At 43.2% G+C, this 144179-nt stretch overlaps 2 protein-coding genes and 1 non-coding gene across 5 annotated transcripts; 2 read left to right on the forward strand and 1 right to left on the reverse strand.

Moving 5' to 3' along the window:
- The first annotated feature begins 5900 nt into the window (after nt 1-5900).
- On the forward strand, nt 5901-69199 carry khdc4 (KH domain containing 4, pre-mRNA splicing factor). Of its 3 annotated transcripts, none has more exons than XM_078396754.1 (14): nt 5901-5984; nt 15093-15327; nt 21395-21520; nt 22155-22234; nt 25755-25807; nt 27406-27560; nt 29594-29805; nt 31978-32038; nt 45161-45221; nt 53034-53371; nt 53804-53968; nt 57818-57924; nt 59981-60069; nt 68448-69199. In XM_078396754.1, exons 1-14 carry the CDS (start codon nt 5956-5958, stop codon nt 68729-68731), a joined length of 1995 nt encoding a protein of 664 aa, XP_078252880.1. In that variant the 5' UTR covers nt 5901-5955; the 3' UTR covers nt 68732-69199. The 3 variants fall into 3 exon arrangements, with proteins under 3 accessions (XP_078252880.1, XP_078252882.1, XP_078252881.1); XM_078396756.1 differs by having other exon boundaries at nt 68615-69199; XM_078396755.1 differs by lacking the exon at nt 5901-5984 and adding an exon at nt 6655-7202.
- Nucleotides 56059-56185, forward strand: LOC144592524 (small nucleolar RNA SNORA47). Its single transcript, XR_013547148.1, has one exon. It is a non-coding gene; the product is annotated as a small nucleolar RNA SNORA47 (small nucleolar RNA).
- A 940-nt stretch (nt 69200-70139) lies between the features above and the next one.
- aggf1 (angiogenic factor with G patch and FHA domains 1) lies at nt 70140-111923 on the reverse strand. Its single transcript, XM_078397105.1, has 16 exons — nt 111863-111923; nt 111667-111749; nt 108360-108565; nt 102067-102166; nt 101489-101730; nt 100675-100806; nt 98896-99072; nt 93953-94274; nt 91043-91148; nt 89841-89892; nt 86280-86381; nt 81992-82157; nt 74007-74089; nt 72061-72188; nt 71062-71161; nt 70140-70432 (listed from the first exon to the last, which is right to left on the reverse strand). The coding sequence occupies exons 3-16, from the start codon at nt 108549-108551 to the stop codon at nt 70205-70207; spliced, it is 2130 nt and encodes a 709-aa protein (XP_078253231.1). The 5' UTR covers nt 108552-108565; nt 111667-111749; nt 111863-111923; the 3' UTR covers nt 70140-70204.
- Nucleotides 111924-144179: the final 32256 nt, after the last annotated feature.

Here is a 144179-nt window from a genome sequence, read left to right on the forward strand (position 1 = left end):
GTACAACTGCAGGAGAACCTCCTTGCTCCTAAAATCAAATCCTCTTGCATGAAGGCCAACATGCCATTAGCCTTCACTGCCTGCTGTACCTGCATGCTTCAATAAGATCAGCTCTCATTCATTCTTCTAAACTTCAATAAACAGGACTCCCCATACTGAGAGGTCTCCACGCAGGTCAACCTCATCTGAACCACCTCTGATGAAATAATGTGTTTTCTTAATTAGTGGGTTACAAATTTTTCACAGAAAGCCTTACACAGTTATAGACAATAGACAATAGGTGCAGGAGTAGGCCATTCGGCCCTTCGAACCAGCACCGCCATTCAATGTGATCATGGCTGATCATTCTCAATCAGTACCCCGTTCCTGCTTTCTCCCCATACCCCCTGACTCCGCTATCCTTAAGAGCTCTATCTAGCTCTCTCTTGAATGCATTCAGAGAATTGGCCTCCACTGCCTTCTGAGGCAGAGAATTCCACAGATTCACAACTCTCTGACTAAAAAAGTTTTTCCTCATCTCTGTTCTAAATGGCCTACCCCTTATTCTTAAACTGTGGCCCCTGGTTCTGGACTCCCCCAACATTGGGAACATGTTTCCTGCCTCTAACATGTCCAACCCCTTAATAATCTTATACGTTTCGATAAGATCCCCTCTCATCCTTCTAAATTCCAGTGTATACAAACCTAGTCGCTCGAGTCTTTCAACATATGACAGTCCCGCCATTCCGGGAATTAACCTAGTAAACCTACGCTGCACGCCCTCAATAGCAAGAATATCCTTCCTCAAATTTGGAGACCAAAACTGCACACAGTACTCCAGGTGCGGTCTCACTAGGGCCCTGTACAGCTGCAGAAGGACCTCTTTGCTCCTATACTCAACTCCTCTCGTTATGAATGCCAACATTCCATTGGCTTTCTTCACTGCCTGCTGTACCTGCATGCTTCCTTTCAGTGACTGATGCACTAAGACACCCAGATCACGTTGTACGTCCCCTTTTCCTAACTTGACACCATTCAAATAATAATCTGCCTTCCTATTGTTACCACCAAAGTGGATAACCTCACACTTATCCACATTAAATTGCATCTGCCATGCATCCGCCCACTCACACAACCTGTCCAAGTCACCCTGCAACCTCATAGCATCTTCCTCACAGTTCACACTGCCACCTATAAGTATAAGAAAATAACTGCAGATGCTGGTACAAATCGATTTATTCACAAAATGCTGGAGTAACTCAGCAGGTCAGGCAGCATCTCGGGAGAGAAGGAATGGGTGACGTTTCGGGTCGAGACCCTTCTTCAGACTGATGTCGGGGGTGGGACAAAGGAAGGATATAGGTGGAGACAGGAAGATAGAGGGAGATCTGGGAAGGAGGAGGGGAAGGGAGGGACAGAGGAGCTATCTGAAGTTGGAGAAGTCGACGTTCATACCACCGGGCCGCAAACTGCCCAGGCGAAATATGAGGTGCTGCTCCTCCAATTTCCGGCGGGCCTCACTATGGCACTGGAGGAGGCCCATGACAGAGAGGTCAGACTGGGAATGGGAGGGGGAGTTGAAGTGCTGGGCCACCGGGAGATCAGTGGCGTTAATGCGGACCGAGCGCAGGTGTTCAGCGAAGCGATCGCCGAGCCTGCGCTTGGTTTCGCCGATATAGATGAGTTGACATCTAGAGCAGCGGATGCAATAGATGAGGTTGGAGGAGGTGCAGGTGAACCTCTGTCTCACCTGGAAAGAATGTTTGGGTCCTTTGATGGAGTTGAGGGGGGAGGTAAAGGGACAGGTGTTGCATCTCGTCCGGTTGCAAGGGAAAGTGCCCGGGGTTAGGGTGGTTTGGGTAGGAAGGGACGAGTGGACCAGGGAGTTGCGGAGGGAACGGTCTCTGCGGAATGCAGAGAGGGGAGGGGATGGGAAGATATGGCAAGTGGTGGGGTCCTGTTGTAGGTGACGGAAATGTTGGTGGATGATATGTTGGATCCGCTGGCTGGTGGGGTGGAAGGTGAGAACGAGGGGGATCCTGTCCTTGTTGCGAGTGGGGGGATGGGGAGCAAGAGCGGAGCTGCGGGATGTAGAAGAGACCCTAGTGAGAGCCTCATCTATAATGGAGGAGGGGAAGCCCCGTTTTCTGAAAAACGAGGACATCTCGGAAGCCCTAGTCTGAAACACCTCATCCCGGGCACAGATGCGGCGTAGACGGAGGAATTGGGAGTAGGGGATAGACTTTTTGCAGGGGACCGGGTGGGAAGAAGTGTAGTCCAGATAGCTGTGCGAGTCGGTGGGCTTGTAATAAATGTCCGTCACTAATTTTTCTCCTGTGATGGAGATGGTGAGGTCCAGAAACGGGAGGGAGATGTCAGAGATAGTCCAGGTATATTTAAGGGCAGGATGGAAATTGGAGGTGAAGTGTATAAAGTCAGTGAGTTCTGCATGGGTGCAAGAGGTAGCACCAATGCAGTCGTCGATGTAGCGGAGGTAGAGTTCGGGGATGGGGCCAGTGTACGTCTGGAACAGGGATTGTTCGACGTACCCGACAAAGAGGCAGGCGTAGCTAGGGCCCATGCGAGTGCCCATAGCTACGCCTCTGGTTTGGAGGAAGTGGGAGGAGTCAGCCCGATCACCGTAGTGTCGTCTGCAAACTTGACAATGGTGTTGGTGTCGAATGCAGGAACACAGTCGTGTGTGAAGAGGGAGTAGAGCATGGGGCTCAGAACACAGCCCTGTGGTGTGCCGGTACTCAGGGTGATAGTGGAGGACAGGTGCGGGCCCATTCTCACTGCCTGCGGTCGATCCAGCAGGAAGTCCAGGATCCAGTCGCATAATGACGAGCTGAGGCCTAGCTGGTGGAGTTTGGTGATGAGCTTGGTGGGGATGACCGTGTTGAAGGCAGAGCTATAGTCAATGGAATAGTATCCTCACGTACGTGCCCTGTCTCTCCAGGTGAGTCAGGACAGTGTGAAGAGCCAGAGAGATGACGTCCTCTGTGGATCTATTTGCCCTGTATGCAGATTGATGTGGGTCCAGTGAGTCAGGGATGCTGGATTTGATGTGTTCTCTATTCTCTATAATAGAGATTAAATTCTCTATCTCTCTTGATGTAAAGGCCAACATTCCACCAGCCTTCCCTATTGCCCACTGCAATTGTGCGTTAGCTTTCCGTGTTTCATGCACAAAACACTAGCACACAAATGCATCAAGTAATAAATAGTTACACAGTTTTGCTAATGCTGGTTTCCACTGAAAATACAATGCTCAGGAGGACCTCAGTGGATAAGGCAGCAAGAAAAAGACACAAAGTGTTGGAGTAACACAGTGGGGCATGCAACATCTCTGGAGACCATGGATAGGTGATGTTTTGAATCGGGACTCTTCTTCAGAAGTTCTTCGCAACTACAGTTTCCCATTCCAGGCAATATCCTCATAAACTGGAAGAAGACTTGATGGGTCAAATGGCCCAAATCTGCTCCTATACTGTAACTTATAAAACCTAAACATGATTCAGTACAATTATATCTTTCACCAAACTGTATGCAGGCTGTGACTTGCAAGAAGGAAGGGAGACTGCAGAAAGTGGGTGGACACATTGCCCAGTTTTGCCCTCCCCACTGTTTGAAGGGATCTACAGATAATGCTGTCTCAAAAAGGCAGATAATACCATCAAAGACCCACACCACTCTCACTTATCTGATACCATCAGGAAGAAGGTAGTACCATTACCTCCAGATTCAAGAACAGCCTCTTCCCTTGAACCACCCTGCATGGCCCTAACCACAACCCTACAAAAGCACCAAACTAGTATGGACTTTGCACTACTATGATTGCACTACATTCTTTGGCTGCAAAGAGGATTTACGAGGATGTTGCCAGGATGCGAAGGACTGTGCTATAGAGAGATGTTGAATAGGCTAGGACTCTATTCCTTGGAGTGCCTGAGGATGAGGGGTGATCTAATAGATGGTGTACAAAATCACGAGAGGAATAGATCGGGTAGACGCACATAGTCTCTTGCTCAGAGTAGGGGAATCGTGAACCAGAGGTTGAAGGTGCGGGGGGGAAAGATTTAATAAGAACCTGAGGGGTAACTTTTTCACACAAAGGGTTGTAGTTAAATAGAACGAGCTGCTAGAAGCGGTATTGAGGCAGGTACTAATGCAACGTTTAAGAATCATCTAGACAGGTACATGGATAAGATAAGTTTAGAGGGATTTGCGCCAAATGCAGGCTAGTGGGACTAGTGCAAATAGGACATGTTGGCCAGTGTGGGCAAGTAGGGCTGAAGGGCTTGTTTCAACGCTGTAAGACTTATAGAAACATAGAGAATATGTGCAGGAGGTGGCCATTCGAGCCAGCACCGCCATTCATTGTGATCATGGCTGATCGTCCACTCGATGACTTTATGACTGTAGCATGGTCTGGTTTACCTACAATAACCGATAATTCATTCCATACTTATTTGTTACTTTTAATATACCTGTAAATCTACACCTAGCAAGAATTTCATTATTCAAGTCCCGGTACAGGATGACGATCCAACACTCATGACTCTCTTACATTCAATGCCACCTGGAAGGTGGTGTTGCATAAGCCATCATTGCTAGCTGGTTTCTGGGTCACTTCCACAGCACCCCGCGCGGCGTCACTGAGGACACAAAATGCCGGAGAAACTCAACAGGACAGGCAGCATCTCTGGATAGAAGGAACGGGTGACGTTTTGGGTCAAGACGCTTCTTCAGGGGAGTGGGAGACACAGAGATAAGGAAGTCTAAGGTGTGAAAATGAGACATCAAAGGGGATGCAGGTCAAGGAAAATGTATAATAGATTATTGCTAGCTAGGAGAAGGTGACAACGAAGCATACAGAGATAACATTTAATCAGCGGGACAGTCAGACTGGTCAGAGAATTAGGAAGGGGGAGGGATGGAGAGAGGGGGAAAGCAGAGGTCAATATTCATACCGCTGGGGTGTAAGCTGCCCAAGCGAAATATGAGGTGCTGTTCCTCTAATTTGCGCTGGGCCTCAGGACACCCAGAGGAGACCCAGGACAGAAAGGTCGGAGTGGAAATGGGAGTGGGAGTTAAAGTCTTTTGCAACCGGAAGATCAAGTAGGCCTAGGTGGACTGAGAGGAGGTGTTCAGCGAAACGATCGCCGAGCCTGCGCTTGGTCTCACCGATATATAGGAGTCCACACCTGAAAGAGTGGATACAGTAGATGAGGTTGGAAGAAGTGCAAATTAACCTCTGCCTCACCTGACAGGACTGTCACTGAGGGGGGAGGTATAGGGGCAGGTGCTGCGTCTCCTGCGGTTGCAGGGGAAAGTACCTGGGGAGGGGGTGGTTTTGGTGGGAATGGATGAATTAACCAGGGAGTTGCAGAGACAACTGTCTCCGTGAAAAGTGGAAAGGGGTGGAAATGGGATGGTGGCGAGGGGCAGTTAAAGTGTTTAGCAACCAGGTGTTCAGGTAGGTCTAGGCGAACTGAGTGGAGGTGTTCAGCGAAATGATCACCGTGCCAGCGCTTGGTCTCGCCGATGAGAAGGCATCGTTGCCAGCTGAGGAACTGCAGATGGTGGTTTACACCGAAGGTGGACACAGAATGCTGGAGTAACAGGCAGCATCTCTGGAGAGAAGGAATGGGTGACGTTTCGGGTTCTTCGACCCTTGTTCAGACTGAGAGTCAGGGCAGAGGGTGACACAGAGATAAGGGAGGGTAAGGTGTGAAAACGAGGCATCAAAAGAGATGCTGTTCAAGGAAAATGGCCATCTGGTTGTTGTCAGCTGTTGCCAGCGGGTTGCTAGGGCGCTTCCACAGCGCCGCGCGGCGGCACGGAGGACTAACAGCGGCTCGGTTCCAGGTGTCCGGACCGGGCCGACGCCGGGGGAGGACGCTTGCGTGGAGGATGCTGCGTGGAGGACGCGCTGTCGTCACGCCGCTGACGCAGGCCCTGCTCGATTTCACAATGGCGGCCGGATCGCCGCAGTCCGCGGGGTAAGGAGCTGCGCCATGTCGGCGGGGCGGGAACCGAGCGGGATGGGGAAGGCGGCCGAGAGCCCCGGTCGCTGTGTCTTCACCCGCGGTAGTTGTTTTAAACTGTTGGTGCGTCGATGGCGCTTTTTCCACCTAGCCTAGGGCCGAGGCCGCGCTGAGCGACCGGTGTCGCCCTGTGTGGTGCACAATATGCCGGGCCTGGTGACCGGAGTCAGCTCACTCCAGGCTGAGCGGGGCCGAGTGAGCGGGTTCGGTTCCAGGCTGAGCCGGGCCTGGTGACCGGAGTCAGCTCCAGGCTGAGCGGGGCCGAGTGAGCGGGGTCGGTTCCAGGCTGAGCCGGGCCTGGTGACCGGAGTCAGCTCCCTCCAGGCTGAGCGGGGCCGAGTGACCGAGGTCGGCTCCAGGCTGAGCGGGGCCGAGTGACCGAGGTCGGCTCCAGGCTGAGCCGGGCCTGGTGACCGGGGTCGGCTCCAGGCTGAGCGGGGCCGAGTGACCCAGGTCGGCTCCAGGCTGAGCCGGGCCTGGTGACCGAGGTCGGCTCCAGGCTGAGCGGGGCCTGGTGACCTGTGTCGATCTGAGCTCCATCCGAGCCGAGTGGATCAAACAGACGCCGAGCTGAACCGGGTCTACTTTGGTCTAGTAAACATCCCGGGCCCGGCTTTTGAGGGCGGCGGAGCAGCTGGCGGGAGTGATCGCGGTTCGCAGGAACAGAAGGGTCCCGACCCGAAACGTCGCCTAGCAATGTTCTCCAGAGACGCTGCCTGACTCGCTGAGTTACTCCAACATTTTGTATCTTTTAAAAAAATTGTAAACCAGCATCTCCAGTTCCGTTTCTACAGGAACGGTTTTACCTTGTAGCCTTATCAAAATCGGTCCCAGGGTTAATTTCTCTCACTTACCGCCAACTTCGCACGTTGGTCGTAGGTAGAGGCGCAATGGGGATTTCTTCCACTTTATTTTTACACCCCTCACCCATTTTCCCCGGGTGATTCCCCGCTGTTTTTAACTCAACTTTGAAAGTTTGCAGACACGCTGGGAGTGGGGCACATTTAAAAGGAGTGACGGGAATGAACTATATTTCCCGCGCTTCTATATTTCTTAATATTTGAAATGAATTGTGTTGCAACTAAACGAGGAGAAGATTTAAACACCGAAAATGTCTCTTTGATCTCTGGAACGAATTGATTAACGAACGATCTGATTATTTTTATGATTCTGGTAATTAAAAATATGGATGAGCAAAAAAACATTATATGTACTATGTGTGTTATTCTGTAATAAAAATAGTAACTGAAGCCACAGTGTTTCAATATTAGTTTTTTGTAAACTGGTTGAATTTTGCCTTTGAATTATCTTGCTCAAAGTGGCAACAATTATTTGCTGCTTGGAATTTAAAATCTTTTGATAACATTTGTATGACAAAATAACTTTTATGAAATCTTATTCCATGATGCAAAACCTTATCTAAATTTAGTAATTAAACTTCAAAATAAATTCAACAAAGGTACATTATGGTAAACATGGTGAAATAAGATTGGATTATGTGGGATTATAAAATGTCATTCCAGTCTAACAATTTGAGATTATTTCATATATTAATTTGATCGCATGCTAACATTAGATTGCTTTATTCTAAAAAAATTGATGTTTTTCTCTATATATAATTATTTGTATTACTTGTTATTTATCATTCAGGTAAATTATATTTTCCACTATGCATTGATTTTTGGTTGCATTTCAGTGTTTTTAAACTTTTTGTTTTATTCTTTATTCGGGGGCTGTGCGGGTCGGTCGCCTCGGTAGGGGTCGAGCTGTCTGTGTCCGTGGGCGTGGGGGAAGAGAGTGGAAGTTTTGTTGCCTTCCATCACAGTGAGGGGGTGTTTGGAGTCACTGTGATGGATGTTTGTGTTGGGGTCGTGTGTCTTGTGTTCTTTTCTTTTTTGTTGTGTTCTGTTCGGTATCTCGGTACCGAATGACAATAAAGCTCTGTATTCAGTATTATTGAGGAGAGCATTGCAAATCATCCATTGATTTGGAGGAAAAAAACTGCAGATGCTGGTTTAAATTGAAGGTGGACACAAAATGCTGGAGTAACTCAGCGGGTCAGGCAGCATCTCTGGAGAGAAGGAATGGGTGACGTTTCGGGTCGAGATCCTTCAGACTGAAGAAGCGCCTCAACCAGAAACGTCACCCATTCCTTCTCCCCAGAGATGCTGCCTGACCTGCTGAGTTACTCCAGCATTTTGTGTCTGTCATCCATTGATTTGGGTTGTTAATGCATGAATTCTGAATATAAAGATGTGCAAATGTGTTGATATCAACGCATTTATATGGTGGGCAGTAGTCTGTTTTTTTACGTGTAATGAATCTGACAGATTTTTGAGGAGGTAACAGGTGTTCGCTGAGGGAAGTGCAGCGGATGTTGTCCATGTGGATTTTGGTAAAGCATTTGATGAATTACTTGTGATAGGTTGATTCAGAGGATTAAGGTGCATGGGATCCATGGTGACTTGATCATTTGGATTCACAACTGACATCCAAAAAAGGGCGGGTTTGGTGGAAGGATGTTATTCTGACTGGAGGTCTGTGACTATTGGAGTTCCGTAAGGATCTGTGCTGGGACCTTTGTGATATAGATAAACGACTTGGACATAAATGTAGATGGTTTGATGAATAAATTTGCAGACACTAAAATTAGTGGAGTTGTGAACAGTGAAGCAGGCTGTCAATGTATGGAGTGTTTAGGAAGGAACCGCAGATGCTGGTTTACACTGAAGATAGACACAAAATACTGGAGTAACTCAGCAGGACTGGCAGCATCCCTATATAGAAGGAATGGGTGAAATTTTGGGGTCTTGACCCAAAACGTCATCCATTTCTTCTATCCAGAGACGCTGCCTGTTACTCCAGCATTTTGTGTCTAACTTCAACGTATGGAGTGTGATATAGATCAACTACAGAAATGGGCGGAGCAATGATAGCTGTAGTTTAATCTGAATACGTATGAGATGTTGCAGTTTGGGAATTCGAAAGTAAGGGGAAAGTATACAATTAATGGCAAGACACTTAACAGCATTGATGTATGGCGTGATCTTGAGGACCAAGTTCATAGGTCCCCGAAAGTGACAACACATGGAGATAGAGTGGTTAAGAAGGCAGATGCTATGCTTGCCTTCATCGGTCAGGGTATTAAGTATAATAGTCAGAATGTTCTGTTGCCGCTTCATTGGTTTTTGTTTAGGCTGTATTTGAAGTATTGTGTGCAGTTCTGATTGCCCCATTACAGGAGGTATATGGAGGCTTTGGAAAGGCTGCAGAAAAGGTTTACCAAAATGTTGACTGGACTAGAGAATATTAGCTTTTAGGAGAGATTGGACAAACTAATATTTTTTATCAAGCATTGGTGCTTGAGGGGACACCTCGGAGGTATATATAATTATGAGAGGCATATATAGGGTAGTCACTGGAAAACATTTTCAGAGGTGGAAATGTCAAAGTCCAAAAGGCATAGTTTTAAGATGAGATGAGCACAGTGTGGGTGCCTGGAACATGCTGGGGTGGGGTGGAGGCAGATACAATAGTGGCATTTAAAAGGCTTTTAGATAAGTGCAAGGATTTATAGGGAATGGGTTCCTCAGCGGATCAGGCAGCATCTGTGGAGGGAATGGAAAGATGATGTTTTGGATTGGGACCCTTTCTTCAAATGTTGTCTGTCCATTCCCTTCACAGATGCTGCACGATCTCAGTTCCCCTGACACTTTTTACAACTCGCTGACTGAAAAAGCTTTACCTCATCTCCGTTCTAAATGGCCTACCCCTTATTCTTAAACTGTGGCCCCTGGTTCTGTCCTCCCAACTTTTGTACTCAATACTCTAATGAAGGCCATTGTCAAAGGCGAACTAATGAATTTATAATGGAAAACAAGGAAATGGCAGAACAGTTAAACAAGTACTTTGTTTGTGTCTTCCTTAGTGAAGTCAGAACCAATCTCCCAGAAATACTAGGGACCGAGGAACTGTAGGGAATTCACATTAGTCAGGAAATGGTGTTGGGTAAACTGTTGGGACTGAAGGCAGATAAATCCCCAGGGCCTGATGGTCTGCATCTAGGAGATGGTCCTAGAAATCGTTGACGCATTGGTGATCATTTTCCAATGTTCTCGACTCTGGATCATTTCCTGTGGACTGGAGGGTAGCCAATGTAATCCCACTTTTTCAGAAAGGAGAGAAAGAGAGAGAAAATGGGGAATTATAGACGTTAGCCTGACATCGGTTGTGGGGAAGATGCAGCTCATTTGGAGAGCAGTGATAGGATCGGTTAAAGTCAGTATGGATTTATGATTATGCTTGACTAATCTTCTGGAATGTTTTGAGTAAGTAACAAGTAGAATGGATAAGGGAGAGCCAGTGGATGTGTATCTGGACTTTCAAAAAGCCTTTGACAAGGTCCGACACAAGAAATTAGTGTGCAAAATTAGAGCACATGGTATTGGGAGTAGGGTATTGACATGGATAGAGAATTGGTAGGCAAACAGGAAACAGAGTAGGAAGTAACGGGCCCTTTCAGAATGGCAGGCAGTGACTAGTGGGGTGCCGCAAGTCTCGGTGCTGGGACCCCAGTTATTTACAATATATATTAACGATTTAGGTGAGGGAATTACATGTGGCATCTCCAAGTTTGCGTATGACACAAAGCTGGGTGGCAGTGTGAGCTGTGATGTGGATGCTATGAGTCTGCAGGTTGACTTGGACCAGTTGGGTAAGTGGGAAGATGCATGGCAGATGCTGTATAATGTGGATAAATGTGAGGTTATCCACTTTGGTGGCAAGAACAGAAAGGCAGATTATTATCTGAATGGTGTCAGATTAGGAAAAAGGGAAGTGCAACGAGACCTGTGTGTGCTTGTACATCAGTCACTGAAAGTAAGCATGCAGGTCCCGCAGGCAGTGAAGAAAGCTAATGGCATGTTGGCCTTCATTACATGAGGATTTGAGTTCAAGAGCAAGGAGGTCCCACTGCAGTTGTACAGGGCCCTGGTGAGACTGCACCTGGAGTATGGTGTGCAATTTTTGTCTCCTAATTTGAGGAAGGACATGCTTGCTATTGAGGGAGTTCAGCGTAGGTTCACCAGGTGAATTCCCGAGGTGGCAGGACTGACATATGATGAAATAATGGGTCGACTGGGCTTGTATTCACTGGAATTTAGAAGGATGAGAGGGGATCTCATAGAAACATATAAAATTCTTAAAGGATTGGACAGGCTAGATGCAGGAAAAATGTTTCTGATGTTATGGGAGTCCAGAACCAGGGGTTACAGTTTAAGAATAAGGGGTAGGCCATTTAGGACTGAGATGAGGAAAAGCTTTTTTACCCAGAGAGTTGTGAATCTGTGGAATTCTCTGCAACAGAAGGCAGTGGAGGCCAATTCACTGGATGTTTTCAAGAGAGAGTTAGATTTAGCTCTCAGAGCTAAATGAATCATGGGATATGGGAAAAAAGCAGGAACGGGGTACTGATTTTAGATGATCAGCCATGATTATATTGAATGGCGGTGCTGACTTGAAGGGCCGAATGGCCTACTCCTGCACCTATTTTTCCATGTTTCTATTGTGCTGAAAATGGGTTGGAAAAGGTGTTATTGTTGCTGGACTTTTACATGCCTAAAGATCAGGGGTTAATTGGAAAATCATTACAATAGAACACAGAACAGGCCCTTTGGCCCACTCTGTCCATGGCAATCATGATGCCAATCTAACCAATCCTATCGAAGATAGACAGCAAATGCTGGAGTAACTCAGCAGGACAGGCAGCATCTCTGGAGAGAAGGAATGGATGACGTTTTTGGTCGAGACCCTTCTGAGTTCCTCCAGCATTTTGTGTCTATCTTCAATGTAAATCAGCATCTGCAGTTCTTCCCTAACCAATCCTATCTGCCTGTACATTGTCCATTTCCCTCTTCCCTGCCGGTTCACGTATTTCTCTAAATCCCACTTAAACGTTGTTATCATATCTACTTCTATCACCTCTCTGGCCGAGTGTTCCAAGCATCTACCATTTCTTGTGTGAAAGAAAACTTACATTCAGATTAATTTATTATCATACACACCAGTGTGGACTGAAATTCCTTGTTTGCACGAAGTTCATGGAGTACACAGTATACATGATAATGATAGATAAAATACGATGACGAATGCAAAACAGCAGAATGGTGCAAAGATTGCAGCAACTCTGAAGTAAACAAAACCATGCTTTGCATACCTGCTTTAAACTTTTCCCCTTAAACCTAAGGGACTATATCCCCTATCTATGCCTTTCACAATTTCATATACTTCTATATCTGGTCGTCCGAGTGTGAGTGAAAACCATCCAAGTTTGTCCAGCCTCCTCTGATAGCTAATGGTCTGCAGGCCAGGAATCACGCTGGTGAAAAAAATACACAAATGCTAGAGTAACTCAATGGCAGAGGCACCGTCTTTGGAGAACATGGATAAGTGACATTTTGGGTCAGGGCTCTTCTTCAAATTGACAAACATGGTAAAGATGAGGCAATGGGGGCCTAAAAATTGAAAGTTATTGAAGGGCGTGTGAGGTATCTTGGATGTACGTTGGAAGGGAGTGGACAAGAGGGGATCGGATGGAATCAACATATTTGGAGATAAATTTTGTGGGGCAGGAATAATGGGTCTCCAGGGCAGTCCTGTTTGTGGATTTAAGGAAGGAGATAGAAGCGGGCAGTGTGGGGCTGGGATCGATAAATTTGGAGGCTGTGGAGGGGAGATTGCCAGAGGTGATGAGATTGGAAATAGTCTGGGGAATGATGGCGTGGTGTTCGTCTGCGTTCATGATTAAGGGGTAGGTATGAGAAGGTGTTCGAGAGCTGACTCATGGCCTCAGCATGGTAGTCAGCCTGCCAGACTACAATGGCATCTCCCTTGTTGATGAGTTTAAGATAATATTGGGATTATTGCTGAGTGAGTGCAGGGCTGTGTGTTCAGAGGGTTGAGATTGGAATGGATAAGGGGAGTGGAGAAGTCAAGACAGTTGATGTCTTGCTTGCTGTTGGAAATAAGATCCAGTGAGTGTAGAAGGCTGACATAAGTCTGAAGAGGGTCCTGACCCAAAATGTCACCTATCCATGTTTTCCAGAGATGCTGCCTGATCCGTTGCCATACTCCAGCACAGTGCGTCATTTTTTGTAAACCACCTGCAGTTCCTTGTTTCTAACACGTGGTGAACCCAGGGCTGGATTAAGCTAGTGCGGGGCTTGTGGCTAGGGTTGCCAACTTCCTCACTCCCAAATACGGGACAAGGTGACGTCACTGCCCCGCGCCCCACGTGACCTCGCCCAGCCAGCAGTCACGTGCTCTCGCTCCACTAATGGTTGGCCGCCCGGTCCGGGAGGCGGGTTGCTGCACAACCTCCGTTAGGCGGCGCCCAGGCCTACACTGTCCGGAGGTTAGTGTTGCCAACTGTCCCATATTAGCCGGGACATCCTGTATTTTGGGCTCAATTGGCTTGTCCCGTACAGGACAGTCATTGTCCCGTATTAGACAATAGACAATAGGTGCAGGAGTAGGCCATTCGGCCCTTCGAGCCAGCACCACCATTCAATGTGATCATGGCTGATCATTCTCAATCAGTACCCCGTTCCTGCCTTCTCCCCATACCCCCTGACTCCGCTATCCTTAAGAACTCTAGCTCTCTCTTGAATGCATTCAGAGGCCCATGGGGGGGTGCTGTAGGCCCGGACATTGTAGGCCCAGACAGTGTAGGTAGGAAAAAACTGCAGATGCTGGTTAAAATCTGTGCCTACCTTCCGGAAGTCGGAACTGTGTAGGCCCGGGCGCCTCCTAACGGAGGTTGCGTAGCAACCCTCTTCCTGGCCCGGGCGGCCACCATTGGTGAAGCGGGAGCATGTGGCTCTGGCTGGGTGAGGTCACGTGGGGCGGTGACGTCACCTTGTCCCATATTTGGGAGTGCTTTAGTTGGCACCCCTACCGGAGGTAGACACAAAATGTTGGAGTAACTCAGCGAGTCAGGCAGCATCTGGGGAGAGAAGGAATGGGTGATGTTTCGGATCAAGACCCTTCCGTAGGGTCTCGACCCGAAATGTCACCCATCTTCTGCTGGGCCTCCATGAGGCGGGCGGCAAGGACTTCGCCATGGACGACGAGGGCGACGAAGTATCCACAAACTGAAGGAGATGGCGAAGAAGAGGATGGGGCAAGGATTTGGCTCCGAGGAAGGTGCTCGGACTAGGCTGCGAGAAGACTACGACTCCGTGGAACAAGACAGCAACGAGCCAGGCCCTCAACGCTCGGTGGAGGGGTGGATCCTGTTTGTGACCGGAGTCCACGAGGAAGCCACTGAGGAGGACATCCACGACAAGTTTGCCGAGTACGGTGAGATCAAGAACCTGCACCTCAACCTGGACCGGCACACCGGCTACCTCAAGGGCTACGCTCTGGTGGAGTACGAGACCTAGGCTACACCAATACAGGATAGACTTCGGGTCCAGGGCTCACCCTCTCAGTCACACCCTCTCCCCTTCCCTGCCCTCCCTCTATGAGGAATGGATATATATATATCTCAAACAACAGGTGCCAGCACTGATCTTTGTGGAATGCCACTAGTCACAGACCTCCTGTCAGTGAAATACCCATGTCTTCTTTGAAAAAAAAATTGTATCCACTGATAATGACAATGACAAAGGTTTTCTTAATTTAACGACTTCTTATGAAATCAATGGAGTGTGTTAAACTGAACCTGGGCTTCAGTGGGTTGCTTACACGTCTTAACTTTATGCTGTTGTTCATGAGTAATGGAATATGAATACAAACAACAGGATAAAATCTAGTAAGTTTAGTGATGATTCTTTTTGCACAAACCATTCTGTAACATATTTACATTAATAAGTTGGATTATTTTCAAACAGTTGGCATTTTCACTCCCTCTTTAATCCCCAGATTATCTTCCAGTATTTTAAAGTTTGGATTTAGATCATCCTATTGTTTTAGATTGGATAGTCTGCCAAAGGTGGGGGAATATCATAATGTGAGTTGGAAAGGTGATATTCACAATATTAATAATCAATTTTGTTGTCCCAGGCGCCGTAGTAAATGGGATTGCCCAGAATCCGTTCCTATGTCAATAGACTCCCAGATGAACAATTTTTCCGTCACTATGCTACAAGATGGAGGACTCCCAGGCTCTGTAACAGGCAGCCATTCTTCTCAGTCTTCATCAGACGCATTGGATGCAGCTTCAGCAGCAGCCGCAAGGATTAATGCCATGTTGATGGCAAAAGGGAAACTGAAGTTGCCGCAGACTCCGAGTAACAGAGTAAGTAAGGTTTTTAAATTAAGTGCACAGTTACATTCTGTATCTGGCAGTATGAAATTATAACATTCTGTTTCCTGAAGTTAGCTTGGCTATATTTTAGCATCTGAACAATGGTTTTCACGGCATTTATGAGGAACATAATGTACCATTGTAAACTTCATATTCTGTTTACGTATTACCTTACAAAAAAAGCAAGCAAGTTTCTTCTTTGCACCTACCTGTTCACTTATTTGTATTTAATTTTCAACTTGATTAACATAACACATTTACATCTATTTCTTCTAGTGCATCGATAAAATCATAGAACATAGAGCAATACATCACAAGAATACGAACAATACATCACAAGAACAGGTCCATTGGCACCCAATGTCGGTGTCGAATGTGATGCCAAGACCATCTTTTACGTGCATATAATCCATAACCCTCCATTCCCTGCATATCCATATGCCTACCAAAAAGTGTCTTAAATGCCACTATCATATCTGCCTCAAACACTAGCCCCAGCAACATGTTCCAGGCACTTACAACCCTCTATGTAAAAAAAAGGTTGCCCTGCACATATCCTTTAAACTTTGCCCCTCTCACCTTAAAGCTATACTTGCTCGTATCTGATTTTTCCATCCTAGGAAAAGGGTTCTATCCTATCTATGCCTCTCATAATTTTATATACTTCTATCAGGTCTCCCCGCAGCCCTCGATGTTCATGGGGAAACAATCCAAGTCTGTCCATCCTCTCCCTGTTGCTAATATTCCTTGATCCAGCCACCATCCTGGTCAACCTCCTCTGCATGCTCTCGAAAGCCCCCACATCCTTCCTGTAATGGGGTGATCAGACTGTACTCAATACTCAAAATGCAGCCTAACCTGTCCTACAAAGCTGCACCATGATTATCTGACTCTTATACACACTGCCCTGACCTATGAAAGCAAGTATACCATATGCCTTCTTTGCCACAATAAGCCACGATTACTACCATAATAACCACAATATCCCACAATTACCAGCAGAACAAATAATTGGTACGTTTTGCATCTTGGCCACTGAGGAATATCTCAATAAAAAGAGGATTGGACCTCTTAAACACTACGATTGTATCTGCCTCCACCACCACCCCCAGAAGCACACTCCACTCACACCATCCTCTGTGTAAACAAATAACTTGCCCCTTTCACTTTAAAATTACAGTCTTAGACTTTTCCACTCTGGGAATAAAGTTTTGACTGTCCACCCTATCTCTGCCTTTCATGATTTTATATACCTCAATCAACCTCCAATGCTCCAGAAAAACAATAAAATTGTCCAACCTCGCCTTATAGCTAATAGCCTATAATCCAGGCAGCATTCTGGTAAACTTTTCTGCATCCTCTCTAAAGTCACCAGATCTTTCCTCTAATGGGGCGACCAGAACTAACCAAAGACCTTTTGTCGTCATGTCTTCTTCACTCTTATACTCAATGCTCCAACCCATGATGGCAGGCATTTGTCTTCTCTACCGCTCTTAACTACATGTGTTGCCACTTTCAGAGACTTATGGACTTAGACCCCCAAAATCCATCTGTACATACTGTTATGGGTCTTTCCATCAACTGTGTACTTTCCCTTTACCCTTGAGAACTTTAGAATTAGAATTATTGAAATAATCTAAGTGAGTTGGTAATCAGTTTTATTTGAGCTATTTTCATTGACCCTGATATCCTCATTGTTACTGTTTTATCTTGAAATTCCACAAGTGAGGAGGAGACATACAGAGCATCCCCATTCTTGTTGTCAGGGCAGGACTGATGCATATGCAGATATGTTCAGTTGGAAGGCCGGAATAGATGGCCCATCTGGGCCCACTATTACAGAATTCAGTCTTTAATTAATTCAGTTCACTTCTCATGTGACATCGTGAAAGAACTGAGTGCAGAAAGGATGTGGGACCACACAATATTTCACTTACTGATTTAATGCACTCCAGAACTAACTGTGCCTCTCGCCACTGTTGTAACCGTGGAGGAGCAGCTTGGCATCTATCTAGGGTCTGAAGAAGGGTCCAGATCCGAATCATCACCTATGCATGTTTCCAGACATGCTGTCAGACCACCCCCTAAGAGTTACTCTAGCACTTTGTGTTTTATTTTTGGTACAAACCATTATCTGCAATTCCATGTTTCTATAGTTGTTCGAGAGGATTGCTCCCTCCCATTTTATTAATGACATTTAATGATGGACAATAAATGCTAACCTAGCTGATGAGCCTCAATTCCAAAAAATAAATAGATCAGTTACTGCAAAAAGTAGTTCTAAAATTGAAAAGAAATGAGGTTGTATGAACCTAGACAACAATTGAATGCGCCTATGAGGAGAAAGACCAGTGAAATGGTTGACATGGAAAATAATAAGATGAGTGTCTTAAAGACAGCCAGGATGACAAAGTAAACAATATTGTAAATAGCATAACCATGATAAAACGTCAAAAGATCGGATGAAATATTTAAAAATAGCAAATGACATCCAAAGAGTTATTAAGGAGTGATAAAAAGAGAATAAGAGACAAAGTTAACCATAAATGTAAAATGTAAAAGTTAGGTGTACAATGGTCCTAAAGAAAGCGCTTAAAGGTAAAGATCATAAGGTCATAAGTGATCGGAGTAGAATTAGGACGTTTGGCCCATCAAGTCTACTCCACCATTTTATCATGGCTGATCCATGTCTCCCTCCTAACCCCATTCTCCTGCCTTCTCCCCATAACCTCTGTTCTAATCAAGAATCTATCTATCTCTGCTAGCAGGAGAATTTTGTTTTGGTCCTCACTAGACAATATAATGCAAGTTACAACCAGAAAGTGCTGTAATAGGGAAGGAGGAAAGATACAATCTCCAAAGAAATGGTACTGGATAAATTATTGGGATGTGGCCTGACGAGTCCCTCAGCCATGATGAACTTCATCCCAGGTATTTAAAAGAAGTGGGGGTGGTGAGATAGTTGATGCTTTGTTTTTGACTTTTCAAAATGTGCTAATTTTAGAGAAGTTCGTTGGACTGAAAAATAGAAAATGCAACTCTTTTTTGAAAAAGGAGGAAGGGCAAAGCAGAACATTTCAGCTAGTTAGTGTAAATGTCATGGGGATAATAGAGGTGGAGCAGGACACTTGGGAAAATGCAAGGTAACAGGATAAAGCCAACATGGTTTGGTGAAATCCTGTTTGTTCAGTTTATTAGAGTTCCTTGAAGAAGTAATGTGGAAGTAATGAGGATTAAAGAAGAGGAGGTACGGACACTTTTGAAAAATATAAAAGTGGATAAGTCTCCAGGTCCTGATAGGATATTCCCTAGGACATTGAGGGAAGTTAGTGCAGAAATAGCAGGGGCTATGACGGAAATATTTCAAACGTCATTAGAAACGGGGATGGTGCCGGAAGATTAGCGCATTGCGCATGTTGTGCCTTTGTTTAAAAAAGGTTCTAAAAGTAAACCTAGCCATTATAGACCTGTTAGTATGACGTCTGTGGTGGGAAAATTAATGGAAAAGATACTTAGGGACAATATATATAATTATTTGGATAAACAAGGCCTGATTAGAAACAGTCAACATGGATTTGTGCCTGGAAGGTCATGTTTGACTAATCTTCTTGAATTTTTTGAAGAGGTTACCAGGGAAATTGATAAGGGCAAAGCTGTGGATGTTGTCTATATGGACTTCAGTAAGGCATTTGACAAGGTTCCACATGGAAGGTTGATTAAGAAGGTTAAATCGTTGGGTATTAATAGTGAGGTTGCAAGATGGATTCAACAATGGCTGAATGGGAGATACCAGAGGGTAATGGTTGACAATTGTATGTCAGGTTGGAGGCCAGTGTCTAGTGGAGTACCCCAAGGATCTGTGTTGGGTCCACTGTTGTTTGTCATTTACATTAATGATCTGGATGATGGTGTTGCAAATTGGATTAGTAAATATGCAGATGATACTAAGATAGGTGGTGTAGTTAATAATGAAGTAGAGTTTCAAAGTCTACAGAGAGACTTGGGCCTTTTGGAAGGGTGGGCTGAAAGATGGCAGATGGAGTTTAATAAGTGTGAGGTGCTGCATTTTGGTAGGACAAATCAAAATAGGACGTACAGGGTAAATGTAAGGGAATTGAGGAATGCAGTGGAACAGAGGGATCTGGGAATAACTGTGCATTGTTCCCTGAAGGTGGAATCTCATGTGGATAGGGTGGTGAAGAAGGCGTTTGGTATGCTTGCCTTTATAAATCAGAGCATCGAATATAGAAGTTGGGATGTAATGTTAAAATTGTACAGGGCATTGGTGAGGCCGAATCTGGAGTAAGGTGTGCAGTTCTGGTCGCCAAATTATAGGAAGGATGTCGACAAAATGGAGTGGGTACAGAGGAGATTTACTAGAATGTTGCCAGGGTTTCAGCACTTAAGCTACAGAGAGAGGTTGAACAGGTTGGGTCTTTATTCTTTGGAGCGTAGAAGGTTGAGGGGGGACTTGATAGAGGTTTTTAAAATTTTAAGAGGGACGGACAGAGTTGACGTGGGTAGGCTTTTCCCTTTGAGAGTGGGGAAGATTCCAACAAGGGGACAGCTTCAGAATTGAGGGACAAAAGTTTAGGGGTAACATCAGGGGTAACTTCTTTACTCAGAGGGTGGTGGCTGTATGGAATGGGCTTCCGGTGGAAGTGGTGGAGGCAGGCTCGATTTTATTATTTAAGAGTAAATTGGATAGGTATATGGATAAGAGGGGATTAGAGGGTTATGGTCTGAGAGCAGGTAGATGAGACTAGGTCAGAGAGAGTGGTCGGCGTGGACTGGTAGGGCCGAACGGGCCTGTTTCCGTGCTATAGTTGTTGTATGGTTTATATGGTTATATGGATAATGGGGAACTAATGGATGTACCCCTCATTTCCAGGGAAAATCAATAAGATGTCACATCAAAGATTATTGCAGAAAATAAAAGCTTTTGTGTTTAGAAGTTAACCTATTAGTTGGGATAAAAGATTGACTGTTTAGTAACAGAGTGGGGCTAAAAGTTTTTTTTTCTGGTTAAATGTGACATGATGAAAGAATGGGTCGACTGGGCTTGTATTCACTGGAATTTAGAAGGATGAGAGGGGATCTTATAGAAACATAAAATTGGACAGGCTAGATGCAGGAAAAATGTTCCCGATGTCCAGAACCAGGGGTCACAGTTTAAGAATAAGAATTAGGCCATTTCTTACTGAGATGTGGGAAACCTTTTGGCCCAGAAAGTTGTGAATCTGCGGAATTCTCTGCCACAGAATGCCAATTCACTGGATGTTTTCAAGAGAGAGTTAGATTTGGCTCTTGGAGCTAAGGAATCAGATATGGGGAAAAAGAGGGAATGGGGTACTGATTTTAGATGATCAGCCTTGAACGTTTTGAATGGCGGTGCTGGCTCGAAGGGCCGAATGGTCTCCTCCTGCACTTTTTTTTCCAAATTGTGTGTTATAGGGATCATTACTTCCAATTCTCATAAATGAAGGGATCAGTGGCCTGGTAGCTAACTTTCCTGGTAACTCAAATTGGTAAGAAACTTAAGTTGTAAAGAAAATATAGGAATGCGACAAGGAATATAGATAAAGTGAGTAGGCAGAGATCTGGCAACTTATTGGAATGTGGAAAAAAGAAATTGTTCATTTTAGTTTAGCAGGAAAAAATGAAGGTAAAGTTGTTGTACAAATGTTGAGATATTGCAGTGCTTCGAGGTGCAGAGGGATCTGTGTGCCCTAGTGCATAAAGGTTAGTATGCATACACCGTAAGGAATTAAGAAAATTAATGGATCAATGTTTTTTATTGCTAGAGGCAATGGGTATAAAAGTAGGGAGATTTGGTTCTGTAATATGAAGCATTGATGAGACCATATCTGAAGTACCGTGTGCAGTATTGGTCTCCTTATCCTTACTAAGGATATTAATATGCAGTTCTCTATGTCTTAATGTTTTTTTGTAACTTGGTGACTAACCATGAAGAAATTAATTAATTTAGTTTATTAAAATAGATAATACTTGTTTCAGAATTGCACAATTCGCTAATTTTGATGACTTTTTTTTCTAGTCAAAGTCTTCAAAGTCGTCATCACATCAAAAGAACAAAGATGATATGGTGGTTGCTGAAATTGAAATTAATGATGTTCCTATTGTATGTAGAAATTTGCTTACAAGAGGCCACACTCAAGATGAAGTAAGTAATGAGCATCTTGATTTAACCTGTGAACCGTTTCTGCTGAAAGTTATGAATATATGTTTAGTCGGGTTCGTCTGTGAGAAAATATGGATGCATGTACATGACAACTTGATGAACTAAACCTGTGTGTATTTGGGTCGATGTGTGTTCAATCCATGGTACAGCTTTTGTCCAAACACAGACCAAAGGGCATAAATATATAAAATTGTTTTGGGAGTGACCACACTAGATATCAAGTATCTCAGATAAAAATGGAATGAATAGGCTGAGCTTGAAGTCATGTCTTACAAAAACAGTAGATGGTTGTGTTTGTTGGAGATTATTCCTTCAAGTCCTCAGAGTTCCTCAAGACATTGTCAAAGGCTCAACCACCCAACTACTCTCATCACGTTAAAAGTGAAGATGTTCGCTGATAATTCCATCATATTCAGTTTGATTCAGAACTTGTTAGAAACTTAATCTGAAAATGATTCATTTTTAATAGTAGTGTTCATTTTTACTTTTCAATATTTTTCTGTTTGAGAAAAGGACAGTTATGACCTTGGAGCCAGTTGGCCTACACTACCAGTTTAGAATCTTACAAAGTGAATTGATAACATTGGATTCTCCTTATATTCCCTTTGCTCTACAGATAAACAAAATTAGTGGCGCTGCTGTTTCTACCAGGGGACGATTCATGAATGCAGATGAAAAACAAATGGCACTACAAGGGTAAGCATTGTTTTACATTTTGCATTTTATTTCAGAAGTGTGTGAGTCTAGTACTCCAGGACAAATTATATCATCCTAGTTATGATCAGTGTGCCTTATTTTAAACTAATTAGACCTTAATGTCTTAATGGAGTGATTCATTGTCAAATATATTCTTAAATAAAAATGCTTGGGCGTTTTTAAAATAAATCTTTGGTGAAGAGAAGTTTGAAGTTACATGTTTGTTTAATTTCATTTTTTATGAAATATATTGGATGGAAGTTGTAGGGGGCGTCATGGGAGAAAGTGTACAGATAATACTGGGCAGAGAGACAAACCAAACTCAAGTACAATAGATAGAGTGAAGATACAGAATGCAAAATATAGTTCTCAGTATTATAGTGCAATCGTACTAGAGAAAAGGTCCAATGTGCGCAATGAAGTAGAGGAAAATCATACTGTATCCTGGCTTGTGGAAGGACTGTTTAGAAGCGTGATAACAGAGGCGAAGACCTGTTCCTGGGTCTTAAAGGTCTTTGATTATGTTGGCTGCTTTCCTGAGGCAGCATGAACTGTAGATGGAGTCATTGGTCTGTATGATGGACTTGGCTACATCATCAACTCTCTGCAATTTCTTGCATTCTTGGGCGCAGCTGTTCCCAAACCAAACTGAAATGCAATCCGACAGTATGGTCTCGATTGTGCATCTGTAGATATTTGTAAGTGTCATTGGAGACATGCCAAATTTCCTCAGCCTCCTGAGGAGGTAGAATCGTGGCATGCCTTCTTGGCTGTCGCTTCAAGTTGGCTAGTCCGTGACAGATTGTTGGTAGTGTTTACGCCGAGGTACTTGAAGCTCAACCTTTTCCACTACGGCACCATTGATGCTGATTGAGGCATGTACTTCATGCTTCGTGAAGTTTCTTAATACGTCCTGAAATCTCTTAATAAGGGAGCAAAGATAGTCCAGTATTACATCCTGGTTTTGAATGACAAAAGATATTCGTTCAGCTGATTTGACTTTCCAGAATACTACCATGCTATTTTTGCATACAATGTTTAATTTCTGAAATAGATTTTGTATCCTGTCCCTAAATATCTTACGACAAGATATATTTATTGATCGCCTCCAGTATGATGATAGCTTTTGCAAAATCTTTTCAGATACACTTGAATCTGTAATAACTTTGCTACATTGGTGTGTTTGCTAGATTAACACCAGTTTACTTGTCAGTGTGCAGAAATTTGGCTGATGGTTTATTAGGGGTGCACAAAGAAGAGAAAAGCAAAATATTACTTAACTGGAGCGATTCCATAGAATGCTGCAGTGTGGAGGGATCTAGTTTCCTCCTGTTGAAAATGTGGAAACTAGATAGTAGGATAGTAGGATAACTAGGATAGTAATTATGAAGGCAAATTGCATGTTGATCTATATTGCAGATGAATAAAGAAGACCAGTCTGGTTACAACTTTACTGGGTTTTGGTGAGACCACACTTGGAGTACTACATATAATTGCATATTTAAAGAGAACAATTCAGGGAGGGTTCACTAGATTGGTTCCTGGGATGAAGAATTTGACAGGAGGAAAGTTTGATCAAGTTGGACCTGTGCACACGACAGTTTGGAAAAGTGAAACATGATACCTACGGGAGAAGACAAAGTGCTGGAGTAACTTAGCGGGTCTGGAGAACATGGGTAGTTGACATTTTGGGTTGGGGCTCTTCCTCAGACAGAAGCAGGCTACTGACCTGAATCGTCACCTATCCATGTTCTCTGAGGATGCTGCCTGACTTACCGAGTTAGTCCAGCATTTTGTCCTCTTTTGCAAGCCAGCATCTGCAGTTCTTTGTTTCAACAAGGTACTGACAGGACCTGACATGATTGATGATGAGGGCTGCTTCCACATGTGGGCAAACACAGGACCAAAAGATAGAGTTTCAGATTATGGTGTCATTTATTTAAAAGGGAAATGAGGGGATTTCTGTGTGTTAGTGAATCTTTGGAGTTTTCTAATCCACAGAATTGTGGAGGCTGAATCATTGAATGTCTTCAAGACAGATCAGTCACATTTTTTGTTCTGTAAGGGAGGAAAAGGAAATGGAGAATGGGTAAGAAAATGAACTTCAGGCTAAGTTCAGATCAGCCATGATATTATTGAAGTCCACAACAAGCATTAGGCTTTTTAAGTTTGCTTATTATTTTGTGTACCTCCTCGTATCTTTCCTTTGTAAGGTGTGTTACATCTGGTACGTTTTATTTCTCATTTGGATACCCTCTGACTAATTGAGTTCAGGTGACCCCCACATTACGGTATGGGGGAAGGGATGTCGCGTTTCTGGAAAATGGTTCACTGTGTGATTTTTCCGCAATGAACAATTTGTTATCCCTGCACGTGTCAAGAAATGTGAATTTTAAAATAATACATTTTGTTTATTTCCTTCTGCCCCCCATGAATTTTCTGAGAGTGAATTTTATTGCATATCTCAAGGTTTTGGGTGAATTCTGTAAGGGCGAATTTCAGTTTCCTTACAACCATAACACGGGTCGACGAATTATTTTATAAAATTACATACCTGTGTTACAAGGGTCATTAAGACCTCCATATTTGGTATGATGCACAATGTGAAAGGAAATATTAAAATCAGCAGTAAAATAAAGTTTAAAGATGGATTTCATTTGAGCTCTTTATTGCAATTCATGCAAATGTGATCCAGAAACATATTTTGTAAATCGTAAATGAAGAAGTGAACAATACTGTTGTCATATTTACATTTGTACGCCTAAGATATCAGGACTGTTTTATGGTAGCATCCTTAACTCCAGTTGTGAGTTGAAGTCCTATTGAAGACTCACTTTTGAAATCTAGGGAGAACTTCCAGTGAAGCACTGATGGAGGTCAAATGTTAAAGGCCCATCAGCCCTCTTTGGTGCCATTAATGATCCCATAGAATTTCGAAGGAGAGCAACAAAGCCTGTTCAACTTTGCAATTGCACTTGCAATCAACATCACAAAAATAGATAACTTGGTGATTATTGTGTTATGTAGATCGGCTGTTATATTCTATATTCCAATTTCAGAAGTAGATGATTGGCTTTTGGAACATTCTTGAAGTTGTGATAGGTGCTATGTAAATGTAAAATATTTGTTCCAAAATGTTATTATTTGGAAGCATGTTTGTGAAATTTACTGATTGTTACCTCAGCCTGGATGTTGCCCTGGCAAATATTTATCCATTGAAACAACATCTTTAAAACAAGATAATTTGGTCATTGGTCATTTTTACAGGCCTTTCCTGTGTTTCCTACATTACAACAGCGTGCTTCTAAAGTACATAATTAGCGACAATACACTTTGTGATGACTTGGGGTTGTGAAACTTTACTGAAGCTAATCCTTCGTTGACTAGCTGAGGTATTTGTAGATAATTCAGAGATAACTAGAATTATACTTGTTTCTTTTATAAATGGAACTTAACTGTTGTAATACTTTAGCAATACTTAAACTAAAGCACTATAAGTCAATAATTTATCTTTCTTTAGGGACCGACCCCTCTACCTTTGCATACAGGCACAGACGCAGAAGAGTGTGGACAGTAAGACTTGTTGAAATTGCTACGTGTCTACTTTTCACTGATTAAAATTCAGTTATTTTTGTGTTACTTGGACAATGGTTACTATCTGATTATCAAAGTTACAGGGCATAAGTAACAGATCTATTTTTATAATAAATGGATAGATTTTAATTACCATAACTTAGGTTATTATGATCTATAGTTTTTTCTTTCTTGTGAATGTTCAGTTCTTTGTGGGACTATAGTTCCATGGAGCCAGCAACCCCCAAACGGTCATTATTTTTACAAGGGACTGACTTTGAATGGCAGCAGGATGTTCAAGATCATTTAGGCCGAGTTTAATTAGTTTAGTTTAGAGATACAATGTGGGAATAGTCCGTGCCGACCAGCAATCCCTGTACACAAGTACTATCCTACACGTTAGGGACAATTTACAATCGTTACCGAAGCCAATTAACCTACAAACCAGTTTGTCTTTGGCATGTGGGAGGAAACCAGAGCACTGGGGGAAAACCCACACGGTCACGGGGAGAACGTACAAACTCCATACACACAGCACCCATAATCAGGATGGAACCCAGATCTCTGGTGTTTTAAGGCAGCAACTCTACTATTGCTCCACTGTACCGTCCCAAATTCATTTTGCCGAGGCTGGTGGACTCGGGGGCAGCATCCGTGGTTGATATTTTACCCTTATTCATGACAACTGTTGGGTTAATATCACCCCACAAAATAACCTTCAGCCCTGCATAAACTTAGCTAGCCATAAACGGGAGGAGAACAAAATCCGTCTTGGCTGAAACGGTCAGTAGGAAAACCTGAAAAGACCGGCTCAGCTTTTAAATTGTGTGAAATGTTGGACATAAATGTGTGGCGTGAACTGTCATTTAAAAAAAATTGAATTCACATCACAAACTTTGGGGGATCGGGTATTGGATCAAATGGCATGGAAACTGCACCTTTGGCTCACGGAATCACTGCTAACCATCAGGTACCCGTTTACACGAATCCCACTTTTTATTCACCCCATATTTCCATCATCAACAAGAAACCAATGTGCATGATTTTGAAACGTGGGACGAAACCTGAGCAGCCGGGAGGAAGCCCACACAGTCACAGCGAGAACATGCGAATTCCACAAAGTCAGCACCGGAGGTCAAGATTGAACCCAGGTCGCTGCAGCTGTGAGACAGTAGCTCTACTAGCGGCACCACTGTGATGGTGATCGATAATAATAGACTTTTCACATCAATTTCTACTAGGAAAAGTAACATCTTTCATTTTTCAGATGTCAAAGGATTTCATATACAGTAGGAATACTGCTGCTTTTGAAGATGATGAGCGCCATGTTCATATTGAAATAAAAACTAAAAACTATTGACTTTGTCACCAGGTTGCATCTTAAAAGCAGGCTTTTCAGTAATGCAAACCTGCTGATCAACTACTGTGATAGTGTCATCTGTCCAGCAGATCCTCTATCTGTTATTTGACAGCACCTATTTGGATTTGTAGGGAAGATTTTTGTGAGCATTCATAGAAATGTGTCACCATAGTTACTCGGTGTACCATTCTTTAAAAAAATGATGTGCTTAAACTACAGCTTTTATTTTCCATCTCAGGGGCCGTGACCAGGATCAAAGAGATTATTGGTGAAGCACTAGCAAAAGAAGCCATTAAGCAGCCACTTCCACCTGTGGTGACCTCCACTGCAAGAAGCAGTCCAATGACTGCACATAACTCTCCATTTAGCACTTTGCCTCAGTTACAGCCAGGGGTATGTATGATTTGGCATAAATCGGGTATTGTGGTTGGAGTGTATATTTGTTCACAATTTATTATTGTGAGTGTGACAGCATATTGCACTACAATTCTGTCAGAGTTACTTAAAATTAGTGGAAATTAAAAAAAATAGGCAGGTGGCAATCAATTTTCAGAATACTTTGAGGTTCATAATTACACAAAATTTACACTCTGATGCCTTCCCCTTGTTATTAGGGTCAGACCTTTTTAAAAAAGCAGCCTGTGGCTTTTAAAACTATAGGCTTTTTAAACCACTTCAAGGTTGATGTACAAAATATATACACTGCCATTCAATATTAAGGCTCCCACTTGTTAATGCGGTTTGTTGTAAGTTTAGTAAAGGTTTGAATTCAGCTTGAGGCTCAGTTAGACATTGGCAAGTATGATGTTGTGGGAATTACAGAGACTTGGCTACAAGAGGACCAGGGCTGGGAACTGAATATTCAGGGGTATACGACCTATCGAAAAGACAGACAGGTGGGCAGAGGGGGTGGGATCGCTCTGTTGGTAAGGAGTGATATTCAGTCCCTTGCAAGGGGTGACATAGAATCAGGAGATGTAGAATCAGATGGATAGAACTGAGGAATTGTAACGGTAAAAAGACCCTAATGGGAGTTATCTATAGGCCCCCAAACAGTAGCCTGGACACAGGGTGCAAGTTGAATCAAGAGTTAAAATTGGCATGTAGCAAATGTAATGCTACGGTGGTAATGGGAGATTTCAACATGCAGGTAGACTGGGAAAATTAGGTTGGTACTGGACCCCAGGAAAGAGAGTTTGTGGAGTGCCCCCGAGATGGGTTCTTAGAACAGCTTGTACTGGAGCCTACTAGGGAGAAGGCAATTCTGGATTTAGTGTTGTGTAATGAACCAGATTTGATAAGGGAACTCAAGGTAAAAGAGCCATTAGGAGGCAGTGATCATAATATGATAAGTTTTAATCTACAAATTGAGAGGGAGAAGGGAAAATCGGAAGTGTTAGTATTACTGTATAGCAAAGGGGATTACAGAGGCATGAGGCAGGAGGTGGCCAGATTTGACTGGAAGGAGACCCTAGCAGGGAAGTCGGTGGAACAGCAATGGCAATGACTGATGCACTAGTACACCCAGATCTCGTTTTAAGTCCCCTTTTCCTAACTTGACACCATTCAGATAATACTCTGCCTTCCTATTCTTACCACCAAAGTGGATAACCTCACACTTATCCACATTAAACTGCATCTGCCATGCATCCGCCCACTCACACAACCTGTCCAAGTCACCCTGCAACCTCATAGCATCTTCCTCACAGTTCACACTGCCACCCAGCTTTGTATCATCTGCAAATTTGCTAATGGTACTTTTAATCCCTACATCCAAGTCATTAATGTATAATGGATCGAAGGGCTTGTTCCTCTTCTGTAAGACTCCAGGAGGATGGAGTATGAGACCAAATAACAGAACTGGGTGAGCAGATAGGAATAATGGGATGATAATAAATGTTGTCTTTGCCAGATGTGGAAACTGAATAAATTAACAAATATACATAGATTGTATTGAGGTTAGAAATCATTCATTGCTCAAGCTGGGATATGGATTGGTCAAGATCTTGTACACCAGTTTATTGCTTTTTTTTTAACCTCTTACACTACCTTTTACGAGAACAAATTAATTCCAATAACATGGAATTGCTAAAATTAAGTGACTGTAAGGCCAGCGAGAGTGATTTAAAATATTTCCCTTTCCATTATATTCATCTGGATAATCCACGACTAGCGTAGCTTGCTGGAGGCCAGTTTTGTGTTGCATTTTTTCTGGCCTCACTTCAAACAATATAAAAGTTTTTTTGCTGGGACTTTTTATACAAAATGTGAATGTTATTTTCATGATTCAACTTGGTACTTCACAACAGAGAAAACAATTTTAGAAAGTAATCGGAGGGGCTTAGTGTATTTATGGTCACCTTATTGTGTATACCAAGAATCTCAACACTGAAATGCTTTTTTTGTTGTTGTTGTTGTTGTTACAGATGCATTTTGTTCAAGACAAAATCTTTGTAGGTTTAGAGCATGCGCCTCCAAATTTCAATGCGAAAGAAAAAGTGGAGGGACCAGGGGGGTCATTTCTGCAACATATTCAAAATGAAACAGGAGCCAAAGTTCACCTGCGGGGCAAAGGGTCAGGGTTCATTGAACCAACGTCTGGACGAGAGGCATTTGAACCAATGTATATTTATATCACGTAAGTTTAACTTCTTAAACTAAAAGCAAAATTACTACTAACAGACTTGTAGGAGAGTGCATTTATTGTACTGCAGCTCAGTTCTACTGCTACTTTAACATTGAACTGTTATAGAGTAACACTCGTGGAGCTTGTCACTATGCAGAAGGTAGACACAAAAAATTGGTGTAACTCGGTGGGACAGGCAGCATCTCTGGAGAGAAGGAATTGGTGATGTTTCGGGTCGAGACACTGTGCAGGGCAAGTTATTCAACTTGGCTTCCCATTGTCACTGTAAAAGTTTGCTTCCACTATCACTGGTGCATCCTAACTGCAGCGTGCACTGGCTACAAGATGCACAATAGCAACTCGCTTACGTTTTCTTCAGCAGCAACTTGGCAAACCTCTTGTCATTACTACCCAGAAGGACAAGCAGCAGGCTCCAGCATCATTTCCACCGAATGATAGTTCCCTAGTAAATCACACAGCATCTTGACAGAGCAGCACGTTGCCTTTCCTTTGTCATCGGAGAGTCAAAATCCTTGGAATTCCCGACTACATTCCAAGTAGTGGGGTGCTTTCACCACATGGACTATCGAGGTTCAAATGGTTGACATACTAATCTTAAGAAAAGGTCATTAGGGATGAGCAATAAATGCTGGCCTTGCCATCAATAATATATTCCATGAATTGAATAAAAAATTGCAAATGAATGTATTTTTAATAATGCCAGTGCCATTTTTTGTGCAAATTGGCAAAAGTAACCGAAAATTGTAGTAAGTAGTTGAGGGATTTTACAGATGTCCCATTATTATTTTTGGTGGGTGAGCAGTGCAAACCCACAGAATTGGAATGTTCTGTTCCATCTCATATTTTTCAGACCTGTGTGTCCAACATAAGTGTGTTAAACACTATTGATTTGAACTAGTTTCAGTTTCATTATGTATGGAATGTTGTATGGTTTCATCGGTCACACTGCATAAACTTTGTTATTTACGACAATGCTACATAGTGAGGGATCAGAAGTTTCCATTGGATGAAGAGATTTTATTAAGATTTGTGAATCTGGTCGGTCGGTGATCGTCAAGTTGGTAGTAAATTGATCACATCAGAGATGGTGTTTACGTGTTCAGCGTGTGCATATAATGAGGGGGTGATTATTATGCTGCATTTGGCAATTTGACTCATTTTTCCGTCTTCTCCCCATGCGATCTCTCCTCCTCACCTGCTGCATACACATTGGAGTAGATCGTAGCGGATCATGTTTCTTTTTACTAAAAATAGGTTTTCAATCTGCAACTCCCCGATCTACCACTTTATTGTAACATCATGCCGCCTCTTGGATTGAAAAGTGGTTGTATTTTGTTGGCCTATATAGGTCTATAAAATACCACGCCAGTTGTTCTCCATATGTAAGCATGGTTTCCTCTCTCAACCTGGCCAGCTTAACATTATGTAAATGGTACACTAGTTATTAATCTTTCAGTTCTTTGTAAGATCTAGCATGTAAGATTAGTTGCTGCAATCATCTATCAAATTTCACAATGAGAATCTTTGTAAAGTGACATCCTAAGGAATTGGCTTTTGCCAGCAGCCATTCGGAAGCTGAATTTGTTCTAAAATTAATAATTCACAAATTAACATTACTTGATGTACTAGCTGAGGTGAGCATGGAAATGTACAGCACAGAGGTGAACATGGGAAAGTACAGCACAGGAACAGCCGTTCAGCCTACAGTACCTGTCGAAATGATGCCAAAACAAACTCGTATCTGCCTACACATAATCCATATCCCTCCTTTCCCTGTAACTCCATGTGCCTTTCCTAAAGCCTCTTAAATGCCACTCGTATCTGCCTCCACCACCACTCCGACAGCGTGTTCCAGGCATCCACCACCCTCTGTGTAAAAAAAACATGCCCTGCAAATCTTTAAACTTTGTCCCTCTCACCTTAAAGCTATGATCTTTAGCGTTTGATATTTCCATTCTAGGAGAAAGGTTCCGGCTGTTTCTCTAAGCCTCTCATGATTTAATATACTTGTCTCCCCTCGATCTCAGGTGTTCCAGCAAAAACAATCTAAAACGTGTGACTGTTGCTACACTAGAAATTCAAACAAGGCTTAAGCAAAATGAATATTCAGTGTCTGTTATGTTTTTCTTTACGTAGAAGGCTATAACCTTTTTGTTTCTACAGTCATCCTAAACCAGAAGGTTTGGCATCGGCAAAAATACTGTGTGAAAACTTGCTTCAGACGGTGAGTGGATTCCTATTGGATCCTTTAGTCAGCTATGTATGCAGGAAATCTATCATAATGCACAGTGGATAAGAATCTACAGTCAGATGTATAGTTGAGGATCATCTGACTTCCTAACTGGCTTTCTAACAGATCGTAACGACAACAATGATGAAACTGTGGTGAGCCTGTCAAACTCCCAATGGATTTCAATCTCCACCTCCGGTGAACCCTGTTCCACATGCTGATGTCACCAGTCTTAAATCCCTCTTCTCTCCCTGCTAAAAGAAAAACAAGCTCATCGTTTGCCAAATGAACGCGATGGTGTTTGCCCAGGTGTTGCAGGAATTTCAGTGTCATAGACTTGTATCGCTTCGAAACAGACTTTTAGGCCCACTGTGTCTACGCCAAGTATCTTGCCAATATTAATGTCGCCTGCTTTCATTAATTTCCTGTCCCTCTATGCTCTACTCATTCAAGTGCCTGTCGAGATAGACAATAAACAATAGGTGCAGGAGGAGGCCATTCGGCCCTTCGAGCCAGCACCGCCATTCAATGTGATCATGGCTGATCATTCTCAATCAGTACCCCGTTCCTGCCTTCTCCCCATACCCCCTGACAGCTATCCTTAAGAGCTCTATCTAGCTCTCTCTTGAATGCATTCAGAGAATTGGCCTCCACTGTCTTCTGAGGCAGAGGATTACACAGAGATGCTTCTTAAATGTTGTTGCTGTTTCTATTTCCACCACATTCTTTAGCAGATCATTCCAGATCCAACTACTTTGAAAGATTTACCATCCAGATCCCCTTTAAACCTCAATAACAATGTTCTTTTCCCCACAGGATTTTCAAGAGCAAAGGTCTTTTTAATAGCAATTAGTAGAATTTTATTGCTACAAACTAAAAATACCAAAGGGTGTATGTTAATTTGATTCTTGCAGTGTCGAAAGAAGTGATTGCTTGTCAATTTCTGTGGCGCCTGATTACAGGGGGAAGGTTACATGGAAACTTGTTTTCCCAGACCTTTTTCCAAAACAGATATTTCTCAAGTTCCAAAGTAACTTTTAAGTTTTTTAAAATTGTGTGATCGAAATCGCATTAGAACATTTTGTCCCACAAAATGCAAATGGTATTGCATAATTATCACTTGCGTTATATCCGATTTGATTTATGGAAACCTTTTTATAGACAGAATTAGTATGTATTTACTATTCTCTGAGTGAAAAAATTTCCCCTCCAATCCACGCTCAATCTCCATCCATGGGATGGGAACAGCTCTGCAAGATGTAGTCCAGACCATCACGCAAACCAACCTCCCGTCCATTTCCATCTACATTTCATGCTAGTCGACAAGATCACCAGCATAATCAAGGACCGGTCTCATCCCAGCACACTCCCTCTTCTCCCCTCTCCCATCAGGCAAGAGGTACAGATATTTGAAAATGTATACCTCCAGTTTCAGGGACAGTTTCTTCCCAGCTATTATCAGACAACTAAACGGTCTGGCCTCTCATCAGCTAGAGTACTGTCCTGACCTCGGACATCATCTTGCACTAAATGTTGTACGCTTTATCCGTTATCTGTGCACTGTGGATAGCTTGATTATAAACATATATAGTCTTTTCTTTGACTAGATAGCACTCAAACAAAAGCTTTTCACTGTACCTCAGTTCACATGACAATAATAAACCAGACTAAACTAAAATCTCTTCCCCCTTACCTTAAATCTAAGTCCTCTAGTTTTATCTACTTCTGTTAAAGGGAAAAACAGTCAACCTTAGTTTCCTACTGTCTACCCTGTGCATCCCTCATAATTTTATGCACCTTTATCACGAACCCTCTTAATAGACAATAGGTGCAAGAGGAGGCCATTCGGCCCTTCGAGCCAGCGCCGCCATTCAACGTGATCATGGCTGATCATTCACAATCAGTACCCCGTTCCTGCCTTCTCCCCATATCCTTTTGCTCCGCTATCTTTTAGAGCTCTATCTAGCTCTCTCTTGAAAGCATCCAGAGAATTTGCCTCCACTGCCTTCAGAGGCAGAGAATTCCACAGATTTACAACTCTCTGACTGAAAAAGGTTTTCCTCATCTCCGTTTTAAATGGCCTACCCCTTATTCTTTAACTGTGGCCCCTGGTTCTGGACTCCCCCAACATTGGGAACATGTTTCCTGCCTCTAACATGTCCAATCCCTTGATAATCTTATATGTTTCAATAAGATCCCCTCGCATCCTTCTAAATTCCAGCATATACAAGCCTAGTCGCTCCAGTCTTTCAACATACGACAGTCCCGCCATTCCGGGAATTAACCTAGTGAACCTACAATGCACCCCCTCAATAGTGATAATGTCCGTCCTCAAATTTGGAGACCAAAACTGCACACAGTACTCCAGGTGCAGTCTCACTAGGCCCTGTACAACTGCAGAAGGACCTCTTTGCTCCTATACTCAACTCCTCTTGTCATAAAGGCCAACATGCCATTAGCTTTCTTCACTGCCTGCTGTACCTGCATGTTAACTTTAAGTGACTGATGAACACCATTCAGATAATAATCTGCCTTCCTGTTCTTACCATCAAAATGGATAACCTCACATTTATCCACGTTAAACTGCATCTGCCATGCATCTGCCCACTCACACAACCTGTCCAAGTCACCCTGCATCCTCATAGCATCCTCACAGTTCACACTGCCACGCAGCTTTGTGTCATCTGCAAATTTGCTAATGTTAATCCCTTCATCTAAGTCATTAATGTATATTGTAAATGGTTGCGGTCCCAGCACCGAGCCTTGAGATACCCCACTAGTCACTGCCTGCCATTCTGAAAGGGACCCGTTAATCCCTACTCTTTGTTTCCTGTCTGCCAGCCACTTTTCTATCCATCTCCGCACCCTACCCCCAATACCATGTGCTCTAATATTGCCCACTAATCTGCTATGTGGGACCTTGTCGAAGGCTTTCTGAAAGTCCAGGTACACCACATCCACTGGCTCTCCCTTGTACATTTTCCTAGTTACATCCTCAAAAAATTCCAGAAGATCAGTCAAGCATGATTTCCCCTTTGTAAATCCATGCTGAATGTGGAATTCTCTGCCTCAGAAGGCAGTGGAGGCCAGTTCGTTGGATGCTTTCAAGAGAGAGCTGGATAGAGCTCTTAAGGATAGCGGAGTGAGGGGGTATGGGGAGAAGGCAGGAACGGGGTACTGATTGAGAGTGATCAGCCATGTTCGCATTGAATGGCGGTGCTGGCTCGAAGGGCTGAATGGCCTACTCCTGCACCTATTGTCTATTCTATTGGAACGATCCTGTTACTGCTATCCAAATGTTCCGCAATTTCTTCTTTTATAATTAACTCCAGCATCTTCCTCACCACTGATGTCAGGCTAACTGGTCTATAATTTCCTGTTTTCTCTCTCTCTCTCTCTCTCTCTCTCTCTCTCTCTCTCTCTCTCTCTCCTTTCTTAAAAAGTGGGATGACATTAGCTGCCCTCCAATCCACAGGAACTGATCCTAAATCTATAGAACATTGGAAAATGATCACCAATGCGTCCACGATCTCTAGAGCCACTTCCTTAAGTACCCTGGGATGCAGACCATCAGGCCCTAGGGATTTATCAGCCTTCAGTCCCATTAGTCTACCCAACACCATTTCCTGCCGAATGTGAATTTCCTTCAGTTCCTCCGTCACCCTAGGACCTCTGTCCACGAGTACATCTGGGAGATTGTTGGTGTCTTCCTTAGTGAAGACAGATCCAAATACCTGTTCAACTCATCTGCCATTTCCTTGTTCCCCATAATAAATTCACCTGCTTCTGGCTTCAAGGGACCCACATTTGTCTTAACTATTCTTTTCTTCTTCACTTACCTATCCTCCTTTATATTCTTGGCTAGCTTACCTTCGTACCTCATCTTTTCTCCCCGCATTGCCTTTTTAGTTATCTTCTGTTGCTCTTTAAAGAGTCCAAATCCTCTGGCTTCCTGCTCATCTTTGCCATGTTATACTTCTCCTTTATTTTTATACTGTCCTTGACTTCCCTTGTCAGCCACGGTTGCCTCTTACTCCCCTTAGAATCTTTCTTCCTCTTTGGATTGAACTGATCCTGCACCTTCTGTATTATTCCCAGAAATAATAATAATAATATATTACTTTACTTGTCCCACACCGGGGAAATTTGCAGTGTTACAGCAGCAAAGTGGATAGCAAGAGACATTCATTATAAATAAAAATAAAGATTTTTGCCATGTTATCTTTGCCATCATCCTCCTCTCTCCCACCGCCTGCACTGAGTCGAGGGGGCAACCCAGGACAGAGCTGGCCTTCCTGATCAGCTTGTCAAGTCTCTTTCCCTCCGCTGCTGAGATGCTGCTGCTCCAGCAGACCACTCCATAGAAAATGGCCGATGCCACCACAGTGTTGTAGAAGGTCCTTAGGAGTGCCCCCTGCACTCCAAAGGACCTGAGTCTCCTCAGCAGGTAAAGTCTGCTCTGGCCCTTTTGTACAGTGCATTGATATTTTCGGTCCACTCAAGTTTATTGTTAAGGTAAACACCCAGGTACTTATAAGAGATACTTATAAATACCTGCCATTGTTGTTCCACCATCTTCCCTGCTAGGGTATCTGTCCAATCAACTCTGGCCAGCTCCTCTCTCATGCCTCCATAGTCCCCCTTGCAACCGAGACTGGTCAGTAAATGCTTTTTAATGTTCATTTGTGGGATTTGGCTATTATTGGCATGGATAGTATTTATTTGTGTAGGAAGGAAGTGCAGATGCTATTTTACACTGAAGATTTATTTACCATCCCTTGGGCAGCTGATAGTGAATTTCCTTCTGCAGTAGTTTCTTGTGGCATTTTCGCTCATCCAGTAGTTTAAAGTCACCCTTAATTTTTTGTTTCCATGTGTAATTTATGAAATCGGTGTACACTTGTGGTTTGATTTGAACTTGTGTGTCTGCATCATTCGACAAGGTCTGTTACTACTCCAGTTTCAAAAGGACTATGCTTTTGCATCGTGGTAAATTAGTACTTAAGAAGCAGAGTTGGCCCATTTTTTCCAGCCAAAAATGGAGTACATCCTACTTCCCAGCTCATGCCTGAGAATTAATCAATTTAAAAGCAGTCTTTTGTCTTGACCATCAGCTTTATGGAATTGTAATAGCTAATAGAATTATTATATGTATTTGTTTTTTGTAATTGCTCCGTACTGTTTGTAACATTTTCCCATGCCGTACATCAAGTTGGATAATGCTTTGAAATCAAAGTGGCAACATTTTTTATTCATTCATGGATAGGAGTTGCTAGAAGACTCACATTTATTGCTCATTACAGAGTGCTTACACTTCAAAAGATGTTTTTGGATGTTCTGTGAGGGAATTTTAAGTCTCCAATTGACCTTGGAAGTTGGTGAAATGCCATTGATATGCTTTGCAGCAGTCTGGCGAAGATATGGTGAAAAGATTCTATTGAGGGAGTGCTGGGATTTTGGCTCTGAGGATGAAGGTGCTTGTTAACATGATGGAAGTGTCACATAACAGGATGCCTTCAGTGTGAAGAAGTGAATGTTTCCACATGGATAGTGAAGTGGTTACTCTATCCAATACAGCCATGGAGAGAGGGAGAGAGAGACCTACTATGGGAAGATTGGTGCAGGTTTGTCCAAATAGATTTTCTATGTGTTGCTTCCCTTGTCTCCTGCAGCAGGATCCATCTGGTAACTGACACCCTTTTAGATTTCTACCAATTTGTATGTAGTATGCTACCGAGGAATTCTCGATAACAGTTGTTAAAAGTCATCTGTCAGTACTTTCTTCACCCTTCCCCGTATTGGTGATATTTTCAAGTGGTGGCTAGCTGATGGATAGATAATCAGCAACAAACTTCCTTTGTATTTTGCCTAACAGTCTTTATGTGGTTTGCAGATAATGTTGAAGATTCCAGGGCTACTCCCTCCATGTGAAGTGCTTTTGTTTTGAATTTCCATGTGCATTCCTGTCACCTGGCTAGGCTCATTTTCCAACAAGATTCAGTATGTTCCTTCCTCAGGTTGGAGTATCCGCATACTGTTTCAAGAAACCCTATTGGATACACCACTGAAATTCTGCAACTTCTAAGCCTTTGGCACTGAACATATCCCAGTCAATAACAGGGTATTTAAAGTCACCCACTAAGACAACTCTGCTAGACACAAAATGCTGGTGTAACTCAGCGGGACAGGCAGCATCTCTGGTGAGAAGGAATGGGTAACGTTTCGGGTCGAGACCCTTCTTCAGACTGATGTCGGGGAAGGAGGCGGGACAAAGATCGAATGTAGTCAGAGACAGTAAGACTAGTGGGAGAACTGGGATGGGGATGGAGAGAAAAAGCAAGGGCTATCTGTCGTTAGAGAAGTCAATGTTCATACCGCTGGGGTGTAAACTACCCAAGCGAACTATGAGGTGCTGTTCCTCCAATTTGTGCTGGGCCTCACTCTGACAATGGAGGAGGCCCAGGGCAGAAAGGTCAGATTGAGAATGGGGGGGGGGGGGGGGGGGGGGGAGTTGAAGTGCTGAGCCACCAGGAGATCAGGTAGGTTAAGGCGGACTGAGCGGAGGTGTTCAGTGAAACGATCGCCGAGCCTGCACTTGGTCTCGCCAATGTAGAGAAGTTGACACCTGGAACAGCAGGTACAGTAGATGAGGTTGGAGGAGGTGCAAGTGAATCTCTGCCTCACCTGGAAATACTGTTTGGGTCCTTAGATGGAGACGATGGGGGAAGTAAGGGGACAGGTGTTGCATCTCCTGCGGTTTCAAGAGAAAGTACCTGGGGAGGGGGTGGTTTGGATGGGAAGGGACGAGTTGACCAGGGAGTTTTGGAGGGAACGGTATCTGCGGAAAGCAGAAAGGGGTGGAGATGGGAAGACGTGGCAGGTAGTGGGATCCCTTTGGAGGTGGCGAAAATGTTGGAGGATTATATGCTGTTTCTTTCCTTTCCAAGACAACTCTGTTGCTTTGGCATCTTTCGGTAATCTGTCTACACATCTCAACCGCATTTCTGCAATGGCCACAACGTCATAGTCCCAAGCACTGATCCATGCTGCAATTCATCTGCTTTCTCCTCAAAACTCCTTGCATTGAAATAAACAGATAACAGCCTATTACAACACTATATTCCTTCACTTCCCTCCCTGTCCTTCCTTTGAGACTTACTAATCCTAACCTCTACCTTCTCATCACTCATATATGTCCTTAGGTTCTCCTTACTTTCATGAAATACACGTGATAGTTAGGAGAAGCCAGAGGGTGTTTCTTTACTGCTACGGCATATCTGGAATTATGTGTTGCTTGCAGCATTTCCCCAAAATAAGTAATATTCATGTCCCCCTGCAATAATTGCCCTTTCTTGAAGAATAGATTGAATTCTATGTTGATTTCTTTGGTAATAAATTGTTGTAGAAAACTTGAGTCTTCATAAGCATAGGCTATGCAAGAGGGATACCAAATCAGAATTTGCTCTTTAAATAGCAATCAATTAGTTAAGGATCTGTTTGTATGATATAATAGATTGGAGCAGGATTAGATGCGGCTGTGTCAGCTCTATAATGTAGTATTATTTATTAATTGTTAAAGGCAGTAAACCTTGAAGTTATCAGCAGAAGTTATTTGTGCAGCTATTTCTTTGTGTGCAATTGCTTCCAGGGTTAAGTGAAAAATGGAACAGAGGTTAATATTTTCCAAGGTGGTGCAACTCCTGTTTCAGGACTCGACCAGCTTTATGGTGCTGATGAGAAACCTGATGGAAGTGGATCTCTCACTTGTCTGAAATGTGCAGTGAGCTAGCCATAACAGACTGTAGCCATGGTAAAATTAAGGGAAGTGGGCAAGCTGTGTAGAAACTTGAAGCAATTTATTCTGAAAGAAAGTACGTGAGATAATTTAAGATAGATTTTGGATTTTAAATTACATACTACATAATCATAAATTGCATTTGATCATATATGAAATATGTTGTAAAACCATTGTGGATAATTTGGAAAGTAAGTTCGGTATTCTGTTAACAACTCTAAATATTGCAAAAGTCTTATAGTACTATATTCAGATGAAACTCCATTGCTTGCTTTTTTTCCACAATCCCCATCCCAAAAAAGTCTAATTTGAAATTCTACTTTTATTCCCGCTCTGTTTCTTTGGTACCATTAATCTCTTTTACTCATTCACTCACACCTGAATAAACAGTCTTAAGTGCCAATTCTTCAGCTATAATTTTTAAAACGTGTATTATTAATAACCTTAAATGCATTTATGATTCCTTCTCTATCACGACATTATTGAAAACCCACCTCCTTGAATATTAGCATGTCAAAAGGTTAGTCCAAAAGTCTTGATAATTTAAGTGCCTGTCCAATTGTATCTTAAACGCATCACCTTCCCTGGCAGAGTGTTCCAGATAGCAACCATCTGGAAAAAAAACGTACCGCACAAATCCACTTCAAAATTCCTTCCACTTACCTTAAATCTTTGATCTCTTTTTTTGATACACCTATCGTTGAAAATAAAATTCAACGATCTAGCCTATTTTTGCCTCTTATAACTTCATCTACTTCTGTCAGGTCAACACAGGTCACGTCATTCCAAGGAAACCCAGCATATAATTAAAGTCCTCCAGTCCAAGCACATCCCGGTGAATCTCCTCAGCGCACTCTCCAAAGCACCGACATCCTTCCTATAATCTGGAAACCAGAATGGCATATAATTCTCTATTGCAGTCTAACTATCCTGGGGCCCCTGCAAGTGCCCGTGGCTTGGAGAAAGTGAGAGTCAAAGAGGTTGTTGAGGGTGAACTTTGACTAGCATAGACGGGCATCTTTGTCGGCATGGACAGGTTGGGCCGAAGACCCTGTTTCCATGCTATATTATTATTATTATTAAAATTTTATTAAGCAGACTCATGGTCCATTAGAATACACATACAGTACACAGTATATACATATAAAATTAAATTAAATTAGAAAAGGCAACAATACCAATGTTTCCACATAGGTGACAGGTATCTCACGGCACTGAAACCAGGATTTACCAGCAGCACAATGATGGAATTCTGAGAACCATTCAATCGGCATATAAATTTAAACATGAGATTCCTCAACAGGGCATGAAACGTATTGACTCCTGCACTATGACTATGACTTGAACTCTAATGTCCCACTGTTCATTAATGTCCTTGGCACCCTCCTGTGTATGTTTTATTCCTATTTCATTTTTCAAAAAGCATCACCTTGCATTTGTCATGCCTAAATTCCACCTGCGGTAGTCTTAAAAACATTCCTCACTATCCACAACACCACTTTCATATCGTCTATAAACCAACTAACGGTATCTCCCACATTTACATATATATTGTTCATATATATCAGGTGCCAGCATTGCTCACAGAGGTTTGATGAAGGAATAGAGACCCAGCCTACTCCACCTCTCCCTATAGCTCAGACCCTCTAGTCCTGACAACATCCTCGTAAATCTCCTCTGAATCCTTTCAAGCTTGACAATATCTTTCCTGTAACATGGTGCCCAGAACTGAACACAATAAAAGTAAGTAATAAATAATATTAAAAAGTAAAAGGTTGTAGATGCTGGATATCTGAAATAAAAACAGTAAACACTGGAGACCAATCAGAGTCTGTTGCGAGCAAGGGCTTTAACATCAACAGCTGATTTGTATGGGTTTGTGTAGCCAGAGGTTTATGAATGGCATTGGGGAGAGAGTGGGGGGGAAAAACAACTGGAACTGTGAGATGTGGACTGATGCTGGAAAGAGAAAAAACATTTTCCCTAAGATTGAATGAGGAAGTGCCATGAGATGTGAAATGGTTGGCAGAGATGAAATAGTAAAGCAGTGAGTCATGGAGGGAGTGGCGTCCTTGAAATGTTGACAAGTGGTCTGGAAGATCTGTCTGGTGATGGAAATGATAGAAAATGATCCCCTGATTGTGGAACTGGTAGATGGAAGTTAAACATAAGAGAATTGGGAGAAGCGATAATGCACAACATTAGAACAGAACAGCACGGCAATAGGTCCTTTGGCCCGCAATGTCAATGCCAATCATGATAGAAAGATAAACTAATCTCATTTGTCTGCACATGACCCATATCCTTTCATTCCCTGCATTCCCTGGCTGCACGTTTTAGTCACCCACCATCCTCTGTGTGAAAAAAAACTGCCCTGTACCCGTTTTAAACTTTTCCCCCTCTCACGTTATAGCTATGCCCTCTAGCTTTTGACATTTTCACCCTGGGACAAAACATTTTGACTCTAGCCTATCTATGCCTCTCGTAACTTTACATGCTTTTATCACAACTCCACTCAATCCAGGTTTCTCTGACCTCATCCAGGCAGCATTCTGGTAAACCTCTTCTGCATCCTCTCCAAAGTCTCCACATCCATCCTGTAATAGGGCAAGCAGAGCTGCATCCAATGCTTCAAATGTGGCCTCACCAAAGTCTTGGAGCTTCAGCATGTCTTGCCGACTCTTATACTCAAAAGCGTGGGAAATAGAGGAGAAATGGTTGAACGCTTTGTGAATCGTAATTTAGATTAAAAAGTAATCTTGGAAGGATTTAATCAGGTTTGTGACCAATATCCATTACACAAGCGCTCAAAGTTCCACAGATATTTGGACTACATGAATTTTCTGAAAGGAGGGTTGGAGGTCTTCATTCTCTTCTCAGTCATTTTCAGTTCTGGTAAGATTTCCCACAACAAATCTTTTGAAATCTTATTTTTCTCTGTAACTTGCTCTCCACTGTTGATGGAACTTTTAATCATGTCTGTTTGTTTCGTCTGCCATGCCCCCTTTCAGCTAGCACGTGGGTCGGATTCACCATTTCTTTGATATTCACTCCATCAACCTCCATGGATCTCAATGGATCATAGTCAATTTCTGCCACCTTAGTAAGATTCCACCATCGGAATCTTCCCTTCCCTTCTCTTTCTGCATTCCAAAGGGACCTGTTCCCTCTGTGGCTCACTCTTCCGTCTCATTCAACCACTTCCTTTCTCATGGCATTTTCCCATGCAACCTTTTAGCCATCAAAATTAGTGTGTTTATTGTATATGATGTAGTCTCCACATTGAATAAACCAAAAGAAGATTGGCAACATGCCTCTCTCTGTTTAATCTGCAGGAGTGACCCTGAATTCCAGTTGCCAGTCAGTTTAATCCTCCATCCCACTTTGACCATTCTGTTTGTGGTTTTCTACACTGCTCCAAAAAGGTCTAACAAGCTGGAGGAGCAGCACTTCATCTTTGTTAACACAGTACAAACCTTAGGATTCCACATGGAATTCAACAATTTCGATAACCTTTTGCTTTTCCTCCAAAACTGCCCAGTTCTCTGCGACATTATTAACCTGTAACATTAATACAGTCTCTCTAAAATGTTGCTTGGGCTACTGAAGATAGCAGCGAGGATGTTGCCAGGACTAGAGGATCTGAGCTATAGGGAGAGGTTGAGTTGGACTCTATTCCTTGGAGCGCAGGAGGATGAGGGGTGATCTTATAGAGGTGTGTAAGATCATGAGAGGAATAGATCGGGTAGATATGCAGTCTCTTGCCTAGAGAAGGTGAATCGAGGACCAGAGGACACAGATTTAAGATGAAGGGGAAAAGATTTAATAGGAATCTGAGGGGTTACTTTTTCACACAAAGGGTGGTGGGTGTATGGAGCATGCTGCCAGAGGAGGTAGTTGAGGCTGGTACTGTCCCAACGTTTAAGAAACATTTAGACGGGTACATGGACAGGATAGGTTTGGAGGGATATGGGCCAAAAGTAGGCAGGTGGGACTAGTGTAGCTGGGACATGTCCGGTGTGGGCAAGTTGGGCCGAAGGGCCTATTTCCATGCAGTATCACTCTATGACTATATTTATTATTAATTCAGATTTCCATTCACTTGAATGTTCCACAATCTCCAGTTCCAACAATGTTCTTTATCTCTCTACTGCTCACGTGCATCCCCTTCCATGTACATTCTGACAGATCAGCTGTGATCAATTATCTTTCTTCAACCTTTCTTAGCTGGAAGCTGTTGTCATCTGGGTAAGCTTGGGGTTTCCACCCTGTTACTCTCACTCCTCCCCGTCTGCATCATAAAATGCATTTGTTTTAGAAACATGGAAATATAGAAAATAGGTGCAGGAGGAGGCCATTTGGCCCTTCGAGCCAGCACCGCCATTCATTGTGATCATGGCTGATCATCTACAATCAGTAACTCGTGTCTGCCTTCTCCCCATATCCCTTGATTCCACTAGCCCCGAGAGCTCTATCTAATTCTCTTTTAAAGTCATCCAGTGAATTGGCCTCCACTGCCTTCTGTGGCAGAGAATTCCACAAGCTCACAACTCTGGGTGAAAAAGTTTCTTCTCACCTCAGTTCTCAGTCAGAGTTTCGATTGAAGGTCATCAACTTGAAATCTTAAATCTTTCCCTCCACATTGCTGCTTATTTGCACAGCGATGTTAATTGCTTTCTCCAGTATGTAAGTTATACAGAATGACATAGAAACATAGAAACATAGAAAATAGGTGCAGGAGTAGGCCATTCGGCCCTTCGAGCCTGCACCGCCATTCAATATGATCATGGCTGATCATCCAGCTCAGTAGCCTGTACCTGCCTTCTCTCCATACCCCCTGATCCCTGTAGCAAAAAGGGCCACATCTAACTACCTCTTAAATATAGCCAATGAACTGGCCTCAACTACCTTCTGTGGCAGAGAATTCCACAGACTCACCACTCTCTGTGTGAAGAAATGTTTTCTCATCTCATGACGATAGCTAATAGAAACACAATCGTCTATTAACGACGATTACATGTTCAGACTCTTTGGGGAGTGTGTGGGAAAAGCATACTGTTTTACGATCCGCGCCACAAGGTGACTGATATGACGCCACGCCACAAGGTGACTGATATGACGGCACTTAAAATTGGAAGAACTAATGAAGCCATTCTTTATAGACAGAAAATGTTACAAGATGTTAATATAATGCAGTAAAGGTATATTCACGCTGGTTGTGTTCGGACCTAAGCCATGGATGCATAATGTCAAAGAATGATGTGCATGTTTTGATATTCATTTACAAACTAATACAAGGTGAATGCTATCTTTTTTTTAAGGTATATGCAGAGTATACCAGATACCAAAGCCAGATTACAACAGGACTGGGTCCACCATCAGGTATACTTTGTGGTGTGAACTTTGAAGGATTGAAATAATAATGTCATGTCTATTACTTATATTACCAAGTAAGAGAGTTAAATGTTTAGGCAATAAGCATCATGTAAGTCAGTGTCAAGATTCCAAGTTTCATTCCTGGGACAAGGAAGAACTGTCCTGTAGTGCTAGGTAATATTGAATGAATCTATTTTATAAAATCTAGAATGGAGGAGAGAAGATTTTTCCAATTCTATAAATTTCAACAAAGGACCCTGGTAAAATGTACAAGAGCTGCTTTCCATGCCTGGAGAGTAAGTGTAGTCTTCCTCATTTTAGTGTAAATGGTCAGTGAGGTCGAAATAGAGTCAAACAGCACAGTAACAGGCCCATCAGCCCAATTTGTCCACATCGAACAAGATACCCCATCCACTCTTATCCCACTTGCTTACTTTTGGCCCATATCCCTCTAAACCTTTCCTGTCCATGTATCTGTTAAAATGTCTTTTAAATATTGTTATAGTATCAGCCTCAACTATCTCCCCAGTTCGTTCCAGATACCCACCACCTTCAGTGTGAAAACGTTGTCCCTCAGGTTCCCCTCTCTCCTTAAACCTATGTTCCTCTGGCTCTTGATTCCCCTCCTCTGGGTAAAAGACTCTGCATTCACCTTATCCATTTCCCTCATGATTTTATACACCTCAATAAGATTATCTGTCTTCACTGAGGAAGATACACACAATCTCCCAAATGTTCTAGGGGCCGGAGAACCTAGGGTGATGGAGGAACTGAAGGAAATCCACATTAGGCAGGAAATGGTTTTGGGTAGACTGATGGGACTGAAGGCTGATAAATCCCCAGGGCCTGATGGTCTGCATCCCAGGGTACTTAAGGAGGTGGCTCTAGAAATAGTGGAAGCATTGGAGATCATTTTTCAATGTTCTATAGATTCAGGATCAGTTCCTGTGGATTGGAGGATAGCAAATGTTATCCCACTTTTTAAGAAAGGAGGGAGAGAGAAAACGGGTAATTATAGACCAGTTAGTCTGACATCAGTGGTGGGGAAGATGCTGGAGTCAATTATAAAAGACGAAATTGCTGAGCATTTGGATAGCAGTAACAGGATTATTCCGAGTCAGCATGGATTTACGAAGGGGAAATCATGCTTGACAAATCAACTGGAATTTTTTGAGGATGTAACTAGGAAAATTGACAGGGGAGAATCAGTGGATGTGGTGTACCTCGACTTTCAGAAAGCCTTCGACAAGGTCCCACATAGGAGATTAGTGGGCAAAATTAGGGCACATGGTATTGGGGGTAGGGTACTGACATGGATAGAAAATTGGTTGACAGACAGAAAGCAAAGAGTGGGGATAAATGGATCCCTTTCGGAATGGGAGGCGGTGACCAGTGGGGTACCGCAAGGTTCGGTGCTGGGACCCCAGCTATTTACGATATACATTAATGACTTAGACGAAGGGATTAAAAGTACCATTAGCAAATTTGCAGATGATACTAAGCTAGGGGGTAGTGTGAATTGTGAGGAAGATGCAATAAGGCTGCAGGGTGACTTGGACAGGTTGTGTGAGTGGGCGGATACATGGCAGATGCAGTTTAATGTAGATAAGTGTGAGGTTATTCACTTTGGAAGTAAGAATAGAAAGGCAGATTATTATCTGAATGGTGTCAAGTTAGGAGGAGGGGGAGTTCAACGAGATCTGGGTGTCCTAGTGCATCAGTCAATGAAAGGAAGCATGCAGGTACAGCAGGCAGTGAAGAAAGCCAATGGAATGTTGGCCTTCATAACAAGAGGAGTTGAGTATAGGAGCAAAGAGGTCCTCTACAGTTGTACCGGGCCCTGGTGAGACCGCACCTGGAGCACTGTGTGCAGTTTTGGTCTCCAAATTTGAGGAAGGATATTCTTGCTATGGAGGGCGTGCAGCGTAGGTTCACTAGGTTAATTCCCGGAATGGCGGGACTCGTATGTTGAAAGGCTGGAGCGATTGGGCTTGTATACACTGGAATTTAGAAGGATGAGGAGGGATCTTATAGACAATAGACAATAGACAATAAGTGCAGGAGTAGGCCATTCAGCCCTTCGAGCCAGCACCGCCATTCAATGCGATCATGGCTGATCACTCTCAATCAGTACCCCGTTCCTGCCTTCTCCCCATACCCCCTCACTCCGCTATCCTTAAGAGCTCTATCCAGCTCTCTCTTGAAAGCATCCAACGAACTGGCCTCCACTGCCTTCTGAGGCAGAGAATTCCACACCTTCACCACCCTCTGACTGAAAAAGTTCTTCCTCATCTCCGTTCTAAATGGCCTACCCCTTATTCTCAAACTGTGGCCCCTTGTTCTGGACTCCCCCAACATTGGGAACATGTTATCTGCCTCTAATGTGTCCAATCCCCTAATTATCTTATATGTTTCAATAAGATCCCCCCTCATCCTTCTAAATTCCAGTGTATACAAGCCCAATCGCTCCAGCCTTTCAACATACGACAGTCCCGCCATTCCGGGAATTAACCTAGTGAACCTACGCTGCACGCCCTCCATAGCAAGAACATCCTTCCTCAAATTTGGAGACCAAAACTGCACACAGTACTCCAGGTGCGGTCTCACCAGGGCCCGGTACAACTGTAGAAGGACCTCTTTGCTCCTATACTCAACTCCTCTTGTTACGAAGGCCAACATTCCATTGGCTTTCTTCACTGCCTGCTGAACCTGCATGCTTCCTTTCATTGACTGATGCACTAGGACACCCAGATCTCGTTGAACTCCCCCTCCTCCTAACTTGACACCATTCAGATAATAATCTGCCTTTCTATTCTTACTTCCAAAGTGAATAACCTCACACTTATCTACATTAAACTGCATCTGCCATGTATCCGCCCACTCACACAACCTGTCCAAGTCACCCTGCAGCCTTATTGCATCTTCCTCACAATTCACACTACCCCCCAACTTAGTATCATCTGCAAATTTGCTAATGGTACTTTTAATCCCTTCGTCTAAGTCATTAATGTATATCGTAAATAGCTGGGGTCCCAGCACCGAACCTTGCGGTACCCCACTGGTCACTGCCTGCCATTCCGAAAGGGACCCATTTATCCCCACTCTTTGCTTTCTGTCTGTCAACCAATTTTCTATCCATGTCAGTACCCTACCCCCAATACCATGTGCCCTAATTTTGCCCACTAATCTCCTATGTGGGACCTTGTCGAAGGCTTTCTGAAAGTCGAGGTACACCACATCCACTGACTCTCCCTTGTCAATTCTCCTAGTTACATCCTCAAAAAATTCCAGTAGATTTGTCAAGCATGATTTCCCCTTCGTAAATCCATGCTGACTCGGAATGATCCCGTTACTGCTATCCAAATGCTCAGCAATTTCGTCTTTTATAATTGACTCCAGCATCTTCCCCACCACTGATGTCAGACTAACTGGTCTATAATTACCCGTTTTCTCTCTCCCTCCTTTCTTAAAAAGTGGGATAACATTTGCTATCCTCCAATCCACAGGAACTGATCCTGAATCTATAGAACATTGAAAAATGATCTCCAATGCTTCCACTATTTCTAGAGCCACCTCCTTAAGTATTCTGGGATGCAGACCATCAGGCCCTGGGGATTTATCAGCCTTCAGTCCCATCAGTCTACCCAAAACCATTTCCTGCCTAATGTGGATTTCCTTCAGTTCCTCCATCACCCTAGGTTCTCCGGCCCCTAGAACATTTGGGAGATTGTGTGTATCTTCCTCAGTGAAGACAGATCCAAAGTAACGGTTTAACTCATCTGCCATTTCTTTGTTCCCCATAATAAATTCCCCTGCTTCTGTCTTCAAGGGACCCACATTTGCCTTGACTATTTTTTTCCTCTTCACGTACCTAAAAAAACTTTTGCTATCCTCCTTTATATTATTGGCTAGTTTACCCTCGTACCTCATCTTTTCTCCCCGTATTGCCTTTTTAGTTAACTTTTGTTGCTCTTTAAAAGAGTCCCAATCCTCTGTCTTCCCACTCTTCTTTGCTATGTTATACTTCCTCTCCTTAATTTTTATGCTGTCCCTGACTTCCCTTGTCAGCCACAGGTGTCTCTTACTCCCCTTAGAGTCTTTCCACCTCTTTGGAATAAATTGATCCTGCAACCTCTGCATTATTCCCAGGAATACCTGCCATTGCTGTTCTACCGTCTTCCCTGCTAGGGCCTCCTTCCAATCAATTTTGGCCAGCTCCCGCCTCATGCCTCTGTAATCCCCTTTGCTATACTGTAATACCGACACTTCCGATTTTCCCTTCTGCCTTTCCATTTGCAGAGTAAAACTTATCATGTTGTGATCACTGCCTCCTAATGGCTCTTTTACCTCTAGTCCCCTTATCAGATCAGGATCATTACACAACACTAAATCCAGAATTGCCTTCTCCCTGGTAGGCTCCAGTACAAGCTGTTCTAAGAATCCATCTCGAAGGCACTCTACAAACTCTCTTTCCTGGGGTCCATTTCCAACCTGATTTTCCCAGTCTACCTGCATGTTGAAATCTCCCATAACCACCGTAGCATTACATTTTTGACACGCCAATTTTATCTCCTGATTCAACTTGCACCCTATGTCGAGGCTACTGTTTGGGGGCCTATAGATAACTCCCATTAGGGTCTTTTTACCCTTACAATTTCTCATTTCTATCCATACTGATTCAACATCTCCTGATTCTATGTCACCCCTTGCAAGGGAATGAATATCATTCCTTACCATCAGAGCAACCCCACCCCCTCTGCCCACCTGTCTGTCTTTTCTATACGTTGTGTACCCCTGAATATTCAGTTCCCAGCCCTGGTCCTCTTGTAGCCATGTCTCAGTGATCCCTACAACATCATACTTGCCCATGACTAACTGAGCCTCAAGCTCATCCACTTTATTTTTTATACTACGCGCATTTAAGTACAACACTTTAACTTCTGTATTTACCTCCCCTCTCACATCGTTCACAATTGGCCCTGCCCTTAATTTCTTTTCCGCTCTAGAACTTCTGTTCCCATTCTTCCGAGAGTCTTTTGCAATATCTCCTGTATTCCCTTTTACCTCATCTTCATATTCACAATTTGTTAACCCCTCCCCCCCACTACTTAGTTTAAAGCCACAGGTGTCACACTAGCAAACCTGCCTGCCAGAATGTTTGTTCCCCTGCTGTTAAGATGCAACCCATCCCTTTTGTACAAGTCACCCCTAGCCCAGAAGAGATCCCAGTGGTCCAGAAATCTAAATCCCTGCTCTCTGCACCAGCCCCTCAGCCATAAATTCATACCCTCTATCTCTCTGTTCCTGGCCTCACCAGCACGAGGTACCGGTAGCAGTCCAGAGATAACTACCTTCGACGTCCTACTTCTCAGTGCTTTTCCCAACTCTCTAAACTCCCGCTGTAGCACCTCCTTCCTCTTCCGCCCGACGTCATTCGTGCCCACGTGCACAACGACTTCAGGTTGATCGCCTTCCCTCACTAGGATTTTCTGAAGCCGGTCTGTGATGTGTTGAACCCTGGCACCAGGGAGGCAACAGACCATCCTCAAGTCCCTCCTGCTGCCACAGAATCTTCTGTCCGTCCCTCGGACTATGGAGTCACCGACCACTACGGCTCTTCCAGACTTCGGTCTCCCCTGTCGAGTATCCTTGCCAACAGGTCCGCCACTCGGACTGGAAACGTCTTCTGCCCCGACAGTTCCCAAGAGGGTATACCTATTTGCAATAGGCACAGCCACTGGGGTCTCCTGTAGTCCACGTCCACGTCCACTCCCCCCTGAAACAGTCTCCCACCTTCGCTCGACCTGGACCCTTGGCGTGACAGCCTCACAATAGGTCCTGTCGAGGAAACTCTCGCATTCTCGGATGGCCCTGAGGTCATCCAACTGCCTCTCCAACTCCACCACACGTCCCTTCAGGAGCTGCACCTTGGCACAGTTCTTGCAGGTGTAGCTCCCAGAAGCTCCAGCGACGTCCCTGTCTTCCCACATCCTGCAGGAAACACACCGCACCAACTTTTCCGCCATCACCTTGTGCCTATAACCAGCTCTGGCTTAAAACAATCGTATCCTCCTCACCTCAACCTCCTCGCCGAAGACTCGCAGCCAAAGACTCGCACTTTTCTCACTGGGCTGCACCTGAACAGGGCTGCACCCTTTTGCAAGTATTGCTTATATCACCAATTAAATTGCCTGATTGTCCAATTTACCTGACTTCTCACTTAAACTAGCACTTACTTTACTGCTCAGCCAACGGGCGTCCTTGCTCTGCTCCCGGACTTTTCAAATTGACTACTAGCTTCCTTTTGGCGCTCTTTTTAAACTGCCTGTTCAACTGCGATTAGCACTTACTTTACTGCTCAGCCAACGGGCGTCCTTGCTCTGCTCCCGGACTTTTCAAATTGACTACTAGCTTCCTTTTGGCGCTCTTTTTAAACTGCCTGTTCAACTGCGATTAGCACTTACTTTACTGCTCAGCCAACGGGCGTCCTTGCTCTGCTCCCGGACATATAAGATAATTAGGGGATTGGACACATTAGAGGCAGGAAACATGTTCCCAATGTTGGGGGAGTCCAGAACAAGGGGCCACAGTTTAAGAATAAGGGGTAGGCCATTTAGAACGGAGATGAGGAAGAACTTTTTCAGTCAGAGAGTGGTGAAGGTGTGGAATTCTCTGCCTCAGAAGGCAGTGGAGGCCAGTTCGTTGGATGCTTTCAAGAGAGAGCTGGATAGAGCTCTTAAGGATAGCGGAGTGAGGGGGTATGGGGAGAAGGCAGGAACGGGGTACTGATTGAGAGTGATCAGCCATGATCGAATTGAATGGCGGTGCTGGCTCGAAGGGCTGAATGGCCTACTCCTGCACCTAGTGTCTATTGTCTATTGTCTATCCCTCAGCCTCCTGTGCTCCAAGGCATAAAGTCCAATCCTGCTCAATCTTTCCCTACAGCTCAGGTCCTCATGTCCTGGCAACATCCCCACAATCTTCTCTTTCCAGCTTAACGACATCCTTCCTATAACGGGACCAAAACTGAACACAATGCGGCCTCACCAATGTCTCATACAATGTAACATAACATCCCAACTTTTATACTCATGAATCTTACTGATAAAACACAATGTACTGAAAATCTTGACCACCCTATCTATCTGTGACATAACTTTCAAAGAACTACCATGTAATTGTACTCTTAAATCTGAGAAGGTCCTGCCCTGGTTTGTCTTCCTAAAAGGCAACACTTTGCCCTTATCTGCATTAAACTCCATTAGCCGTTGTTCAGCCCACTTGCCTAGCTGATCAAGCTCCTGCTGTAATTGTTGATAACCCATCCACGCTATGATACCACCCACTTCAGCATCATATATCTTCACTCGGGATTGTGAATCTTTGGAATTCATGTTTGCAGAGGATTGAGGATGCCTATTCATTGCTGAGAATAGACAAATTTCTTTGACGTTAATGGAATCGCATTATATTATAGGAAGGTGCGGGAGACCAACCATGATCTCACTGTAGAATAAGGACAGAATTGAACTAGTTGGTAAAATTGGTTAGGTCATATTTGTAATAATGTATCCAGTTCTGATCCTTACTATAAAAAGGATTTAGATACATCAGAATGAGTAGATTGCACCATAAGAGGAAAGGTTGAATCTGACAGTGCTATTGCTGAACATTATGTGAATTCCTTTCCAATCGGCAATGTCTGACATGTTAGGTTTGTAACCTCACCAGTTAATTAGAAAAAGCAAATATAATTTTTGATCATGTGTGGCACTATTGAACATGAACCTTACTTTTTAAATCTTCAATGTTTTGCAGTTTATTCCATGGTGACACCGTCTCCAGGCATTGGTCCTGCCCAGAACCCTATTTCTGTTTTACCTCCAGTGATGACGTCACAGCCATATCCCATTCAGCCACAGACAACTGTCCCATACACGTTTGCAAACACAAATGCACAGTTTACTACACAGCAATTTAGGCAGCCTCTTCCAACATCTTATGCTACTGGAATGCCTACAGAGATGAATCAGAACCAAGTGGTGTCAGGGATGGTGAATCAAGAATCACAGAACAACTTTCAAATGCCACAACCGATACCAGGACCTTGTTTTACACAACAGCCTTTGCAACAAACTGGAGCAAATTTGCAACAGGTGACAACATAAATAAAACAAACTTGTAAAATGTCAGTCAATGAGCTTTGAAATAAGGTTTTGTGTGTGCTAATGTGTTGCGGAAAAAAAACAATGATAAATTAGACTGCCATTTTTGTTTTTATCTCAGATTTGGGCATTGAAAATAATATTCAATGACATTCAGATTGATATTTTTTTTTGTAGTAAAATATTATTTAACCAAGTGTGAAGATGTAATTACTTCTAATGAATGCCTGAGCTCTGAGTTTATAGCTTGGAGCATGGCTGTTAGTAATGCATTTGGATTTGCATGAATTGTTAATGTTCCTTATCATTTGGGGGGAATAACTCTAGTGAAAACAAACCCTGGCATTTTCAGCTTTTGTAATGATGGCTTGAGCGTTTCCTCGTTTTGTAAAACTACTCCAACCAAGTGTTGGTCGTTTATAGGTTCACTCTGTAAACTCCGCCCACATGCCGCTCTCCATGTCCAGCTCAGAATATCAGTTCCAGGTCTCGGGTAACAATAACCCAATGCCACCACCTGGGCCACAGAAGAGACGCTTCACAGAAGAGAGAGCTGCAAATGCACCAGAAGGACTCCTTGGATACAGGGTAGGTACCATTCATAGTGTGCCTGTCTGAGAGAAAAAGCCACTCAGTGTAATACACCAAATAATTAATTGCATTCGGATTTTAGAGATGTTCAGAAGAGGGAGATTCTGATTGGCTTTATGATACAACTGGATAAACCTTCAGTTGGAGGTGGTAAGAACAAACCTCCATTTTTTAAATCCAGAGATTCTAAGAAAAAAATTGTTTCATATGGTTGAAGGAACTATTTTAAGATCTTGAAAAAATGTCCAAAGCTAATAAAACAGTTATCTGCATACTTTTAAAATAAAAATGATACATGTGAACTTCAGAAAATTAGAGTAGGAGCAGGCCCATAAGACTGCTCCCCTTTTAATATGACCGTGGTTGGTCAGACCTCATGTCTTCTGTGCAGTTCCATCCTCATTTCTTCTATGCCGTTCGAGACCTCATTTCTTCTGTGCCGTTCCATCTTACCCTGAGTTCTCTGATCTTTCAAAAATGTATGTATTACTTTCAATATTCCCAACGATCTAGCTCCAACAACCTCCAGGAGAGAGAATTCTAAAGATTCACCATCCTCTTAAGAAATTCCTACGTGCCTCAGTATTAAATTGTCATTCTTAATTTTGCAACGATGTCATCTTGTTTGAGGTTCTCAACGGAAATAACTCGACGTTTACCCTTTCAGGATCCTTAAGGATCTTGCCTGTTTCAATAAAGTCACCCCCATTCCTCTAAACTCCAAAGAATACAGAAATAAGGTAATCCTCTCATCCCAGGAATTACCCAAGTGAATCTCTTTTGGATTGCCTTCAATGTCAATGTATCCTGACTTAAATAAGGCGACCAAAACTATGCACAGTATTCCAGGTGTGGCATCACGAGTAAGTTGACCAAAACTATGCAACAATATTTCAGGTGTGGCATCACCAGTAAGTTGACAAAAACTATGCACAGTATTTCAGGTGTGGCATCACCAGTAAGTTGACTAAAACTATGCACAGTATTTCAGGTGTGGCATCACCAGTAAGTTGACCAAAACTATGCACAGTACTCCAGTTGTTGTCTCACCAATACTCTATATTTGTAAAATATTCCTTCTTTTCAAACTCCAACCATCTTGCAATAAGGGGCTTCTTGCCTTCTTAACCATTGGCTGCACCCGCCTTCTAAAATTTTGCACACTTTATGCAAAGAATCAGTGCACAAGAATATCTGACTCCTTTTCATATCACTCATTGGCAATCTTTCTCCATTTATATAATATCGACTGTTAAATCTGACTGTTAGTGACGTGTGCATTAAACTGCATTTGTCAACTGTTTGCCCACTCAGTCAATCTATCCTGTCCTGTAACACAATCCTAAATCACAAGACGTTCTCCCACCCATTTTTGTGACATAGGAAACTTGCATACCTTGCATTCTGCACCCTTCTCCGGGTTATTCATATCAATTGTAGATAATTGAGGCCGAAGAATGAATCCATGGCACATCCTGTTGAAATGGCAAGCAGATATTTGGTGCACATTGTACATTTTTAGTATGTGCCATCTGATTTTGCTAAGATAATAGCAAATCTTTGCTAAGATCTTAAGTTAATAGAAATAATGTAAAAAAATATTCTAGCAAGTATTTGAATATCTTCCTTCATTAATCAGTGAGTTTAAAACAAAAGATGTATGGTACTAATCAATTAATAGTGATCAAAGACCTCATGGTCTTTTTAAATAAAATAATTTCATTTATTTTGGTTGCCAATTTAATGGAACATGGTTGGTCAGGCCTCTATTTCAGTGTGAGAAAGATGTTTTGGAAATTGATTTCAGTACCGATCCAATATAGATTAAGAGCTATTCCGAAACTATTAACATCTTCCAAGATTTTCAGAATTAAACAAGCTCATTATAGATTTGACTTGTTTAAACCCTAGAACCATAGACTTTAACAGTACCAAATTTCAGAAGTAGACTGCAGCTGCATGTTCACATGTTCAATGCATAAAATGGATAAAATCTCTACACGTTGATTGATTATTAAAAACTAAGAATTATTTCTGAATATAAACAATTTCTAACATGCTGATTTTGTTTGTGGGTGTGTAATTTGTGGAGGAATGAGAAAGTGAAGTAGCCTAACAACAATGCTGCACTCACTGGTATGACCTCCCAGATTAAAATTATGCAGCAATTTGTTTTACTGAGCGCCAGCACTTAATTGCTAAAGCACACTGCTGTTACTGCATACACGGACACCTTAATGATACTATTACATTTAAAAATCATCCTTGAGGTGAACCTAGTGCATGTTAGAAAACACTAAAAGCCAATCTTTTTGTTGCTCCCACCTTCTTTTAGGGACCAGTTTTAGGAAAAGGCAACTCTTGAACATTCCATGGCATCATTTTACAGTGTTTTCTGCCCATGAAAGATGGGTCACTTTGTAAACTGGCCACCATATGGGCAAGCCTGATTCTCAGATCACAAGGTTTGACCAACTTACAAGGCAAATTTGGAAACCAGAACCCCTGCTCATCCACATCTTTTGATGAGAGCAATAGTCCTTTACTCTTGACACATTAGGAATGGATAGAAGGAACTGCAGATGCTGGTTTATATCGAAGATAGACGCAAAGTGCTGGAGTAACTCAGCGGGTCAGGCAACATCACTGGAGGAAAGGAATAGGTGATGCTTTGGATCAGAACACTTCTGCAGACTCTGAAGAAGGGTTCCAACCCAAAGCGTTACCTATTCCTTTCCTCCATAGATGCTGACTGACCCGCTGAGTTACTCCAGCTCTTTATGTCTACATTAGGAATGGATGTACACAGAGAGAATGAAGTGCAGAAGAATTGCCGTGGGCCTTTGGGTAGAATGGTGGAGGAACAGCAGGCTACCAGATAGTGAGACAAATGCTAGAGGAACTGAGGAAGGAAGAAGGCTCACTAACCAAAACATTGACTGGTTTCTCTTTCAACAGATGCTGCTTGACTGGCTGAGTTTTTCCAGCAATTCTGTTTTGGTTTCAGATTCCAGCATCTTCAGTTTTATTTGTTTGCCAAATAGTGGGGTCAAGTTTGGGGTAAGGATAGAGAAGAGAGAAAGGAAGGGTTGGGGGAGAATGGCAGAGAAACTAAGTATGTGCATCCGTGTCCATCTCTCCTTGGTCCTTCCCCCAATAGTAAGGGTGCGGGTTGGTTAGTTTTCAATCAATACTAATTTGCAATCTAATCATTTGACATTCATAGTCATACAGCACGAAAACAGTCCCTTCAACCCATCTCGACCAGACTGACCAAAAGCGATCAGCCATGATTGAATGGCTGAGTAGACTCGATGGTCGGAATGGCCTAATTCCACTCCTATGACTTTGAACTAATGCCCTATCTAAGCTAGTCCCATTAGCCCATGTTTGGCCCAAATCCCTCCAAACCTTTCCTATCTTTGTACCTATCCAAGTGTCTTTAAAATGTTTTTATTGTTTTCCTGCCTCAACTACCTCCTCTGGCAGCCCGTTCCACATACAAACCACCTTCTAAGTGAATAACTCGATGTCAAGTCTTACTTGGCTTGGCAGAGAAGAAAAAGGATTTACAACCATTGAGGTGTTTTAACTAATTAAAAAAATGAAAACTTGTCAAACTGTTAAAAGTATGCTGTTAGCTGTTTTGCTTGTTCATTCAGTTTGGTGAAGTGTCCAATTAAAATTATAGTCCTTGCTAATTCCCAACTAGCTCTGACCTTTTTAAAAAGGAAACTTGTTTGTGTAAGAAAAACTAATTTAATATAGGTGTGCGTAATCGAATTTGTTTTCTGCTCTGTATTCAATCACGCCTGTTGATTTCTGTGGCCTTTTTTCTACTCATAGCACGGACCATTTCACTTGACTAATCTAGGTACTAGGAGCAGTCAGGATATGGGATCTGGGTTGAAGATAGCTGCTGATTCCATTCTCTTCGGAAGAGGAAGAGAAAGGTAATTCTGTACTTTGTTAATTGTAAGATGTTGTCTAAAGTCATAAAATTGTATGTACTTTGTCCCTCTGGTGCAGCTTGAAGGCACAGGACATTGGAAAAACCTGCTTATTTTCATCTTGTTAGGTCCCAGAGGTGTAAAGATCGATGTGGTGTCATACTAAATGTGGCCAGGCTAATGTTGACAGAAAAAGGGCAGAAAATGAATGATACTTTATTGTCACATGCGATGAGTCACAGTGATATTCTTTGTTTAGCCTACCCAAGGTATACAAAGGGTCGCCACGTAAAGGGCGCCGACAAAAGCTGTTGGTTCAGCGATCCATCATGCCAGTCCTTCTGTGGCAGTGAATTCCACAGATTCACCATCCTCTGACTAAAGATATTTCTCTTCATCTCCTTCCTAAAGGAACGTTCTTTTATTCTGAGGCTACGACCTCTGGTTCTAGACTCCCACCAGTGGAAACATCTTCTCCACATCCACTCTATCCATGCCATTCACTATTCGGCAAGTTTCAATGAGGTTCTCCCCTCATCCTTCAGCGAGTACAGGGTAGTGCCGTCTAAATCTCATCATGTGTTAACCCACTCCTCCTCTGGACCCTCTCCAGCGCCAGCACATCCTCAGACATGGGCCCCAAATTGCTCACAATATTCCAAGTGTGGTCTGACCAACACCTTATAGAGCCTCAGGATTACATCCCTGTTTTTGTATTCTAGTCCTCTTGAAATAAATGCTACATAAAGAGCACCGACAAATTTGTTGTCCATCGTATTTAACATATCCCAGAATGCAAACAAAAGAAGATATTAAGAATTAACTTTAATATATTTTCTTGAGAAAAATATCAGTAAGTAATATAAAAGCTATAGTGTCATTCATCAAGGCACGGTCATCAATAATTGTAGGTTATATTTTCTACTAGGAAGATTATTGGTAATTCTTGGGATAGTTCAGAACACAAGCTGTTCTGAATTTTCATAAATCAAATTTGGGCTATAGGCAGAAATTATTTGTTTTAATGAACATTGTAAACATGTTTTTTTCATATTTTCTATGCCATGAAACATTCTGATGTTGAATCTCGTGTCATATTGTTTTCAAGTTTTACATCTTAAGTTCTTTAGTTCCATTTCTGCTATTTTCTGTTGAATTACAACTATTCTGACAAAATTGGCTATCCCTTAAAAGATCCATTGAAATGGTATGTCATGCAAATAAACAAACAATACCTAAAAACTGCTGCACTATCACTAAATTATTACTGTAGTTCCTTGATTGTGTGAATGGTTGGGTAATAAAAATATGAAATAAAATTCAATGCAATATTTAGAACCGTAAGAACGTAAACATGGAATGTTTCATGGATTGATTTGATAATACAGGTCCATCTTCAATTTTCCGGCAACTGGTGATTTTCCTTTAATCCAGACAGAATTTTTTTCAATTCCTCATTTCCCCCCCGGAAATTCCCTCAAAAATGTGGCGTCTAGGCTGGGTGAGGCGGCCGATCTCAACCTCATTGGGACCTCCGTGCCGATCGGCGTGTCGAATTTACCCCTGTGGCTCTGGAACTCTGTCCCAGTCAGAGCCGGCAGATCCGTTCCCATGGCCGAGTTAAACGGCCGATTGGCGAGTCGAATTTGATCCCTGCAGCCGAGGCTCTGGAATTCCGGCACGGTGGGAGCCGCCAGATGCCTTCCCATAGCCATCTACTGAGGCTGACTTTGCGTGCCGATATCTCGGCTCCACGGCTGTCTAGGCGGACTGTTCCGGTATAGTTGGACTCCTCTCGGAGGACATGACTTCTGCTGGTCCTGCAATTCAGAAATGCTCTGGAACTAAGGATGCTGGAAAATCTGTGGTGGATCTGGATTGAAATGGATTCTGATGCATATTTTAAAAAATTTAGAGAATTGCTTCAAAATTCAAGTTTGGGTATTGGCTACTTAGCCTCCATTGTGCACTTAAAGGTTTAATATATCTTCGGGTTCACTTGTGCTTTTGCCTGTTGTGACCAAAATACGAGAGTCAGATTGTTCTTTCTACTTTGCAGGCAGCTGATGCCCCTGCTGTCCAACCATGGAGATCGGTCGGAAATGCCAAAGACCTCAATGCATATGTTACATCCTTTAAACATGCAAGGTGAGGCCCAATGCAACCTATTCTTCCAAATCTGACAATTTATCTTTTCAAAGTTACGCAGGATTTATGTTCCGAATACTAGGTTGACCCAACAAAACTGGGTTGACCCAACAAAACTGGAATAGTTTTCATTCCCGCCCCTTTTCTTTTGAAAAGATTAACTTCAAGTAAGGTACAGTACCTTGGATATCTGCATAACCTCCACATGTTAACCTGCTTACTAATCATTAGCAGGCTATTTGATTAAGCAAACCTCATCCTATTGTCAGCTCCATTTGCATTTAGATTGCTCGATCGTTACTGCACAATACATGGGAAGTCAACTGGATTTTGTCTTTATATGCCAACTCTTTCTCTCCACATTCTTCGTATAATGATGTTGCAGCCACCTCTACTTTGCAGTCCTTGCTAAGAACTGCTGCACCTGCGAATGTTCATGTTCATAGGTGATAGGAGCAGAATTAGGCCATTTGGCCCATCAAGTCTACTCCGCCATTTGGCCCATCAAGTCTACTCCGCCACTCAATCATAGCTTCAACTCCATTCCCTTGCCTTCTCTCCATAATCCCTGACACCTGCACTAATCAAGAATCTATCTATGCCTTAAAAATATCCATTGATGGCCTCCACAGCCTTCTGTGGCAATGAATTCCACTGACTGAATAAATTCCTCCTCATCTTCCTAAAGGAATGTCCTTTTATTCTGAGACTATGTCAATAGTAAATAGATGCAGGAGTAGGCCATTCGGTCCTTCGAACCAGCACCACGATTCAATGTGATCATGGCTGATCATTCTCAATCAGTACCCCATTCCTGCCTTCTCCCCATACCCCCTGACTCCGCTATCCTTAAGAGCTCTATCCAGCTCTCTCTTGAATGCATTCAGAGAATTGGCCTCCACTGCCTTCTGAGGCAGGGAATTCCACAGATTTACAACTCTGACTGAAAAAGTTTTTCCTCATCTCCATTCTAAATGGCCTACCCCTTATTCTTAAACTGTGGCCCCTGGTTCTGGACTCCCCCAACATTGGGAACATGTTTCCTGCCTCTAAGGGCGGCACGGTGGCGCAGTGGTAGAGTTGCTGCCTAACAGCGAATGCAGCGCCGGAGACTCAGGTTCGATCCTGACTACGGGTGCTGTCTGTACGGAGTTTGTACGTTCTCCCCGTGAACAGCGTGGGTTTTCTCCGAGGTCTTCGGTTTCCTCCCACACTCCAAAGACGTGCAGGTTTGTAGGTTAATTGGCTGGGCAAATGTAAAAATTGTTCCTAGTGGGTGTAGGATAGTGTTAATGTGCTGGGATCGCTGGGCGGCGCGGACCCAGTGGGCCGAAGGGCCTGTTTCTGCGCTGTGTCTCTAAATCTAAAAAAATCTAAAAACACCTTAATAATCTTATGTTTCGATAAGATCCCCTCTCATCCTTCTAAAAATTCCAGTGTATACAAGCCTAGTCGCTCCAGTCTTTCAACATATGACAGTCCCGCCATTCCGGGAATTAACCTAGTCCTCTGGTCCTAGACTCTCCCACTGGTGGAAACATCTCCACATCCACTCTATCCAGGCCTTTCACTATTCATCCTTCTAAACTCTAGCGAGGAGAGGACCAGTGCCATCAAACGCTCATCATATGTTACCCACTCATTCCGCAAATCATTCTCGTAAACCTCTGGACCCTCTCCAGCGCCAACACATCCTTCCTCAGATATGGTGCCCAAAATTGCTCTCAATACTCCAAAGGAGGTCTGACTAGTGCCTTACAAAGCCTCAACATTTCATCCCTGTTTTTATATTTTAGTCCACTCAAAATAAATGCTTGCATTGAGTTTGTCTTTCTTACTACCAATTCGACTTGCAAATTAACTTTTTGAAAATCCTGCACCAGCACTCCCAAGGCCCTTTGAAACTTCGATTTCTGAATTATCTTCCCATTTGGAAGATAGTTTGCGACTTTATTCTAACCACCAAAATGCATGACTCCTCTCTTTGCTACACTGTATTCCATCTGCCACTTCTTTGCCCACTCTCCCAACCTGTCCAAGTCCTTCTGCAGTCCCTGCTTTCTCTGCACTATCTGCCCCTTCACCTATCTGCATATCGTCTGCAAACTTGGCCACAAAGCCTTCGATCCCCTCATTCATATCATTGATATACACCGTGAAGAGTAGCGGCCCCAGCACCGACTCCTGTCCACTAGTCACTGGCAGCCAACCAGAAAAAGCCCCCTTTATTGCCATTCTTTGCCTTCTGCCATCCAGCCAACCTGCTATCCATGCTAGCATCTGCCCTTTGATATCATCAGCTCTCGTCTTCTTTAGCAGCCTCATGTGGGACACCTTATCAAAGGCTTTCTGAAAATCTAGATAAACAATATCCACTCACTCTGCTTTGCCCTGCTATTTACTTCCTCAAAGAATTTCAACAGATTCTTCAGGCAAGATCTTCCCTTTGCCAAACCATGCTGATGTCAACCTATTTGATCATGAACTTCTTAGTACTTCATCCTTTATAATGAACTCTAAAGTCTTACCAACCACTGAAGTCAGGCTAACCGGCCTATAGTTTCCACTCTTCTGCTTTGCTAATTGCTGCATGTACTTGCTGACTATGACTGTGGTCTTAGTTTTTAAACTTCTATCATTTGAAATAACTATAAAGGTAAGATGAACTTGCTCATTGTTCTCCCAGTGCATTAGTAACTATATATGGTGCATCAGATTCTTAAAATATGCGAATTGGAAAAAATACAGAAGTAAAACTGGTACTGATTTTACTACAATGTTTTCCTATATGTTGGAGGAAAGGAAGGTAGATGTCAACTTCTTTACATCGGCGAAACCAAACGCAGGCTCGGCGATCATTTCGCTCAACACCTTCGCTCAGTCCGCCTTAACCAACCTGATCTCCCGGTGGTGGCTGAGCACTTCAACTCCCCCTCCCACTCCCAGTCTGACCTTTCTGTCATGGGCCTCCTCCAGTGCCATAGTGAGGCCCACCGGAAATTGGAGGAACAGCACCTCATATTTCGCTTGGGCAGCTTGCAGCCCAGCAGTATGAACATTGACTTCTCCAACTTTAGATATTTCCTCTGTCCCTCTCTTCCCCTCCCCCTTCCCAGTTCTCCCTCTATCTTCCTGTCTCCACCTATATCCTTCCTTTGTCCTGCCCCACTGACATTAGTCTGAAGAAGGGTCTCGACCTGAAACGTCACCCATTCCTTCTCTCCTGAGATGCTGCCTGACCTGCTGAGTTACTCCAGCATTTTGTGAAATAAAGACCTTCAATTTGTACCAGCATCTGCAGTTATTTTCTTATACTATCAGTACAAAGTACTCAGCATTGATGTAGGAATTTTTTTTGAGTGTTTCATATCATATCATATCATATCATATATATATACAGCCGGAAACAGGCCTTTTCGGCCCACCAAGTCCGTGCCGCCCAGCGATCCCCGCACATTAACACTATCCTACACCCACTAGGGACAATTTTTACATTTACCCAGCCAATTAACCTACATACCTGTACGTCCTTTCTTCATTAACTCTCAGACCTCTGTCCTCATTTATCTGGAAGTCTTCCAACAGTAAGAAGTAGAGCTGGGATTCTGATCCTTCAAATGGGCTCCTTGGGCTCACATTAAATGATTCAGTTACCTCTTGTTTAGCTTTTAGATCTGCGTAACATATCAACTCTTGTATAACCATCGGTTCCAGTTGAGGATGAGTTCCATTCCTTGGTCACTGATGTTGCTTCCAAAGCCACGTGAACATAAAAGGACAGGTCCCGTGGAAGAGATGGATTATATGAGTCCTATTGTGTCACGAATTTCCTTGGCAAATAAAAGCTTAGGGCGGTGTTGGTTAATTGTTCATTTCAGGAAGTTGAAACGTGATTGGAAATTAGAGACCAGGTAAATCGGTTATTATAACTATCATGGTGCACATCTTGGAAAGGAGCAGATCACTTAACAATATATTGATTTGCATCCATAATATTTCTATGAAGATTGGATTTTTTGGAGAAAATTAGACAACACGAAATTGAATTAGCTTTTAAACCATGATTAGAACTGAGATTTGAGTTTAGCCTTTAAGCTTTGTGACTCAATTTAAATATGTAGATTCTGATAGTATGTTGAGTTAAAATATCTTAGAAAATTATCACTTCTATTTGATGAATTCTTATTTCAAAACTTGGGAGAGCTTAATTCAGAATCTAATTGAGATATTCTACTTGCTGTAATGTAAGTGAATTTGGCTGACTTAAAATTGTTATTGGATGTACTTAAATAAAAAGATTATAACTTTGTTGGCATTGCACTCTGACTACTCTTTCCCCCCCCCCCCATTACTCAAGGGGAATTAGAAGAACAATATGCTGGAAGATTGTAGGCAGTGGCAATACTAATGGGGTTGTCATAGTAGGAGACTTTACTGTCCTCAATATAGACTGGGACTGCCATAGTGCCAAGGGCTCAGATGGGGTGGAATTTGGAGTTCAGGAAAGTTTCCTCAAGTGATATGTTGGGGACCCGGCTGGGGAGAGGGCAAAGGTTAACCTACAATTTAGAAATTTGGCAGGACAGGTTGACTGAAAAGTCAGTGGGCAAGCACTTTGGGACTAGTGACCACAGTTCCATTTATGTTTTAAATAGTTATGCATTAGGATAGGGTGGGTCCACAAGTTAGAGTTCTAAAGTGAGCAAGGCTAACTTTGATGGTATTAGTCAGGAATTTGCAAATGTTGATTTGAGTCGTTTGTTTGCAAGCAAAGGGATATTGGGAAAGTGGGATGCTTTTAAAAATATGATAGAGTTCAAACATAGAAACTAGGTGCAGGAGGAGGCTATTTGGCCCTTCGAGCCAGCACCGCCGCCATTCATTGTGATCATGGCTGATCATCCACAATCAGTAACCTGTGCCTGACTTCTCTCCATATCCCTTGATTCCACTAGCCCCTAGAGCTCTATCTAACTCTTTTAAATTCAAGGTATGCATGTTCCTGTTAAAGTGAAGGGCAAGGCAGATAGGAATAAGGAACCCTTGCTGATGAGAGAAATTGGGGCTCTGGTTAGGAAAAAGGAGGCATGAGTCAGGTATAGGCAGCTGGGACCCTGGAATCGTATAGGGATCGAGGAGCATACTGAAGAATGAAATCAGGAGGGAAAATAGTTCCCTATGATATACTACACTTGCTTAAAAATATTAACCATTGTCTGGCCTTGGCTAATATTAACAGTTTGGTGCCATACGCTAGTGTGCTGAGGTAATGGAGATCCCTCACACATTTACAGAAATTCACTCTCCTTGTGGAATAAATTCAATTTGTGGTAGCAAGAATCCAAATAGTATTGCATTAAAAATAATAAGTTCCAATATATCTCCAGCAAGTAAGAAAGTATTGTTGCTAACATTTGAGGGAATAATTTGTCATGTAGTGTTCTGATAATTTAAAAATCTGTGCCTTTTTTATTTACACTAAAATTAATTGTCTGAGCTATTTAGCTGCTATAAAAGAATATTATGCGAGTACAGTATTTATCAGGCGATGTAAATATAACATGGTAACGAACAAAAAATCCATAATGCTGTCATTGCATCTGGAGATGCCATAAGTAAGAGATGTCTACTTGGTTAATCCTTGATACACAATCAGGTGTGATTCTTTTGGTTGAATTAATGGTCACATAATTAGTTGCTTCATCACTGAACATGGCAACATTGCTAAAAGGAAAATTGATTGTATTTGTAAAACAATAGACAATAGGTGCAGAAGTAGGCCATTCAGCCCTTCGAGCCAGCACCGCCATTCAATGTGATCATGGCTGATCACTCTCAATCAGTACCCCGTTCCTGCCTTCTCCCCATACCCCCTCACTCCACTATCCTTAAGAGTTCTATCCAGCTCTCTTGAAAGCATCCAACGAACTGGCCTCCACTGCCTTCTGAGGCAGAGAATTCCACACCTTCACCACTCTCTGACTGAAAAAGTTCTTCCTCATCTCCGTTCTAAATGGCCTACCCCTTATTCTTAAACTGTGGCCCCTTGTTCTGGACTCCCCCAACATTGGGAACATGTTTCCTGCCTCTAATGTGTCCAATCCCCTAATTATCTTATATGTTTCAATAAGATCCCCCCTCGTCCTTCTAAATTCCAGTGTATACAAGCCTAATTGCTCCAGCCTTTCAACATACGACAGTCCCGCCATTCCGGGAATTAACCTAGTGAACCTACGCTGCACGCCCTCAATAGCAAGAATATCCTTCCTCAAATTTGGAGACCAAAACTGCACACAGTACTCCAGGTGCGGTCTCAACAGGGCCCGGTACAACTGTAGAAGGACCTCTTTGCTCCTATACTCAACTCCTCTTGTTATGAAGGCCAACATTCCATTGGCTTTCTTCACTGCCTGCTGTACCTGCATGCTTCCTTTCAGTGACTGATGCACTAGGACACCCAGATCTCGTTGAACATCCCCTCTTCCTAACTTGACACCATTCAGATAATAATCTGCCTTTCTATTCTTACTTCCAAAGTGAATAACCTCACACTTATCTACATTAAACTGCATCTGCCATGTATCCGCCCACTCACACAACCTGTCCAAGTCACCCTGCAGCCTTATTGCATCTTCCTCACAATTCACACTACCCCCCAGCTTAGTATCATCTGCAAATTTGCTAATGGTACTTTTAATCCCTTCATCTAAGTCATTAATGTATATCGTAAATAGCTGGGGTCCCAGCACCGAACCTTGCGGTACCCCACTGGTCACAGCCTGCCATTCCGAAAGAGACCCATTTATCCCCACTCTTTGCTTTCTGTCTGTCAACCAATTTTCTATCCATGTCAGTACCCTACCCCCAATACCATGTGCTCTAATTTTGCCCACTAATCTCCTATGTGGGACCTTGTCGAAGGCTTTCTGAAAGTCGAGGTACACCACATCCACTGACTCTCCCCTGCCAATTTTCCTAGTTACATCCTCAAAAAATTCCAGTAGATTTGTCAAGCATGATTTCCCCTTCGTAAATCCATGCTGACTCGGAATGATCCTGTTACTGCTATCCAAATGCTCAGCAATTTCGTCTTTTGTAATTGACTCCAGCATCTTCCCCACCACTGATGTCAGACTAACTGGTCTATAATTACCCGTTTTCTCTCTCCCTCCTTTCTTAAAAAGTGGGATAACATTTGCTATCCTCCAATCCACAGGAACTGATCCTGAATCTATAGAACATTGAAAAATGATCTCCAATGCTTCCACTATTTCTAGAGCCACCTCCTTAAGTACCCTGGGATGCAGACCATCAGGCCCTGGGGATTTATCAGCCTTCAGTCCCATCAGTCTACCCAAAACCATTTCCTGCCTAATGTGGATTTCCTTCAGTTCCTCCATCACCCTAGGTTCTCCGGCCCCTAGAACATTTGGAAGATTGTGTGTATCTTCCTCAGTAAAGACAGATCCAAAGTAACGGTTTAACTCATCTGCCATTTCTTTGTTCCCCATAATAAATTCCCCTGCTTCTGTCTTCAAGGGACCCACATTTGCCTTGACTATTTTTTTCCTCTTCACGTACCTAAAAAAACTTTTGCTATCCTCCTTTATATTATTGGCTAGTTTACCCTCGTACCTCATCTTTTCTCCCCGTATTGCCTTTTTAGTTAACTTTTGTTGCTCTTTAAAAGAGTCCCAATCCTCTGTCTTCCCACTCTTCTTTGCTATGTTATACTTCCTCTCCTTAATTTTTATGCTGTTCTTGACTTCCCTTTTCAGCCACAGGTGTCTCTTACTCGCCTTAGAGTCTTTCCGCCTCTTTGCGATAAATTGATCCTGCATCCTCTGCATTATTCCCAGGAATACCTGCCATTGCTGTTCTACCGTCTTCCCTGCTCGGGCCTCCTTCCAACATAACATAAATTAACGTGTGGGGTTGAGTGGTAGGAAATGAGATTAATATTGATGGGTACCTGATGGTCATGGTGGGCTGAAAGGGTGTTTCTATGCTGTATGTCCCTAAAGCATCGTTTTTTTAGAGTTTTGATACAAGCACCTGGTACTGTGAAGTTTGTAATTGGTATAGCGTGAACATAATTTACATGTAGCAGTTGATCTGAAGTTAATTTTCCTTTCTTGTGTCTTGTGTTCTCTTACATGTTTCTGATGGGACATCACCTGCTGCTGTCAACTTGACATGGCTTTATCTGGCATCTTCATTTTTGCACTATACTGTTGATATCTCGTTGCATTGCCTGTAAATATTTTTAAACATTAACAATATGTTTGTTCTCTTTCCCACAAACTAAAATCTTTTTGACATTGAATACCTCTTGGCTTTCTCGGTGTGTTTGGGGATTCTTTTCTCTTAAAATGTAGGTCATATCTCTCCAAACCATAAGCGAAACAAGGCTAGCGATAGCCTATGTGCATTGGCACAGTATGGTGAGGATTCTTCAGACGAGGAAGACGACCGTCATAAACGAGGTGGGAGATACAGAACTTCTGGAAATGCATCACGCAATATGTATCATCCCTACTTTCAGCACTCAATCCACCGCCCCCCTCCTCACCACCATCATCATCGGCAGCAGCAGCAACAACAACAACATGGTATACCGAGGTCCCACAATTCCATGCCCTTCTGGATGGCACCCAACTAATACTGAAAATGTCGTAAATGTATTTTTGTCAATGTTCTCTTCATGTGCAGCTAAACCACGTGTTCAAAAGAGCCTGTGTGTGCTAGGTGTGGTAACGTTACCGAATATACCAGCACTCCTGGAATTAATTTTGATGGACCACCATAATCAAACGGCTGACTGCAACAGTGGACAATGGACTCGTGCAGGATGCGGAAACTTGTGAAGAACCATATTATCGGCATTTCTTTCTGTTACAGCACTGCATTAGCTGCAATAACTTGAAGAGTAAACTCGCATTACCTTCAGTGTACAATTTCCAGAAGTGAGGACTTTTGTGACAACCACCGCTTTCCCCACTGGTACTGCGCAGAAGCATGATTCATGCACTAACCTTTTATGTTGTAATGGGCAAGAATTTTAGTGTATTAAATACAGCTGTAAAATAAAAGTATGTGAAGAAATTGTGTATTAAAATTGTAACTCAAAGTCAATTTACGTACTGCAACAAACAATGGGGGATGAGTTTGTTCTGCAGCCCTTTGGTTTCAAGTACAGCTTGCCTGCTGGTTTCAGCAGACACAGCAAAATAATGGTATCTAGTTTGGTTGGGGGGGGGGGGGGGGGGGTGGAAGGAGGACAGAGATATGGAAGGATGGTCCCCTTCCATTTATGGAAGGTTAGCATTAATTTGGGCTCAGTGCACACACAAATAGATTGGCTGGATGGGCTGGGACTTTTTTTTCTCCCCTGGAGCTGAGGAGTAACCTTTTACAGGTACAAAATCAAGAAGGGCGCAAGTAAATAGCCAGAGTGTTTTCCCCCGGGTAGAGGAGTCTAAAACCAGAAGGTTTACGGTGAGGAAGCTGTCGAGGCAGGTACGATGGCAACTTTTGGAAGACACAGGAAAGGTTTAGAGAAATATATGGGTTTAACGCAGGCAAGGCAGTAGAGCTCAGTCATAAAACCTGGTATGAACAAGTTGGGCTAAAGAGTCCGTTACTAAGTTCTGACTAAATTGCTGGTTTAGGTCAAGTTGCTACTGTATTGTTTAAACCTGTCCTAGATGTACTTGTACAATTTTATATTGATAGAGGAGGTCTTTAGGATCCCCCCCCCCCCCAAATATTATCTTAACTAATCTTCAGGCTATCCTTGGATAAATTTGGGGTTGAGAAACATGTTCAATGTACACTAGAACCTTTATTGATGAATGATGTCACTGATGTGCTGCAGAATAGAGTTGTTGCTTCATAGAAGAAAACCTGTGTAGAATCCTGTACAATTATTTCTGCCTCAATACAAGAAAATCTTCCCTTTTGGATGAAGTTATAAAATAATCCTAAATTCCATTCCAATTTTGGACAAACAGCTGAACAGTTGACTTACAGGAAACAGATATTGACTAAAATCACAGTTTAAAAACGGGGTCATCATATTTGCATTTTATTTTACAAAAAAAAAATCAAAAATGAATATTAACTGTTAGGAAAGTCAAATTGTAGAATCTTCTGGCTCGCTGCTTTCACATTCAGCTTTGACATAGACTGTTTTTGCATCCGCTTCCTTTTGACTTGCAGTCTGCTGGAAGGTTTCTGAAAATCTTGCCCGAGCTTTGGCCCAGTTCTTGTGTTTGTTTGATCTGAACATTTGTACATCTTCAATTGAAAGTGGCACATTAGCTCCCAAGCCAGATTGTGACTGGTGAAGTTGAACTTGAATCTGAAAGAAAAAAAAAATTGCAGTTTGAGATGCAACAAACAAATGGCATGCAGTACTTACTGTATTAGATTGTTGTGATTTCACTACAAAAATCAAACAAATGTTTCAAAATTCTTACTTTTTTTGCATTCAAAAAATAAATGAATCCTGAAATGTTCTAACAATTCCATAAATACTAAATGATTTAGAATATTTCTAAAAGAAATGCAAACGGTCATACAGATGGTCATATCTTAAAACAATCTTGCTTTCCAGTCACCAAGGTGTTGATATCTCTCATGACACATGAGAATGATCTTGTGGTTATAAAATAAGATAAATGTTTTGGTATAGCAACAAAGCCATTACTATCACAATGTTTAATAAACAGTTAGACAGGTACATGGATAGGGTAGGGTTAGAGGTATATGGGCCATAAGCAGGAAGGTTGGATTAGTTTAGGTTGCATGGTGAGTTGGAGAGATCCTGTTTCCACACTGAATGATGCTATGGCCAAATTCAATAGCAATCAGTGAAGGGTTCCAAGTGAATGTTAGAATCACTATTGAATCTCTTTACTTTCAAAGTATATTTTCTTGATATACAAATGGCCTTTCAGTTTTCTATCTAGTAAAACAGGATAAATTTACCGGCTCTTTAATTCCACCGCTTCCTTTTCCAAGCCCCTCGCCTTTCTTCCAGCCCATTTTTTCCAACATCTTCCGTCCTTTGTTATCATCACAGATTTCCCTAAAATAAAATGTTTTAAGTCATTAAACCTGTAAATTAGTTTTCTTTGACTAGCAAGCAGTTTCAGTATAAAATCTGAACATCTAGATATGTAATTAAGTTTAAGCACACAATGCAAATGTACATTACATGTAGAAATGCCAATAAGTGGTCTTCCACGGCCTGTATTCATAGCTGGCATGATAGAAAATGTCAAAGACCCTGATCATTAATGTATAAAGCTCATAGAAACTAGGTGCAGGAGTAGGCCCTTCAATATGATCATGGCTGATCTTCCAAAATCAGTACCCTGTTCCTGTCCCTTGATTCCGTTAGCCCTAAGAACTAAATCTAACTCTCTTGCAAACATCCAGTGAATTGGCCTCCACTGCCTTCTATGGCAAAGAATTTCACAACTGGCTGAAAAGGTTTTTTCTCATCACAGTCCTAAATGGCCTACTTATTCTTAAATTGTGACCTCTGGTTCTGGACTCCCCCAACATCAGGAACATGTTTCCTGCATCTAGCCCATCCAATCCCTTGGGAATTTTATATATGTTTCTATAAGATCCCCTCTCATATTTCTAAATTCCAGTGAATATGAGCACTGTTGATCCATTCTTTAATCATATGTCAGTCCTGCCATCCTGGGAATTAACCTGGTGAACATCATGTCCAAAACATCACCTGTTCCTTTTCTCCAGAGATAATGCCTGACTAATGCAGTTCCTTGTGTCTACAGAATAGCTAATGAATAATGACAATAAAGCCACCGGAGCAAATAGTATGTAAACAGTGACATTATTTCTATTGGATTATAAGAAAATGGTAGGAATAACAATGATATTGCTGATGCTGTCACAAATATATGCATTGAGCAATTTTCACCTTTTATTGTAGATTTATAATTCTGGACTTACACATGGATTGAAGCAGGGGCATCATCTCTTTTGAAAACACCATCACTTCCAACCTTCTGTCTACGTTTTGCTGCTCGATCCTTGTACGTCTTGTTCTTCAGTACCTCACCTATTTCATACGCACTGTTCTAAACAATAGGAGGCAAATACATTTTATACAGCATAAATAAAGAGTACACAAATATAACAGTTCAGAAAGAAATGCAATAATCTACAATGCAGTTACATAAAAACTGCATTGTAGATTATTTAAATATTTTATAGTCATAGAGTTGCACACCATAGTTACGGGTCTTCGACCCTCCATGGCCACGTAATTCTGTACTAATCCCATTTGCCGGCATTAGTTCCATATCTCCATGCATGCTCATTGACGTACCTGGCCAGATGCCTCTTCCAGCACATCTGGCAGCTCAATAGACAATAGGTGCAGGAGGAGGCCCTTCGAGCCAGCACTGCCATTCAATGTGATCATGGCTGATCGTTCTCAATCAGTACCCCGTTCCTGCCTTCTCCCCATACCCCCTGACTCCGCTATCCTTAAGAGCTCTATCGAGCTCTCTCTTGAATGCATTCAGAGAATTGGCCTCCACTGCCTTCTGAGGCAGAGAATTCCACAGATTCACAACTCTCTGACTGAAAAAAGTTTTTCCTCATCTCAGTTCTAAATTGCCTACCCCTTATTCTTAAACTGTGGCCCCTTGTTCTGGACTCCCCCAACATTGGGAACATGTTCCCTGCCTCTAACGTGTCCAACCCCTTAATAATCTTATACGTTTCGATAAGATCTCTCATCCTTCTAAATTCCAGTGTATACAAGCCTAGTCGCTCCAGTCTTTCAACATATGACAGTCCCGCCATTCCGGGAATTAACCTTGTAAACCTACGCTGCACGCCCTCATTAGCAAGAACCATTTCAGGTTCCATCTACTCTGAAAATATTATCCTTCACGTTCTGTTTAAACCTACTTGCTCTCACTTTAAACCATGCCCTCTAGTTTTAGACACTCCTACTGTGGAAAACAGACCCTGGATATAGTCTATGGTTCTCACACTTTTATATACCTCTATCATATCGCCTCATTTCATCCTGGGGAAAAAAGACCTAGCCTATCTGATTCCCTTTTCACTCCTCAAGCTCTTATGACCAGACAACTCTCTGAATCTTTTCTGCACCCTCTAGCTTAACTACATCTTACATTAAATTAAGATAACCTGTACAGTGTATTTTCAAGTCTCAATGTTTATAGACTTCATACTATTATTTTAAGACAACAGCCAGTCTCCCACAAAACGTCCACAACAATGGCAGTATTCAGACTATGCACAATTCTTGGTAGAGGAGGTAACAGAACTGGTGAAGCATTATCATAAAAAAACAATGGAGGGCAAATGGGGACAGAATGAAAAAAGGTAGGCATACATTGATGGCAGTTAGAGGATGGTCTAGAGTGTAAGGACAAAACCGGAAGAGGAAAGGGGAAGTAAAGGGAACAACAAAGTTGGAGGTAGTTTGATAGGATCCAGAAATATTGTAAATGTGAATGGAGATTCCTGTTTTGGCGGTGGGGAAAACTGGCTGCTGGATCTCAACGTGAAGAATTTTGAAGTGATCCACCACTAACCCAAGAATATTGGAATGTTTAAACAGAACAGCAACTGTGCAAGAGCAAAACGTGCCTAGGTCATTAAAAGCTAGCGACGGGTAATATCTGCTAAGTAAAATGTTGGCCTATGTCAAGGGGCCGAAGGGATAAAAGCAACTTTAACTTTCATAGATCTCATCTATAGTACTGTGTTCAGTTTAGCATTGGGGATCCCTTAAATAATAATCTTGGAACACTACACTTTGCAGCAAAGTGGAGGGGGGGGATATGGTAAGATGGTGCAAAGCAAGCAATTTTTTAACAACTAAATTTACAGAAGTAAGTTGACTAAAAACACACCTGCAATCCATACTTGACCTGAATCTGTTTTAACTCGTGACGCCGTAACTTATCTTTCTCCTGCTTGCTCAGCACTGGATCCACTAAATAAAATAAAGCTCAGCAATTTAAAAAATAATTTGACTTAGTTTTTCACTGCAAGCTTAAAGGAAAGTTATTGTACCAGAACTGCCAGAGTCAGTAGACATACGAGAGTTCAACATTTAAAGGCTTTAAATTACACATAACATTAACTTCATATTAATTAATTAATCATGTTCAGTACGTTAATTAATTTAAATAGTTAAATACTATTCCACACGTCATTCAAATCCCCATCAATAAATTAAACTTTTCACTGTATCTTGGTCATAGTCATAGAATGATACAATTTGGAAACAGGCCCTTCGGCCCAACTTTCCCACACCGGCAACATGTCCCACCTGGGTGCGTTTGATCCAGATCCCTGTACCTGTCCAACTCTTTCTTAAATGTTGGGATAGTCCCTGCCTCAACTACCTCCTCTGGCAGCATGTTCCATACACCCACCACCCTTTGTGTGAAAAAGTTACCCCTTGGATTCCTATTAAATCTTTTCTCCTTCACCTTAAATCTATGTCCTCTGTTCCTCGGTTTACCTACTCAGGGCAAGAGACTCTGTGCATTTACCTGATCTATTCCTCTCATGATTTTATACACCTCAATAAGATCACCCCATACCCTCCTGCACTCCAAGGAATAGAGTTACAGCCTACTCAACCTCTCCCCATAGCTAAGACCCACCAGCCCTGGCGACATCCTTATAAATCTTCTCTGTACCCTTTCCAGCTTGACATCTTTTATATAATATGGGGCTCAGAACTGAACACAATACTCTTAATCCGGCCTCACCAACATCTTACACAACTGAAACATGACCTCCCAACTTCTATACTCAATATTTAAGAAGGAACTGCAGATGCTGGTTTAAACCGAAGACAGACACAAAAAGCTGGAGTAACTCAGTGGGACAAGCAGCATCTCTGGAGAGAAGGGAAGGGTGACGTTTCGAAATATCACCCTTTCCTTCTCTTCAGAGATGCTGCCTGTCCTGCTGAATTACTCCAGTTTTTTGTGTCTATCTTCTATACTCAATACTCTGACTGATGAAGGCCAAACGCCTTTTTGACCACCCTATTGCGATTCCATCTTCAAGGAACCATGCACCTGCACTCCTAAATCCCTCTGCTCTACAGCACTCCCCAGAACCCTACCATTCACTGTGAGGGTCCTGCCCATGTTAGACTTCCCAAAATGCAACACCTCAAATTTCTCTAACAGTGACAATAGTGACACTGTCACATGTGACAATAATAAACTAAACTACAACTAAAACATAATTCACAAGATAATAATAATAATGTATTTTATTTATATAGCGCTTTTCATATACTCAAAGACGCTTTACAGAGATTTAGAGAACATAGGGAAATGAATAAATACATAAATAAGTAAATAAATAAACGAACAGAGAAAGGAGACAGAAGGTGAGGTGACCTTCAGTGGTTGAAGGCAGTACTGAACAGGTGAGACTTCAGCGATGTTTTGAATGTGGTGAGTGTGGAGGAGTCTCTAACGGTTTGGAGTAGTGAGTTCCATAGGGTGGGAGCAGCGATGGAGAATGCCCTGTCCCCCCAGGATCTGAGTTTGGTGATGCAGGATCATTTCATTCCAAAGAGGAAGAAAGATTCTAAGGGGAGTAAGATGCAACTGGCTGACAAGGGAAGGCAGTGGCGAGTGGAGTGCCGCAAAGCTCAGTGCTGGGGCCGCAACTATTTACAATATATATTAATGATTTGGATGATGGAATTAGAAGTAAAGCTAGCAAGTTTGCAGATGACACAAAGCTGCGTGGCAGTGTGAATTGGGAAGAGGATGTTAGGAAGTTGCAGGGTGAGTTGGACAGGTTGAGTGAGTGGGCAGATGCATGGCAGATGCAGTACAATGTAGATAAATGAGGTTATCCACTTTGGTGGCAAAAACAAAGAGGCAGATTAGTATCTCTGGTGTCAGATTAGGTAACGTCGAAGTGCAACGAGACCTGGGTATCCTTGTACACCAGTCACAAAAGTACAGCGTGCAGGTACAGCAGGCAGTGAAGAAACCTAATGGCATGTTGGCCTTCACAACAAGAGGATTTGAGTATAGGAGCAAAGAGATCCTTCTGCAGTTGCATATGGCCCCAGGTGAGACCACATCTGGAGTATTGTGTGCAGTTTTGGTCTCCTAATTTGAGGAAGGACGTTCTTGCTATTGAGGCAGTGCAGTGTAGGTTCACGAGGTTAATCCCTGGGATGGCGGGACTGTCAGGACAGTTTGGAAAGACTGGGCTTGTATTCACTGGAGTTTAGAAGGGTGAGAGGGGATCTAACAGACGAATAAAAATATAAAAGGACTGAACAAGCTTGATGTGGGAAAAATGTTCCCAATGTTGGGTATAAATCACAAAATGCTGGAGTAACTCAGCAGGTCAGGCAGCATCTAGGAGAGAGGGAATGGGTAACGTTTCGGGTCGAGACCCTTCTTCAGACACCCATTCCCTCTCTCCTAGACCTGCTGAGTTACTCCAGCATTTTGTGATTTATACCTTCGATTGGTACCAGCATCTGCAGTTATTTTCCTTCCCAATGTTGGGGGAGTCCAGAACCAGGGGCCACAGACAAAGAATAAAGGGGAGGCCATTTAAAACTAAGGTGAGAAGAAACTTTTTCACCCAGAGAATTGTAAATTTGTGGAATTCTCTGCCACAGAAGGCAGTGGAGGCTAATTCACTGGATGAATTTTTAAAAGAGTTAGACAGAGCTCTAGGGGCTAGCGGAATCAAGGGATGTGGGGAGAAGGCAGGCACAGGTTACTGATTGCGGATGGTCAGCCATGATCACAATGAATGGCGGTGCTGGCTCAAAGGGCCAAATGGCCTCCTCCTGCACCTATTTTCAATGTTTCTATGTTACTTGACTATTCTCTGTTGAATGGGTTAGAAAGCTAACATTTTTCCCATTATAGTAAACAACAGCAATCCCAGCTTTTAGTTGCAAGACTAAAATTTGGCTATGTTACTCGTAGCTGGGAACTCAACAAAAGATTTTAGAGCTAGAATTGGTTGTCGTGTGGCAGAAGCTGGCAAGAAGAGTGGCTAATTTCCTTTTTTACTGTTCTATAATCAAGATAAATTTGCCTGGAATTTTCTGAGCCCTCATATCTGTTCAACTTCAATGTAAATTCTTCCCAGCTGTTATCAAGCAACTGAACCATCCTCTCGCTAGCTAGAGTGTGGTCCTGACTCATTGGAGACCTTTGAACCATCTTTAATCGGACTTTATCTTGCACTAAAGGTTACCCCTTTATCTGTACACCAGATGACTTGCTGGTAATCATGTATTATCCTTTGCCTGGATAGTGTGCAACAAAAAGCTTTTCACTGTACCTCAGCACATGTGCCAATAATAAACAAAACTATGTTGCCAGTTCAGTTGACAAGTTAATCACAGATATTTATTCACAAAATGCTGGAGTAACTCAGCAGGTCAGGCAGCACCTCGGGAGAGAAGGAATGGGTGACGTTTCGGGTCGAGACCCTTCTTCAGACTGATGTCAGGGGGGCGGGACAGAGGAAGGATATAGGTGGAGACAGGAAGATAGAGGGAGCAACAGCGGAGCTGCGGGATGTAGAAGAGACCCTAGTGAGAGCCTCATCTATAATGGAGGAGGGGAAGCCCCGTTTCCGGAAGAAAAGGCTCTCACTAGGGTCTCTTCTACATCCCGCAGCTCCGCTCTTGCTCCCCCTCCCCCCCACTCGCAACAAGGACAGAATCCCCCTCGTTCTCACCTTCCACCCCACCAGCCAGCAGATCCAACAAATCATCCACCAACATTTCCGTCACCTACAACGGGACCCCACCACTGGCCATATCTTCCCATCCCCTCCCCTCTCTGCGTTCCGCAGAGACTGTTCCCTCCGTAACTCCCTGGTCCACTCGTCCCTTCCTACCCAAACCACCCCAACCCCAGGCACTTTCCCCTGCAAACGCACGAGATGCAACACCTGTCCCTTTACCTCCCCCCTCAACTCCATCCAAGGATCCAAACAGTCTTTCCAGGTGAGACAAAGGTTCACCTGCACCTCCTCCAACCTCATCTATTGCATCCGCTGCTCTAGATGTTAACTTATTTACATCGGCGAAACCAAGCGCAGGCTTGGCGATCGCTTCGCTGAACACCTGCGTTCGGTCCGCATTATTTTTATATCAAAAAATACTTTATTCAAGTAATAAATATCATTTACAAAACATCTTTTTTAAACAAACCCATCCGACATTTCCGGAGGTTACACATTCAATACAGGCATTTACTTAGACATTTACTTACATTTACATACATTTACCCAGTATCCCTTATTTGGAGGGGCGTCTCTCTCCACCACACCCTGCCCCCCCCCCATGTCCAGCAGCGGAAGGACCCTAGACTGTGGTCCTCCCCCACAGGGCCTTGGTGTTGGCTGCAACGAGCTTCAGAGCGTCCCTCAGCACGTACTCCTGCAGTCTGCAGTGGGCCAGTCGGCAACATTCCTTGACGGACAGCTCGCTCCGCTGGGAGATCAACAAGGATCGGGCAGACCAAAGAGCGTCTTTCACCGAGTTGATGACCTTCCAGCAGCACTCGATGTCAGTCTCGGAATGCGTCCCTGGGAACAGTCCGTAGAGCACAGAGTCCTCTGTGACGGAGCTGCTCGGAATGAATCGTGACAGGGACCCCTGCAGACCTCTTCAGACTCTCCTGGCAAATCCACACTCTTTGAAGAGGTGGGCCACCGTCTCCTCTCCGTAGCAGCCGTCCCGAGGGCAGCGTGTGCTGGTAGTGAGGTTCCGGCGGTGCAGGAAGGATCTGACTGGGAGGGCTCCCCTCACCGCCAGATAAGCCAGGTCTTGGTGCTTGTTGGTGAGTACTGGCGATGAGGCATTTTGCCAGACAAGCTGGGCTGTCTGTTCTGGGAACCACGCCACAGGATCCATGGTGTCATTCCCCTGCAGTGCCTGCAGGACGTTCCGTGCTGACCACTGCCCGATGGACTTGTGGTCAAAGGTGTTGGTCCGGAAGAACCTGTCCACAAACGACAGATGGTTCGGCAATGTCCAGCTGACTGGCACATTGCGTGGCATCTGCACCAGGCCCATCCTTCGCAACACCGGGGACAGGTAGAACCTCAGCAGGTAGTGGCATTTGGTGCCCACGTGCCTTGGCTCTATGCTCCGCCTGATGCAGCCACACACGAAGGTGGCCATCAGAATGAGGGCGACGTTGGGCACGCTTTTACCCCCGTTGTCTGCCGACTTGTGCATTGTGGCTCGTCGCACCCGGTCCATCGCCGACCCCCAGATGAAGCGGAAAACGGCCCGGGTGATCCCCGTGGCGTGGGAGGGAGGGACGGGCCACACTTGCGCCAAGTACAGCAGCCCCGAGAGCACCTCACACCTGATGACCAGGTTTTTCCCCGTGATGGAGAGGGAGCGCTGCTTCCACAGCTCCAGCTTCTTCCCCACCCTGGCTATCCGCTCCAGCCAATTTTTGTTACATGCCTCAGCCTTCCCGAACCAGATCCCCAGCACCTTCAGGAAGTCAGGCTTGATGGTGAAGGGGATGGAAGATCGGTCGGGCCAGTTGCCAAAGAGCATAGCCTCGCTCTTCCTGCGGTTTACCCTGGCCCCCGTGGCCAACTCAAACTGGTCGCAAACGCTGATCAGTCTGCGGACCGACCCTGGATCCGAGCAGAAGACGGCGACATCGTCCATGTACAGGGAGGCCTTGACCTGAGTGCCCCCACTGCCTGGCAATGTCACTCCTCTTATGCTCGCATCCTTCCTGATGGATTCGGCAAAGGGTTCAATGCAACAGACGAACAAGACAGGGGAAAGAGGGCAACCCTGCCTGACTCCAGACCTGACGGGGAAGCTGTCTGATTCCCAGCCATTAATTTGGACTGCACTACAGATATCGGAGTAGAGCAGTTGTATCCACTTCCTGATTCCCTCCCCAAAGCCCATTTTGGAGAGCACGTCCCTCATGTATGTGTGCGATATCCTGTCGAAGGCCTTCTCCTGGTCCAAGCTGACCAGGCAGGCATCCACCCGTCTGTCCTGCACATAGGCAATGGTATCTCTCAGCAGCACCAGGCTGTCTGAGATTTTCCTCCCAGGTACAGCACAGGTTTGGTCCGGGTGGATCACCTGTCCCAGAGCAGACTTGACCCGGTTGGCGATGGCCTTAGACAGGATCTTGTAGTCTACATTCAACAATGTGATGGGTCTCCAATTCCTTAAGTCATTCATCTCCCCCTTCTGCTTGTAGATCAGGGTGATGCTGCCCTTCCTCATTGAGTCTGACATGCTGCCGGCTAGAAGTATATCGTTATACACTTCCAGCAGGTCCGGGCCCACCCAGTCCCACAGAGCCGAGTACAACTCTGCCGGTAAGCCATCGCCTCCGGGAGTTTTACTCGAGTCAAAGGAACGGATGGAGCCAGTCAGCTCCTCCAGGGTCAGTGGTTTGTCCAGACTCTCCCGCTTGCTGTCGTCCAAGACTTCCGTAATGGAGGACAGGAAGTTCTGGGAGGCGGTGCTGTCTGTGGTCTTTACATCGTACAGATCCTTATAAAAGGATCTGCAGATCTTGAGCATGTCTGTCTGCGAGGATGTTACCGAGCCGTCCTCCTCCCTAAGGTTGTTGATCACAGAGCTCCCCCTGTGAACCTTATGGAAGAAGTAACGTGAGCACGTCTCATCCTGCTCAACATGGCGGACCCTGGACCGGAAGATGATCTTGGAGGATTCAGAGGTAAAGAGCCGAGCTTGCCGGTCCTTCAACTCTCTCAGTTCCTCCCTCACATCCACCCCTCTCCTCTGCAGAAGGAGTAGCTGCTGCAAATCTGTCTGGAGTTGACACAGTTCCCTCTTACCCTGTCTTGCTCTCTGGACACCTTTGGAGACGAAGAACTTCTTGATGTTCTCCTTTGTCGCCTCCCACCAGAGTGTCGGGGAGTCAAAGAGGGGCCTCACCGTTCTCCAACATGCGTAGTCCCTCTTTAGCTCCTCAACGTTCTCCGGGGTCAACAGCTCCACGTTTAACTTCCACGTCCCTCTGCCCGCCTTCCGGTCCTCCTGTAGGTGACAGGTGGCCTGAAGGAGGCAGTGGTCAGAGAAGAACACCGGCGCGAGGTCGGTGTGTCTGACCGTGACGGCCCTCGATGTGAAGAGGAAGTCTATCCGGGACTGGGCTGAACCGTTCGGTCCTGACCAGGTGAACCGTGGCTGGGCTCCGCCTGCAGGGTCACTGAAGGCGTCGTGCAGCTTTGCATCTTTGACCGTCTCCACCAGGAGTTTGGAGGTGCCGTCCAGTCTGTGGTTGGCACTGCCGGATCGTCCAGCCGCATTAACCAAACTGATCTCCCGGTGGCCGAGCACTTCAACTCCCCCTCCCATTCCCAGTCTGACCTTTTTGTCATGGACCTCCTCCAGTGCCATAGTGAGGCTCACCGGAAATTGGAGGAACAGCACCTCATATTTCGCCTGGGCACTTTGCAGCCCAGTGGTATGAACATCGACTTCTCCAATTTTAGATAGTTCCTCTGTCCCTCCCGTCCCCTCCTCCTTCCCAGAATTCCCTCTATCTTCCTGTCTCCACCTATATCCTTCCTTTGTCCCGCCCCCCTGACGTCAGTCTGAAGAAGGGTCTCGACCCGAAACGTCACCCATTCCTTCTCTCCCGAGATGCTGCCTGACCTGCTGAGTTACTCCAGCATTTTGTGAATAAATACCTTCGATTTGTACCAGCATCTGCAGTTATCTTCTTATACTACAAGTTAATCACAGATGTGGATAACAGCACGATTTTAGTTCCAAAACTAATGCATCTAAATGGTACAAGAGTGGACATACACAAAGCAGCAAAACTGGTTTATTACATTCAGTTACCTGCAGATTCTTCTTTTTTGTTGAGACGCAGGTGAGCTATAACCTGGCCCGGTTCACAGCCATTGCATGTGTCCGTTCCAGGATGGATGTGGAAAGACAATACTGTTTCCCCAAATTTCACTTCATCCCCATGTTCCAGCTTATAGGGGTCACATTTATCTTTTACCTGAAATAAGAATACACACTTTAAGAAGAGAACTAACAAGCAGATTATAATTAAATTGCATTGATTTTTGTGCATTTATAATTACAGCACGATTTTAGTTCCAAAACTAATGCATCTAAATATATTGAAAAATATAAAAGTGGATAAGTCTCCAGGTCCTGATAGGATATTCCCTAGGACATTGAGGGAAGTTAGTGCAGAAATAGCAGGGGCTATGACGGAAATATTTCAAACGTCATTAGAAACGGGGATGGTGCCGGAAGATTGGCGCATTGCGCATGTTGTGCCTTTGTTTAAAAAAGGTTCTAAAAGTAAACCTAGCAATTATAGACCTGTTAGTTTGACGTCTGTGGTGGGAAAATTAATGGAAAAGATACTTAGGGACAATATATATAATTATATGGATAAACAAGGCCTGATTAGAAACAGTCAACATGGATTTGTGCCTGGAAGGTCATGTTTGACTAATCTTCTTGAATTTTTTGAAGAGGTTACCAGGGAAATTGATAAGGGCAAGGCTGTGGATGTTGTCTATATGGACTTCAGTAAGGCATTTGACAAGGTTCCACATGGTAGGTTGATTAAGAAGGTTAAATCGTTGGGTATTAATAGTGAGGTTGCAAGATGGATTCAACAATGGCTGAATGGGAGATACCAGAGGGTAATGGTTGACAACTGTATGTCAGGTTGGAGGCCAGTGTCTAGTGGAGTACCCCAAGGATCTGTGTTGGGTCCATTGTTGTTTGTAATTTACATTAATGATCTGGATGATGGTGTGGCAAATTGGATTAGTAAATATGCAGATGATACTAAGATAGGTGGTGTAGTTAATAATGAAGTAGAGTTTCAAAGTCTACAGAGAGATTTGGGCCTTTTGGAAGGGTGGGCTGAAAGATGGCAGATGGAGTTTAATGCTGATAAGTGTGAGGTGCTGCATTTTGGTAGGACAAATCAAAATAGGACGTACAGGGTAAATGGTAGGGAATTGAGGAATGCAGTGGAACAGAGGGATCTGGGAATAACTGTGCATTGTTCCCTGAAGGTGGAATCTCATGTGGATAGGGTGGTGAAGAAGGCGTTTGGTATGCTTGCCTTTATAAATCAGAGCATCGAATATAGAAGTTGGGATGTAATGTTAAAATTGTACAGGGCATTGGTGAGGCCGAATCTGGAGTATGGTGTGCAGTTCTGGTCGCCAAATTATAGGAAGGATGTCGACAAAATGGAGAGGGTACAGAGGAGATTTACTAGAATGTTGCCTGGGTTTCAGCACTTAAGCTACAGAGAAAGGTTGAACAGGTTGGGTCTTTATTCTTTGGAGCGTAGAAGGTTGAGGGGGGACTTGATAGAGGTTTTTAAAATTTTAAGAGGGACGGACAGAGTTGACGTGGGTAGGCTTTTCCCCTTGAGAGTGGGGAAGATTCCAACAAGGGGACATAACTTCAGAATTGAGGGACAAAAGTTTAGGGGTAACATGAGGGGTAATTTCTTTACTCAGAGGGTGGTGGCTGTGTGGAATGAGCTTCCGGTGGAAGTGGTGGAGGCAGGCTCGATTTTATTATTTAAGAGTAAATTGGATAGGTATATGGATGGGAGGGGATTGGAGGGTTATGGTCTGAGAGCAGGTAGATGAGACTAGGTCAGAGAAAGTGGTCAGCGTGGACTGGTTGGGCCGAACGGGCCTGTTTCCGTGCTGTAATTGTTATATGGTTATATGGTTATATAATTGCATTGTTTCTGCGAACAATTATTTTTACAATGTAACAATTTGATAAAAGGTCAATTAAATACTACACATTATTTGATTAAAAAGGTACTGCAGGAACAGTTCTGCTATAACGCAAGGATTGGATATAACAGTGGTAAATTGGGAAACACTATTTGTATTATATGAGTGGAATTTTCTATAATGTGAGGTTTCTTAGGGAAGCAACAGAGTGAATTAATGAAGATACATCAGATTCTGAATTTTAATTACATGAATAATTCTGTACATCATTGTTTCAGTCAACTGGGCTGTTTTTTAATTTTAGTTTAGTTTAGAGATACAGTGCAGAAACAGGCCCTTCGGCCCACCGAGTCCGCACCGACCAGCGATCCCCGTACATTAACACTATCCTACACATATTAAGGACAATTTTACATTTACACCAAGCCAATTAACCTACAAATCTGCACGTCTTTGGAGTGCGGGAGGAAACAGAAAATCTCGGAGAAAACCCATGCAGGTCACGGGGAGAAAGTACAAACTCCTTACAGACAAGCACAGGGAGTCAGGATCAACCCGGGTCTATAGGTGCTGTAAGGCAGTAGCTCTACCGACTGTATAATTATCTGCAATTTAAAATACCCTGCAATATCTGGGTGATGCCGTACGATGGCAGTCTCGCCAACAGTCTATCTCGTCCTTTTCTTCTTTTGTTGTTTTTAGTCTGTTGTTAAATGTATGTTTTAGTGTGTCTTTAGTTCTGTATTAGGTGGGCGTGGGGGGGAGGGTGGGTACACTTTAAAAAAATCTCTTTTCTCGACGGAGATGCGACTTTTTCGATATCGTATCTCTGTCTGCACTGGGGCCTAATATCGTGGAGCTGGCGGTCCCTTTGCTGGGGCTCGACTTCGGGAGTTCCAACTGCAGGAGCATCGACCACCCTGTTCACAGGAGCTTCGATCGCCCCGACGTGGGAGCTTCGATCACCCCGACTGCGGATGTTTTGACTACCCTTACCGTGGGAGAAAAGGAGGAAGATCATAAGTTATTGCCTTCCATCATAGTGCTGTGGTGGGTGTTTGTTATTTTTTATGTAGTTGTGTGTCTTGTTGCTTTTTTGGTATGACTGTATGGCAAATCAAATTCTTTGTATGTTTTTACAAATTGGCTAACACATTAATTACAATTACAATTATAGCCAGATCTCATGACAAAATTCATTTATCTGCCAACATGAAACTCATTTGCTAACTTCTGTGGAGGAGGGTTTTTGAGAATTGTTTTTGAAGTAACAACACGCATCTTTTCTAACCTAATGCACAGATCTGATCAAAAGTGAGGGTAGACACAAAATGCTGGAGTAACTCAGCGGGTCAGGCAGCATCTCAGGAGAGAAGAAATGGGTGACGTTTCGGGTCGAGACCCTTCTTCAGACTGATGTCAGCGGAGGGGGCGGGACAAATATAGGATGTAGTAGGAGACAGGAAGACAGTGGGAGAACTTGGAAGGGGAGGGGAAATAGAGGAACAGAGGAACTATCTGAAGTTGGAGAAGTCAATGTTCATACCACTGGGGTGTAAGCTACCCATGTGAAATATGAGATGCTGTTCCTCCAATTTGCGCTGGGCCTCACTATGACAATGGAGGAGGCCCATGACAGAAAGGTCAGACTGGGAGTGGGAGGGGGAGTTGAAGTGCTGAGCCACTGAGAGATCAGGTTGGTTATGGCGGACTGAGCGAAGGTGTTGAGCGAAACGATAGCCGAGCCTGCTTTTGGTCTCGTCAATATAGAGAAGTTGACATCTGGAATAGACTCTCAAAGGAGAGTCTTCTTTCATGGAGAGGACAGGTGCATTTTGTGACAATCCTACACATGATTCTGAAAACTGATACAGCAGCAATCAAGTATGAATTTAGTTTATTTTTGAGATACAGCATGGAAACAGGCCCTTTGGCCTCCTGAATCCGCGCCGACCACCAATCACCCCGACACTAGTTCTATCCTACACAGTAGGGACAATTTTACAGAAGCCAATTAACCTACAAACCTGCACGTCTTTGGAATGTGGGAGAAAACCGGAGCACCCGGAGAAAACCCACGAGATCACAGGGAGAACGTACAAACTCCATACTGACAGCACCCGTAGTCAGGACTGAACCGGGTCTCTGGCGCTGTAACACCGCAACTTTACCGCTGTGCCATTGTGCCACAATATGAATAGCACTCAATTTTATATTCACAAATGAAGTTTGGTCTTCATAAGCTGACCTCTTCTGACCTCATGCGAACATTAAAACACTGAATTATTTTCAGAGACTAAAAAGCATCATCATAAGAGATCATATTTCTGCTTCCAGTGCTAAGGTGTTTGTTAATAAAACATGTTATTATCTGATTAAAATAACATTCTTACTGCAAGGATCCTGTTCCCATTCACAACAGTCCCATTCTGGCTCCCCTTGTCCAACAGCATGTACTCCTGCAGATCTTGATCGAAATATACTTCAGCGTGGAACTAAACAAAATGAAAATCAGGACGTGAAAAACAATAAAGTAACAATGAATGATATTTAAAAATTGCATTGAGCAACCACATTGTAAAGGCATGGGATTGTGTGCTCCCCATATTACTGAGAAGAATATCAAATTTACTTTAGTTTATTGTCAAGCTGAGGTACAGTGAAAATCTTTTTGAAAAGAAAAACTATAAACTAAACTGAAGGCGAGATGAAACTCAAGGAAATTCCCCAAGAAGGATTCCAAACAAAAACTGACAAGTGGATTTCTAAAAGTCACAGTTCATAGGACAAGAACAACAATACCAACAAGTTTAAAGAGAAGAAAAGAAAATCACACCAAATCTAAAATATAAATTGCATGAGAAATGGCAGGTAGCATCTGTGGAGAGAAAGCTAATGAAATTTATCAGACTGAGCCTGACTTCCATTGGACCAATTCTAATGGAAAAATTATTGACCTGAAATGGAAATCACTTCTTTCACCACAGATGTTGCCTGACCTGAGCATTTCCGACATTTGCTAGGTTTTATTGTATTTATATAACATCATTAACACAGTAAAACGTTTCATGCTGTTTCACAGGTGTGCTGGCAAATAATTGTTTACATTTGTTTACATAAAAGATATCAGAGCAGATCCCCCAGATGATTATTGGAAAGGGCAAGGAAAGTAGAGAGCTGCACGAGTTAGACAGAGAATATCTCAGCTTCAATCTCTGGCAACGAAGGGATGGATGGAAATAGACAATAGACAATAGGTGCAGGAGGAGGCCATTCAATGTGATCATGGCTGATCATTCTCAATCAGTACCCCGTTCCTGCCTTCTCCCCATACCCCCTGACTCCGCTATCCTTAAGAGCTCTATCTAGCTCTCTCTTGAATGCATTCAGAGAATTGGCCTCCACTGCCTTCTGAGGTAGAGAATTCCACAGATTCACAACTCTCTGACTGAATTTTTTTTTCCTCATCTCAGTTCTAAATGGCCTACCCCTTATTCTTAAACTGTGGCCCCTTGTTCTGGACTCCCCCAACATTGGGAACATGTTTCCTGCCTCTAACGTGTCCAACCCCTTAATAATCTTATACGTTTCGATAAGATCTCCTCTCATCCTTCTAAATTCCAGTGTATACAAGCCTAGTCGCTCCAGTCTTTCAACATATGACAGTCCCGCCATTCCGGGAATTAACCTAGTAAACCTACGCTGCACGCCCTTAATACCAAGAATATCCTTCCTCAAATTTGGAGACCAAAACTGTACACAGTACTCCAGGTGCGGTCTCACTAGGGCCCTGTACAACTGCAGAAGGACCTCTTTGCTCCTATACTCAACTCCTCTTATTATGAAGGCCAACATTCCATTGGCTTTCTTCACTGCCTGCCTGAGGGGGCAACGGAAGCAGCCGATGCTTAAGAGGTTAAACTCGAAAAGTACATCTGGAGCTCGCTAGACAGTGAGGGGCAAGACCACGGAGGAATCTTAAATAAGAATGAGAATCTCAACAATCAAGCCATTGCCTAATGGAGAAGCAGCGTTGGTCAGTCAACATTGCGGTGATTGGTACAAGTTGGCAAAGGGTAATGTTCAAATTTACATCGACTAGAACAATGGGAACACCAAGAGTGCACTGGGAAAGTCAAAACACACCCGAGGGTCCCTCATACAGAAAAGCATTGGAGTATGGTGGAAACATCTGTGGAGGCAGTAGAATGGTCGACATTCCAGGTCAAGACCCTCATCAGGACCGACCCAAAACTTTGATCATCCCTTTACCTCCATAGATACCAACCAACCCACCGAGTTCCTCCAGCAATTTAGTGTTTTTTTCTTCAGATTCCAGCAATTGCAGCCCCTTATGTTTCTCAGGTAAGGTGGGAAAAACTGAGACCAGGAAATAAAAATGCACTTATCTTTTAGAATTTTTTAAAAATTATAATCTGTGACTGAAATTATCGATACATCTTCAATAAATTGATGCTAATCAGAGTACAAGAAACTGGCACTAATGTCCTCAACCAGTGGTTTCATTATTACAGGTGCACCACCAATTTTCCGGCACCCTTCGTTCAAGAGCTTTGAAACGTTTTGCTGAACCAGAGGTCACATAATAATAATTCATAATAATAATAATGCGAGTTGTTGTCACCGCTCGACATGTTGAGTTATCCAGAGAACAAGAATGATCCCAGGAATGAGTAGGTTAATATATGTTGAGCGGTTGACGGCACTGGGCCTGTATTCGCTGGAGTTTAGAAGAATGAGGGGGGACCTCATTGAAAAGTACAGAATAGTGAAAGGCTTGGATAGAATGGATGTGGAGAGGATGTTTCCACTAGTGGGGAAGTCTAGGACTAGAGGTCAAAGCCTCAGAATTAAAGGATGTTCTTTTAGGAAGGAGATGAGGAGGAATTTATTTCGTCAGAGTGTGGTGAATCTGTGGAATTCTTTGCTGTGGAGGCCGTCAATGGATATTTTTAGTGCAGCTAGATTCTTGATTAGTACGGGTGTTAGAGGTTACGGGGAGAAGGCAGGAGAATAGGGTTGAGAGGGTGTAGTGGGTCTGGACGCGACAGGAATAAGGCCAGACGCCAGGTAAGAGTTAACAATAACTTTAATGCAGTATCTGAACATTCACTCACTTCAGTCACCCGCACGAGTAAACTCAAGCCCCTTCCAGCCAACCCTGTAGCCCCAGACCAGTCTGTTCCCAGGGGAATGACCCAGGGAGTGGCCTAATTCCCCCTGTCCACTCAGTGCCGAGGGGAATGACCCAGGGAGTGGCCTAGCCCCCGGGCACCGCCACAAGGGAAAGATAGATCAGCCATGATTGAATGGCGGAGTAGATTTGATGGGTTGAATGGCCTAATTATATTCCTATCACTTATGATCTTATGAACAAGCAGGGAGAAAACAGGGGATGTGAGAGCAGTCAGTGGCACACAACCTAAAGTCAAAGCGCACAGCAAACCGAGCGTAGCTGCCATTCAGGGCCTGTGATGCTGTGCTCTCCATCTGTCCCTGAGCCAGACCCTTTTACTTGATCTCGAATCAGGCAACTCACAGCCCTGAGGGTCATACACGCTCCCAATCAAAAAATATTTCAAACTTGAAAAAAAGGATTCACAACGGATAGATCCTCTTCCTTGGTCCTCAGCCTTAGCGCCGTCACACGGAAACATAAAGACATGGGGAAGACCAGCAGCTCCCACATATACTACAACTGCAAAGAATCGTTTCTATATTATAATTTTGTCCGGATTAAAGGAGGGACCAGACCATCGGTTGCCCGAAAATCGGTGGTATACCCATGTTAGATTTTACTATGGAAAACAAAGTAATTAATTTTAGAACAAAATTAAACAAAATCACTCAAAAGTAATTCATCACTAATGAGAGTCATGTAAATTCCATTATGTTTTCTGCAATGTCCAGTTTAATATGATTACACTACGAACCTTACTAACTCCAAGTTCAGCTATTCTGATTGCATGGCCCATATCTTTCTCTCTGTTGAATAAAAAGATATTATATACTTAAAGTAAAGCACATTGAAACAAAGTAAAGCACAATCGCATAATATATACTTTATGCTTCTAGAAGTTAATCTCATATGCAACGTTATTTATCCATTTTCTGAATTTCAGCAATAAACCTTGGGCATTATTTTACTTAACATGAAAGTGACAAAAATATCTAAGCGAATCACTGCCTCTCTAAGAAGTCCCATGCTTATCACAATCATGGTGAACATTCATGCATTGGCAAAAGTAGAGAACTGTTTATTGGAAAAAAATGACATTGAGAAATTATAGAAAGAGCACTTTAACCAACAATCATTTGGAAGTTCTTTAGTAACTCTCCATTTTAAAACCAACAACAAAAAAAAATATCTCTATTCCAATAAACTGCATTATTCATATATTTTTTTACATGGCAAGTATTTTTTTTCAAATTTGAGGAATAATAAATGAATAATAATATTATGTAATACTGGTGAAACATAAAATTAGGACAGGGAAATTATATCTTCTGATACTTAGCTGAACAAAGTACCTTTTTTTGTACCATGCTTATTAATCAGTTTCTTTTTTTTTTATTCAGTGAATTCAGATATTGGAATAAGGTAATGGAACCAATCACGATGTGGGCACTGTTAAAAGACTTTTGAAAACCCCATGCACTTGTATTGTAGTGTTGTTTTTGACTACGGCAAGTTTCATTCTTTAAAACATAATCATAAAAGACCAACTTTATGCACCTCAGATCATAAATAAGGTACTAATTTGATTGCATTAGGAGCCGTGGACTTGAATGATGGACATGATCTATGATTCTGATAATATCAGTGAATAATGGTCATCAATACAAAGAGGGGTATGACTTTCTACTTTAATCACAACGGTAAACTCATGAGAGTGTCAGGGGTTATGGGGAGAAGGCAGGAGAATGGGGTTGAGAGGGAAAGATAGATCAGCCATGATTGGAGTAGACTTGATGGCCTGCACGGCCTAATTCTGCTCCTACAACTTATGAACATAATTCATCCCACAAAACCTCTCCAGAATCTCTCTATTCCGTTCTAGCTAAAATCTTTATTCTAAATTAACCAATGTTCTGTTGATTATTGCAGGTTAACAAAATCTGTATTGTCCTATACCTCCCAATAGTAGCGGTCTTTACTGCAGTGATGATGAAGAGTGTACCAGGTTCCAGGACTGGTGATCGGACTACCATCACCCGGATACATGGAGGCCATAATTGACCTATGTGGTGAAAAATAATACTGATTAGACATTTTAATACACTTGGATATACTCACAAGAAAGTGCAATACATATTTTTGGGTTTAAATCATTAAGAGTGCTTTTGGCTAAAACCTCAATAGAGCAGATACTGCTTGTTTGCTCCAAATCACCTCATAATTGGAGATAAACAAAAAAAGCTGGAGTTACTTAGCGGGTCAGACAGCATCTCTGGATAAAAGGAATAGGTGACTTTTCGGGTCAAGACCCTTCTTCAGTTGCCTGAAGTCTATGAGTTCAATAATTCTTGCCCATCTCAAGCTTCAGATGGGCTCCACAATGACAGTGCAGCAGGTCACAGACAGATTGGCCAGAGTGGAAGTGGGATGGAAAATGTAAAATGCCGGAACCTAGGTGACAATGAACGACTGGCAAAGCATTTGTACTTCAGGAGGGTGCACAATTTGGAGGGGAACCTGCAGATGATGATCTTCCCATGAATTGCTGCCGTTCTCCTTTATCATGATAGAAGTCATTATTTGGTAGTGATATAGTTGTTTCCCAGGTAAGTATCTGCAGTGCATTTGGTGAAAATATACACCTTAACCATTGTCCTTATGGTAGGAATGAACATTTAAGGTGGTTGATAGCACGACCATTCAAGCAGGCTACTTGGTCCTACATTTATCACCCATGCCAGGCTTGATGCAGGCTTCTTGAAAGAGGTTGCAGCTACCCTCATCCAGACAAATAGAGAGTATTCTATCATGGTTCTGGCTTATATTTTGGAAAGGCCTTGAGAGTCAAATGCTGCAGGACATCTAGTTTCTGACCCGCTTTTGTAGCCATGGTGTCTATGTGTCTGGTCCAAGGGAGCTTCTGGTTATGGTGGTACTTTGATGGTTAATGGTGGCTCTCTTGATACTGTGATGTAGCAATGGTAATGCCATGTGTAGGAAAACTGGCCTCGACCCGAAACGTCACCCATTCCTTCTCTCCAGAGATGCTGCCTGACCCGCTGAGTTACTCCAGCACTTTGTGATACCTTCAAATGGCAATGCCATTGAATGCCAAGAGTGGTTGACTGCATTCTCTCTTGTGACAAATGGTCAGTGCTTGGCAGTTCCATGGATCAAATGATACATAGAAACATAGAAAATAGGTGCAGGAGGAGGCCATTTGGCCCTTCGAGCCAGCACCGCCATTCATTGTGATCATGGCTGATCATCCACAATCAGTAAACCGTGCCTGACTTCTCCACATATCCCTTGATTCCGCTAGCCCTAGAGCTCTATCTAACTCTCTTTTAAAATCATCCAGTGAATTGGCCTCCAGCTTTCTGTGGCAGAGAATTCCAGAAATTCACAACTCTCTGGGTGAAAAAGTTTTTTCACATCTCAATTTTAAATGGCCTCCCCCTTTATTCTTAGACTGTGGCCCCTGGTTCTGGACTCCCCCAACAACGGGAGCATTTTTTCTGCATCTAGCTTGTCCAGTCCTTTTATAATTTTATAATTTTGATACTTGCCACTTATCAACCACGCCAGGGATAGGCTGCTTCATCTGTTGAAAGTTGTTAATGGAATTGAACATTGTGTGATCACCAGCAAATATCTGTATTTGACCTTATGGCGGGGGAAAGGTAATTGTGGAAGCAACGGAGGATGACCGAGCCTCGGATTCTCTCTGGAATAACTCCACAATGCTGACCTAAGGCTGGGGTTATTGATCTCTGATATCCAGAATCATCTTCCTTTGTGAGATGTATGACTCCAACCACTGGGGTATTTTCGTTTTGATGCTCACTGAGTTCAATTTTGAAGTTGATTTTGATGTAAATGATTATTCAAGTCTGAAGGAGGGTCTCGACCCGAAACGTCACCCATTCCTTCTCACCAGAGATGTTGCCTGACCCGCTGAGTTACTCCAGCATTTTGAGTCTACCTTCAATTTTATCAGGGTACCTTGATACCATACTCAGTTAAATACTGCCTCATTTGCAATCTCTCTCACCTTACGTCTACCTTCTAGAAATACTCAAGACTGAAATGTTAACTCTTTCTTTCCACAGATTCTGCCTAATCTTCTAAGTATGTACAGCATTCTTTTTATTTCAGATTTCCATCTTTAAAATTTTCATTTACTCTGGAATTTACCACTTTGGACCAAGACTGTGATGAAGTCTGGAGTTTTCTGTTCCTACAGAATCACTTTAGTGATGATTAGGAGTGGACTGATAGTGTGGCAATTAGCCAATTTGGATTTGTCCATGCTCTTTGATGTATTTAGACATCTTCCTAATATCTCATTTCATTGAGATGCAATTATTTTTCCCATCACTCATGTTAAGCTGACATGATTATGATCTCTTGAAAGTTTTCCAGCAATCGGTGTAATTATGCTTATTGGACGTACTAATTTTGCCTTTCTTAAACAATGCTTTGCCAGTGTCCACCAGTCTTCTGCCACTACACCTTTATTTAGAATTACCAAGTGTGACAGAGCACGTCTGCTTTCACTTCCCTTCAGTTCAGTTTATCCAGAAAAGGGTCCCGTTCCAGAGTTTTATTAGTTTACTTAAATTTCCCCTTCTTTTGCAATCTCACTTTCTGATTTGCTAACAGCCAGGTTTATCTTGGTAAACATTAAAGTGTTACTTTGCTTAAATGTCATTCTGATATCGCACTCTTTATCGATCCCTTACTGGGTCTATCCCAAGCCTGATTTTTTGATGGATGTAGAATATTTTATCATTTTATTTTTGCAACTAATATTTCTGTCCTGATTTTGTCTAAATTTAAATAGTATTGCTTAACATCGTTTACCTTCTTTCATATTCTCATTGTCTTCACTTTCATCTGATTCTTCCGTCTCTTCGTCTACAAAACTACTTTGCTCTGAATCTGTAATCTCTCCTTCCTCTGGTTCACTAGCAAACCCAGCCTCGTCCTCTTCTTCCAGTTTCATTTCGACACCCCTTTCACCATGGACACTCAAGTCTAGCTTTTGATTGAGTCCATTGGATGAACTCGTATCAACATCCACCACTTTTGTTTTCCTTCGTTTTTCCGCTGATGATAATTCGCTCTCTTCCTGGTCCCAGAATTTACAATCACTTGAAGCTTTTGATATTTCTGATTCAACATCCTTAGAGGAAATAATACAAAAATATTAAAGGACCAGTCTTGGAAGAGCTTTATGACATTTGTCAATGACAAAACAGAACCTCAAATCTTTTAAATATCGCTGATCCTTAGATATAACAGGCCACAGATCAGGTGGGCAGAGAAATGGCAGATGGAGTTCAACACGGACAAGGGTGATGTGTTGCACTAAGGGAGCCAAAACGTAAACAAGAAGGGTACAGTAAATGGCAGGACTCTTGGGAGCAATGACTAGAGGGCAGAAATTTAAGGAGAAAGGGGAAAAGATTAAAAAGGAGATTTGTGAGGCAATTTTTAAAAAACTTTACACAAAAAGTGTCAGGTGCCTGGAACACACTGCCAGGGGAAGCATTGGAAGCAGTTACGACAGGAATGTTTAGGAGGCATATAGGATAGAGGGATATAAACAAAGTATCTGCTAATGGTCATTAATTTAAATTGGCATCATTAGTTTAAGTCAGCACGGCCTTTGGGAGCTGAAGGGCCAGTTCCTGGTCTGTTCTACATTATATATAATGAAAAATTTCAGAATGGGAAAGTATTTGTGATATGCAAAATAAGTGTCCTGGCAATCATCGTGTATCAACTAGTACTCTATGAACAAAGTGATGCTGAAACTGGCATTAATATAACTGAACTTATTCAGAGCAAATTCCAGAAGCCAAAATCCAACTAAATTTAAAATATGCTTTTGTTAATAAATCAACTGCTTACAAACATAAATCACTTATGTGCCTTAATTAAATGTAAAACTTTGGATGTGACCTTAGAAGGGATTGCTAAAGCAACTTCAACAAATGTAGTCAATATCTGACCATATTCGCATACTTGATGACTTGTACATGAATTTGGAGCAGCATGCTTGTGAGCTCTCAAGCCTGCCCCATTATTTAATAAGATCAGATCTGATCTAACTTGTAACAACCATAAGACTTGTTTTCGACATGCAAGGAAAAATAGGTGTTCAGCTAACTCTATCACAGTATTTAATTGTAATAAACTGTAAAAAAGTGATTTACAGATACACAACCTCGAAGATAGACACAAAAATCTGGAGTAACTCAGCAGGGTCAGGCAGCATCACTGGAGTAAACGAATAGGCTCGGCGATCATTTTGCTGAACACCTCCGCTCAGTCTGCCTAAACCTACTGATCTCCCGGTTGCTAAACACTTTAACCCCCCTCCCATTCCCACACTGATCTTTCTGTCCTGGGCCTCCGTCATTGTCAGTGAGTGAGGCCCAGCACAAATTCGAGGAACAATACCTCATATTTCGCTTGAGCAGCTTACACCCCAGCAGTATGATTATTGACTTCTCTAACTTCAAGTAACCCTTGCCTTCCTTCTCTCTCCAACCTTCCCCCCTTCCCAGTTCTCCAATTAGTCTGACTGTCCTCGTTTACATTTTAACTGTTTGCTTTGTTGCTAACTTCTCCTAGCTAACAATGATTTATTCTACATTTTCCTTGATCTCTATCCCCTTTGTCTCGTTTTCACATCTTACATTTCCTTATCTCTGTATCTCCCTCTCCCCTGATTCAGTCTGAAGGGTCACAACCCAAAACGTCACCCATTCCTTCTATCCAGAGATGTTGCCTAGACCGCTGAGTTACTCCAGCATTTTGTGTCTATCTTCTGAAACATACAGATTCAAAACCTCCACCCCTACTGTATGTCAATTGAAGGAACTAACTGACAAAAATAGATTTCCTTTTTAGATTTTAGATTTTCAGCAATTTAACAATACCCAATTTTATACAAGAGTAGAATGACAAACCACACAACAGGGCTCAATAATGGAAGTTGATATGCAAATGACAGAATTGGGATCTAGTCAACATACATTTACAAATTATGAGACAATATCAAACAAAAACAAATTATTACAGATGATGGAAACCAGAAATAACTAGAATTATGTAAGCAACGAGCAAATCCTAATCAACTTGCAGCGTTTTGAGCTCAGGATGTTTTTTTCTTTGCTATTATCTTCCATGTAAATCATGCTGTACATAATTCTCTCAAATTGCCTGGAATTGAAGCTTCATTGTGCAAGGTACCATTCAGTTAGATTCTCCTCCTCCATACAGTGAGATCTGAATACAGGTGCTCCTCAACTTACGATGGGGTTACGTTCAGAGAAACCCATCGCAAACCGAAAATATCATAAGTTGAAATGCATTTAATACACCTGATCACATGGCCGGAAATTATCAATTAACGATCCAATGAACTCCAATTAGTTTATAGAGGTTTTTTTTAAATCACTTCACTTCAAATTTTAATCTGGAAAAGCCTTTAACAGATTGTATCTTTGCCACAAAAGGTATTCACAAGTATATAATGTTTGATTTAAAACAAAATCTCAATATTGAATCAAATGACGGACTGCCGAAAAGGAATAATCAAGGGAAGAAAGTGTCAAAGTAGTACGTGCCTCAAATACGTATCACAATTTCACAAAACGTGGTGTAACATTGAGTTTGATGTCTTTCAGGTTATGTTTGTCATAAGGTCAGAAGTGATAGGTGCAGAATTAGGCCATCGTCTACTCCGCCATTCAACCATGGCTGATCTATCTCTCCCTGCTAATCCCATTCCTCTGCCTTTCCCCATAACCCCTGTCACCTGTACTAATTAAGAAATCATGTATAATTAATAGATCATTCCCAGCATTTGTAGGACTGATGTTTGTAGCAGAAACCCGTTTGTTGGTCATTAATCTACCTGTTGCTGATTCTGACCATCCCAAAGAAGATATCTTCAAGTTAGCCATTGATTCTGTCATTTGCAGCACCTGGGGACAGGAGGAACAGAATCTAATGAATAGTTGGACATTTATTTTTTTTAAAACAAAGGCCTTAAGGAGCATTAAGTTTAATGTTCTTTGTCACAGAATAGTGACAAGATGGGTGCTGGGCCAGTTAACCTACAAGACAATGTAATATCTGTCAGTGCCTGACCAGGCTGGGATGGCCAAAAAAGCAGATTGTGCATCTGTTCATTTCTACAAAGTCTTCATCTCACACAAACCAGGAAATTGAATTAAATTATGTGTATGCACTATAAAGAGTGATCAAAGTGAATGGATATTACCATTCACATGCAAGTCAGAAAAATTGGATAAAATGAAGTGCATGTACCATTAAGAGTGAACGAAATGAATGGATATTGGCATTCACATCTGTTTTAATATAATTGATCTAATATGACGTACACATAGATAGATCACTTCTTTTTACTCCTTGTGAAAGTGACAGCTCAGGATTGATGCAATAACTGATTTTGTTTTTGTACATGTTCCTCCTAGCCATAAGTCAAATGATACATTACACAAAATGCAACTTTCCTCAAATTGATTGCACGTGGTCGTTGTTACGTTTGCACATGCAACACTTCTGCAATCTGCCCTACATCTGGTCTTTAAAAAGCATTATTGTGAACCGTCATCTGACATCTACATGGTCAATGGAAAAGCCTGAAGCAAAATGTTTTATTTCGGCTGCTTTAATTAAATGTATTGGGGGGGGGGAGAAAATGGAATATGCGTTCTATTCAGGTGAAAGACGGGAGCTACAAGTGGAAAATATGGACAATCCATGAAGGTTGTCGTCGATCCGTAAGACAATATATGAGATTGAAAGAAAAATATATTAATGGCGTTGAAAAATAATCGGAGACAAGAACTACCTTAGACAATTCAGAATTATTTTTAAAGATGGTGGAATATAGGCACATACACATGAATCGTCAAAATAGTTACTGCTACACACGAAGGAGGAGGATCAACTATAAAAGAAAACTGCTAACCAATGCTGTCGGTATCACTGACTGTTAAAGAGGTTCTTTAGAACTTAACAGCTCTTGATGTTCTGGCATATTATTTAAAAGATATTTTGAATCATCTACAAAGTGGATAGAAATGTCTCCCAATGAATCTCTAAACAGCAAAGGTATTCATTGGTAAGCACGCAACAAAAGATTTTCACTAAACCTCCAAATTCCAACTTCGACATGAGGCAAAATTTCTTCTCTAGTTTTTTTTCTCCCGTCAAAGCTCCATCCTCATAGGGTGATGTCTTATCAGTATATGTTTCCCCGAGGCCTCACATTACTCATTGAAAACTGCTTCCTCGTGACGTACAGTTCCATTATCCTTGTACATCCAGCTCGAGTCTGCACCGGGAGTTGGGGACAGCGTGAAGAGCATAGATGCTGGTACTGATCCACCTGGCAGTCTTTGTTGAGACATGGTAACTTTATTGCACAGGTGGACATGTGGTTATATGCTCCTCAGCATAGTCTACAAAAGTAGTGCAATATCGCATTTTGCTAATGAGAAATTGCAAGTAATGTCATCAACTCAGTGACTGAGAATCAATCAACATTCTTGTGGCCCTCAGAGCATTAACTCAAGATTAAATAAACAGAGAAGGCAGATGGACAAGTAAACTGAAAACAGAGACTGCCAGGAGGGTCAGAATTCTTAAAGCACAACATCTTGAAACTTTACTCTCTCCTCTTTCGAACAAGACCTAGTGTTGGCACGACAGGTTGAATTACACTATTTCCATTGCAGTAAAGATAACTGAGTGCAACATACCTTTTCTCTTTTTGACTCCAGCTTTTCTATTACTTTACGTTTTTTCTTCACCTTTTTCTCCTTTTGTGCCGTGTGGTATGAATGTAGATCCACTCGAGAATGAAACTGGTAGAGGCCGCTCCCAGCATCATAATAATAGTAAATCCCAGTGTTTGGGTCATAGTAGAGTTGGTTTGTCTTTCCAATAAAAACAAATATAGAATTATAAACTCTTAAATTAATCCACAATACATAGTTTTTGAATATAAATACTAGGCTATATTAGAAAACTAAGAAACTGTAGCATAGGTTAAAATTTTAATATTTTAACATAACTGGTTATTCACTGATTATGGTAAAACAGAGCAGATATAGATTTTTGAGATCCAAAATGTAAAACTATGGTACGAGACGGGAGCAAAATAATCAAGCAGGATAAGATACGTTTCATGGGCATATCAATGAGTGTGCAAACTCTGATTATACATACAGATCAAATTAGATTTTCTTACAGTAGGCTAATTACTGGCTCTCCCTAGTTCGAACAAGGTGTGATAACATGAATATTCACTTAATATTTTACATAAAATCACATACGTGTTGATTCATGACCGAGTACTTTTCCATATTTGGAAATATCACCAATTTGGAAATGTTCTCACAGTGCAAGCAAGATTTTAAATCTGTACCTGCTTCTGTCATTATTGAAAATAAGATGCAAGTATTCCAATAGTTCTTGCTGTATTGTGAAGTTCTGATCAACTTTCCCTCTCTAACCCAGGGTCTTGATCCCAATTACAAGCCTTTACCAGGTTACTTAAAATAGACCAGAGGAAAAATGCCTATTATTCCCAGCACCTTCATGATCTATATTGCTCAACTTCTCAACTAGTGAAATAAAAACCTTTAAGAAGCCCAACAGTGTCATGAATAATTTCCACCATTATTTTATACGGTAAATAGCAAGTATATTTGGAATTAATTACTAATAGTTTATGAATTTACTGTAATCTGCTACATTAAGAGCTGTTCAAAATTGAAGGATTTTGATTGAGCGAGAAAAAAATGTTTTCACTCGTGAAATTATATGTTCACACGATTGTTCCAAAGTAAATGTATGCTTTTTCAGATCAAAACCAGGAAAATTCAGCAGACTCTAGCAAAAACACAAAGTGCCGGGGTAAGTCAGTGGGTCAGTCAGCATCTCTGGAGAACGTGTATAGGTGATATTTACAGTCAGAACCCTTGTTCACACAAATTCAGTGGACTGCTGAATTCATTATGTCTGTCAGTACCATGCCGAACAATCCATTTTATTTCAACCCTGTTTCCTGTTTTTAATATTTTGTTCTATGTGTAATCTAATTGCATTTTGTTATGATCAATTGAATTTCCCAAGCCATTTACAATAAATCCCTTACTAAAGCTCTATCAAAAACCTACCAATCTCCTTCACATAAAGCTTCTATTTTCCCCAATTCACTGTTGCTTTTATTAACCCGTCTCAAATTTTCAAATAGATCTCCTGATACTTCCCACATTCCAAGTTGCAGTGAATGGCATATTGATAAGAACCCAAACAAAACTGAAACTTCTAATCTACGCATCTTCTTTAAAATAAAACAGTGTACCCAAAAATGTCCATATTGTTCAAAGTATCCATTGCCTTGTACTGACCAAAGTCTTCAATTTTTTTTAATGTGGTCTATTAAAACACATTAATAATGCAGTTATTTAAATACTAATTTGTTTAAATGAAAGTGAAATCAATAATGGATAAGGGAAAGCAAATCAAGTTACCGAATCATAATAGAAGCCAGTACTGTAATCATAATATAACCCACTACTTTCATCATATGTGAAACCTGTCTGCGACATGGCAGCTTCTGCAGTAGCACGCAAACTGTCGGCCAGGGATGTATTCATCGAGTCCTTGAAAGAAAAAATAAAATGGTCGTAGATAAATTAGCGTACAAAAGATTATTTTTTACTTTCAATATTAACAATGGATTAGGATTCGGAAAAAGAACAGTAACACTCACTGCTGGAGCAAGAATCGACAAAATTAGAAAGATTGACCCAAATTTTGTGCTCAAAAACCATCTATTTAAGAAGGAAATGGAGAAGCAGTGATTTAGAGAGAGCACTGTGTCTATTTTTGTAAACCAGCATCTGCAGTTTCTTATGTCTACAGTCACTGCACTTTCTTGAAACTCATTGGCACCCTTTGTTCCCCAGTCCCAAAACTCATCAAACCCACTTTCTTTGTGCACCTCTGAAACTAGTTGGCTCCCACGCTTCCCTGAAACTAAATGGAAACCTCTTTGTTCAGTCCCTTGAAACTCACTTTAAACTTAATTGTTTGACAGGAACATTTATCATCACATTATGTTATATTATACTATCATAGTCCTAGCCTATCAACATCTCCCTATAGCTTATGCCCTGCATTCCTGATACCATTCTTGTAAATCTTCTCTGTATACTTTCCAGCTTAATAGCATTTTTTCATAGCAGGAAGACCAAAACCTAACACAATACTCCCGGTGCGGCCTCCCCAACTGTAACATAATGTTCCAACTTCTACAGATATACTATCACAAGCATTACATACCCTTGTATCTTCATCCACATTCTTATGGTCTCCTGTTCCATCTGATAACGTTGATTTATCCAGATATTCTGTGTACTGATAATTATCTGTCTCAACAATTTCCGAGTACTGGTAGCTGTCTGTCTGTGGTTGTGTTTGAGACTGAACTGGAACAGAATCTATAACATCCCCTGGCACTTGCCTCCTTTCATTCTCATAATTTTTCAGCTGATAATAAAAATCGACATCTTCTTCTTGGTAGTCTAGAGAACAGAGACAAAGTAATTAGAATTAGGCACTTAGTTTGTTTTTACAATATCTATTTTGTTTGTCATGTTATAAAAATATTAAAAGTGTTTTGCTACATAATATTTGGTCCTAACATGTGGTAATATTTCAAAAACATCTGGCAAGGCGATAAATGTCAAGTCCTTTTGCACTTTCAGAAGAAACTGCTAACTAATGTTGCCCATCACCTAGAGGACTTCTACAAGTGAAATGTTTTCCTCATAAAAACTAAGAATGTTGCAAATGAAAATTACTCCCCCAGTAAATTATTTAACATGTTTACATTCCATGAGCCAAATGTTTCCATATACCTGTGTGTTCATGTGTGAAGCAACGGTCTGTCTGAACTTCAACGTCAACTCTGTTACTTTCTTTATTTCTTTCATGGAGTTTTTCACTGAGATCTTTAATCTGAAAATACATCACAAGTTTCAAATCTTTGCTTATCACAAATGAAATATCTACTTTCAAATCACCGTAACAAATACTCATCATATTTAATGTCATGAATGTGGAATTAGAAATGTAGAACTCGGAGACTATTGAAATTATAAAATGGTTAATGCTCTCACTCTTATCTTACTTAACCAGCAAAGCTTCCTTTTCACTTTAGCTCATGTACACAACTACTTATTCCTTAAATATTTTAGTTTTTCTTACTTTTAGAGTATTCGAGATACAGCACAGAAACAGGCCCTTTGGCCCACCGAGTCCACACTGACTAGCGATCCCCACACATCAACACTACCCCACACACACACTAGGGACAATTTTTAAAAATTTATACCAAGCCAATTAACCTACAAACCTGTACGTCTTTGGAGTGTGGGTGGAAACCGAAGATCTCAGGGAAGAATGTACAAACTCCGTACAGACAAGCACCCGTAGTCAGGATCAAACCCGAGTCTCTGGCGCAGTAAGACAGTAGCTCTACAACTACGCCACCGTGCTGCCCTAATGTTATGCTTATCCCATCAACTATTCTCTATGATAGCAAGTTCCAAATCTCAAATGCCCACTAGTAAAGTTTCTGTTAACTTGTTTATATGATTTATTAATAGACAATAGACAATAGGTGCAGGAGGAGGCCATTCGGCCCTTCGAGCCAGCACCACCATTCAATGTGATCATGGCTGATCATTCTCAATCAGTACCCCGTTCCTGCCTTCTCTCCATACCCCCTGACTCCGCTATCCTTAAGAGCTCTATCTAGCTCTCTCTTGAATGCTACAAGAGGACCAGGGCTGGGAACTGAATATTCAGGGGTACACAACGTATAGAAAAGACAGACAGGTGGGCAGAGGGGGTGGGGTTGCTCTGATGGTAAGGAATGATATTCATTCCCTTGCAAGGGGTGACATAGAATCAGGAGATGTTGAATCAGTATGGATAGAAATGAGAAATTGTAAGGGTAAAAAGACCCTAATGGGAGTTATCTATAGGCCCCCAAACAGTAGCCTCGACTTAGGGTGCAAGTTAAATCAGGAGATAAAATTGGCGTGTCAAAAATGTAATGCTACGGTGGTTATGGGAGATTTCAACATGCAGGTAGACTGGGAAAATCAGGTTGGAAATGGACCCCAGGAAAGAGAGTTTGTAGAGTGCCTTCGAGATGGATTCTTAGAACAGCTTGTACTGGAGCCTACCAGGGAGAAGGCAATTCTGGATTTAGTGTTGTGTAATGATCCTGATCTGATAAGGGGACTAGAGGTAAAAGAGCCATTAGGAGGCAGTGATCACAACATGATAAGTTTTACTCTGCAAATGGAAAGGCAGAAGGGAAAATCGGAAGTGTCGGTATTACAGTATAGCAAAGGGGATTACAGAGGCATGAGGCGGGAGCTGGCCAAAATTGATTGGAAGGAGGCCCTAGCAGGGAAGACGGTAGAACAGCAATGGCAGGTATTCCTGGGAATAATGCAGAGGTTGCAGGATCAATTTATTCCAAAGAGGTGGAAAGACTCTAAGGGGAGTAAGAGACACCTGTGGCTGACAAGGGAAGTCAGGGACAGCATAAAAATTAAGGAGAGGAAGTATAACATAGCAAAGAAGAGTGGGAAGACAGAGGATTGGGACTCTTTTAAAGAGCAACAAAAGTTAACTAAAAAGGCAATACGGGGAGAAAAGATGAGGTACGAGGGTAAACTAGCCAATAATATAAAGGAGGATAGCAAAAGTTTTTTTAGGTACGTGAAGAGGAAAAAAATAGTCAAGGCAAATGTGGGTCCCTTGAAGACAGAAGCAGGGGAATTTATTATGGGGAACAAAGAAATGGCAGACGAGTTAAACCGTTACTTTGGATCTGTCTTCACTGAGGAAGATACACACAATCTCCCAAATGTTCTAGGGGCTGGAGAACCTAGGGTGATGGAGGAACTGAAGGAAATCCACATTAGGCAGGAAATGGTTTTGGGTAGACTGATGGGACTGAAGGCTGATAAATCCCCAGGGCCTGATGGTCTGCATCCCAGAGTACTTAAGGAGGTGGCTCTAGAAATAGTGGAAGCATTGGAGATCATTTTTCAATGTTCTATAGATTCAGGATCAGTTCCTGTGGATTGGAGGATAGCAAATGTTATCCCACTTTTTAAGAAAGGAGGGAGAGAGAAAACGGGTAATTATAGACCAGTTAGTCTGACATCAGTGGTGGGGAAAATGCTGGAGTCAATTATAAAAGACGAAATTGCTGAGCATTTGGATAGCAGTAACGGGATCGTTCCGAGTCAGCATGGATTTATGAAGGGGAAATCATGCTTGACAAATCTACTGGAATTTTTTGAGGATGTAACTAGGAAAATTGACAAGGGAGAGTCAGTGGATGTGGTGTACCTCGACTTTCAGAAAGCCTTCGACAAGGTCCCACATAGGAGATTAGTGGGCAAAATTAGGGCACATGGTATTGGGGGTAGGGTACTGACATGGATAGAAAATTGGTTAACAGACAGAAAGCAAAGAGTGGGGATAAATGGGTCCCTTTCGGAATGGCAGGCAGTGACCAGTGGGGTACCACAAGGTTCGGTGCTGGGACCCCAGCTATTTACGATATACATTAATGACTTAGACGAAGGGATTAAAAGTACCATTAGCAAATTTGCAGATGATACTAAGTTGGGGGGTAGTGTGAATTGTGAGGAAGATGCAATAAGGCTGCAGGGTGACCTGGATAGGTTGTGTGAGTGGGCGGATACATGGCAGATGCAGTTTAATGTAGATAAGTGTGAGGTTATTCACTTTGGAAGTAAGAATAGAAAGGCAGATTATTATCTGAATGGTGTCAAGTTAGGAGGAGGGGGAGTTCAACGAGATCTGGGTGTCCTAGTGCATCAGTCAATGAAAGGAAGCATGCAGGTTCAGCAGACAGTGAAGAAAGCCAATGGAATGTTGGCCTTCGTAACAAGAGGAGTTGAGTATAGGAGCAAAGAGGTCCTTCTACAGTTGTACCGGGCCCTGGTGAGACCGCACCTGGAGTACTGTGTGCAGTTTTGGTCTCCAAATTTGAGGAAGGATATTCTTGCTATGGAGGGCGTGCAGCGTAGGTTCACTAGATTAATTCCCGGAATGGCGGGACTGTCGTATGTTGAAAGGCTGGAGCGATTGGGCTTGTATACACTGGAATTTAGAAGGATGAGGGGGGATCTTATTGAAACATATAAGATAATTAGGGGATTGGACACATTAGAGGCAGATAACATGTTCCCAATGTTGGGGGAGTCCAGAACAAGGGGCCACAGTTTGAGAATAAGGGGTAGGCCATTTAGAACGGAGATGAGGAAGAACTTTTTCAGTCAGAGGGTGGTGAAGGTGTGGAATTCTCTGCCTCAGAAGGCAGTGGAGGCCAGTTCGTTGGATGCTTTCAAGAGAGAGCTGGATAGAGCTCTTAAGGATAGCGGAGTGAGGGGGTATGGGGAGAAGGCAGGAACGGGGTACTGATTGATAGTGATCAGCCATGATCGCATTGAATGGCGGTGCTGGCTCGAAGGGCTGAATGGCCTACTCCTGCACCTATTGTCTATTGTCTATTAATTGGCCTCCACTGCCTTCTGAGGCAGAGAATTCCACAGATTCACAACTCTCTGACTGAAAAAGGTTTTTCCTCATCTCAGTTCTAAATTGCCTACCCCTTATTCTTAAACTGTGGCCCCTTGTTCTGGACTCCCCTGACATTGGGAACATGTTTCCTGCCTCTAACGTGTCCAACCCCTTAATAATCTTATACGTTTCGATAAGATCTCCTCTCATCCTTCTAAATTCCAGTGTATACAAGCCTAGTCGCTCCAGTCTTTCAACATATGATAGTCCCGCCCTTCCGGGAATTAACCTAGTAAACCTACGCTGCACGCCCTCAATAGCAAGAATATCCTTCCTTAAATTTGGAGACCAAAACTGCACTAACTACTGGCAATTCCCATGTTACAGGGGGTTACGTTTCTACGAAACTGTCCATATCCTGATTTTCCATAACGCAAAGTTGCATCATCAGCACGTGTCAAGAAATAAGAGTTGAAAACCAAATTATGCTTATTCATTTACTTTTCATACAAATTTCATGAGTGAATTTTTTTACACCATATACACCATATTTTTTGCATCCATATACTCACTGCGGTATGGCCAAATTCGTCTCTAACTTCACCTACAAGTTTAGTAGCGACCTGCGTATTCCGCAAAGTCAAATTTCCATTACCCGGAACTGTCATAATGCAGGGACTGCCTGTATCCTATTCACAAACCCTTATTTGTTCTTCCCAGCCGGAAAACATATTCTGCATGAACTACATATCAAGTCCTATCATTAAAATGTTATTAAAGTTAAAGCACAAAGTGCTTGTGCTATAACATCAGGGTAAACGCTCAATCAATCAAACCAAGCCCAATGCCAAAGTAGTATCTAAACTGCTTATACACACTTACGCTATAGGACAATAACTTCATATTCAGTAATAGGTTATATATACATTAACAAACACACAAGCTAAATGTTTAACTACGAAACCCAATCCCAGTGCCACATGAGAATCTAAGATGCCTTTACACAGTTCAACTATGGGCCAACAAAAACTAGGCATGTAGATGCCAATATATCATTGGGGTGATCAAGTGGACACCTCTCTTTGTGGTGTTTTGTCGAGTTAATGAATACCATTCGGTCTTTTTTCTTGAAAAAAGTGCAAAGGATCCATATATGTTTCGAGTCTTTCTATCTGATATATCTGCATCAAAAAAAGCATTACAGATCATCTTTAAACCTTCAATTACTTCTTTCAAAGATCATCAACATTTGATTTTATTTCCACAACTAGGTCTCCATCTTCAAACTGCACTGCCTGTTTCACACAACATACCAGCTCACCTTTCTTTTTGCTGTGCAAAAACACTTTTCAAATACATTTATCTGTCAATGTTATTATCTGCTTTTAAAAAAAAATGTGGTTCGAATCATAATATGTCATCACATTTCTCAACTGGCTAAGGTATTGTTGATTTGCAGCCACATCTTAATTCATCAACTAATCTACCAATGCAAACAAAGACAATAGTAATCAAACAAAACCTAAGCTTTTTCCGTCAAAAATTCTTCCACCTGCCACTTTTTAACTTAATTAGTCTACAACAAATTTCCTGAAAATATGAAGTATCGTCAACATCTGTGGCGGGAAATAAACAGCTGATGTTTCTCGTCAAAAGAGGTGATCAATGGTCGGCGTGGGTTGAAGGGCCTGTTTCCATGTTGTACCTTTCAATCAATCTCTCATCTCGACTGGCATGTTTGGACTGTCCATTTCCATCCACAGATGCTGTCCGACCCACTAAGTTCCCCCAAGCAGTATATTTTTTGCTCCGGTTCCACTGCAAAGTCTATTCAAGGTATGCCCATCGTGAAGAATTTTTCATTTAGCAATCCAGATGAAAGGTCTCAACAGGAAACTTAGATTATCCACTTCCCTGCACAGAGTTCCAGCAGTTTATTTTGTGCACCAAATCGCATCATCTACAGTGCAGGAGGGAACTGCAGATGCTGGTTTAAACCGAAGATAGACACAAAAAGCTGGAGTAACTCAGCAGGGCAGGCAGCATCTCTGGAAAGAGGGAATGGGTGACGTTTCGGGTCGAGTCCAAGAAGGGTCTTGACCCGAAACATCACCCATTCCTTCTCTCCAGAGATGCTGCCTGTCCCGCTGAGTTACTCCAGCTTTGTGTCTGCATCATCTAGTCTCTTTTCTCTCACTCTCTCCCTCATGCATCATCAATACTTTTTTCCTTTATATCCCATCTCCAAATGATAACACCAGACCAATTTTAGATATCTTCTACCACCCCCCTCCCCTTTCTCCCCCACACCCTCCCTTTCTCTCCCCTCTCTACTGTGCCTAACCTGGACTCACAACTACTTCGACCCTTTCCCTCCTCCCATATTCCTTCCTCGGGAACAAATTCCAAATAGATAATTATAATGTGTCATAATATCCATTAAATAGACGATCGGTATATTTTGACATGCTCCATTCTATAGCAAATGCCACTTTAATTTTATATTTTTAATCTCTAATGCACATCTGTAAACTTGAGTTTTGTGGGCACTAGTCTCTTTGGATATTTGGCTTACCTGCTTGTACAGCTCTTCATTGCGACTCTTTGTGTCTTTGTATAGGACTTCGGTATGATTTAACTCTTCCTGCAACACCAGAAGCTGATTTCTACAAGATGTTAATTCTTCCTCCAGGTTTATGACTTTCTGTTTTAAATCACACAGCTCAGAGTTACGATCTGATTGCTGATCCCCGTCTGCTGTCGCCATCTTAAAACCGTCACCTGCAACAAAGCAGAGCATTCAGTTTAGTTTATTGCCATGTGTACTGAGGTACAGTGAAAAGCTTTTGTTGCGTTCTATCCAGTCAGCGGAAAGACAATACATTACAATCGAGCCAATTACAATGTGTAGATATATAAGGGAATAACGTTTAATGCAAGGTAAAGCCAGCGAAGTCTGATAAAGGATTGTCGAAGATAGTAGTTCAGGACTGCTCTCTGGCTGTGGCAGGATGATTCAGTTGCCTGATAACAACTGGGAAGAAACTGGCACTGAATTTGGAGGTGTGCGTTTTCACACTTCTATATCTTTTAACTAATGGGAGAGAAGATGGAGTGGGTAGGGTGCGATTGTGTGGTGGAGAGTGTCCAGCTTCAAGTTTCTGGGCACTCACATTTTGGAGGATCTCACATGGTCCACTAACACCGCTGCGCTGGTCAAGAAGGCGCAGCAACGACTGTTCTACCTGAGAACACTGAAAAAGTTTGGTCTGCCCCAGCTGCTGACGACCTTCTACCGCTGCACCATAGAGAGCATCCTAACGCATGGCATCCCTGTGTGGTACCTCAGCTGCACGGAGGCAGAGACGAGAGCTCTTCAGCGGGTAGTCCATAGAGCTCAGAAGACTATTGGAACACAGCTACCAGCCTTGGAGGACATCTACAACACACGATGCCTCAGAAAAGCCACCAGCATTCACAAAGACTCCTCACACCACTGCAATAGTCTGTTTGAAATTCTGCCATCGGGCAGATGCTACAAGGCCTTCTACGCCCGCACCTCCAGGCTCAGGAACAGCTTCATCCCCAGGGCCATAGGTGCTATGAACCGGTCCTGCTGAGCCGGGTCACATCGCACAGTGAACCGGCACAGACCTACTTGAACTTTATACTGTTTTAAAACTGTTTCTAATTTTGTTTCACTGGGTTGTATAAATTTATACTGATTAGCTAATTAATTTATTGCATCGTATGGAAGGCGCATTCCCAATCTCGTTGTACCCCTGTACAATGACAATAAAGATATATTGTATTGTATTGTATTCATGGAAACATAGAAAAAATAGGTGCAGGAATATACCAAGTTAAGAAAAGGGGATGTACAATGAGATCTGGGTGTCCTAGTGCATCAGTCACTGAAAGGAAGCATGCGGGTGCAGCAGGTAGTGAAGAAAGCCAATGGAATGTTGACCTTCATAACAAGACAAGTTGAGTAGAGGAGCAAAGAGGTCCTTCTGCAGTTGTATCGGGCCCTAGTGAGACTGCACCTGGAGTACTGTGTGCAGTTTTGGTCTCCAAATTTGAGGAAGGATATTCTTGCTATTGAGGGCGTGCAGCGTAGGTTTACTAGGTTAATTCCCGGAATGGCGGGACTGTCATATGTTGAAAGACTGGAGCGGCTAGGCTTGTATACTGGAATTTAGGATGAGAGGGGATCTTATCGAAACATACAAGATTCTTAGGGGGTTGGACACATTAGAGGCAGGAAACATGTTCCCAATGTTGGGGGAGTCCAGAACCAGGGGCCACAGTTTAAGAATAAGGGGTAGGCCATTTAGAACAGAGATGAGGAAAAACTTTTTCAGTCAGAGAGTTGTAAATCTGTGGAATTCACTGCCTCAGAAGGCAGTGGAGGCCAATTCTCTGAATGCATTCAAGAGAGAGCTAGATAGAGCTCTTAAGGATAGCAGAGTCAGGTGGTATGAGGAGAAGGCAGGAACGGGGTACTGATTGAGAATGATCAGCCATGATCACATTGAATGGTGGTGCTGGCTCGAAGGGCCGAATGGCCTACTCCTGCACCTATTGTCTATTCAGCCCTTCGAGCCAGCACCGCCATCAATATGATATGGTTGATCATCTAAAATCAGTACCCCGTTCCTGGTTTTTCCCCATATCCCTGGATTCCTTTAGCCCTAAGAGCGATATCTAACTCTCTCTTGAAAACATCCAGTGAATTGGACTCCACTGCCTTCTGTGGCAGAGAATTCCAGATTCACAACACTCTGGGTGAAAAAGTTTTCCCTCATCTCAGCCCTTAATGGCCTACCCCTTATTCTTAAACTGTGACCCCTGGTTCTGGACTCCCCCAACATCAGCAACATTTTTCCTGCATCCAGCATGCCCAATCCCTTAAGAAATTTATATGTTTCTATGAGATCCCCTCTCATACTTCTAAATTCCAGTGAATACAAGCCCAGTTGACCCATTCTTTCATCGTTCTTGATTATGCTGCTGACCTTGCCGAGGCAGCGTGAGGTATAAATGGAGTCAATGGAAGGGAGGTTGGTTTGTATGGTGGTCTGGGCTGCATCCACAATTCGCTGGAGTAATTCTTTCAGTCAAAGTATGACAAGTACTATATACATTTAGTATGTACTATTTGTATATCCTGTATATATAGGCAGCATCTTTGGAGAATACACACACACACACACATATATATATATAGAGAGAGAGATATATCCATAGGCAGGATCTCTGGAAAACATTTATAGACGATGGAGAGCAGGAGGAATCACAGAGGGAGAGCAGAGAGAGAGCATGTTGCTAAACTCTTGTCGAAGAGAGGAGGAGAACTTCTTCAAAGTAGACATACCTTGAGGAGAATTCGCAGTGGAGCGGCAAGATGTGTAGGAAAAAAAATGGTAGATGCTGGTTTAAATCGAAGGTAGACACAAAATGCTGGAGTAACTCAGCGGGTCAGGCAGCATCTCAGGAGAAAAGGAATAGGTGACGTTTCGGGTCGAGACCTTTCTTCAGACTGAAAGTGGGGTCTCGACCCGAAACGTCACCCATTCCTTCTCTCCCGAGATGCTGCCTGACCCGCTCCAGAATTTTGTGTCTACCTTCGATTTAAACCAGCATCTGTAGTTTTTTCCCCTATAGATAGACGATGGGACCTTTGATCAGTCATATTTGTTGCAATTAAGGAGGCATCATCCACTATGTAAAATTGAGACGCTGTGGTATTTGCCATTAACAATCACCTCGTCTCCTCGTCTTTTTCGTTTGTAATTCACACCATCGAGCGTGCCAAAGACGGCCGTCTCTCGCAGTATCCATCTATCAATCTGTATCCCTATCTCTCTCCTCTCACTTACCATGAAATCAACGTCAAAGGCCGAGATCCCAGTCTCTGCACCTTAAGCAAGGTAAAGATTGGCCCTGGCCTCACATGGCAGACCTGGAAAAGCAAATAGATCACGTTACTTCCCGGCACGCACTCATATTCGACCCACGGAAAAGTTATTTCGCGTTTTGTGAACGGCAAATGCAACTGCTGTCAAGCTGCTGTACTTTGCAACCACTCCGCCGCCCGCCATCTTTGCAGCTACTCGTCCGCAGCGGGGGCGCGCACGGTGGGTTCACGCAGCGTCCGGTCACGCAGGCGCGCCCAGCGGCGGATTCGCGCAGCGTCCGGACGTGGGGGGCGCGCACGGTTGGTTCGCGCAGCGTCCGGTCGCGGGGGGCGCGCACGGTGGGTTCACGCAGCGTCCGGTCGCAGTGGCGCGCACGGTGGGTTCACGCAGCGTCCGGTCGCGGGGGCGCGCCCAACGGCGGATTCGCGCAGTGACAGGTGGCGGGCGCGCGCTCAACGGTTACGTGCGCTCCGTCCCAGTATTGCTGCAGGTCGCCCGCCATCTTCAGTCCGTCTCCTGACTCTTGTTCGAAGTGACGCCTCCCCCCCCCACCCCCCTGAGGAGGTTTATGAGGTAAAATACAAAAGAAGTCAAAGGGCTTATTTTGCAGGGTCGACATGGTTGCACTGGTTTACTTTGCATAATCTGTTTCTGTCATAGAGTGATACAGGGTGGAAACAGGCCCTTCAACCCAACTTGCCCACATCGACCAACATGTCCCATCTACACTCATCCCACCTTTCTGAATTTGGCCCATGTCCCTCTAGACCTGTCCTATCCATGTACCTGTCTAAATTATTTCTTAAACGTTGCGATAGTCCCTGCCTCAACTACCTCCAATGGCAGGTGGTTCCATACAATAGACAATAGGTGCAGGAGGAGGCCATTCGGCCCTTCGAGCCAGCACCACCATTCAATGTGATCATGGCTGACCATTCTCAATCAGTACCCCGTTCCTGCCTTCTCCCCATACCCCCTCTACTCTGCTATCCTTAAGAGCTCTATCTAGCTCTCTCTTGAAAGCATTAAAAAAATTGGCCTCCACTGCCTTCTGAGGCAGAGAATTCCACAGATTCACAACTCTGACTGAAAAGATTTTCCCTCATCTCCGTTCTAAATGGCCTACCCGTTATTCTTAAACTGTGGCCCCTGGTTCTGGATTCCCCCAACATTGGGAACATGTTTCCTGCCTCTAACGTGCCCAACCCCTTAATAATCTTATATGTTTCGATAAGATCCCCTCTCATCCTTCTAAATTCCAGTGTATACAAGCCTAGTCGCATACACCTACTACCCTTTGTGTGGAAACTTTATCCCTCAGATTCCTATTAAATCTTTCCCCCCTTACCTTAAACCTATGTCCTCTGGTTCTTTATTTCCGTACTCTGGGCAAAAGAGACTCTACGTCTATCCAATCAATTCCTCTCATGGTTTTATACAACTCTATAAGATTACTCCTCATCCTCCTGCCCTCCACGGAATAGAGTCCCAGCCTGCTCAACCCCTCCCTATAGCTCAGACTCTCGAGTCCTAGCAACATCCTCGTAGATGTTCTCTGTACCCTGAAGAAGGGTCTGAAGTCAAGAAGGGTCTCGACCCGAAACGTCACCCATTCCTTCTCTCCCTGCTGAGTTACTCCAGCATTTTGTGTTGACCTTCGATTTAAACCAGCATCTGCAGTTCTTTCCTACACACTTCTCTGTACTCTTTCCAGCTTGACAACATATTTCCGACAACTTGGTGACCAGAACTGAACACAATACACGTGTTTGGAGCCGCAATGGAGAGCAAAATGGAAAGTCAGTGATAATTATCAGCTTCCAAACAGATAATTCTAATGTGTCATAATATCCATAAAATATATATATCATCAGCATACTTTGATATGCATCGTTCAGGTTGAAACAATTTTCAAGATCTAATATGCATCTGTAAACTTGAGTCTTGCGGCAAAGTACAGTGCCCTCCATAATGTTTGGGACAATGACCCATCATTTATTTGTTTGCCACTGTACTCTACAATTTGCGATTTGTAATAGAAAAAAACCACATGTGGTTAAAGTGTACATTGTCAGATTTTAATAAAGGCCATTTTTATACATTTTGGTTTCACCATGTAGAAATTACAGCAGTGATTTTGTCACATGTACCTAAAATCAGTAAAATTCTTTGTTTGCATACAATTCAGTAAAATTACACTATACATAAGCACAATCATAAATAGATGCAAAAGTGCAGCGATTGTAATGTAAAAAATAGTAGACTTCACCAAGGCAGTACACAAAGAGTTGCCATGTTTCTGGCACCATCTTATGCCCTTCAAGTTTCAAGTTCGTAAAATAGAGTCTTATCTTGGCCTTAAAGTTCCAGTGTCCTGGTGGCAGCACTGTGTTCTGTGTTCCATGTTTTGGCAACCTAGCCTGCTCCGTTGAATGGAAAGTGACAGTAACCTCCCTAATGCAATGAGATGGAAAACCATGAGATGGTGTTAACCTTTTCGTATCAGGAAACTTTCCTGCTCTGAGGCTGAATGTTTCAGATGGCATGTTTCAGCAAAATGTCCAAAGACATCTCACACATTAGTTCCGGCAGAGGTTTAGTTAGGAGAATTTCTCCTTGAATTAATGGGCCAGTCATCTGCCTATTCTTCCCATTATGCTGTGCTCCTAAGGGAATACCTGCAAACAGGAAGGCCTGAAGAAGGGTCTCGACCCGAAACGTCACCTATCCTTTTTTCTAGAGATGCTGCCTGACCTGCTGAGTAACTCCAACTTTATGTGTCTACCTGCAAACACAACTGTGTCTGGGAGAAACAGGTTGATACATAAAGATACTGAGAAACTATAGAGACCTTAAAGATTCGTCATAGTGTTTCCTGTAGACTTTAACAAAATGAACTAATAGAAAGACTTGGACAACCTTCACAATGGCAATGAGAAGTTTACAAACATTGACGGTCACATTTAATGAGTTAGGGGTTGTTCTTTCTTGATGTTGCACCAGAGTACAGCTCTGCATGATTCAGAGAGTGCATTACTGGAGCATCGTGCGCCCATTTTATAGTGCACTTTATAGATCAGTTTGGATGTCACAATCTGCCACATCATATTTATGTTGAGCATTGTTTGTGGGAATGGTTTCACAGCTAAAATTGCAATTTCACAGACAACAATAATACAAAATATTATTGATAAAACAGAATTTTGAAAAATTATCCAGTCTGAAGAAGGATCCCAACTCAACATGTTACCTGTCCCTTTCTCCAGGGATGCTGCCTGACCCACTGTGTTATTTAACACTTTATGTCTTCTTTTGTAAACTGGCATCTGCAGTTCCTTATTTCTACTTGTATAAATGTTGGTGTTTTCTCAACATTGAAAATCTAAATTATACCATTTTAATCTTGCTTTATTTTCTACTTTAGCTGTAAACTCCACATTCTGAAATGTAAGGCCATTTCTCAGATGCAAATTAGAAATGTGGGAACTCCCTATAATATGTTTAATTGTCTTAATGTTAACAGATGTGTAGATTGAATTACATCTTTCTTTCTGATGTATAATATTTTATCTCCAAATACCCATCTTGTCCATTGGAGGGCAGAAGAGCAACAGCGTAGAATCATTTCTAACAATTTGTAACCTGAAAATTCAGCTACATGGAGAAATATCCGTCTCCTACACAAGAGGATATTTTCACGAAAACTGCACCGCAGCGTGTAGAGTCACAGAGTCATACAGCACGGAAACGGGCCCTTTGGCACAACCTGCCAATGCCAACGAAGGCGTACCAAATACACTAGTTCCATTTGCAACCATTTGGCCCATATCTCTAAACCTTTCCTGTCCATATGCCTGTCCTTTGAATAAATATTGCAATTTATGAGGGATTCACAGACACTGTCTATGAATATTTTTAAGCAGGCTGATTTCAATGAGCTTGGTTTTAAATTCACTCTTTCATACCAGATCAAAGTTGTTACGTTATGGTGAATGAGCACTTCTTGTGTGTTACTGTTGATGCAACCCAACAGAAGACCCAACAGGATTAGATTGTTCCTTGTAGAAACAAGGAACTGCAGATGCTGGTTAATACACAAAAGGACACAAAGTGCTGGAGTAACTCAGCAGGTCAGGCGAAAGTCGATAGGTGACGTCTTCACCCATTCATGTACTCCAAAGATGCTGTCTGATCTGCTGAGTTACTCCAGCACTTTGTGCCCTTAGATTGTTTCTTCCTTTACTGGTAAGCATTCTAGCAAGGCTCTGTATGCTTCCATTCCATCGTACAAATCATATGTTGAATTCAACCACATTCTTGACATCAAAGCATAGTAATCAGTCCAACATTCCAACTTCAACTCTACACATCAAGTTAGGTGTATTGGCAAAGATATGGCAAATGAAACATAATGAGAACAATTATGAGATCATCCATTCTGGTAGAATGCAAAAGGCTAAATATTTTGTGAATAATTCAAAGGTCTTGGTGTTAAAAGATCTGAGCATCCTTGAGCACAAATCACTGAAAGATAGCATGCTGATTCACCAAGCAATTGGGAATTTAAACCATGTTTTGACTATTATTATCGGAGAAGTTTGTATATGAGTTGACTTCTTGATCCATATATATTTTAGATAGAGGCATAACATTGGCCACTGGGACCTCACCTGTGTCTAATGATGATTCATATATCTCAGCCATGGCTCCTGCAATTTCTTCTCTAATTTCCCAAAGAATTTGTGGATATATCAAATGAGGCTGAGGTGATTTATCTACCCTCATACGCCTTGTACAGCACCTCCTCCACCGTAGTGTAGACGGCCCCTTGTGGGGGAGGGGGGACGAAAGCTGGAAGAGAGGAGGAGCAGGACAAAGCCTGGCAAGTGATAGGAGGATACAGGTATTGGAGGGTAGGAAAATAACTGCAGATGCTGGTACAAATCGAAGGTATTTATTCACAAAATACTGGAGTAACTCAGCAGGTCAGGCAGCATCTCAGGAGAGGAATGGGTGACTTTTCAGGCCGAGACCCTTCTTCAGACTGATGTTTCTTGCAGCCCAGCGGTATGAACATTGACTTCTCCAACTTTAGATAGTTCCTCTGTCTCTCTCTTCCCCTCCCCCTTCCCAGTTCTCCCTCTATCTCCACCTATATCCTTCCTTTGTCCCGCCTCCCCTGACATCAGTCTGAAGAAGGGTCTCGGCCCGAAACGTCACCCATTCCTTCTCTCCTGAGATGCTGCCTGACCCGCTGCCTGACCTGCTGAGTTACTCCAGCATTTTGTGAATAAAAAGTTTCAACGTTGCAGCCCTGATGTAGGTTGCTGCAAATAACACCCACACTGACCTTTGATACTTTGGGCTTCATACCTGCACCATGGGGCAATGAATCCCCATGTCTAATCTGGATCACAAACCCAATCTCTATCAGAAGCTCAAGGCACAGACTCTGATGGCCGGGGTCTCACATGGTACAGCTCCACCACCGATTTTCCGGCAACTGGTGGTCCGGCACTTCCATTAATCCAGCCAAAATTACGATACGGAAATGTTTCTTCACAGCGCATTTGAATCCGCCCCCCCCCCCCCCCAGGAATCCCCCCCGAAGATGTGGTGTCTAGGCCGGGTGAGGCGGCCAATCTCTACCTCATCGAAACTTCTGCGGCCGATCGGCGGTTTTAATTTGCCCTCTGCGGCCAGGTCTCTGGAATTCCAGCCCGCCGGAGCCAGCAGATCTGTTCCCATAGCAGACTTCTGAGGCCAACTTGACGGGTCAGTATCTCTGCTCCTCGGTGGCCTAGGCATACTGTTCGTGTACCGTTGGATTTCTCTCGGAAGCTGTGACCTCTTTTGGTCTGGCAATACGGATAATCCAGAAAGGCTCTGGAACCAACAGTGCCGGAATATCGGTGGTGACTGTATTATAGAATTCCCTTGGTAAACCGGCAGTTCTTAATTTCTATATTTATCGAATTTCTTTCCTGACAAGACATTAGCGTTAATTGCTAAAAGACTGTCAATGATTTCCTTGCAGGGTTTAGAAATGCAGCCAGTAGATTTTTACATGTGCACTTTCTGTGCAAGGATATGTGTATTTGGGAGGCATTGATCAGGATGTTTTCAGTAGTTACTGTACATTCTTAAGACTTGATCCGTTGAGTTACTCCAACATTTTGTGTCTTTCTTTGAAATAAATAGGGCCCTGCAACCACCAGGACAATGGGCCTTTAAGTCCAAGATAAGACTCCAAATTTGAGGAAGGATATTCTTGCTATTGAGGGCGTGCAGCCTAGGTTCACTAGGTTAATTCCCGCAATGGCGGGACTGTCGTATGTGGAAGACTGGATATGCTGGAATTTAGGATGAGAGGGGATCTTATTGAAACATATAAGATTATTAAGGGATTGGACACGTTAGAGGTAGGAAACATGTTCCCAATGATGGGGGAGTCCAGAACCAGGGGCTACAGTTTAAGAATCAGGGGTAGGCCATTTAGAACGGAGATGAGGAAAAACTATTTCAGTCAGAGAGTTGTAAATCTGTGGAATTTGCCTCAGAAGGCAGTGGAGGCCAATTCTCTGGATACTTTCAAGAGAGAGAGCTAGATAGAGCTCTTAAAGATAGCGGAGTCAGGGGGTATGGGGAGAAAGCAGGGACGGGATACTGATTGTGAATGATCAGCCATGATCACATTGAATGGTGGTGCTGGCTCGAAGGGCCGAATGGCCTACTCCATTGTCTATTGACTCTGTACTCTTAAGAACTTTGAAACTTGAAGGGCACGTTGGCGCCAGTAATGTGGCGACTCTTTGTGTATTGCATTGGTCAAGTCTACTATTCTGAAGAATGGTCTCGACCCGAAATGTCACCCATTCCTTCTCTCTAGAGATGCTGCCTGTCCCGCTGAGTTACTCCAGCTTTTTGTGTCTATCTACTATTCTTATATTCCAATCATTGCACTTTTGTGCTGACCTGTGATTGTGCTTATCTGTTGTGTGATTTTACTGGATTGAATGCAAAACAAAATAATTTTGCTGTATCCAGGTACAATAAAGTATCATTGAAACATCGAATCATTGAAGATTCAGCTTGTCAAAAAAAGCTGCATATCTGGTTTCATTCACACTCTCCATTTACACTAAGTGTGAGCTAGATGCTATATCATTGGGATTTCCAAACAATTGGTGCCAAATTATTGGAGCTTTAGTGCATTATATGTAATTTGCCCAGACGGCTTAGCAAAGAAAGGAAAGGCTTTGAAAGGTTTTAATAGGAAATGTTAACTGTTTTTCTCGCCACTATGTTCCTTGATCTTTGCTAAAGGCAAACAGCTCATTCCTTTCTGCATAATTCTCATTACTTTACAAACTGATTTCAAGATTTTGGCACTGAAATTAATCCCTTGGTCCGAATCCATCTGTGATTGGACTTCCCAGTGATGTATCACTTCCTTGGCAAATATTTTAATAATCATGACGTACATGACTAAAAATAATTGCTTAGTTACCCTTATCGAGTACATTACCTGACCAATGACATGGACAGTTTTCTATTGGAAAGTAATAGTCATTCAATTTGACAAAGTTGGAAGTCTGCAAAATAGACTTACATTTAGTAAAATAAAATTAATTTTTTACTAATTCCCGGAATGTAGATATTGCTGGCAAGGCCTGAGTTGTGGAAGCAGTTAACAGCTACACAAAGACCAGACTAGTAAGGATGAGAGATTTCCTCTTCTGAAGGATGTTAGTGAACCATGTAGTGTTTAGTGCCAATCCAGTTGTTTCACAATCAACTTTACTGATATTAGCTCTTTAATTCAAGATGTAGTTTAGCTATTTGAATTAAAGCCTGGATACTTCAAAGAAACTAGGAACTGCGGATGCTGGTTTACAAAAAACAATACACAAAATACTGGAGTAACTCAGCGGGCCAAGCAGCATCCCTGAGGAACATGGATAGGTGATGTTTTGCTCTCCTTTTTTTGCTACCAATCTACACCTGATAGCAACCAGCACAATGTCAGGATATGGGAAGATATCAGAGCATCCATGAGAAATGCACATGTACAAGGGGAGAACATGCAAACTCTTAACACAGGCAGCACCTGAGGTCAGAATTGAACCATATTCTTCGAACTGTGAGGCAGCAGTACAGTATTTACTCCTGTACCCTATGGCACCTGATTCTGATTCAATATCCTGATCGCCCATTGAGACCTTGGCACAAATTCAATATTCGTCTTTTAGGAAGATTCAGCATGCTAATCTCTTCTTCCACTGAAATGCTGACACAAATGAAATAACTTAGAGTCATAGAGTCATGCAGTGTGGAAACAGGGCCTTCCCCACGCCAACCAACATGTCCCATCTATACTAATCCCATTTGCCTGTGTTTGGCCCATATCGCTCTAACTTGTCCTATCCATGTACCTGTCAATGGCTTCTTAAATGTTGTGATAGTACCTGCCTCAACTACCTCCTCTGGCAGATTGTTCCATACACCCACCACCCTTTGTGTGAAAAGGTTCCCCCTCAGATCCCTCTAAAATCTTTCCACCTTCAGCTTAAACCTATGCCTGTGTATGAAGGAACTGCTGATGCTGGTTTAAATCAAAGATAGACACAAAATGCTGGAGTAACAGCGGGACAGGCAGCATCTCTGGAGAGAAGGAATGGGTGACGTTTCAGGTCGAGACCCTTCTTGAGACTGGTTCTTGGTTCTTGGTGCTCCAAAATATTCCAAATTGAATTTAAACTGGAGGTGTCAGGGGAGTGGGAGGTACATAGATAAGGAAGTACATGGATAAGGAAGTGGAAAGTGTGAAAACAGGACAAAGGGAATGTGGATCAAGGAAAATGTAGAATAGATCATTGTTAGTTGGGAGAAGGTAACAACAAAGCAAACAGAGATAACGTGTAGTTGGAGTCTGAAGAAGGGTCTCGACCCGAAACTTCACCCATTCCTTCTCTCCCGAGATGCTGCCCGACCTGCTGAGTTACTCCAGCATTTTGTGAATAAACAGAGATAATGTGTAGTTGGAGACGGTAAGACTGGTCGGAGAACTGGGAAGGGGGGAGGGGGGAATGGAGAGAGAGGGAAAGCAAGGGTTACTTGAAGTTAAAGAAGTCAATGTTGATACCTCTGGGGTGTAAGCTGCCCAAGCAAAATATGAGGTGCTGTTCCTCCAATTTGCACTGGGCCTCACTCTGACAATGGAGGAAGCCCAGGACAGAAACGTCATTGTGGGAATGGGAGGGGGAGTTAAAGTATTTAGCAACCGGAAGATCAGGTTGGTTTAGGAGGACTGAGCGGTGGTGTTCAGCGAAACGATCGCCGAGCCTGTGCTTGGTCTTGCTGATAAACAGGAGTCCACAGCTGGAACAGCGGATATATTCGATGAGTTTGGAGGAGGTGCATGTGAACCTCTGCCTCACCTGAAAAGACTGTTGGGGTCCCTGGACGGAGTCGAGGGGGGAGGTATAGGGACAGATGTTGCATCTCCTGCGGTTGCAGGGGAAAGTACCTGGAGAGGCGATGATATGGGTGGGAAGGGACGAGTTGACCAGGGAGTTGGGGAGGGAACGGTCTCCGCGGAAAGCGGAAAGGGGTGGAGATAGGAAGATGTGGCTCGTGGTGGGATCCTGTTGGAGGTGGTGAAAATGTTGAAAGGTTATGTGCTGTATGCGACGGCTGATGGGGTGGAAGGTGAGGACAAGGGGGACTCTGTCCCTGTTACGAATGGGGGGAGGGGGAACAAGAGCGGAGCTGCAGGATATCGAGGAGACCCGTGAGGGCCTCTTCTATAATGGAAGAGGGGAACCCCCCTATCCCTAAAGAATGAGGACATCTCCATGTGGAACACCTCATCTTGGGTGCAGATGCAGCATGGACAGAGGAATTGGGAGCAGGTGATAGAGTCTTTACAGGAAACAGGGTGAGAAAAAGTATAGTCTAGATAGCGTTGGGAGTCAGTGGGTTTATAATAGATGTTAGTTGATAGTTTGTCTCCTGTGATGGAGACAGTGAGATCAAGAAATGGTAGGGAGATGTCAGAGATGGTCCAACTGAATTCGAGAGCAGGATGGAAATTAGTAGTAAAGTTGATGAAGTCAGGGAGTTCTGGATGGATGCAGGAGGTAGCACCGATGCAGTCGTCAATGTAGCAGAGGTAGAGTTCGGGGATAGGGCCAGTGTACACCTCGAACAGTGGTTGTTCGACGTACCCTACAAAGAGACAGGCGTAGCTGGGGCCTATGCGAGTGCCCATTGCTATGCCTTGGATTTGGAGGAAGTGGGAGGAGTTGAAGGAGAAGTTGTTAGGGGTAAGGACCATCTGCTAGGCAGAGGGGATTGTTAGTAGATGGAAATGGGCTGGTTCTGCGGTCGAGGGAGAAATAGACGACTTTAAGACCTTCCTGGTGGGGGATGGAGGTGTAGAGTGATTGAACATCTATATACTAAAACTTTTGTTTGTTTGTTCCCGAACTACAGCCAAAACGGTACACGATAGCACGACAATTTTAGGCCCACCTTACTCACTCACCATCGTCCCTTTGGTGCTAATGGAAGAAGTTTCATTGAAATCGGTGTTATATTTTTAAAGTTATTCACATTTTATAGTTTAAACCTTTCTCCTAGGGAGGAAGGGAGGGGGAGGAGGGAGGATAAGGGGGGGGTTGAGGGGGATAGAGTGGGGGGAAGGAGGAGGGGAGGGGAGGGGAGGGAGAGGATGGGGGAGGGGAGGGTGGGGAGGAGAGGGTGCTGCACCAATGCAGGAGAGGTTTGGGCCCAACGGGTCCACTTGGTCTAGTCCATAATAAAGATGAGGGAGTGGGGGCCTGGAAAACGGAAGTCATTGAAGAGACAAAGAGAGTGTGAGGTGTCTTGGACATAGTAGGGTGGGATTGGACCAAGGGGGGATAGGATGGAGTCGAGGTATGTGGTAAATAATTCAGTGGGACATGAGCAAGCAGAAACAATGGGTCTGCCAGGGCAGTTCTGTTTGTGGATTTTGGGGAGAAGATAAAATCGGGCCGTCTGGGGCTAGGGAACGAAAAGGTTGGAGGCGTTGGAGGGCAGACAGCTGGAAGTAATTAAATTTGAAATGGTGTGTGATATTAAGGTCTGGTGCTCGTCTGTGGGATCATGGCCCAAGGATAAGTAGGAGGAAGTGTCTGAGAGTTGTCGCCTGACCTCAGCCTGGGAGAGGTCAGCGCGCCAGACTACCACTGCACCTCCCTTTTTAGCGGGTTTGATTATAATGTCGGGGTTGCTGCAGAGTGAGCGGAGGGCTGTACGTTCAGAGGGGGAGAGGTTAGAGTAGGTAAGGGGAGTGGAACCTAAATCCTCTGGTTCTTGATTCCCCTACTCTGGGCAAGAGACTGTGCCTATCAGATCTTTTCCTCTCATGATTTTATACGCTTATCTTAAGAATGGGAATTGCTTAAATTTCCTGTTTTTCAAACAATATTAGAACACAGTACAAAAGTAAGGAAAGTCACAAAATGCTAGAGTAACTCAGTGGGTCAGACTGCAATGGAGAACATCGATAGATGATGATTCTTCAGACCCAAAACGTCACTAATCCATGTTCTCCAGGCGTGCTGCCAGGCATACTGCGTTACTCCAACATTTTGTGTCTTTCCTCGATAAACCAGCTTCTGCAGTTCCTTGTTTCTAAGGTACGGCATACTTAATACTTTTGGAATCATCGGGAGACACTTGAAAATTGGTTCCCACGAGAAAAAACAATTGTCTGGGAATTTTAGATATATAAGGATGTTGCCAAGACTCGAGGGCCTGAGCTATAGCGAGTGGTTCAACAGGCTAGGACTCTATTCCTTGGAGCGCAGGAAAATGAGGGGTGATCTTACAGAGGTGTACAAAATCATGAGAGGAATAGACACACAGTCTCTTTCCCAGAGTAGGGGAATCGAAAATCAGAGGACATTATTCTAAGGTGAGGGGGAAAAAGGAACCTGAAGGCTAACTTTTTCACACAAAGAAAGGGTGGTGGATGTAAGGCTGCCAGAGGAGGTAGTTGAAGCAGGTCCTATCGCAACATTTAAGAAACATTTGTACGGGTACATGGATAGGACAGGTTTAGAGGGATATGGGCCAAACGCAGACATGTGGGACTAACGCAGTATGCGAGCAAATAAAGTCATATTGTGTGGAAACAAGCCATTCGGCCCAGGCCGGTGTGGGCAAGTTGGGCCGAATGGCTTGTTTCCACACAATATGACTTTATTTGCTCGCATTCGCTACGGAAATCTGCCGTATAAATGTGGCCAGACAGTCTATTCAGCTTCTGAAATTCAGCTCCAATGCCCACAAGGGAACCAAATTTTGGAAACTGAATGCAACAGATGCAGCAGCAAGAGTTTGTGTTTAGAGCTAATGTCAGCAGATGAATTTCTCTGCAATGGGATGTTTAGAGGAGGAATTATCCTAGTTATCTCATGCACAGCAGCATAAGTGATATTAATGTAAGGAGGTTATTTGATCTGGGCTTCATGTGCTGACCTAAAGTACAACGTAGGCATAAGCGATTTCCAGCAAGCAACAAATTTAGAATACAATTTATTTTACAACAGATGCTTCCACTTTCTCAAGATATGCTCTGTTTGACCAGAACTCTTTCCTCCTCAGCTTCTCCAGAACCATTTAAAATTTTAGATCTATAGCCAACTTTTCCCTTTCCCTTCAGTAGTTAAGTGATTGATGAGCTACAAAGGGAGTTTGAAGTCTTGGCACCAGTCTTTACAAAATATAATTTGTTGCTTTGAGAGGTGATTTTTCAGGTTGGAAGCCAACCTTTTAACGGAGGCAGGTTTCACTAAAGCCCTGGTGTTGAAGTGAGCAAGTGGAGAGTAGATTTGTCTTTTACATTGCACAGCAATTGAAATTCAAAAGAACCAACATGTCCCTTTGAACATAATGCAAATACAGATCACTGCCATGAGAAAACAATGTTATAACATTTTGTGTGATATTGCTTTTCCACCTTTCTTTCTAAGTATCGCATCGAGCAAATACATGCTTTTGATTTTATCTTCATGTTACGCTTTTAGCTTGGTTTAGTTTAGAGAAACAGCAAGGAAATAGGCCTTTCGGCCCACAGAGTCCACACCAACCATCGATCACACATTCACACTAGTTTTATTTTATCCCACTTTCACATCCACTCACTACACACTAGGGTCAATTTACAGAGGCCAATTAACCTACAAACCCGTGCATCTTTAGGATGTGGGAGGAAACCGGAGCGCCAGGAGGAAACTTGGACGGGTTGTGTGAGTGGGCAGATGCAAGGCAGATGCAGTTTAATGTGGATAAATGTGAGGTTATCCATTTTGGTGGAAAAAGCAGGAAGGCCGATTATTATCTGAATGGTGTCAAGTTAGGAAATGGGGAAGTACAAAGAGATCAGGGTGTCCTTGTTCATCAGTCAGTTAAAGTTGGCATGCAGGTACAGCAGGCGGTGAAGAAAACTAATGGCATGTTGGCGTTTATGACAAGAGGAGTTGAGTATAGGAGCAAAGAGGTCCTTCTGCAGTTTTACAGGGCCCTAGTGAGACCGCACCTGGAGTACTGTGTGCAGTTTTGATCTCCAAATTTGAGGAAGGATATTCTTGCTATTGAGGGCGTGCAGCGTAGGTTCACTAGGTTAATTCCCGGAATGGCGGGACTGTCGTATGTTGAAATACTGGAGCGACTAGGCTTGTATATGCTGGAATTTAGAAGGATGAGAGGGGATCTTATTGAAACATATAAGATTATTAAGGGATTGGACACATTAGAGGCAGGAAACATGTTCTCAATGTTGGGGAATCCAGAACCAGGGGGCACAGTTTAAGAATAAGGTGTATTACAAAATGATGGAGTAACTCAGCAGGTCAGGCAGCATCTCAGGAGAGAAGGAATGGGTCTGGAATGCCCCAGTTTCTCTTTCTCTTGTTCCATTTAAGAGAAAGAGAAACTGGGGCAGCACAATGGCACAGCGGTAGAGCTGCTGCTTCACAGCACCAGAGACCCGTGTTTGATCCTGACCTCGGGTGCAGTCTGTGCGGAGTTTGTACGTTCTCCCTGTGACCATATGGATTTCAATAGACAATAGACAATAGGTGCAGGAGTAGGCCATTCAGCCCTTCGAGCCAGCACCGCCATTCAATGTGATCATGGCTGATCATTCACAATCAGTACCCCATTCCTGCCTTCTCCCCATACCCTGTGACCCTGCTATCTTTAAGAGCTCTATTTAGCTCTCTCTTGAAAGCATCCAGAGAATTGGCCTCCACTGCCTTCTGAGGCAGAGAATTCCACAGATTTACAACTCTCTGACTGAAAAAGCTTTTCCTCATCTCCGTTCTAAATGGCCTACCCCTTATTCTTGTGTAGGAAAATAACTGCAGATGCTGGTACAATCAAAGGTATTACAAAATACTGGAGTAACTCAGCATGTCAGGCAGCATCTCAGGAGAGAAGGAATGGGTCTATCTGATCATATCATTTCCAACCTTAAATCAAAACATACATGTGCCTACGTAGGTACTTGTATGTTTTGATTTAAGGTTGAAAATGATATGATCAGATTGAAATACAATGTTGGTATTAATTTCAAGAGGACTAGAATAGGAAAGTAGGGATGTAATGCTGAGGCACTATAAGGCACTGCTCAGACAACATTTGGAGTATTGTGAGCTGAGGAGGGGTGTGTTGGCATTGGAGTGGGTCCAGAGGGGTTTTACAAGAATGATCCCAGGAATGAATGGGTTAATATCTGATGGCGTTCTTGTACAATGACAATAAAGGATATTGTATTGTATTGTATTGTTTGATGGCTCTGGGCCTATACTCGCTGGAGTTGAGAAGGATGAGGAGGGGTTTCATAGAAACTTACCCTAGAAAAGTCTGAATAGAGCGGATGTGGAGAGGATGTTTCCACCAGTGAGGATCAGAGGGTACAGCCGCAGAATAAAAAGACGTACCTTTAGAAAGGAGTTTGGGAGGGATTTCTTTAGCCAGAGGGCGGTGAATTGTTGGAATTCATTGCCAAAGACGGCTGTGGAGGCCAAGTCATTGGGTATTTTTAAAGCGGAGATTGAGAGGTTCTTGACTAGGAATGGTGTCGTAGATTACAGGAGAAAGCTGGTGAATAGGGTTAAGAGAGAAAGATAAACCAGCCGTGATTGAATGGCAGAGTAGGCTCAATGCTCTGAATGGCCTAATTCTGCTCCTCTGACATGAAAAATCAAATTAATGTTATGGCTGATACGTTTGTGGCAGATATTTTTGATTTATTATGTCACACTATATGACAGAGAGAAACTTGTAAAGGTTGCCATTGTATTATGTTGATTATAAGAACAATTTGAGCCTCTGAGCCTGAAGCAATGCTTTCTTGTCGATTAATATAATATAAGGTAGGTTTCTGAATGAAATGTTGTTTGCTGCAGGGATGACTCAATCTGTTGAAAAATTCCAAGGGATAGAAAGAATAAATTTTCAGGACATTTCTATCTAATTACTGATTTTCATAGGTGCAAAGAAAATATTTGATTTTGTAGTGAGAATTGGGCATTGTGGGAAATGGGAATCAAGAGCAACAGTTACCGAAACTTTATTCAAGGTATTTCTAAAGCAGCCTTAATGTTAAACCCACCTAATTTTCAGTTGTAACAGGTGTAGTATTTACCAGAAGTTAAAATCCTAGATTCCTAAGATAAACACAAATGCTGGCGTAATTCAGCGGGTCAGGCAGCATCTCTGGAGAAAATTGACATTTTGGGTTGGGTTCTTTCTTCAGACTGATTATGGGGGGGGGGGGGGGGGGGAGTGAGAATATGGAGGGAACTGGAAGCAAGAAATGACCTGATAAATCAGGGCTGGCAACAGATGACCTCAGGCATGGAGAAGGAAAATAACTGCAGATGCTGGTACAAATGGAGGAAAATGGAGGAGAATGGTGACCCGAAACGTCACCCATTCCTTCTCTCCTGAGATGCTGCCTGACCCACTGAGTTACTCCAGCATTTTGTGATACCTCAGGCATGGAGGATCCTTGATAGGCTAATTGTTGGCTAGGGACAGTGTGATCCCAAGAGGGATACATCTTTGCGAACTGTGGAACTGGTTAATCAACGTTTAGTGGAGGAAAGGGGGCAAGGAGGGGAGGGGGGACGGGAGAGTTTGTAGAACTTACCTAAAATTAGAGAATTCAAAGTTCATACCGCTGGGTTGTAAGTTACCCAAGTGAAATATAAGGTGCTGTTCCTCCATTTTGCTTGTGGCCTCACTCTGGCAATGGAGGAGGCCCAGGACAGAAAGGTCAGTATGGAAATGGGAAGGGTAGTTAAAGTGATTAAAAAGGGGAGATCCAGTAAGCCTTGGTGGACCGAGTGTAAGTGTTTAGCAAAACGGTCGCCGAGTCGATGGTTTGTCTCGCCAATGTAAAAGAACCCACATCGGGAATACTGAATGGTAGATGACGTTAGAGGAGGTGCATGTGAACCTCTGTCTCACCTGGAAGGACTGTACGGGTCCCTGGACGGAGACGGTAGAAGGACAGGTGCTGCAACTCCTGCTGCTGCAGGGTAAAGTACCTGGGGAGGGGGTGATTTGGGTGCGAAGGGATGAGTGAACCAAGGAGTTGCGGAGGGAGTGGTCTCTGTGGAAGGGGTGGAGATGGAAAGATGTCACGTTGGAGGTGACGGAAATGTTTGAGATGATGTGTTGGATGTGGAGGCTGGTGGGGTGAAAGATGAGGACCAGGGGAACCCTGTCCTTGCTGTGTCTGGGGGAAAGGGGTGCGAGACCAGAACTGCGGGACACAGGAGCAACCGGACAGCTTGGCTATAGAGTTTAGCCTGGACATACCTCATCTCCCGTTTGCTAACCACTTTAATTCTCCTTCCTATTCCCACACTGACCGTTCTGTCCAAGGCCTCCTCCATTGTCAGATTGAGGCTAAACGTAAATTGGAGGAACAGCATCTCATATTTCGCTTGGGCAGCTTACAGCCCAGGGGTATGAATATTGATTTCTCTAACTTCAAGTAACCCCTGCATTCCCTCTTGCTCCATCCCTCGCCCATTCAAGCCATACCAGCTTTCATTCTAACCTAGCTACAGCTTGCAATGGCCTGTTTCCTTTATCACTTTTTTTGCATATCTTATCTTTCATTTGCTCTATATTTCTCTACATCACGTCTCTCTCTTGTTTCCATTTCCCGTGACTTTCAGTCTGAAGAAGGGTCTCGACCTGAAACGTCACCCATTCCTTCTCTCCAGAGATGCTGCCTGCCCTGCTGAGTTACCCCAAAGTTTTGTGTCTAACTTCTATACTCAATGCTATGACCGATGAAGGCCAATGAGTCAAAAGCCTTTTTGACCACCCTATCTACCCCAACCCACAAGAGGCAATTCACGGACGCCAATTAACCTATAAATGCACACACTTTGGATGGGGTAGGAAACCGGAGCACCCGGAGGAAACCCACGCCATCTCAGGCAGCAAGTGAAAACTCCACACACATAATACCTGAGGTCAGGATCTAACAGGTTTCGTTAAAAAAAATCCATCTATTTCTCTTTGTCATTTTATTTCAACACACAGATTTATCCTAAATTTTACTTGTCTGAGAAAAGGGGCTTTCAGCAATGGTTTTGGTAGTTCATGGAAACAGTGTGACATCGTATCAATCATATTCACTTCACTGTTTGAGCACTTAGTTGGAATTGATATATCCACTTTTTTTCAGATAAAATTTACAATAACCCGTCCTCTGCAAATAGCCTCCTAGGATTAATTACACCCGTCTGCTCTTTAATTCAATAAATGCCAAGCCTAATTAAAACCAAAACCTAGCATTATTAGTGATTCATCTCAATTTGCTATAATCAGCAAAATTACGATAAACAAAAGATGATGTGTTTTAACTTTTACGCCTTTGCCCTGGCAACATTAAATTTTCTGATTGAATGCATTTTAAGGTTATTTAAGGGTCAAGCTAATTCATATAATGTCAGAGAACATGAGGAGATCCATTTATCTGTATTAGCGTCAGTTGTGCCTCGGTTGGGAATACTCTTGTCTCTGAGCCAGGCTGTCCTACTTCAGAGACTTGAACACAATAATCTAAGTTGACACTATGGTGCAATACTGTGGGATACTACGCCTGCCTCTCAAACCTCATTCCCTAGAATTTGTCCCTTTCAAAAAGCCTCTTAAATGCCCTGATCATTTCTGCCTCCAGCATTCCCCCTGGCAGCATAGACACAGTTAATAGTTACTCACAGTCACACAGCATGGAAACAGGCCCTTCGGTCCAACTTTCCTACACCGACCAACATGTTCCATCTACACTAGTCCCACCTACCTACATTTGTCCCATATCCCTCTAAAACTATCCCATCCACGTACCTATCTAAAAGTTTCTTAAACGTTGCGATAGCACCTGTTGATATTCTTTTGTCAGAACTATGTACAGTAAACCCTTGTTTTAACGGATACCTTGATAATAGCTGATGGATCTGCCAACACCACCCTGGCTCCCACCCAGGCCTCGGCCTCCGATGCCACCCCCAGCTCACACGGTGCACCAGTGAGCCCTTCTCCACCCACTGCACCGTCTGGTTGACATGGCTGTTGTTGCAGCTCACATTGTAGCCCCTGGGGACAGCGCTTTCTTCAGGCTGCCGCCACCAAAAGGACGCGCTCAGTCACCGTGGGCCCCCCCTCCCTGGGCCCCCCTCCCCTCTCGCCAGCTGCTGCTTCTTTCTGTTAGCCTTCGCTTTGTCCACCTGGCTTCTCCCCTCCATCCACCGCTGCCTACTCCTCCCACTCCCCCAGAGTCAATGACATACTCCACTTTGGAAGACGTCGGCGACTACGGGAGAGGAGGAGGAGGAGGAGGGGACGGTGGAGTGGGGAGTGGACAATGCGACGGGTGTGAGGGGAAGGAGCCCCACGGTGTCATATCAGGGGCTACAACGTGAGCCGTGTCAACTGATGAAGAAGGGCTCGCTGGTGCAGACCAGCGGCATCGGCGCCCAGTTTTAAGGTGAAGTACTGGAGTAACTCAGCAGACTGAATCAGTCTGAAAAAAGCTCCCAATGTCACCTATCCATGTTCTCCGGAGATACTGCCTGACCCGCTGAGTTACTCCAGCACTTTGTGTCCTTTTGTGTATTAACCATTATCTGCAGTTTGTTTGGTTCAACTACATACCATGGCAATGCCTTATTCGGTTGCAGTGGACAATCGGCAATTATGGACACCATTCACCCTCCCTATGGTCCATTGTAACAAGAGTTTATTGTACATGGTATATGGAACAAGCTGCCAAAGGAGGCAGGCGGTGTAATAACATTTAAACGACATTGGACAGGTACATGGATAGGAAAGATTTAAAAGGATATGTGCCAAACACGGGCAGGTGGGACTAGTGTAGATGGAGCATCTTGGTCGGCATAGGCCAGTTGGGCTGGAGGGCCTGTTTCCATGCTGTACGACTCTAACTTAAACTGGAAGGATGGATAAAGCAAAATAAATGTCTCTAATACTGATTTGCTACAATGTGTTATAATGCTGAGAACTATATTCTGCACTCTGCTTCTTCCTCGTTACTCTATCTATTGTACTTGAGTTTTCACTGATTGTATCTAGATATGATATATCTGAGAGGCCTAACCAAGGAACTGCAGATGCTGGTTTAGAAAAAAAAAACAGTGCTGGAATAACTCAATGGTTCAGGCAGCATATCTGGAGAACATTGATAGGTGACGTTTCGGGTCAGGACCCTTCTAAAGAAGGGCCGCAACCCGAAACGTCACCTATCCACGTTCTCCAGAGATGCTGCCTGAACGGCTAAGTTACCCCAGTGCTTTGTATCTTTTTATGGTATATCTGATGTTTGGATAGCATGCAAAACAAAGCTTTTCGCTGCACCTCAGTACACATGGGATAATAAACCTAAATCTACCCTAATAGATGAATGAAATATGAATGACTCAGAATGGAAATGATTCCATCCTGTATGACGCTCTGACCTTCCGCAGAGCAAAGAATCTGGCAGATATTGCATGGTGTTGTTTTCATACAGGTAAAGCATCTAGTTAGCAGCACCTGGGTAATACCTGGGGAGCTGGTGCCCGGCAACAATGACAAATTGACACATGGGCCATGATTTTCTGCCTCACTGGCATAGGTACTCCCCGGGAACACACATATCAGAAAATTCCACATCCCGGCCTTTGATTTTCCGTCTATTAAAACTAATGGATGGAAAAACATGAGGTGAATAATCTTCCGCTACGCACTGCTGGTGCACACCAAGAACACCGAGGTGGAAACCTCTGACCACGGCCTGCCTGTTTGATGTTCGCGGCACAACATTTTGTCGGTTGATTGTTTTGGAAAGTTCGACTGTCGAATTTATGCATAGAACCAGAATGCTGCCTGGATTAGAGGGTTTCAACTACAAGGACAGGTTGGATAGACTTGGATTGTTTTCTCTGGAACATCAGCGTTTGAGGAGAGACTTGATAGAAGTACATAAAATGATGAGAGGCACAGATAGGGTAGACAGTCAGAACCCTGATCCCAGGTTGGAAATGTACATCACTAGACAGCATAGCTGTGAAGTGAGAAGGGGGAAAGTTTAATGAAGTTTAGTGTAGTTTATTGTCACGTGTACCGAGGTAAATGAAAAGCTTTTGTTGCGTGCTAACCAGTCAGTGGAAAGACAATACATGATTGCAATCGAGCCATTCACAGTGTACAAATATGGAATAAAGGGAATAACGTGAATAACGTTTGTGCAAGATAAAGTCCAGTAAAGTCCGATCAAAGATAGTCCGAGGGTCGCTAATGAGATGGATGAGATGTGCGGGGCAGATTCTTTACGCAGAGAATGGTGGGGGCCTGGAACACATTGCCGGGGGTGGTGGTGGAGGCAGATACGGCAGTGGCATTTAAGAAGCGGCACGGTAGCGCAGTGGTAGAGTTGCTGCTTTACAGCGAATGCAGCGCCGGAGACTCAGGTTCGATCCTGACGACGGGTGCTGCACTGTAAGGAGTTTGTACGTTCTCCCCGTGACCTGCGTGGGTTTTCTCCGAGATCTTCGGTTTCCTCCCACACTCCAAAGACGTACAGGTATGTAGGTTAATTGGCTGGGTAAATGTAAAAAAATTGTCCCTAGTGGGTGTAGGATAGTGTTAATGTACGGGGATCGCTGGGCGGCACGGACTTGGAGGGCCGAAAAGGCCTGTTTCCGGCTGTAGATATATGATATGATATGATAGATTGGCACCTGGAAGTGCAAGGAATAGAGAGGCATGGATCATGTACAGGCAGATAAGACCAGTTTAACTTCGCATCGACATAAACATTGTGGGCTGAAGCACCTGTTCCTGTGCTGTACTGTTCTAGGTTAGAACATGGACCAGCAGAGCACTTCGTCCCACAACATCTGTGCCAAACACGATGCCAAGACAAACCCTTATTGGCCTGCACACAATCCATATCCCTCCACACCCTGAGTTTCCATAGACCTTTCTAAAAGTCGTGTAAACACCACTATCATATCTGCCCACACCAGGCTATACATTCCGGCACCCACCACCCACTATCTAAAAAGCTTGTCCCGCACATCTATCTATCTATATTATGAAAACTCTAGGTTTGTTTGTGTGTGTATATGTTTATGTGTGTACCATGCCCTCTCCACAGCCAAAATGGTACACGACAGCACGACAATTTTAGGCCCACCCTGCTCACCATTCACCCGCGGTCTGAATAAACCCACTTTTGTTACTTTTGAAAAACAATTTACATAATAAACTTTAATAAATGCGCTCCCCTCCCCCCCGGGAGGACCAGCGGGAGAACCGGCGCTCGTCCCGGCGAGCCCCGCGCCTGACCTTCCTCCCGTGGTGCTGCGCGGCGGCAGAGGATCCACAAGATGGCCGTCCCCGCCGATCACAGCCGAGCTGCAGGAGAGGCTTCGGCTCCATGCCCGGCCCACAGGAGAAATGGGGCCAAGGTTAATGCCTTCTCCCTGCCCACACTCGCCCATCCACGGCCCCGGTAGGCACTCGGGTCCATGCAACAGGGGCCATGCCGTTGCCGACGTTCCCTGCAGATCGCAGCCGAGCTGCAGGTGATGCTTTGGCTCGATGCCCGGCCCCCAGGAGAGGCCCGCAGGAGAAATGGGGCCAAGGTCAGTGCCAATACCCTTGCCCGCCCATGGCCACGAGGGCACTTCCCGCCCGGCAACGGGTCCAAGGGTGGAGGGAGAGGGGAGGGGGCGTGGAGGAGTAGGGGTGGGGGTGGGGTAGGGAGGGATGGGGGTTAGGGGGGAGGGGGGAGGAGGGGAGGGGGAGGATGGTGGGATGGGTTGGGGAGGGGGCAAGGGAGGAGGGGAGGGGGAGGGGAGGGGGATGGGAGGGAAGGGAGGGGGAGGGATGGGTGGGGGAGGGAAAGGGAGGAATGGGGAGGGGTTAAGGAAATAGGGGAAGGGGGGTGGAGGGGAGGGAAGAGGGGGAGGGGGGCAGGGGAGGGGTGAAGGGGAGGGGGGTGGAGGAGGGGAGGAGGGGGTGCTACACCAATGCAGAAGAGGTTTGGACCGAAAGGATCCACTTGGTCTAGTCTCCATTAAAATTTGTCCTTCTCACCTTACAGCTATGGCCAATAGTATTTGGTATTCCCATCCTGGGAAAAAGATTCCGTGTGTCTAACTTATCTATACCTCTCTAATTTTATATTCTTCGGCCTCAGCAACATAGCTGCTTTATTAAAACCCCTGATGGATAATGTTGTGAATAACCATTTTCCTCTGTTTGGGTTCTCTCAGCATGCAATAGTAGTCAAGTTGTTTGATTTTTAATTGAGAGCCATGGGAGATAAGTGGAAACACTTAGATCTTTTTTTCCAGGTTAGTCTTTGTAGGACACAATTCAGATTGTAATTCAAGATGTAAATGAATCAAAGCTTTTTCAATATCATCTACAAATTAATTTTCAAATCAATCAAAATAGCGATTACTTAAATAACTTAAATTTATTCTAAAGTCTAGAACTTTAGGTTTAGGTTTAGGTTTATTGTAATGTGTACTGAGACAGAGTGAAAAACTTTGTTTGTGTGCTATCTAATCAAATCGCCCAGCAATAAATAGGGTGAATGCCGAGTCTTTTACCCAGGGTAATGGAAACAAGAACCCGAGGACAAGAGTTTAAGATGAGAGGGGAAAAATTTAATAGGAACCTAAGGGACGATTATTTCACTCAGAGGGTGTTGTGTATATGGAATGTTCTGCCAGAGGAGGTAGTTGAGGCAGGTATTATAACAGGTTTTAAAATACACTTGGACAGGTACATGGATAGGAAAGGTGTATAGGGATATGGGCCAAGTGGGACTAGCTTCGATGGGGCATCTTGGTCGGTATGGAAGAGTTGGGCCAAAGGATCTGTTTCTATGCTGTCTCAATCTATAACTCTAAATCAGATAATACGGTACATGAACACAATCAAGCCAAACATGTACAATAAGATTCAACAGCATGCATGATGTCTTGTTAATTAAAACACACTGCTTAATGACAAAAAAAATTAGTAAAATATTTCTGCTCCATGAGTTTTAGAATGCCAGTTTTAAACTTTTTGCTAAATTTTATGTTTCCCATGTGAGGTGAGAAGGAACTTTTTCACCCAGAGAGTTGTGAATTTGTGGAATTTTCTGCCACAGGGGGCAGTGGAGGCCAAATCACTGGATGGATTTAAGAGAGAGTTGGATGGATCTCTCGGGGCTAGTGAAATCAAGGGATATGGGGAAAAGGCAGGCACGGGTTATTGATTGTGGATGATCAGCCATGATCACAATGACAATAGACAATAGACGCAGGAGTAGGCCATTCGGCCCTTCGAGCCAGCACCACCATTCAATGTGATCATGGCTGATCATTCTCAATCAGTACCCCGTTCCTGCCTTCTCCCCGTACCCCCTGGCTCCGCTATCCTTAAGAGCTCTGTCTAGCTCTCTCTTGAATGCATTCAGAGAATTGGCCTCCACTGCCTTCTGAGGCAGAGAATTCCACAGATTGGTGGTGCTGGCTCAAAGGGCCAAATGGCCTCCTCCTGCAACTATTTTCTATGTTTCTAGAATAGGCCATTTGCTTATCTTGTGCAAATTATTTCATCGTCAACCTTTCCCTCTAGCGTTACTGAAAACCCAAGCACAGTAGAAAACTTCTGCTCAGTCCACCCAAAAATAGAGAACTTTCTTCATTTCCCATTTTCAACACAAGAAGTACAAAAAATGGATGTGAGTTTGTTAGATGTAGCAATCTAAATTTACACCCTCAACTTTCTAAGACATACTGCCAACTTTATGAAAACTTTTTGCCAACTTTATGAGAAATATATATTTCAAATAACTGTCTGTCAGTATCCCTGACAGCACTTTATTCACTGGAATTGTGCACATTGGAAATTGCATTAACCCTTTAATTTACCTAATCCATAATAAAGAACACAAAAGAGAGATTCATTCTGGGCTATGCTCAAACACAGATCTAGTTTGTAGAAGCACATTTCTTTAACCACGAATAAGCAGTAAACTAAAAAGAAAATCCTAAATCATTTGAATTTCACTTATTTTTGCATATCAGTTTAGTTTAGTTTAGAGATACAGCGCGGAAACCAGCCCATCAGCTTACCGTCCGTGCCGACCAGCAATCCCCCCACACTAACACTATCCTGCGCACACTGGAGTCAATTTACAATTTTACCAAGCCAATTAGCCTACAAACCTGTACGTCTTTGGAGTGTGGGGGGGAATTGGAGCACCCGGAGAAAACCCACGCGGTTACAGGGAGAACGTACAAACTCCGCACAGACAGCACCCGTGTTGTCAATCCCAGTGCACAATTATGGGAATTTCAATTGATTACTTTTGTACACAACTTTTCCATGCAACATTCTTTTGTCTTTTTTTCAACTGCATACCTTCAAGGTCGGCAGAGGAGCGGCAAATGAAGGAGTGAGTGCGGGGATTGGCTGAGAAGGGGAGCGGCCTTGTCGAGGGAAGTGCCTTGTGAGAAAAGTGCGAGTCTTTGGCTTGTAAGAAAAGTGCGAGTCTTTGACTTGTGAGAAAAGTGCGTCTTTGGCTTGTGAGAAAAGTGCGAGTCTTTGGCTCAAGAGTCTTCAGCGAGGAGGCTAAGAGAGGAGACTATGCCAATGTCTATGTTGGAGAGGGTGAGACTATGTTGGAGAGGGTGTGATACAGTGATGAAAGGACAGGTAAGCTGATTCAGTGAGATGCTTGCAGGATGTGGGAGGTCAGGGGCACTGCTGGTGCCTCTGGCTGCTACAACTGTGGACAGTGTGTCCAGGTTCAGCTCCTGAAGGACCGTGTTGGGACACTGGAGAGGCAACTGGATGACCTCAGGATCATCCGGGAAAACGAGAGTTTCCTGGACAGGACCTACAGAGATCGTTACACCGAAGAGAGAAGTTGGGTGACGATGAGGAAGGGAAGGAAGCTTGGAGTGCAAGAGACCCCGGGGGTTGTACCTCTTGAAAACACCCTCTTGGAAGCTGTCGGGACAGAAGACACTGCCAGTCTGAGTGGCGGACAAGTCTGCGAGTCAAAATGTGACGCTGAAGCAAAGCCGAAGAGACAGACGTCAGGCAGAGCCGTGGTAGTAGGGGACTCCATAGTGAGCGGTACAGACAGGGGTTTCTGCGGCAACAGGCGGGATTCAGGGATGGTGTGTTGCCTCCCTGGTGCCAGGATCCAGGATGTCACGGACCGATTGTAGGGCTTCCTTGAGGGTGAAGGTGAGCAGCCGGAAGTGGTAGTGCATCGGGAAGAAGAGGAAAGAGATTCTGCAGCGTGACTTTACAGACCTCGGAAGAAGGCTAAACAGCAGGACCTCCAGGGTGGTTATCACCAGTTTGCTTCCAGTTCCTCATACTGGTGAGGGCAGAAACAGGGAGATAGGGGATCTGAATTTGTGGCTGTGGAGCTGGTGCAGGGGGCAGGGATTTAGATTCTTAGAGCACTGGGATCTGTTTTGGGTTAAGGGGGAATTGTACAAAAGGGACGGGTTGCACCTTAACAGATGGGGGACCAGCATTCTGGCAGGAAGGTTTGCCACTGCTTCATTGGTGGGTTTAAACTAAATAGTGGGGGGGGGGGGGGGGGGGGGGGGGGGGGGGGGGGGGGATGAGACAAATTGGAAATGCAAGGATGAAGTTATAGGGAAAGAGAGTGTTGGAAAAGTTAAGAAAGACACCAGAATTAACGGGACAGAAACCTCACGAAGGGATAGGAGAGTATGGCCAAGTGAAATAGGAATCGACATGAAAGGTGAGGTGAGTAATGGATTAAAAGTATATATGAATGCGCAAAGTATAAGAAGTAAAGTGGATGAACTTGAGGCTCTGTTAGAGATTGGTCGATATGACATTGTGGGGATTACAGAGACGTGGCTGCAGGAGGATTGGGGCTGGGAACTGAATATTCAGGGTTATACGTCTTATAGAAAGGACAGGCAAGTGGGCAGAGGAGGTGGGGTAGCTCTATTGGTGAGGGATGAAATTCAGTCCCTTGCGAGGGGTGACATAGGGAGTGATGATTTTGAGTCGCTGTGAATAGAATTGAGGACACTAATGGGAGTTATCTAGAGGCTCCAAAACAGTAGCCTGGATAAAGGGTGCACGTTGCAGAAGGAGTTAAAATTGGCATGTAAGAAAGATACTGCACTGTGGTTATGGGAGATTTCAATATGCAGGTAGACTGGGAAAATCAGGTTGGTTCTGGACCCCAAGAAAGGGAGTTTGTAGAGTGCCTCGAGATGGGTTCTTAGAGCAGCTTGTACTGGAGCCTACCAGCGAGAAGGCAATTCTGGATTTAGTGTTGTCTAATGAACCAGATTTAATAAGGGACAATTGACAATAGGTGCAGGCGTAGGCCATTCGGCCCTTCGAGCCAGCACCGCCATTCAATGTGATCATGGCTGATCATTCTCAATCAGTACCCCGTTCCTGCCTTCTCCCCATACCCCCTGACTCCGCTATCCTTAAGAGCTCTATCTAAGGGAACTCAAGGCAAAGGAACCGCTAGGTGGTAGTGACCATAATATGATAAGTTTTAATCTGCAATTTGAGAGGGAGAAGGTTTAATCAGAAGTGTCAGTGTTGCAGTTGAACAAAGGGGACTATGAAGGCATAAGAGAGGAGCTGGCCAAGGTCGACTGGAAAAGGATCCTAGTAGGAATGACGGTGGAACTGCAATGGCAGGAAATTCTCAGCATAATTCAGAAGATGCAGGATCATTTCATTCCAAAGAGGAAGAAAATTTGTAAGGGGAGTAAGAGGCAACCGTGGCTGACAAGGGAATTTGGGCATGGAATAAAACTAAAAGAAAAGTGTATAACATAACAAAAAATAGTGGGAAGCCAGAAGATTGGGAAACTTTCAAAGGACAACAGAAGGAAACTAAAAGGCCAATACTGGCTGAAAAGATGAAGTACGAGGGTAAGCTGGCCAATAATATAAAGGATAGTAAAAGCTTCTTTAGATATGTTAGGAGAAAAAGATTAGTGAAGACAAATGTGGGTCCCTTGAAGGCAGAAACGGGTGAAATTATTATGGGGAACAAGGAAATGGCAGACGAGTTGAACAGGTACTTTGGTTCTGTCTTCACTGAGGAAGACACAAACAATCTCCCAGATGTAGAAGAGGACAGAGGATTGAGGGAAACAGAGGAACTGAAATAAATTTGCATTAGGCGAGAAATAGTATTGGGTAGACTGATGGAACTGAAGGCTGATAAATCCCCAGGGTCTGATGGTCTGCCTTCCAGGGTACTCAAGGAGGTGGTTCTAGAAATCGTGGTCACATTGGTGATCATTTCCAATGTTCTATAGATTCAGGATCAGTTCCTGTGGATTGGGATAACATTAGCTAATGTTATCCCACTTTTCAAGAAATGAGTCAGAGAGAAAACGGGGAATTATAGACCAGTTAGCCTGACATCGGTGGTGGGGAAGATGCTCGAGTTAATTGTTAAAGAAGATGCTCAAGTCAATTGTTAAACGGCGCATTTGGAGTAACCAAGGATTGGTCCAAGTCAGCATGGATTTCTGAAGGGGAAATCCTGGTTGACTAATCTTCTGGAATTTTTTGAGGATGTGACAAATAAAATGGATGAAGGAGAGCCAGTGGATATAGTGTATCTGAACTTTCAGAAAGTCCCACACAGGAGATTAGTGGGCAAAATTAGAGCACATGGTATTGGTGGTAGGTATTGACATGGATAGAGAATTGGTTGACAGACAGGAAACAGAGTAGGAATAAACGGGTTCAGAATAGCAGGCAGTGGTGAGTGGAGTGCCGCAAGGCTAGGTGCTGGGGCTGCAACTATTTACAATATATATTAATGATTTAGATGATGTAATTAAAAGTAACACCAGCAAATTTGCAGATGACACAAAGCTGGGAGGCAGTGTGAATTGCGAAGAGGATGCTAGGAGGTTGCAGGGTGATTTGTTCAGGTTGAGTGAGTGGGCAGATGCATGGCAGACGCAGTATAATGTAGATACTGTAAATGTGAGGTTATTCACTTTGGCGGCAAGAACAAGGAGGCAAATTATTATCTCAATGGTGTCATATTAGGAACATCTAAAATTATAAAAGGACTGGACAAGCTAGATGCAGGAAAAATGTTTCCAATGTTGAGGGAGTCCAGAACTAGGGGCCACTGTCTAAAAATAAAGGGGAGGCCATTTAAAACTGAGATGAGAAAAAACATTTTCACACAGAGGGTTGTGAATCTGTGGAATTCTCTGCCACAGAAGAGGCCAATTCATTGGATGAATTTAAAAGAGAGTTAGATAGAGCTCTAGGGGCTAGGGGTATCAAGGGAAATGGGGAGAAGGCAGGCACGGGTTACTGATTGTGGATGATCAGCCATGATCATAATGAATGGCGGTGCTGGCTCGAAGGGCCAAATGGCCTCCTCCTGCACCTATTTTCTATGTATCTATGTTTCTAATTTGGTTGTCAAAATTTAGCATGGCGCATCCATGTTCTTTTGCCAATACACCGTGTACAATATAATCTCAAGTGAAAGAAGAAACATCTCTGCTGCAAACTCTCAAGCATATTTACAAAGTATGTCTTTATGATGTTTCACCAAGACTCAGACTATTATCTTTCAAGGGATCTAAAGCATAATCCATGCCAGACCTCCAGGTGAGCTGCACTTCTACCGAAGCTCCTCCCACTCATTGTCGCAGGAGCTCCCCGCCTCCTATTAGGTTTTCTCCTGGAAAGGTGGCGTTTTTTCTGGAAAGGCCGGGATTCGACATGTTTTTAAATGATCACTCTCAATTTAGGGGCAGCACGGTGGCGTAGCGATAGAGTTGCTGCCTTACAGCACCAGAGACCCGAGTTCGATCCTGACTACAGATGCTGTCTGTACGGAGTTTGTACGTTTTCCCCGTGAACGCGTGGGTTTTCTCCGGGTGCTCCGGTTTCCACCAACACGCCAAGGACATGCAGCTTTGTAAGTTAATTGGCTTTGGTAAGAATTATAAGTTGTCTCTAGTGTGTAGGATAATGTTAGCATATGAGGTGATCGCTGATTTGTGTGGGCCGAAGGGCCTGTTTCCGCACTGTATCCCTAACCTAAACTATAAATCACTCCCTAGCCTGATCATTTCCTATTTCTATACAAACAAGAGACAAGGTCTCTTGCCCAGAGTAGGGGAATTGAGAACCAGAGGACATAGGTTGAAGGTGCAGGGGAAAAGATGTAATAGGAACCTGACATGTAACCTTTTTTACACAAAGAGTGATGGATGTATTGGACAAGCTGCCGGAGTTGAGGCAGGTACTATCACAATGTTTAATAGAGTGGATATTGAAAGGATGTTTCCACTGGCGTTCTTTTAAAAAGGAGGTGAGGAGGAACTTCTTTAGTGAAAGGGTAGTTAATCTCTGGAACTCATTGCCACAGAGTGCTGTGGAGGCCAGGTCATTGGATATTTTTAAGGCAGAGATAGACAAGTTCTTCATTAGAACGGGTGTCAAGGGTTATGGGGAGAAGGCAGGAAAATGTGATTAGGTGGCAGAGATCAGCCATGATTGAACGGCGAGGTAGACTCAATGGGCCAAATGGCCTAATTCTACTCTAACTTGTGAACTTGTGAAACATTTAGACAGGTACACGGATAGGACAGGTTTAGGGGGATATGGGCCAAATGTAGGCAGGTGGGACTAGTGTAGATGCGACATATTGGTCAGTGTGGGCAAGTTGAGCCGAAGGGCCTGTTTCCACACTGTATGACTCTGTGACTCTAATCTTGGGCCTTCTATCCATTTCATTCTTCATTCACCCCTTCATAGACAGCCCTGCAGTCAGCTATCTAGGCCCTAATTTCTTGAATCTCTGCCTAAATTGCTTAAGCACTCCCCCTCACCTTCCTCCTCTTTTGTCTTACTTTAAACCTATCTGCCCATTTACCATGTAGCCTAAAGTCTCCTTGTCTGAAGCAGTGTCAATTTTTGTCTGCATAGGCCTCTGTGAGTTATTTGCAGACCCTTTATTTCATTAAATGTGTTATATCAGTACCACCTTTGCTTATTGGATCCACACCCTACCCCTATTTGCAGCTTCTTTGATTCATCCCTGTTGGAATAACAATTAGTATGTTGGAAGGAGAGCAACATTTTGTTCCCAAAGTTTTTACAATATAAAATACTTTGATAAGGATTGTGAGATGAACTTAATGCCCAGCAGAACATCAAAAAAAACATATCGTCTGGCTTAATCTATTTACAGAACCTATAGGTTATGAAGGAAAGGAAAAAACAGTTAATTTCTATCTTGCTCCTTATTTTTCAATCCCAGCCTATTTCATCTTCCTTGCGTCCAGCAGTCAAAAGAAGTATTGTATCTGACAGAATATTTTGGAGTGTTTCCACAGGGCACTGGAATGCTAACTAAGTAATTCATCCTTATCAAGGGTATCTGTGCTGTGCCACTGTGCGCCTGCCACACGCTTCATGCCTTTAATCAGCAAACATCTGCTTTACGCATGGATTCACCAAAAGAACTGGCTTTGATTATATTCTCCCATAGAGAAATGACACTTTAAAAAAAAAAAATAATAATAATAAAAAAAATATATATATATGATCATTGGCGTCCTGTTGAGTTCCACTGTCCGTATAACTCGTTATCACCTATCCCACAGCCAACAATGGACCATTGCTTTTTGCATATTTTTCATTCATTTGTTTTATTTACCGTCTATATCTCTCGTTTCCCTTTCCCTTGACTTTCAGTCTGAAGAAGGGTCTCGACCTGAAACAACACCTATTCCTTTTCTCCAGAGATGATGCTTGACCAGTGTTGCAGTGCTAATATTTTAGGTGCCAGAGCTGTCACTGGTGCCGGAGCGGCCTCCGTTAAATTCCCCGCTAGTTAAAATTCCCCGCTGTTTATTTAGGCTTTTTTTTAACAGAGGTGCCGGAGCGACGCTCCAGTGAGCTCCGGCAGCACTCCACCCCTGCGCTTGACCCGCTCAGTTACACCAGCTTTTTGTGTCTATCTTATATATATATGTATATATATACTCACAAAATGCTGGAGTAACTCAACAGGTCAGGCAGCATCTCAGGAGAGAAGGAATGGGCGACGTTTCGGGTCAACACCCTTCTTCATGTATATATATATATATATTATATATGTGTGTGTGTGTACACATATACATACACACACACACACACACACATATATATTTGAATGAATGAACGAATAAGTTTATTGGCCAAGTATGCATATACAAGGAATGTGCCTTGGTGCTCCGCTCACAAATGACAACACAAACATACAGTTAACAATTAAGAATAAAGCATAACCACATCAAAACAATAAGGATACACCATTACGGTCTAAACATCCGCAGACAGGGTGATCGAAGCTCCCGCATCCAGCGATCGAAGCCCCCATGTCGGAGCGATCGATGCTCCCGCGTCGGAGCGATCGAAGCTCCTGCGGCTTGGAGTTCCCAAAGTTGGCCTCTGACCAGAGACCGCAGGCTCCATGATGTTAAAGTCTGCAGGCACCTGCGGGAGAGCTCAGAGGTCGATCCCTGGCAAAGGGATTGCAGGCTCTACGATGTTAAAGTCCGCAGGCTCCCGCAGTGGAGCTCTCCAACATGTTAGTCTCCAGCAAAGGCCGCCAACTCCTCGATGTTAGGCCGCAGTGCGGACGGAGATACGATACGGAAAATTTTTCCCCCAACTCCACTCCCCCCCACCCCCCACATAAAACAAGATAAAGATCACTAAAAACATACATTTAACACATACAAACAAACACCAAAAGTAGGAAGGGACAGACAGACTGTTGGCGAGGCAGCCATCCTCCTTTTTTGTATTTTACTCAGTAGTTT

This window comes from Rhinoraja longicauda, chromosome 3 (assembly GCF_053455715.1).
Source record: "Rhinoraja longicauda isolate Sanriku21f chromosome 3, sRhiLon1.1, whole genome shotgun sequence".
In the NCBI taxonomy this organism is placed as follows: domain Eukaryota; kingdom Metazoa; phylum Chordata; class Chondrichthyes; order Rajiformes; family Arhynchobatidae; genus Rhinoraja; species Rhinoraja longicauda.

What these genes read in the sequence shown, in the direction of transcription:
- khdc4 (XM_078396754.1), top strand. Translation starts at nt 5,956, where the DNA reads ATGGCGGCCGGATCGCCGCAGTCCGCGGG. An exon ending in AAACAAATGGCACTACAAGG is followed by an intron (nt 22,235 to 25,754) that starts GTAAGCATTGTT and finishes ATCTTTCTTTAG; the next exon opens with GGACCGACCCCTCTACCTTT. An exon ending in GTGAAAACTTGCTTCAGACG is followed by an intron (nt 32,039 to 45,160) that starts GTGAGTGGATTC and finishes CTTTTTTTTAAG; the next exon opens with GTATATGCAGAGTATACCAG.
- aggf1 (XM_078397105.1), bottom strand. Translation starts at nt 108,551, where the DNA reads ATGGCGACAGCAGACGGGGATCAGCAATCAGATCGTAACTCTGAGCTG. An exon ending in CTTCACACATGAACACACAG is followed by an intron (nt 101,731 to 102,066) that starts GTATATGGAAAC and finishes TCTGTTCTCTAG; the next exon opens with ACTACCAAGAAGAAGATGTC. An exon ending in GCGGTGGAATTAAAGAGCCG is followed by an intron (nt 70,433 to 71,061) that starts GTAAATTTATCC and finishes TTTTTCTTTCAG; the next exon opens with ATTCAAGTTCAACTTCACCA.